Genomic DNA, 144,179 nt, shown 5'->3' with positions numbered 1-144,179 from the left:
GGTATGGACTTCCCCAGTTAACTTTACTGGGGTTGTGGTGCGTATTCTAGTTTGAACGGACGGTGTAGGCAAAGAGGCAGATACAATATGAGGTACAGTCTTAATGACTTTAATTTGCTGTTTATTAGCGTTAGAAGTGACAGGCGTTACAGGTCTAGTCACCATAGTTGTGGTTTGTTTAATAGTTGGTGTTGTTGGAATTCGTTGTACAATTACTTTAGATTGGTTCGACGGTGAAGAAGTTTGAACAAAATTAGTCTGACTTAAAGTCATAGTGTTGGATGATTGGCTATTATTTCCAGCAGGCTGTTGAAGAATTATAATTGTTTTAGCTCCTGAACCTTGAGGTGTAGTCTGGGCTACAAGAACAGTTTGAGCTTGGCCTTGTACTAAAGCAGATTGAGGTTGTGCCAAAACATATTGCGGCCCACCAGCACTACCTTGGTGAACCATTGTTACAATACCTCTTTGATTATTTGATGGCCATTGAGTATTTGAAGACGATACAATGATTTGGCCAGGGGTTTGGAAAATTTGCTGAGTTGTCTGTTGAGTATTAACTTGGATTTGCTGTTGAGGAGCAGGAGTTGTTTTTGGTGGTTCATCATCTAAACCATCAATATCTTCTAGAACATCAGCTGCTAAAGCAGCATAAAGATTGGCAGCAGTTGAAGAAGCTTTCATATTACTTTCATCAACCTCCATGTTTTCTTCATCATTGCTACTGCTGTTACCATTAAGATGTGGTTTTTTAGGTGCTTGATCGCAAGGAATGTCCTTATCGGCTGACCGTTTTCCTCCAACAATCACTTTAACTAATTGTTGTCCAGGTTTTTCTTCTCCTGCTTCCTGCTTAATTTTAATACAAGCAGGTGTTAATTTTTCTTTTGCTTCTGAGCATGCACCATTTAATTCCAATCCATTGTCCCCAACTTGTATTGATCCAAATAAAAATGGTGCATCTTTTTTCTCAATTTCTTTATCTAATAGCCCTGATAACATTACACTCTTCGATGCTATGTCGTTAACTTCTGTAACCTCTGGAGTTCCATTTAGAAGAGATTCCTTTTTTGGCTCCAGTAAAATCATTTCGCTTTGATCTATCAAAAGAAAAAAAAAATGCATGGAATATGAGTTATAACACAATAAAAAATTAAAAGTAGTATTATACCTTTATCATTAAGTTTATTCAAGCTATTGGCCAATATTTTATTACTGGAAGCAATTGTTGTAATTACAGATTGTTGTTCTGATTTAGACACAGTTACATTTGTATCATTTTTGCATACATCCTATAATAATTAAGTTATTATTATTTATAATTAATTAGGCCAGTTAATAGCTTATCACTTACATCTGGAGTTGTAGTTCTGATACCATTGATTCTGGCAGTTTGCTTAGGTACTATCGATGATGCTGAAGCAAATGTAGTAGTCGAACTATTTTGTTGTTGTAATATTTTCTGTTGTTGCTGACGCTGTGCCACCTATTTGCAAAATTAAATAATACTCAATTATAGTAATAAAATACTATTAAAATGATTAAATTAAAAAAGCCAATTGATTACATTTAATACTTGATTCATAATGGAAATGAGGTTTTTATTTAAAAAATATAATAGGAATTTTAAAAAGGGACAAATATTTTGAAATAGACGATAAGAAAAATATAATTTATTAAATAGTAAAATGAAGAATTATACTTAATACCTGTTGATTACTTTTAATCAGAAATGTCAAACAAATTTATATATAATATTGTGGTAGATAGCCAATTGTAAAATATTGTATTATTTATGAATTTAAAGATTTGTTAGTAATTTTAAAAGAATAACATACAAAAACTACTAAAACTAGAAAAGTTGTTTTATTTAAATATAAGAATTGTTATTGTTAGATACTAAATAATAACATCAAAGAAAATAAGCTTAATTATATCTGTTAGTTAATAAATATTAAATTTAATTAATTAATTAATTATACATTATTATTCATCTACTTTTATAAACACATTTAGCTGTAAAACAAAATATTAGTGGCATGTCATTAATATAACCATGCTAACAAACCTTACTTCCACCTTCAGTTCACAGAATGAAATTATTTGAATAAACATCTATATTCAACATTTATAGTAACTAAAAACAGTAAACCCAAGAAATCTTGAAGAAAAATTGAAATATTCCCATAATATTTTAGTTTTTTTTTTTTAATTTACAATAATTAATTAAATAATAATATTTTTATAATTTAATATGTTTTTATTTGTTAACTTTAAATAAAACTTACCTCAGTAATTACTGATGAATTGCAATTTTGAGAAGAAGCATATAACGTGCATGACTCATTATTACTAAGTTTAATGGTCGCAGAAGGCACATTCAACTTTGGATCGCATACCTTGCTAGCTAATAATGTTTTAATTAAAGATGTATTGCTATTAGATAATAATGTTCCTTCAGATTGAGATACAGTAGCAGACGCAACTGTAGTGATGACAGATGTTTCATTTGCAGTGCTTGTGGATGATACAGGATTCTGTATTGTCTGGAAATATAATAATAAAATAATATAAATTTAAATAACCAAAATTTAATTTTTTTTTGTGTTTTTTATGTTTAATGTTAAAATTAAATAATATTGATTTTAAATTATTTAAAATATTATGAACCAAAAATAATAACTTCTTCAATATTTGAACAAAAATATAATTTGCATATCTATAATACTAAATTTCTATTTTGATTATTGATAAATATTAAATATATTTAACACATATTTTTTTAAATTTATTTTTAATTAATAATTATAAATAAAATAAAATGATTACCTTTCCTAAGATTTCACGTTTAATTAAAGGAGAATTCTGTTGGACATTAGTAGCTGGTGCACTGAGTTGTGCTTTAAGGATAGGTGAGGTAGGAATGGACGATGGTGTTACAGATGTAGATTGTGTCACAACCAATGGTGTGTTGATCGGGAATGACAATGGTTTTGATCGAACCTGAATTCCTTCGTAAGCAATAATTTGAGTAGGCGGTTCCATGGCTATTCCACCCTGACTTTGTGCAAGCTTTACACTTTTAGGTCCAACACCAGGTCCAAACACAGCTCTAAAATAAAAGTTTAAATAAATTGTTATATATATAAAATTTAAGTAATCTTAACTTACTTGACACAACGTGGAAAATGAAGTGGAGCAATAACTCCTCTTCTTCCAGCTCTAGCACAAGCAGTCATGTATAATTTATATAATTCAGCTTGATCAATTCCTCGTCCAGGTGTAGGACACACTTCAAGCACAGCACGAATCCAGTTTAATGCAAATTGTTCATTTTCTTGTTGTATCATATTGGCTGGTTGAGGAACGCTAGGAGAAGTTTGGTTTGTAGACACCACAGCTGAATTGGTTGTAACAGCCATAGTAACTAAATAACAATCAATAGTTTAAATGCTATGTTTAAAAATAAAATATAGTTATATTATATACCTGGAACCATAATTTTAGGGCTAGCAACTGATTGCACAGGAGGTGGTGGTGGTGGTCCAGTTGGTGTTACAGATGTAAAAGTATTTAAAGTTGTAGACATAACAGGTACTGCACTTGGAGCGTTAGGTAATATAACAGGGTTAGCCACCGCTGGTGTGGGTAGTGGGAGTACATTCTGAGATGTGAAAGTCGAAATGAGATGTTGGGATGCATTAGAAGGTGGAGGAACACTGGGGGCTGCCATCATATGTGTCTTTGGTGCTGATTCTGCAGCAAATGTTGTCGTTGAAGGGGTTGTAACAGTCTCAATAACTCTCATCAATATGCATGCTTTGGGACCATATGTCTGTGCCTATAATATGTACACACCAAAATAAATATATGTTCTAATAAATTTACGTTAAATTGTAAAAATTACCTCGACAGTAATTAAAGACACCAGAGTATCAATAACTCCATGTACATGAACAATTGCATTACAAGCACGTTCACCAAGTGAGCTCAATGAGTAAAGACATTCCAACGTTTGTATTAACAACATAATATCATGCAACGATAACATGTTACAAATTTTATCGTATACCTAAAAAACACGACATATTTAATAAATTTTTTGTTTTCATTAACTTTGCATTTTGTTTTTTACCTTTTGATTAATATTTTTTAATAAAAATTCTTCATTTGATTCTTTAGAGCCCATTCTATTTAAAGCCTCGACCGCACTTAGTATGATAGAACGATCATTAGATTCAGTAATATTTTTACAGACAATATTTAATGTAGCATGCTGTAATGAACCAACATCAAGAGGTACTACAGGTCCAATATTACCCAACATCTCAAAACCAATTTGATGCAAACAATTCCATCTTGTTGCACAACACAACAAAACAAATCTTAAAAATGTTAAGTCTTGACCCATAACTTTCATATTTTCTTCAAAAAATGTCAAATTTCTGAGTATTAATGCCACTTGGTATACCCGTTGACCATATGGGTCGTCTGTACCGAGGGGCCTTTTGAGGCCAAACAATTCATCGTCAGATGGATCAAAATTTAATTTCACTTTATTATTTCTAAAATCATCATCATCATCACTACAAGAACTTGACTCATCATCTTTACGTGGTATAGTTTTAGGGGTTCGAGCAGAAAAACGACTTTCGTCTGTCAAATACATAAGTTCTTGTTCATCAAGGACTTCCTTCCAAAATGATTTTATTGACCATTTTCGTACTTTCCGATAGTAATCATCCCAATATTTGCGTGAAGCAGCTATAAAAAATTTAAATTGTCATTAGTGTCTAAGAAATTTTTTTAACCGAATTTTTAAATACTGATCTTACAATGAGTAAATACACCAGCATGAGCCAATAGATGGTGAAGAATTTGAGGGCACTTTGATAACTTAATTGCATGCTTATTTTCATTAGATAACAGTATGCAGACATTAATTGCCAGGTCTTGCTCATTAGGTAAAGGTGATAGCAATGATAAAGATAATTTTTCATAATCACTTGCTTTGTAGAGATTGGTTGATAAACCATGAAATGCTCTTACAGGTTCTAAAAAGAATTTGTTTTTAACATTTGTCTTTATTAATTAGCTAATATTATGTACATACCATTAACAGCATGCTGATGGTGATTATAAACTAAAGGAACAGAATGCAATGCTCTAGCAGACCATTTTTTATGTCTACTATCTTCATCATCGTCACCAGCAATTGATCCAGTTTCTCCCAAAAAGTTAATTTTTTCGTAACGATCTAAATACCTATTAATAAAATTTTAAATTACAACAGTTTCAAATTTGCAAAAATTGTGCAAGCATAATATTTTCAATTTATTTTACAGAATCTTTAATAATAATATAATATGTATTTTTACTTTATTTCTATCTTACCTTAAGTATATTTGTTTCAATGCAACTTCAGCATTAATACAAGATGAAAGCAGATCAAAATTTTCCAAAAGATTTTTCCAGTCGTTTCTTTGGTTAACCTATAAAACATCAACAAATTATAAAAATATTTTAAATCAAATATTTCCAATTTAAATACTCAAAGGTTCCAGTAATAAAACTAATAAATTAATTGTTTAAATTTGAAAGAACAAAAAAGTGTGATCATATAATGTAATAAGCACTGAATTAATTCAGTATATTTTGAATTTGATTATTCTTAGAACCAGAGGTGTATTTGAGGAGGTGATGGTTCTATTCAATAAAAGGTACATATGAGAACAAATTAGTTTTACCACGCATGCTCTCATAAACATAGATAAAATATGCTGTAACAGAATACGTACAAGAATATAAGTATACAACACATTGAAGTGATGCCGATAAATGATAATGAAAATAAATATATAATAGTACAGTAAAGAAATACTGAAAAATATAACAATATTATCTAGACAAAAAACGTATTGTCGTCGTAGAGTAAACGTTTTATAGCGTAAATTAAATCGATAATCAGCACTCATGTATCTTTCTAATTGACGCGACTGCATCGTCTACATGCATACTAACATACACGATAATTTAATGATATAAGTTCATAACTAACAGTTTTTGGGATTTGTTTTCGGCGAGTTCTTCACACGAGTCGTAGTGGCATTGAAACCCCTGACGCACCGCGTCGTAACGTCAATCGACTGAAACCCGAAATCCTCGCCCGGGCGCGGTAAAATGTAAAAAAAAAAACCCGGGAAATCGGGAAAAAACGAAAAGGAGATAATGTGCGCGGGTGAGAGAGGCGCACACGCTGGTCAGAAGTGCCCCCCTCCATGTGACGGGTGCGTGTACCCAGATGTGTATAGAGTAATGTCGTCGGTGTGTTGTGCGATTCGCGGAGATGCTTAACGACGACGCCGACGATGACTACTACTACGATGACGGAACCACGTGGCGTCTGCCGGGGGTATCCCTCCAGCTGATCGGGTAACGGTGACGTCACACACACACACACACACACACTCACACTGTGGAGAGGCCAACACGACTCTACAACTACAACAGCCCCACCACCAAAGTAGTGTTTTTATCAATGGCCCCTTGTGCGTCAAGATCAAGTACATGTCCGTGAAATCGTCTTCGCGATGCACACCGAGGTGCGTTTTAGACAAGACCCCCCCCCCACCCCCACGGAGTGCCAAACAAATCGAGGCGACTTGGTGCTGTTGCACCACTAGCCCTGAAATCGCTACAATATTATATATAACAAAATAAAATATTATAACATACTATCTATATTCTATCATATGTATAACTATGTTAAGTATCGAATCGATACACGCACAACCTATAGCCGATAACTCCGACTCTCGTAGTCTCGTCGGATGACCCGATTTCTAATCGATCCGTAGCGTAATACTTTGTTTACAAAACATTCATCGAGATTTTTATCGACGTTGAACTAACTGTTATTATTATTTACCTTTTGACGTATTTTTGGTAACGAATGCTAAAACATTATGCAAGTACACTTATATAGTAGGCTAGTCAGCACACACGAATACACTATATTAAACATATCATAATAATATATAGGTAGTTGATGGGTTAATATTATAATAACTAATAAGTATTATAATACTAGTATCTAATAAACTTCGTTTTAGAATTGTATAATGTTTTAAATTGCATATTCAGCCATCCTGATATTAAATTTAAAATATATCAGTACAATATACTTTAAATAATTAAATAAGTACAAAGATATACATAAAAAAATATGATTTTTATTTTATTTATATAATTACAGATGTTGATATAAATCACCGATAAAATTTCAGAATTAAGTTATAAAATATTATACTTTGTTCTTTAGATTTATTTTATAACAAATTGTATTCAGATTAGTTTTTGATTATATTCAAAATTCAAATGATAACAATTATAAATAAATGTTAACACGAATCCAAGAATACATTAATATACAAATATTTTAGTTTAATTTTATAGGCAGTCGATATTTCAATAATTCATAAGAAAAACTAAAAAGAACTAAAATAAAAACATAATTTGAATAGCTACTTGTATTATGTATTATAAATAAAATAAATATTAAAAAATACCTAATTTGTTCTATTAATGTTCTGATTAATATTTTTGCAATAATAATTTAAATATAATACAATTACAACAAAATTATTCAATATTCAAATTACGTACATCGAAACAATATTAAATCTTGTGCAATAGGTTAAATATAATATATTTATATAATGATGTAATGTAATGATAGAAGAAATCAAGTATATGATAACACTCAAAAGGTCCTAATCTACCCAATTAAATTATTTATTTTTTTTAAGCTTTATTATGAAAGAGCTCTGCTGAAAAGGAAAAGGTACGATTTATGCAGAAAAAGGGTGTCACTCTTTTATTATATTACTAAAATAATTAATTGCTCAGTAAAGATTAAAACAAATTATTCACTATCCTCTTTTGGCCTAGCCAAACACGTGAATGGTATAAGAACTTAAAATTGCGCTATACTGCAGAAAAATCTTGAAAAAACATATCATTATATCGTATACTCAGTATACTATATACATATTTAATTCATCAAAAAACTGTAATACCTAAATTTATTATAAATAATAAAGAAACAGTAAAATCGGTCCATAAAGCATAGGTCAGCAATATTTAAAAAAAATAACTTATGCAATTGACGAAATTTAAGAAATTACACCAGCATGTGTGGTTCCGTCTTACAGACATATTACAACATGGCAAATTTACATTCAGTAGAACAGATTTTGAGTTGTTAGTATTAAATATTAATATTAAAGTGGATTGATCTATTATAGTTTATAACTAACAAATTGCGCCCCGTATCCACCCTTGCTTTAAACGCTTAAAAATGTAAGTAACATAAAAAAACAACGAGATATCCATTAATATTCTTACCTTAAAATTCGATTATAGGTCAATTTATTTTAAAATTAATATTACCAACAACACAAAATCAGTTCTACTGAACGCTAATTTGCCATATTATACGTTTGTAAGACGGAAACAACACATGCGAGTAGCGAAAAAATTTGTTATTTCATTTTATTTAGTTTTAATTTAAAATATATCGATAAATAATTACAAACAATAGTAATTTGTTTATAAATGATATTTATGTTCATACTTATCTTCATCAATAACATCAAACATCAAATATTACTCAATATGTCACATTCATACACAGAAACTATAATAATTAATAATTATACTAGTTCGATAGAAGTATGAATTTTATTTTTAATTGTATAAATTGGCATTAATTTCTTTATACAGTTCATTCAATATATATAGTATCGAACAGTTATTGTCGTTATTGGATCGTAGTAACTGCGTCGGAGAAAAATATTTACGAGGATACTTTAAACAGATTCTCTTAACATTGGTATACATGTAACGTGGAAAGTGGCATTTAAATAACTTCTATAAAGAATAAATAATAATAACTACAAGCTACATAAAAGCTAAGTAAACAATATTTCAACAATGGGGAAAAGATTATTTTGATTTACAATAACTAACACTCTCAAATATTAATTGTTAACTTATATAATCTATATTTATACAAATAACTAATAGTAGGTAAAGTTAAAAAATCTCATTTCAATAACATTCAAATAGATTATTCCTTTCATAAAAAAAAATTATGCAGTAAATACGGACAATCCATTTAAAACCACACCAAAAGTTACTAATGCATACATATGTATTATCCACAACATTAGTGAACTTATTCATATTATATTTCCATTAAAATGCTATATTTAAATCATATTGTTATATATATATATATATCCAATCAATAATTATTCGTAAAAATATGACTTAACAAGTAAAATGTATGGATTAAATTTCAATAGCAGTCGTAAATCGCAATCGAACGACAGTCATTTTGCTACTTTATTTTTAACCGAAATATAATATTACATATACCTACTGATAATTAAAAAATTTAAATGTTTTATGAATCACACCGTGTTATTCCAGCATTCGCATAGGTACAACACAAACGATTACAACAATTATTGTATTATCATTAATCAAGTAATATCTATTGACTTATTTTACTTATTTACTTGTAGCTAATGTAGCTTATTTATAACTACTGGTACATAATGTATGATAAAAATGTATGAATAAATTTAAATTCTAAAAAAGTTAAAATATTATATTTTGTTTATTTATCTACAAAATATATTAATAAATAATAATCATTATAAACAACACGTTTAACATATAAACATTTTAATTTTAAGAGGACTCTTAAGTATTTAATGTAAACGCGATATTTACAACTAAATAATTACAGGTGTATTTTTATTAAATACAAATACAAATACAGTAATGTTTATTTACGAATACATTATATTAGACTGCCATAATAACTATGTCGACCAAAAACAATGAAGTAATAATTAATAAATAACAATAAACTCAAATAAAACTGAACAAGACTATAGAAATTAAATAATCAATCTAAAAAACAAATAAAGAATTGCCTTATAAATATTTTTAATAGTACTAAATAATAAATGTTATTATTTTTATATTCATAATATTTTAATAATGGTAACAGTATACACGACAAAGTGTTTTGTTATAGAGTAGAGATACTGTAAAATATTCGATATAATTTTGACAGACTATTATAATTGCTCAAAAATAAATGAAATATATAGATAACCTCTATATGTAACGATTTTATTAAATTTATACACAATAATTGTTGGCATTCATATTAAAACATAACATAAGGTTTCCTTCCAATTTTCGATGATATGTTCTTTGTTTTGTACAACAACACAATGTCATTTTAAGATGAACATTTACTTAGAAACATACTAAGTAACCAGCAGCAGAGCGACAGAGTTATTGATTTCACTTTACAGAAATCCCAAGCGGTCTACAAACACTCGTCAACAACTACGCGGGCGCAAGCACTCGTTTTATTACGAAATGCAAAAGCTGCTTATTGAAGTTTCTAAAGTAATTTCTTATCCGCACCAATTCCAATGCACCGTTTGACGTTAGATTAAAAATAAAACTCGGCCGTCAACAAATTATAAAATGGTATACACGTGGGGCCCTTACAGATTTTATAAAAACGGATTTATGTAGTTTTTGGGTCTGGGTAGCGAAGAGAAAAAATATATAAGTAACAACACGGTCTGCACAAACACGAGTTCGAATAGCACTGGAAAGCCAGATGTTAGTGTTTGGATATATTGTAGTTGTGCCAAAGCTAGAATATATATGTGTATGGATAAAATGTTATGCTTGAATACGAAGTATGTATATATTATAATACCATACCATAATACTATTCACTATATATATAGTGCGGTATAGACAAGGAACGCTAATAATCATAATATATTCTACGAATACAATAATAATAATAATTGAACGCTTCAACCGAGCTGCAGTATGGATCACACTGGGGCGCTTGTTCAGGCATACATATATTATTGAAACGTTAAAGTCGGTAACGGTCGTAACGCATATTATAATACAATGCTTTGACCATTATTTTCTGTAGAATTTCTTTGAGGAATACAAGGTACACAACATTTTAAAATTCGTGTCAACTTAGTCATAGCTTAATAGGCTTATAACTTATAAGTAGGCAATTTATATAATATAATATACAAGGTGTATATCAGAAATATATAACAACTTTACATTTAAGTGCGTCAGATCATAACGAATAACGATGCACAAAATGTTCAAATACTCGTACGTAATAGTAAGGTTTATTCACGAGAATAATTTTTGTTATCAAAATCGTTCGTAAATGTGGGATGAGAACGATGAGACGAAGATTTAAAATGGGAGAGACAGCGACAGTTCGTTCTCGGTGTTGGACTAATTTAAAATTTGTTTCAACGATCGCAAAAATAGTAGATAGACGAGAGGGACACGATTGTAATAAAAATATCACGTCAATATAAGCGAAAATCGTTCCAGGGAGCTGTTGGTGTCGGGAGTTCGGGACGGCAGACGACGCGCCGCGATGGATGGCAATCGCGGGGAGGCGGGAGCGGGACCGAGGGGCGCAGTGTTGACGCGGTTTGCGGATAAAAATATACATAAACAAACGGAGGGGGGAGGGAGAATAAAAAATATCTTAATGATTTTATATTTAAAAAAATAAACGTCTTATTAACCGCCGATACAACCCCCCGCTACACCGATTTGTCTAATATCAATTTCACGAACACAACGCGCGCGTTGGGCGCGCAAAGAATGTGCGATATTCGACGAGTCGTTATTGTGGGCAGGGGGGTTTCGTCAGTGGTCTGTGTGTGTGCTGTGAAAATCGTATATTGTGTGTGCGTGTGGGTTTGTGCGAACGATGGCCGACCGGAAGCGGTTCGACGACCGGCGGAGACACGGGCGGCGGCATATAATATTTTAGTTGGATATTATTATTATTAAATAGGTGCGGAGAACACCGTCGCCGTCGACGCAACCGAACAGAGCGCAGCGGCGGCGGCGGCGACGGCGTCGGTCGTTGATGACTGGTGCGTGTGTGTGTGTGTGTGCGGGCCATGTATGCGCGAGGTGGGGTTAAACAGACGCAGCGGTCGAAAGCAGGATTTCTGTGAACGGCGGCAACGGCGGCGGCGGTGGCGATTGGTGGGGAGAACGGCTGCGGCGCACAATCGTTGACAGCCACGCGACGTTGCCGTATCGTGCGCGCCCCCGGATCCGTTCAATAGCGCCACGATGCCACGAAACGAGCGAGCGCGGGCACCGGGCCCCATTCCCTCCACCCGTCGTCGTCACAACACAACAAACGCAATAACATTATACTACACTATACATACATAATATTATATATAATAGTATGATATACACGTCGTGTGGTACGACGAACGGGCCGCGCGCGCACACACGCCGTTTGTATACAATGCCGAGCCCCGTCGTGTACCCATAGGCCATACATAATACACGACATTACAACGTGTACGATTTATAATATAATATAATATTATTGTTCATATATATAATATTGTTATACGTCGTCTGTGGGCATTACACTATAAAAATTTGTCGTACACATTTAATATTTTATATGTTTTTTTCGACAAGCCTAAACGGTAGAGACGGCGGTACCCATTCGAAAACACCGGTTGTGTGGTGTGACCGGCCGCGGGGATTTCGTAGATCGTCCCGTAAGGTATGCGCCGTATGTGGTGTGTATCTCGGGCGCGCTCGCGGCACGGGAAATGTGAGCGACGGAAACCGCGCCGTGGGCGGCTGGGCGGCATTCGGGAACCGGAAGTGGGGCCCCTGGCACGGCGGCGGCGCCGCCGATGTAAACAATCCGCGGCCCGTGCACTAGGTCAGGACCGCGCCACGGTGGTCACGTGCGCCGCCGACACTAGTGTGGATGGATCGCGGTGGACGGTCGGAGGGGGGAGCGCAGGCCGCGGCACCCGTGTGGCAGTAAGTCACCGGCGACAGTGATAGCGACGAGTATGCACCACGGTGGGTACATGGTAGGGCGGCGGCGGCGGCTGCGGCGCGTGATAAGCGCTCCGGCGTGTCTGCTTTTAGATCCCCGAGATCGACCGCGCCGACCGATCGTGTTCGCGTGCACACAACACGAGACACGAGTACTAGGACGTGCACATAACAAACACCTCGCGTAAATCGACTGCTCCACCGCCCGGGCGGTTATCGGGTTTTCACAAGAGACGCTAAACATCATGCCAGCCCGACCGAGTCACACCACACAACACGCCCAACAGCGTTCTGATATTTATCTTAAACCCCTTACGAAAACAACAGTATTATCGTACCTATATCATAATCGATACCTACCCAGTAGCGCGGAAAAGTGTTCATTTTAAGGAGATCAAACTGTTGTTTCTCTGAGGAAGACGTCAGTATCAATCATTATCAAAACCGTCCCCAGAGTTATGATTTTTAGTTATTAAATCTGACTAAATTGTACTCCATCACAATTAACCGAATACAGACGTTGTAGAAAATCAAGAAAACACATGTTTAACATAATTATATATGTTTTTGGGCTGCTCACAGATATTTTGATTTTTTGGACTCTATTATCTGATTTTAGGTTAACGCTCAATAACACTACTTGCAACGTTACTTTACCCATTATTACTTAACAGTTAATATAGTAATACTTCATAATAAACAAAAATATATTATATATTTTTGGTTGAACTTAAGATTTTAGGTATCTAACCTCCTAACCTAAGATACATAAGTTGCAAAATAATGGTGAAAACCCAAAAACATATAAATGATTTATACAATTTTCTTTAAATAGAAAATATCAAGTAGTTTTTTGTTTTAAGAACCGACAATTAAAATTCAGCTAAGACAATGGTCCTAAAAGAAGACTACCTTTTATTGAATTTGTGTGGTCAATTTTAAACATTGTTATGACTTACGTATTTACCTGTCTAGGTGGAATTTTGTTCAATTATAACTAACAATCGAATTTTTAACATTATTCATATAAACAAAATTAAATAAAACTCACCTTAACCCATCCTCCTTGTGCAGTGACCAGAACATATAGGAGATATAAATCAATATCTTTTCCATCTATTTTTGGCGAGACACGGCTTGGTGTTCTGAAACACAAAATAAATATTTTTTTTATGAACTTGTAATTTATAAAATAATTACAAAAGATAGTGTTAGAATTGCTGTTTATTAACAGAGTATGCTGAAAAGAAAATCGATCATAATATTATATTATTACTTATTTAACAAAACCTTTTGATAAAGGATAGATAACAAAACGTGTTCTACATTCAGCAATCAATCATAGGAATCTAATACGATACCGACAAAATACATTGATATTTCCAATTTTCACTAGTCCTTGAATAGTATAATTAAGAGAACAATTTAAAAACTGCTGATGAATGTGAACATCATAATGTACAAGTCATAATATAAATACATATATTAATAACAAAAGATAATATTATTATGGTATAATACAATCTTTTCAGCGCAATTCTAAGAATGGAAAGTATAGCATTTACGTATCATTTCAACGGTTTAAACTGTAATTTTGGGAATAAAACATGACCAAGATAACACAATATTATACATTTTCAATCGTAAATAAATAGATATGACGTTCACTTTAAGTTTTGTTTAACAATAATTTAATACAAAGATTATTTAAATTATGATCATCCGTAATAGGAACTTAGAATTTTCATATGGTTTCTAATTATAAGCATTAACCGTTCGTCTTCCTACTCTTGTTCTATAGTTAAAATTACGATTTATGAATTTTAATTATAAAAAAAAATGTTCTTAATATAGTTTGTCGTACATTTTTTTCAATAAAACTTCTAGAAGCTGTAGGTTAAATTGATTTTTTTTCAAACAATTAGTAACGGTTCTTACTGTGATTCTGATTTGAGATTATATCGACTCCGGTATAGATTTTGTACTTATTGTAACTACATTTTAATAAAAACAAAGAGGAAAAAAACAACTCAAATAGTATTGTAGTTTTTAATTACTCTATAAATAATTAGGGTTTGTCCGCTGACATAGGTGTGAAATTTATCAATAAATATATATACCTAACAAAGAGGGAAAGTAATAGATTTCTAAGAGCAATATTATGAAGATATAACGATAAAGTCAGCTCTGTAGAAAGTTTTTACATTTTTCACAACCGTGAAACGCTTTGAATTGAGTACAAGATGTAAGGCTCTGTTGGTTAGTAGACAAAAAAGTGCGTCCAATTCTCGTTTATCGTTGTATACGAAAAAACAATCAATATTATAGCTAACCAATAAAATCAAACACATAATCGATATCATTGTTAATCGTTACTCATTTCATATAATTGTAATCATAATTTTAAATAAGCAGTACCTATAAATATACAACATACGATAACTAATTGTTGTCTACCAAACGGTTAGTTATTCTGAAGAATTATGAAAAGCGTTTTGATCTGCGAGAGAACATTAAAATACAATCATAACGACGTTGAAACCGAAACGGCTAGTTCTCTATAAATGTTTAATAAGTAATAAAACTAATCAGTAATAACCGACGACTTATGAGTATTATTTGTAAAATTCGAAACGAAAACAGATTGGTGTCACCGCCAATCAATGATGATTATCAAACCGTTCTCGCGGTATGAAATTTTTTACATTTAATTAATTAACTATTTATGAGCCCTAAAAGACTTGCGTCTTCCAACAGTCATTAAAAAATAAATAAATAATTTTAAGAATATTATCCTCGAGGACCTAGGACTATTATTAATAACCAAATAGCACCCACCATAAAAAAATCCTGGATCCGCCACTGTTCTCGACAGCAGGTTAACAGTAATTCGAGTAGTAAATAACATTGATATTAATATGTTTAACTACCGTTGATGGATAATAAAAAGCAGAGCACCCTCCCCACCCACTCACATAAACACAATATTTTCCAAATACACTCCGAAGTCTGAGTATGTATTATAGTAAACATCGGGACAACGTCACAAACTTCAAACGCAGACATTTCGGGCGACAGTTAAGCATCGACGGTCGTGCATTAGAAAACAAGTAACGCGCTTTGGAGCATTTTGGCGCGCGCGACGATGCATTCGGCAAAGAATCGTCGTACGCGTCCGCTTGAGCATTTTGGAGGGAAACGTGGACGAGATCGCGGCGGCGGCGGCCCGTGCGAGGGAGGGAAGCGGTGTGCCGGAGTCGACAAAAACCCGCGGATGACACGAAGCGGGCCCCAGCGACCGTCCGGTAAAGCGGATGGGCGCGGGGCCCACATACGACGACCATCGTCTCGAACGGCCACTGCAGTGATGGTGGTGTTGCACTTACCCTCTGGTGTCGTGGAAGTGTTGCAGGTCCCTGAGGAAGCTGGCCTTCTCCCTCGCGTAGTTGGCCGGATCTTTGTTCAGGACGCTGGCCATGCCTGCTGGATCTGCTGGGAGCGTGTGCGGAGTTACGTCGGCGGCGGGCCACGCGTGTCGCGCACGGAGCGCAGTGCTAGGACCCGGGAAGCGCGCGCGCTGGCTGCTTGTCAGCGCTGGTCGTCCGCGAACATATTTTCACGTCGTCGTCGTCGGCGGCCCGTGCATCGTTATCACCGGCGGCGGCCGTTATCTAAGCCGCGGCGGATCTGTGACGGACGCGCTCACCCCGCGCTGCTACTCGCACGTACTCAGCGACGGCGGCGGCGTCGTCGTCGTCGTCGTCGTCGTCGACAGCAGGAGCGACGGTGGCGGCAATAGCACCACAGTCCAGTCAGCGGCGCGCGTCCCGTATCGTGTCGCCTGGCGGCCGGACCACCAGCACACTACGCGGACGTCGTCGAAGCGCGAAAAAAACGGCCACAGGATTTGGTACGATTTTACGGGCACACGCGATAGACACTGCGGCGCGGACACACAAAATTGGCGACAACCGATCGGCAGAAGTGTGCGCGTTGGGAAGAGTGGAGAGAAAAAAAAAAATAAAACTAAACGAAATAAAAACAAAATAAATAACGTGCAACGTCGGCGGCGGCGGCGTGTTTCGCCTGTGCGTTTCGGTACGCGGTTGTCGTTCGGGGCCGGCCCGGCGCAGGCGAGCGCGGTGGCGACGGGGCAGCGACAAGAAGGAAAAGGAGAGAAAACAAAAAAAAAACAAACCGATCGGCCAGCGGAAAACCGGGGAAAAAGTCGAATATTTATTCACTAGGCGATCCGGCGGGAGCAGACCGTTCGTCATAGCACACAGTGTGTTCACGTCGGTCGGGTCGCTCCCCACCACCCCACCAACGAAACATCGTCCAAACATTAAAACCTCAGTCGCGCGCGCACGCACCTTGTGCGCGCGCCACAGCGCAGAGCCGTTTACAGTGGTACCAACGATTTATAGCCGCCGACGCCGTGAACCGTCGTACGACATAATAATATTATTAATTATTATTACGTATGTGTAATGTGTACATACTAGTTGTATACTACATTGAAGATTAAACATACTCGTACAAAAATCGAAAAATTAGTATCGTGGAATACATTTTTTTTATTAATTTTGATAGTGACTACAGCTTTAATCGACTTCCAAATTCCAATCGCCGTTAAATTATTACCTAATTGTATAGATTAGAATTCCCTCGTTTTTCGGCTTTATCCGGCGAAACGCGTCAACCGAAAATGCATTTTCGAATAATTAACGACATATTGCGCGTGGTGTTGTGTGTGTGTGTGTGTGTGTGTGTGTGCGTGCGTGCGTGTGTAAGCACGCGTTTGTGCGTGTCGATACCTGCCGAAATTCCAATTTCCAAACGTTTATTCAGTTTATTCGTTTATTGATGGTGCGACGCGTGTTACACACAACTCACTTATGAATTATGACATACAACACATTCATTGATTCCAGTAGATAATTTCTAAACTTCCAAATTCGCTTGTCAATTAAAACTTAAATTTATACATTCCACTTCGACAATCCCACTCATCAAAATTTTCACCAATCACTTTCCATAAACATTGTCATATAACCCTTCCAAAATATCGAAATTGGTAACCGAAGTCGACTAGGCCGATAATTAAATTACATTTTTACTATCTATAAAATTATTTATTAGTTAGCCGCAATGTCTGCAATCAGCTGGAAAATTTAAACATAGATATTATGTACCAAAATAAAAGTTAAATAACTGGCGAACTTAACACATTTTCATTAGACACTTTCTAATTAAAAGGAAAATAATAGTTTCTACACTAAGAGCCCATAGAACCGAACACCGAGTCTTAATTTAATATTGGTTTGACGTCCTCAGTTTTGCAAAATGGAAAAGACCATTTTTTTCTATGAAACCTTCGATAACTTTTATCAAAATATATTGTTTAATGTAAATTACAAGTCATTTTCCTTATTTAGAAAAAAACTGCGTGTTACTTGACGTTTTTCTCCAGTGCACAAAAAATATTGAATAACATAAAATATTTTTAAATGTATGATAAAAAAATTATTCACGAAATTGTTATGATAACACAATTCTATTAATCATCGGTTGTTTGGGCTATCCTCGCGGAAAAAATATGATTATGAAATTAAAAATTGTATTCAAATTTTGTGGTTTTGTTTTTTTTTTTGTGGTAACGAATTTATATAACTCATCGGCTGCTTGGGATTAAATCATAACTTTATAACATTAATTTCACCTTTGTTATTGTTTGAAAACTAACGATCAGAAAAAAATATTGTGTGTGTCCACTATCTGACTCAAAAATATATAGGTACTTGTACCGTTGTACATATGTAACTTAAACGTCCTAAACTATGTTCAGAAACAAACATTTCCTTGTTTAATTAAATACATAATTATTTAATACCATAAGGGTGTGCATGTGGTATGTATAGAATACGCCAAGCGCATAGTACATCACCACCTGTAGGCTGGAGGCAAACACTATTTAAGAAGTGAATAATATGAACTATACCCCAAAATAACACATTTTAGAGAAAAAAATAACAACATTTCAGGTTCACTAACGTGTGTTACTTTTTTAATACTACGTTTTTAAATTTGATTATTTTGAATGATATGAAAACCAGGTACAGCGAAAAACAAAGTTATTTATTAACTATTGATAGGCACAAATTTCGATTCCAAAAATAGTTAAAAAATAATGTTGAACGATGGTTTACTGGTTTAATTGTGAGAAAAACGTAAATCTTGTATTCAATTAAACTCTGATAATGATAATATAATCAAAAATATTATTGAACAAAACATGCATGATGCATCATGACGAAAAACAAAATATTAAGCCGTTAAAATCGCGAAAACATTAATAATAAATTAAAACGGAAATATGTTAACGATATTTTGAGAAACCAAATATGATTTACAATTAATCAGAAAAAAATATGAAATTATACATGATAGTCTATTTTGCCCAAATTAACAATCATTTTGGAAGAATTACATATACTTTATTAGACGGTTCCAATTTAAGGCGATTCCTTAATTATTAATATTTCCTTAATTATTAATAAGTAATAACAAACCATAATTATTATGATTTTCTATTGGTAAATAATAAGGATTCGAATATTTTATTATTTTTTACAAAAAGTAACAGCATTTTTTAAACAATTTTGTTGAGACTTTCAAAAGTTTCCCAAAACTTTTTACTTAAATTTTTACAGTTCACAGCTTACAAAATAATAAATATATACCTTTTTTATTTTTTCTACTTCCTGATAAAGTGATAAAGAATCAAACACCTACGAAAAGATATTTTTGCACATTTTGTCTAGATGTGATAGAATCAATATCATATTTTCTCCGAAAGAAAGTATTTACAGATTTTGAAAAGGCAATACATTTAGATATTTTATAAGTTTGACCTTCTATAATTCTGAAAAGATGTTGATTTCATTTAGGTCAAAGCTATAGTAAAGGAAAATACAATAAAATAACCTATCTGTTCTGAATATAAAATTAATGGCAATACTAGAAAATACTTGAAATACTTGAAATATTTTTTTGGATTACCGTTTTCCCATCCTGACAAAGTGATCAACTGTTCCACACACGATTTATTATCTATTAAGCCGTTGGACGTTAGATGAAAAAATAGATGTATGATGTATTCATTCATCATTGATTATATATTAGTAACATGTAGGATGTAGACTACCTAAATCTAATTTCCTATACTTTCATTATCATTATGGGCAGACTGGGCAGAGTACACGGCTACTATTTTGTAAACTACTAATAGTTGTGAAGCTTTTCATTCTAAGCTCAACGCGATGTTCTTTAATGCCCATCCAAACATTTATTGATTATCTGAAGAGGTTACAAACTGATATTTATACAAAAAACGAAGCACTCATTTATTAAACCATATAATCACCCAAATTAATTAAGATACATTTTTAAGTCAAGCAATGTCAGATTTTCAATTAAAATAAATTAGCAGATTCGAATTCATAAGACAGTTATTTTTTTTTTAAATTTTTCCAATACAATTATATTTATACTTATTACAATTACCGAATTCATGCAATAATACAATAATGAAATAAAAATCAAAAACAATATTTCTAACTTACCTCATACCTGCAGCACTGCAGCAGTAGTTATTATTACTACATAAGTCTGTACAAAAGTTGGGAAGAAAAATATTGTTTAGTTTTTTAATAATTTATGGTATACAACCCGTAAATATTTATGTCTGACTTAAAAAAATAACCGAGACTCAATTCGTAGGTACATATTATATGCAGCCATCTGCGCACACTTATGATTAATAACTAAAATACCTTTAGTCAATAGTTTAAATTTGTTTTTTGTTATTAAATTATATGCTATTAATAATTTGTACAAAACATTAAAAACAATCATATTTGAAAAACCAATTAAAAAATATTATATCGACTGACTCAGCTGTTTTATGTTATTTAACTAACAAGCCGTGAAATAATAATAATTATCGAAATTACCACCAAATGGCAAATATCAACTTATTACTAATGTTCAATAGCTATTTGTATTTTAGAAATACATTTAAATAAATTTAATAAAATTTAGTTCTACTTCATATTTTTACATTACATCTAGAATATGAATTATAAGGTATACCTAAACCTTTATTAGGCTTTATAGCATGTTAAATCTAACCTTCTAAATGTTTGAACCGGTTTCGCTAAACCGTCGAAATCAAGCCTCACGACTAAGTTGCTCGTGGTGTGTGTGAGTGTTATAGGCGTTATAGCTTTCGGTGACAGTCAACTGTCAGGATAAGAAGAACTATAAAACATTGTCATACTGTGGTTTACTGCTTTATTCGATTGTCTAAACATTAGTAACCAAAGTTTTTACACTTGATTTGAATTTATAGGCACAACAATTGTGTTAACTTATTTAATTTAAATATATCATTATTATTATTATTATTATAAATACGCAACTGTACAAGATGGGTATACAGTGAGAACTATTCGGTATCTTTATGGTATATAATATAACTATATCCAGTCAAAATAAACTAACTGTAGGTCGAATAATCGAAATAATGAATAGTACAAATTAAAAGGCATAATATTTATCAAAGAAAAATGAATTGAGATGAAAACATAAAAGAGACGAAGAGTAGTCAGTATAAAATAAATTAAAAATGATGTAGATCATAGTATATTTCAAGAAAGTTACAAACTCGTACAACCGATCAAAATTCGTATCTTATCTTATCTTATTTTAAAAATGCAGTTCAACTGTAGAGTGTTGATCTTGATAGTGTTTGTTAGTGACGCTTAGTGATGTCTTAATTTACATTGTTATAAATGTATTATGTGACATAAAAATTTTCAATAAAAACGTATCACATATAAAACAATTTGGCCGTGAACCAATTGTCCATTTACCTCATGACCTGCATAGTCACATAATAAGTCATAAGAATGTAGCAGCCTGTGAAATGAAGTTTCAATTTGATTTCTCTGCTATAAATGGTTATTTATAATCTATACTACGAATATAGGGTATTAAACATCTATAACTGAAAAAAATTCGGGTCCAACATTTTTTTTAAATATAGATACTATTATTTTATAGCCAGTAAACCATATTCGCCACTGAAATGTTTGTATTTAAAAATTGTTGGGAGGGGGCCCATACTCCCGGACCCTCCCCCCAGATATGGCCTTATATGTATACATAAACGTTTCTTTGTCTTCTATACATTCAAAAACTATACGAATCTAGACTGTTTTCATTACAGGTTCTTATTATTTTTTTAGCTAAAAGCTCTTACCTAATTATTTGTATATTTTCAAACTTACAAAAGTGTTTTAATATAACTGAATATTGATAGTTATTATATTTTTTAACTAATGATAAATTTTAGTTTTCGACATTTGTACAAAAAAAGGTAGGTAAGTGCCAAGTGGGTACTGAGTACCGCTCTGCTATATATTAGGTGTTCAGTGGGTCACTATTATAGCTTATAGACGTGATCAAGCCACTTATTTTACATTTTGTATTATATAGTTGGTTGATATAATTTTTCTTGAAATATTGCATTTATTATATTTATATTACTTAATCATTATTAATTAGAATATATTTATACCATAATATTATATCAACTTATATGATACAATATATAATAACATCTTTCTGTAAATACCTTAACACAATAAAAATAGATGTATATTGTAGGTACCTATAAATAAATAATATTTTAAAATAAATCAAAAATGTTATTGGGTCTAGTAAAATTCATAAAAGCTAATTATATTAGATTCATAATTTTATATTCTTATCGTATTATCTTTATTTTGTTTAATAATCTGAACCTTATATACTACCTACTTTATAATTATCTATACTATATTCTGTTTATATATTTTAATTGTTGCGAGTTGTACTCTTTTCTTGTCGTATTATTTAACTGTTTATTCATATAGTTAATATTAGTATAGCTAATAAAAAAAGTACAAATAAAAATAAAATACATGAAAGTTTAAGTTTCAACGAATAACGTTTTTAAACTATAATAGAATAATAAAATTAACATATAATTATTTATCATTTAAGTATATCATTTCGTCTAAATTTGAACTTAAATTTTCTAAAAATAATAATTGTCATTATATTTTTTTTAGATTTAGATTTTATGGTTCCAATACAAACTACTTATGAGGAATCTTATATTAAATTTTAAATTTTAAACAAAAAAGTTTTTATGAACGTGTATACAAAAGTTTTTGCAATTTTGACGAATTTCGTCAAAATTCTTATCTAAAATGTAGAAATGCGCCAATGTATTTTTAATATTTTTATACAGATATTAAAATAACTTTTTTGGAATCTTGTATTAAATTTTTAAGAATTTTGACCCAGCGAATAATTTTCGATCTGCATATATAGAAAAAAAAAACCGAAAAAGTTCCCAACGCATACAAATAACTTAAAAAGAATTAAACAAACTTGAGAATTTTGTCATATGTAGGTATAATGAAAAATATAAAATACAAATTTAGTGAAAATCACAAGTAGGTATCTATTGATATATTATTTTTTTTAATTACAATAAAATTAAAATATCAAAAATTTTATAAGGAAAATAATTATTTTACTAGTGAATATCGAATGTTGTAATTAAAGAACCACATATTAAATTTTGTATGAATTTTATCAAAATTCTAACTTTAAACACCACTTAAAAAAAATATTGTGACTATCAGTGGCACAACTAGAAAAAAATTTCGGGGAGGTTACATTATTACAATATGTAAGATAAGTACATAAAATAAGTACATAGGTTATTAAACTAGGCCTTGGAGAAATTTCGAGAAGGGTTACAACCTCTTAACCTCCCCTTGGTTGCACCATTGGTGACTATAGATTGTTGATACTTTTTCATTAAGAAATAAATAACGTATAAGCTGTGGCTATAGCTTTGTATTAAATTGTCAAGTATTCCTACCAACCAAATAATTTTTAATCAACATTTGTAAAAATAAAACTAAAAAACATTGAAAAATTTTTAATTGGTTAAAAAAGTATAAATAGCTTAAAAATATTTTGAAAATTTTATCGTAAATGTAAAATGTTAATTTAACCATTTTGTAAAAATTTCAGTTATCTATGGTTATTCATTTTCGAGTTACTAACATCAAAAAAAACAAAATCAAAATTGGATTTGCGTGAAAATTCTCGTTTTTCTTTAATTTGTTATTAGTTTATTCCAATAATAAAAATATGTACTGGGAATATTTAAGTTTGATCTTTTTAAAGTAGAAATTAGATTCAATTGTATATCCAAAACCACTCCCGCTTTTAAAAATCTAATCATTTTATCGTTATCTTAACCGCAAAAAAACCACATAAATATAAAATTATTATTTATTGTAAGTAATAATAAATAAATAAATAAAATCAATACATTCATCACTCTGCTCTGAATCTAAAATAATATTATATTTCTTAAAATAAATTAGTAAAAGTTCGTGCGAGAAATAAAATATTGTGAAATTATTATATAATATAATAATAATATCTATATAGTATATAGGTATATAAACTCACTACACACATACTAACTATACACATACAAACAATTATTATATTTTAGTTATTACTATGCATATAAGTTGAATTAAGATCACAAAAAACATATTATAATAAATGTAATTTCAATATTATTGATACAGCTATTGTTATATCGTTAATCAATACGTTTTTGATAACTTTGTGGATGAATATTATGTAGTCCTTGAAAATTTTTGTTTTTAATTGCCTATGAATCATTTAAACGGCAACCAACTTTGAACAGCTCCAAATAAATTGTTTCCAGATCCCGAGTCCGAATCCGAATCCATATTATCTACATTTTAAATTTAGAAAAATATTTAAAAAATTAAAATGCATATTATATATACAAATTTGTCTCAAATTATCCAATTTTTAAAAATTTGATTTTTGGAATTTTGAATGTAATTAAAGATCATATTTTCAAATTCTTAAGAATTGGTGTAACTTCTACTTTGTAAATGATAACCTTTCTTTTATACTGTAAATTATTATTATATAATTTGATCGTATCTAAATCAAAATTTGAACGGACCATTTTTTAGTTATTTAATTTAGTGTTCTAAAAATAATAAGTTTGACGATATGAGAGCTATGGAGATTTAAATTTTAAATGTTTTAATAATTTATATTAATCTATCAATATTAATACATTTTAAACACGTGTAATAGATTCTAGATCCAATATAACATATATTTAATACTTTTAAAAATTATTAGCTTTAGAATAAACATTTTTTAAGCTAAAAAACTACTCGTTCGATTTTTTAATTAATATTTTTAAAAAAATAACCAACTAAATAATTTACAGTAAAAGGTTGGAGAGTTCACATTTAAAAAACAAAAGTTTGTATTGTCATAGGACTCTAATTAAGGAAGACATAAAATTTAAAAATTTTTAACTTAAGCTCAATTATATCTAAAAATTCCAAAAATAAAAATTTGAATAAATTCATTATAAGAAAAATGCGGGTGAAAATGCTTGATAAATCATTATATTTATATATGAAATATGTATTACCTATGAATATTTCAATCACAATTTATGGGAAAATAAATGTATTGTTCAGTGGAAATATAGAAATATAAAATACATAGGTAATGTTAAAAGGATAGTATATTCAGTTACCGCACCCATTTCTTAAAACATATGTTATTATCTATATATATATACCTGATCATAATCCATGTAAAATATTGAAATTTTATCTTTTATCCATAAACGTAATTCGAATTTTTACTTATACAGTTATTAATTTTAATACCTTTAAAAGTAGTGTAAAAAGTGTTAGCCAGAACACTGAAACTATATATTATCTTCATTTTTTATTCTTAACTATTAAGACTTATGCAATTTTTTTTTATTTATTATCTCATAGTTACAATTTTATTTAGGCAGGTAATCATAATATAATAATAATATATACATAACACTTTTATTTTTTATTTTATTAACACTGCCATAAATGCAATTATTGGTCAGCTATTACTCATGTCCTTATATATATAACTATATAGTTGATACCTATTAATTATATTTTAATCGTCAACCGTCAACACAGTTAAAACTATGGTATATATAAATAAATTTTATAATTATATAAGTATATATAACATACCTATATACACCTATTTTAGATTGAAGCAATTTAAAACCGACTGACCTGAGTTATATAGTTATTATACAAGATTTCCCGTGTTACCCGTTGCAACACTTCCGAGATAATGGAGATATCACAATTTATTGTGTATATCTACAGGAATTAGATATCGTTGTATTTTAAATTAATAATAATTAATTAATATAATTTATAATTTGATTCAAAAGATTATTATGTATAAATCTATAAGTAGCATTGTAACAGTCCAGATTCAGTTAGATCTGCGGTTTATAAAATTTATTACCGCAATTTTACAGATATTATTTTCAAAACTACCTTTTAGATTATCATCGTTAATTTTGTGTTCAATTCATTTGGATGCTAAACCACCGTCTAATTTAATTTTAGCATCCCTAAAATTGAATAATTTTAGTAAAATATTAAAAATGAAGAACCTTTTTTACCTATTATTATATTTAATCTCGTCTATCGCTACTTACTATATATTATTGTTAAATGTTATGATTATTAAAAGAGAACCTATACATTATATAAAAATCTATGATAGTTATTTAATATTAATATTAAATTATTAATGAAATCTCAAAATTCTCTTAAAAAGTTATAACTTATGTGATGAGTGAAGATGTTTCTCACTTATACCCGCATGAACCGCATGAGAAAGGTGAACTGCATACAGTTGTGTACTTGTATCAGTCGCATTCCAAATTGTACGTTCAGAATAATTCGTTTTACTCTATTATTTTTATATTGAAGCGGATTGACCTATTATCAAATTAAGTCTCTCTCTTATATTATTAAAATTGAAGCGGGTGTTCCTCGAGGAATATTAATACGCCCCCATCATGCTCTTTAACTAATTTAAGTATTTAACCTATATACGTTTTTGTTCAGTCTACCATTCCTATAACTACCTACTATAGGAATACTTTGCTGACGATTAAACCCCCTAGCTATACAGCATACACCCTGATCACGAAGACCCTGAACGACCACAAAATATAGTTAATGCAGTTGAATCTTCTTTTTCCGCGGTACAATGAATTAAAGTAATAAAGTTACAACGAAAACTACGAACTGCAAATTACTCTCTATATAATAATTTATAATGTCTATAATATTCAGATAATGCCCTTCGCCCTCCATACTAAATAACTACCAATGACCATCTGACTACTACTCCAAAAAGATACTCGTTATTTAGAAGTGACGCATGTCTTGCACAGACACACGGATGCTTTTATTATAAATACTAAAATGAAGCAACTAAATGACATAGAATCAGACGGCTTTGTTACCTCCTAACATTCAAATCATTCAATATCTTAACACGTCAACCTAAATAATAAACTACTTATTTATTTATTTTTTTATTTTTAAACTAGTGTGCCTTTTTTTAATTTAGACAAGCAATAATATATAATTATTATTAATGGTGTTATTAATTAATTAATATTATGTAGGTACCTGTACACTATACAGTATACACGTTTGCAGGGATCGTCAGAATCAGAAACACATAATATTTACAAGCTCCAAACATTTAAATCCTAAACCCTTTGGTAAATTATAAAAGTTTTCTTATTTTAGGTACCAAATGATATCTTACACAAATACCCCAATATTCCAATGTAATAGTAATATACATATTGTTATTATATATTGTATACCATGAATAACAAATCCTAATTATGTGCTAGATGAGCATGCAAGTGTGATATTATATGATCCTTGATACTTTTTACGAATTACGAGTGGTATACCATAATGCACAGTACATGATACACATTATATAATAGCACACATGAACGTTATTACATTACCTATAGGTGCATATGCCATATTGTATACAATATGTACTATGTATGTTGTATATTCAGAAATATAATTGTTTAATGACTTATAAATTGTTCTATGGTAACTTAATTTTTGGCAATAACGTACGATATCAATTAATTAAAATCAAATTTAAAATGACCTATATAACCTTAGTATATTAAATACCTACCTACTAATAAGTAAAACTTAAAAATTGTCAATGAACCTAATAATAACTAATTGATGTAATGGCGTTATCAACTGTGACGTTAATTAAACATTTTTAATATGGTTTTAATTGCACTTTTAACCTTTATACATAACATATTTATATAAAACAATGCGTAAGTTTTATAAATAAATATTTCAATAGATATAATATATTATTTACTTTATTCTTGTTTGAAATATATTCTGGTGTGTTGATACCAATGTGGCAATCTTTATTTTTGTATATACTACGACAGTTTGTGTACTACGAAATTGCAAATGTGCACTACAAAAAAATATGTATGTACACCACCTTTATAGTACTACGACTATTGACTATCTAGTATCTGCAACCATACCTTGAACGTAAGAAATACGTTAATTTTTGTAAAATGTGCTCTACGGAAAATCAGAAAAAATAGCCACTGGTTGATACTATATTTATATTATTTATTAAATTTATACTATAATATTATACTATATTATTTGTGTATTATATGTATTATTTTTTGAATAATATCAATTATAGCCAAATGTATTATAATTGTAAGTACTTATAATAATTTTTTGTTGAATATAGGACAATTTTCCCCGACTATTTAGGTACCATTCTTGTTTACTTAAACTAGTTTATAATAGAATTCAATATTTTGTTTTCGTATCCTGAGATAGCCAAATAGTTAAGTGCTTATCTATGTAAATATTTAAAAAGTTGAATTATTATTTTCAATTGAATATATTTATACACCGTTATGTAACTAAGAAAGTTATAAACTTTAATCGGAGGGGGATAGGAGCTAATGGCTAAAACGCGATGAACATTGTCCATAGATAATCTGAATATATAGTTATATAAGTTATGAGTATACAGACAAATCAGACAATAAGATAATTTATTTAAATTCATTATTTTATTTATTTACGAAAATCAGTTAAAATATTTAGGTATATAGTTGGCAGTTGCATGTATATATATTTTTACTATTATATTCATTATGGTCTTAACTAAAATGATATATGCTCTTAGTGGCCTTAGTCCTCACAATTTTTAATAAATAATACATTTTTAACATTATAATATTATATATTCAATATTGTGAGGTTACAGGTGCTACAGCTTACTGTCTGTATTAATCATTGTGCGGTAGGTAGATAATATAGGTATAGCTAGGTTAGTCTCTACTTTATATATGTAAACCATAGCCCATAAATATACTTTAAATTTCTTAAGTTAACTCAAATATGTTGGTTGTAATATATAAGTAAACTGTAAAATAATAATATGATAGACTTACAATATAGATATTAGATTTAGATGTATACACCATACAATAACCAATAATTTTTTAATCCTCATCTGGTAATAGTATATAGTAATATAGTGTAATTTCTAACTTGTACACAGCAGTACAACAGCACTAATGATTAAAAGTTTACTCAAACGTAAAAAAAAACGAGAGGAGCAATATTATCTCTATATATTTACCTTCACTATATGATCACTTATTTTGATTATTATTAGGATAATATATAAAATTAAAATCTTCAAATTATTACTGTTAACATTTTGTTTTTGGATATTTAAGCTTTTTTTTAGTTCGTAAAAAAAAAGAATAATACTAGAGATGATATTATGTTCCATATCATAAATATATATTAAACTCCTATAACCGAATATCCACTAATATATAATGAATTATGAATACAATATTCATTATTTAAATCAATGAAGTCTGCCTACAGTTCTATACTTACACATTAGTCAAGTTTGTCTACAGAAGTTATCGATAAGTGTATACTAAAAAACTAGCAAAAGTTTTTTTGGCATATAAATATAATATATTCATAATAATAAGTTGCCTATATATATATATATTTAGATTATACTCATATATAACAATATAACATTGTTTTTACTAAAATAGTTTATTTATTTGTTTTTAAATAATTCAATTTTTAACTCAATAATTAAATCAAAATACACTTAACAGTGAAAAATACTTCACCGTTTATTTCTAACACAGACAATGCTTGTAAAATGAACTATAATTTTAGTCGTTAGATGAAGAAGATTGCTGTCTCTTACTTTTGCAATTGTACATCTTTTGAATCTTTTGAATATCCTTTCTGCTTAAACCTTCTCTCTGACCCATTGTCACTCCTTGTGTCTAAATTTTATTAAGAAAACTCAATCAATAATTTATTCTTAATAATTCATATTATTATTATAAAATTTGTAAATTAGTTTATTTTAGAAAGTTGAAGTTGTTCAATACAAATTTAGACTCGAAAATCTGTATTCTATATGGCTGTATAACCATTTATTATATGCATAAAAATGATGTAGAAAATATACCTTCGGATCAATGGTGGCTTGACCATTTTTCGAAAAAGCATTGGCTGAATAGTGCATTACGCTACGATAGTCATAACCTATACCTTGGCTGTCAATCATCGAACTTTGGGCTTTTTCAAAATTATTCTCCCTCCCTAAAAATACACGAGAATTAAAAAAAATTGGTTTAATTGTCATAATTTCAAACTCGAATTATTTTGCATTCTCACCCGATTGGATATTGTTATAGTTGACGGTAACGTATTTATCCCGATCAGGTCTGTTCTGTTCGTGCATGAATCCAGCGGCGTGAAGCATTTCGTGCATTACTGTACCTTTTTTAGATAAACAACCCGGAGTTTGTAAATTTATCTATTCAAATATGATATCAATAAATTAAATTAGTAAAATATAGTTAAATAAATAAAATTATTATTATGTGCAGTAGTGCAACAAAATTAAAAATTATTAATACTTCTTGTCTTCCTCCGATTTTTCCCACTGATGACCAACATCCCGTGTTTCCATTAGTGAAGTAAATGTAATCAGTGTCATAAGAAGTTCTTGGAGTGAATTTCAGGCATGTAAGTTTTTTATATTCATCAATTGAACTCAATATCATCTGTCTATCACTAGACCCTAAATTAAATCGTATAATACACATTTATATTTTAATGCAATAAAATGTTTATATCATTGTAATGTAATAAATGTATACACTATAGTATACTACATATTATATTAAACAAATCAAGCATTACAGTATGTGGTGCTTTATGTTGACGTATCTAGATCGTAAATAAAATGTTTTCCGGAGTTTTTGATTTTCACTAGATGATAAAGAAGGTTGTGAGTTTGAAATCAGATTTTCAAAAAGTAATAACTTTATATTTATTTATTTATTTATTATTGAAATACAAACTGGTTTAACCCAATTCAAATATTTTAAAACCAAAATCAGACAAACAAAAATTGAAATAAATAACATTAAAAACAGTCTGTAAAAAGTTGTATATAAAGCTCGGGTATATAGTTTTTCAGTTAACAGTAAAGTAGCTAATACAATACAAGACATCTCGTTACGTCAAAAATTGCATCAAATGTTTTTTTAATATATTTTGATCATGAATATATCGAGTATATATATATTGAGTATAATCGGTCAGAAATTTAACGATGTATTGCACTAATATTTTTCTCAGACAATTCTATAATTGTTGACATATTTGTAAAATAAAGAAATTTAAAGAGAAATCAATATTGGCAACATCTTGTTATACTTGTGTCTGACCATGAAGTAATTTAAATTTATAAGTATTGTGTATAAATACTGTTGCAGTGGATTTGTAATCTGTTATAATATTATTTTAAAATATACCTATTTATTTAAACTAGTTTAGAAAAAAACCACTCAAAATTCTTAATAGTTAATTATATAACAATTAATAACTACGTGAAACGTTAATTTTGAAGAATAAAATTATGTCCATAGACAACTGTAGGTGCTTACTATAATAATGCCTATTACATAGGTATATCATAATATAAACAATTATGGGCATGATTATAAAAAGTAATTTGCTAATTTAATTTTAATTCAATATAAGTAGTCTTATTGTATTGATTTTACTAAAAACTACATAATATCATAAATGTATTAATATATAGATTTTAGTTAGTATTTATCTAATTTATATTAATTTTACCGAAAGACGGACTGATTTCGTAGGGGATGATGCCTTTGGGCCATCTAGACGATACAGCTTTCAATCCATTCCTAGAATTTCCAATTGGATGTAAGATGTCACCCTCGGCATACTCGCCCATTTCTTCAGGGTTTAATTGACTGGTCTCTTTCCACGTCGACACTGCTTCACCTGACTTAACGTCCGGAGTTCCAAAAATCGCTGCGCCTAAATGCATTAAACCATTGAACAAGTCCGATTCACTGCCATTGTCCACCTCGTTCTCTTCTTCTTCAGCTCGCAAATTAACGGGCTGCGCCAGCGCCAATGGCAAAAAAACCGCTACGAACCACAAAAACACTTTCATATCTTTTTTTTTCAAATAGACGAAAAAAATAATGTTTATCTTGTTTCGCAACGACTTTAACACTGCGATGGTCGATGCGTAGGGTTAGTGTTTTTATTTAATGTAGAACAGAGTTAATTAGCTTAGATAATATTCACTGGGTCGATTAAGAAAACAAGTCACTGTGTCCAATGTTCTGTATGTTTTTTTTTTAGTATACTTAAAATTCGTATGGAAATTGAAGTGATAACGTGACAAGACGACAAGATATTTTTCGACGAAGCGTACGCCACTTAGCAAATCGTTTAGACCGTTTAGAGGTTTATAATATATAGATCCCTTTATTAAGATAAAAGTTTGTTTAATTAGGACGTTTTCGTGTTCGGTGTTTATTCGGTGTTACAAATTTACAATACAAGTGCATAATTATATACATATAATAAAACAGAAACGGAAATAATTCTAAGAATATAGTGTTATAGTGTTTTAAAAAATGTATCTACCTCATATCTTTTTACACGAACTACGTGACACGATACAACGACACGAATCATAAAATTTGTAGGTACCTATACCAATAGCTTTTTAATTAATTCAAGTGGCCAATGCCTTTTAAGCTTTAACTTTTAAGTGTTAACTTATTACCTATAGTGAGATTAGAATTAAAAATAAACGTACTCAAACACAATTACTGAACAACAAATTAATTAGTTTTTTGTAACGACTAACGGCATAACTGCTACCATAAAAAAAAAATAGTAAACTATAATAGAACCATTGATTATAAATACTAGTATTTACTATTACTTAATACTAGTATTTATAATCAAAATTAATGATAGAACTTTTCCAATACAATATAAAAGTTTACATAAATAAATACATCTTATTCTTAGGTATATACATTTATTGTTTCTAATGTTTATATAGTACTGGTATATTTTTAATTCGTATTTTACTATTTTATATATAATATTAATGTACATAAAAACACGAATTATTAGTTGTAACATTGATCAACTCATTAGACTCAATAATATATAGTCATTTAGACAAATAGTTCATGGTTGCCAGTTGGTACACTATGCCCTATGGGTATTAGGTATTCATGAATATGCATATTTTTATTTGAAAAAAATCCAACAAATTAATTGTTAAATATTTATAGACGATTATAATAACATGAGTTTATAGAAAATAACTATGTATGTCCTATATATTTATTTTATCAAATATAAACATTATGTAAACAAATTTTACTCAATAAGAGTTTCATGAAACTGGAATACATATATCGGGGCCTCGGGGGTCAAAATGATTTGGGTAAAGAGCCATTAAGTATTGAGTTCCAAATCTAATCTAATTCTGACATTTATTTGACCCTTTATTAAAACAAAAAATTATATAATGTAATAAAATTATATATTACCTTAACTATTTCAAACTGTAAATCAAAAATATATAAAATTATTATAAATAGGATACCTTATAGTTTTGGACAGTGGTGGATTTAAGGGGGGGCGAAGGGCCCCCCCATTGGCATAAATTAAATACACATATTTGTATGTATTTGTTAATTACTGAAAAATTTAAGATTTGAGTTTTGGACTATGCGCCCCCCCCTCTAAAAATTAAATCCTGGATCCGCCACTGGTTTTGGAGGAGCTATTACCTATCACCACGAGTTTTGCTATTAGTTATTATGCAGTACGATTACGTCGGATATATTTTATAAGCATAACAATGATGAATTAATTTTATAATACAATTTTTATTTTTAATTGCATATTTGTCTGTTATTATCAGTTATTTTGAGTGCAAAAATGCTTTAACATCCATTAAGATGACATATATGTTATTATAATAGCTGATACTTTGGGAGTCTCAATTCATGAATAAAAATTTCTCAGTGGTAAAAACCAAAAAAAACCAATTTTGAAAAAAACGAAAATTTTTACGCAAAACTAATTTTTGATAAATTAAATTTTGTTATTTAGTTGAAATTCAAAAACGAATAATTAAAAATATTTAAAATTTTCTACAAATGGTTAGGTATATACTATATATACTATAATTATAATACACACTCCCAGTCCTATACTCAATTACGGGGTACACTCGGCGTATCCAGAGCAAATGTTTAATACAGTGGTTAGGTATACCTAGTGTACCTACATATCCGCATTTGTATTAATAGTATTTCAAATTTCAATACATTTTTTCATTTTGCATTTCTTATATAATTATAATTATAATATATAGCCTACAGTCTACATTTATTTTACCGATATTATATTCTAAGTAAAATGTAATGAGATATTTTTAATTACTCGGAACTATAAAAAAAAAAATAATAGTTCCAATAATAATTAGTACTTTACTACTTATGTTATGTACTTATGTATATATGATTTAGGTTTAGGCATAAGATGAATATATAGTATAATTAATGTACGAAAATATAAATATATATTAAATAGTTAACTTATCGTACATTGTCGGATTGTAGACAATAATATACCTTTAAAGGCTTTAACTATTGATTATAGATACAATTAGTATTTATAATCAATGCTAAAATACATATCTCTTAAATCTTAATAACTGGTAAACAAAGAATGTTAGTGCACTTTTATTTTATTTCTCTCTTTTAACATAGCTAGAAATTGTTCATTTGCGTTCAGAAGAACCAACTGCTTTAGTATTTAAGTGAATTATGCTGATCTATTATCAGCTTATAATTAGGGACATTGTTTGTTTTTTTTTAATTTTTAAAGTCTAGTAGGAATTATGAGTTAGTATGTAAGATGATACAATTTAAAAATGGTCAATGTAACATGTTTTAAAATTGAGATATACTATGTATATTTTAATGTCATTAAAAATACTGTTAATATTTTTGACTCGTTTTATAATAGGTTTTTACAAACCTTGTACATTTTTAATATCTAAAATTATTTATCCAGAACATAAGTTAAAATGGTGACAGTAATTTTCCACACGGACTAATCATTGAACGGCATTAATGCAGATCGCCAACACTGGGTCAATAAGTGATGATGGTCCGATGAGTCTGGATTGAGAAAAGCCCATACTATAATTCATTAGGTAATCGGTTTAAGGGACGGCGCGAACGCAGTCCCAGCTAACAAAAATTCTGCGCCCGAGGTATCCACATTAGGGATACTCGCAGGGGTCAACCGATTCCATGTGCAATGAACCGGCCTCGCCCTGGAGGAACCGCCTACTTGATCACGGTTGACCTCCACGCCAGGTAAGTATGCTCGACTACTGATACTACAGCCTTTATATACTGTACGTCGGCATCCCCAGAACGGTACACACTCGTAGGATTCCGGAAACTGTATCGGTCATCCGACAATGATGTTAACTCGCAATTAGTTCAGCGTATTCAGAACAGTTTTGGAAAATTATGGAAATGTCTTTGTAGCGTTTTAGATAACTGCTACGTGCAATGACGGTTCGGTAAGTGTCAGCCGAAAACGTCGGTCGATAGGTGGCGCTTCCTATGAGTGAAATACTGCAGACGAATTTTTGTTGTTTGTTTCTTCAGCACCTTATATACCACAGTGGCTCGATTAAGTTAATCTCGATGTATTGAGAGTACCGTTGATCGAGAATATACCTAGGTACCTACCTAATTAAGAGAGTCTAGTTGAAAGTTTTCTTAAATGCAAGCACGAATTAAATGTATCTTAATTAGTGTGTTATTTAAGTCAGTTGTCTTATATTAGTGCTTGGTAAAAGTACTAATGATTTGACGGGCAGATACGTGTTTGCTGTACTTTTTTGGATGTAAAATTGTTTACTAAAAACGTTATTTATAACAATTGAGTTTCCGTGTATAGTTATCAGATATCATGTAGGTAATATATTTTATAAAATGTAATATATTTTGTAATTATATTTCTATGGTTACCTGATCCACTATTGTCTATTTTTATAAAGATTGGTCTCTATCACGGAATAATTTTTAAATTATTATTATTTATTATTGTACATAATACATGGGTATTATATTGTTCAATGAAAAATATACTTATACTCTTTTAATGCTGACCTCCACTCCACTGGGGCTGACATCGGATTTACAGCCAAATAATATAGTATTTTAGATTCACAAATTAATTGCTATATTGCATTAAAAACTACATTTTTAGATAAAAGTATGTAATTTTTTTCTTGGACTAAAACATAGTATTTAAATTAAGTACCAATAATCGATATCATAATTAAAAAAATATATAAGCTTAAGATTCTACTATTATCAATTATAGGAGAGTAATGAAATTGCACTTGTACTTGTAAAATGAATAATAATAATAAAAACCATATGTAATGTAGGTAGTAGGTACTTTAACAAAATAATTTATTCTGTATTACGTAAAATACATTATTATTCAGTTTTATTGAAATACAAGATTTAATATATTTTATATATTGTGATGGTAAAAATGATTTATTCATGATTTCTAATTAAAAATAATAATATTAAAAGTAAGTTCAAACTTCGAAGGTAATATCAAACCTATTATAATTACTGTGGATAGCTGAGGATAAGCTTAGGGAGTTGTTTAATTTTGACCTCATACGTATAAGCATATTCTGTGATGATAAGAGGATGTCAGCGCAATATTTGTTTTCTATCTCAGACGCACGCGTAACATAAATAAAACGCTTTAATCTAAAATCGTTTTTTTTTTTTATAATTTTTGAGTAATCTTAAGTGAGTAAACTCACCTATTACAAAAATTATAGAGAATAATATTTTTGAGGGAATGACATTTCAATTTTAGATTTTATTGTTATTTAATTTTGTAATTGACTTTCAAAATAAAAAAAAAATATATGTAAATTTAAATGACGTTTAAATTGTTTTGAGACAATACTTAGACAAATTAATTTTTATGCTCTCACTAATATTATTCTCTATAGTATTTGTAATGGGTGATATTTTACTCTAAGGTTACTCAAAATCATAAAAAAAAATGATTTTCGATAAATGCGGTTTGTCTGTGGCGCATGGGTCAGAGAGAGAAAACTAATAGTCTGCTGACATCAATATATTATTATTATGGATAATTTTCTTATCAGTAGTTGAAAACAAAAAGTTCTTATCACTATATCTTTGAGTTTGAACTCTCCGTCTTTCAATGTCAAATCTTTTACGAAATCAATATTCGGTTAACACTAAGCGCAAATTTTAATTTCTTTTATTCGTAGTGTGTATAGTGTATATAGTTGAATCATTTTATTGTCAAATTACTGTTAAATCACTGACGTTAAATATTAACCGGAATGGCTACTTCGTTGTTTCGTACCGCCCTTAAAGGAGGATTACATAAAAATTATCTTAGAAAAACTTTACGTTCTTCATTCAATTTAGAAAAGATATTATGTATTCATACATCATCGTTTTTAAATGGTAACAATACTTTCATTCAACTTTTAATTATATGTTTATTCAACATAAAATAATATAAAATATTTGTAAAACTATCAATTATCAAGTATCAATTATTATATTTACTTAGTAAAAGGTCAAGAAATTAACATGCCATCTCTGTCCCCGACTATGACTGAAGGCAACATAGTCAAATGGTTAAAGAAAGAAGGAGACAAAATATCGGCAGGTGATGTACTTTGTGAAATACAAACTGATAAAGCTGTCATGTCTTTTGAAACTGAAGAAGAGGGAGTATTAGCTAAAATACTAGTAAGTTATTATTAAAGTATCATTAATATAATATTTATATGTAATTTAATTATTTTATTATAGATTCCCGAAGATACCAAAGAAATTAAAGTGGGTTCTTTAATAGCACTCATGGTAGCTGAAGGCGAAGATTGGAAAAGTGTTGAAATACCTGATGTCAAAGGTGCTGCACCTGTTGCTTCAAATGCTCAGGAAGAACCTGAAGAATCAGAACAATCTACTGGAGGAAATAGTACTGTCATATATAATATATACATTTAAAGTAAACATTTACTTAGTATACTTTATTTTATTTGTTTTTATTTTTTAGCTCCGGGAATTGAATTAAACATGCCATCACTATCACCAACTATGTCTGAAGGTACAATTATTAAATGGCACAAGCAACCAGGAGATAAAGTTTCAGCAGGAGATGTCTTATGTGACATTCAAACAGACAAAGCAGTTATGTCATTTGAAACTGAAGAAGAAGGAACATTAGCCAAAATTTTGGTATATTAAAAAATGATTTATGTCATTGAAACCATATTGTTAGTTATGAATCATGTTTTCAGTTGGGTGACGATAGTAAAGATGTGAAAGTCGGTGATCTAATTGCATTAATGGTTGCTGAAGGAGAGGACTGGAATGATGTTAAAGTTCCTGGAAAGAAAAAAACTAAATCATCAGTAGCAAAAGAAGAAGACGTTCAAAAACCTAAGGTTGAATCTCAGACATCATCGGAACCTACCACTAGATATTCATAGTAAATATTGAATACTGTTACTATTTTAATATGAACTTGGTTTTAAGTTTTATTTTTAATTTTAAATTGTAGCGATGGTTATAGTCCAGCTGTGAGGTCACTTCTAGAATTATATGCTATTGATGGTTCTACAATTAAAGGGACTGGAAAACAAGGAAAACTCTTAAAAGGAGATGTTTTAAAGCATGTGACTGAAAAACAACTGTCTATCAAGCCTCCTAGAACAGGTTAATAGATTAATTTGACTAAAATTTATCATAGGCATCAAATATTAAATTTGTTATTAGTACCTTTGCCGGGAGAAACATCCTCACTAAAATCTGTCACACCAACAATCGTATCAAGACCTACCAAAGGACCTAGTTATGTTGACATTCCATTAACTGGCATGAGATTAACAATTGCTAAACGATTAACTGAATCCAAAGTATACATATTGTTTTACATTGTGTATCAAATTGTATAACTGAATGTTTGATATTTTTAGACAATGATTCCTCATGCCTATGCTACAGCAGAGAGCAATATTGATTCACTTTTAGGACTTCGCAAGCAATTAAAATTATCTGGCATTAATGTTTCTGTAAATGATTTTATTATCAAAGCAGTTGCTATTGCTCTTAAACAGTGTCCTCTAGTCAATTGTCACTATGTTAAAGATAAAGTAATTGATTACAATTATAATTTATCAAAAAATGTTTTATTTACAATGGTATATTTCATTATTATTTCCAGGTAGTTTTACAACAAACATCTGATATTTCTGTAGCAGTTGCTACTGAAGCGGGTCTGATCACTCCTATTGTGACTAATGCTGATGGTAAAGCATTAGATGAGATTTCAGCCGAAATTAAAGAATTGGCAGGACGTGCACGTATTGGTAAACTGCAGCTTCACGAATTCCAAGGAGGCAGTTTTACGTATGTTAATGATTAAAAGATAATTGATCCACCATATTAATAATTATTTAATTTCCTTTTTTTATAATAGAATATCCAACCTTGGAATGTTTGATATATCTGAATTTAGCGCTATTATAAATCCTCCACAGTGTGGTATATTAGCTGTTGGAAGTGGACGACCTATCATTGGTAATTAATTTTTTAATTATACATACATAATGGTATATTAATCATAAAATTATGTTGCAGGACTAAATGGTAAACCACAAACAATTATGACAGCCACATTATCATATGACTCGCGTGCTATAAGTGAATCTGCTGCATCAGATTTCTTAGAAACCCTACAAGGTTTATTACAAATGCCAGCATCGCTACTTTTGACATCACCAGCTGCTAAAAAACGTGCTTCAAATTAAATGTATCAACATTTTCCAATTCAATGTTTTTGTTAAGTTTTTTTTTTTTTTTGCTCAGGCTTTAATATTTGTTATATTATAATAAGATCAATATAATATGAATGAAACAAAATATAGCTTTAATTTTTTGTAGTATAAAAATCATTTGCGTTAATATTCATTTGTCTTATGATACACATTCAAGAATAATATGCTAGTATATAATTATAATTAAACATAAATGGTTGGACTTAGATATATTAAGCTGGGGCAGGAGGTGGTGGTGGTGGAATACTTGGTTTCCAATTCATTGGCATCATATTATTAGGCTGCATTGGCGGAGGTGGTGGCATTGGCGGTCCACCTGGACCCATTGACATTGGAGGTGGCGGCGGGGGCATCATGTGGCCTTGCATATGTGATGGTAAACCAGGATGTGATGGTGGTAATGGTGGTGGCATTTGCCCTTGTTGTGTTGGTGGTGGAGGAGGTGGTGGTACAAACCCACCATGGAATCCTGGTGGTGCAAAATTGTTGAAACTTGGTGGTGGTGGCGGTGGTGGTTGGTATGAAGGAGGCTGAGGGGGTGCCTGTTGATTTTGCCAAGGCATAATTCGAGGTGGAGGAGCCATTTGATGTTGAGCCATCATTGACATGGGAACTTGCATAGGAGGTTGCATAATAGGTGGCGGTGGAACTGGCATTTGATGCATCATTGGCATTTGAGTTGGAGGTGCATCAGCAAATAGTTGATGAGGACGATCAGCTTGACTAAGTGGATTTTGGGCTGCTAATAGTCTTTCAGCAGCTGATCCATGCCGTTCCCCTTTAACATCTTTTTTGAATGCATATGAAATAGATACTGCTCTGTTACATAAATGTTGACCATTCATAGCTTCTATTGCAGCGTCAGATGCTTCAAAACTAGCATAATTTATGAATGCAAATCCTTTTGAATTGCCTGTATCAGGATCTCTCATTATCTAAATTAAAAACAATTAAAATATCAATTAATAATTTAATGCCATACCTCATATTCATAAATTTATATTATAAAATCTATCTATTTAATGTAAGTCCTTTTTTTGAAATGATTGAAAATATCGAAGCATTCCAAAGAATTATGTTTTTGGTTTTTCATAACATGCATAGCAATTTTTATCTACTTTTTAAATGTATGTACATATTTTATACAGTTTGTGAATAACTTTTTATATGGTGTTCTTTATTTATTATGTACTTATAAAAAATTATTTTTCATTGATATATTATTTAATTTTTAGTATTCAAAATGTCTGTAGAACAATAAAAATCTATCAAATAAATAGTATGAGTTAGAATTATTAATATGTAATAAATACATTAATATTTTAAGGCAATAATATATATATATATGTGTGTGTGTGTGTGTGTGTGTTGCTATGTTTCTGCAATGGATTTACTCGACATCAATTGTGTAAACAAAATAAAAAAAAATTACTAAATATACACAGTAAAAAAATATTTATATAAGTTATATGATTTATGAGTAGGGCAATGTTAAAATTTTAAGCAATAATATCTTTAAAATGTTATAATGTGTAATTTCAAATTTGTGTGACTTATATAGTCACGTAAGCATTCAATAAATAATACAAATTCTGTATAGTGTACATGCTAATAATTAATACAAACTACAAGATAAATATAATTTTTAATAAACTAATAATATTGTTATTTATCAGAAAGTAAAATAAACACTAACTGATATTATTAATATATAAGTATATGACCTATTTAACATATAGAAAGAAGTAAAAATCTATGAATTCTTGTATAAGAAGTTAATTAAAAGGTAAATTTGTACAAAATTGACTAGTTGAAAATAAAAATCAGTTAATAAATGACATGAAAAATATTTAATAAATTAATAGATTAATAATTTATTAACTATAATGTTAATAATTCTTACCTTTGGTGTTTGAAGAATTACACCAAAAGCAGAGAAAGTGTCATACAACAATTTTTCATCGACTTCTGAATCCAAATTACCAATAAATACATTGGCACCAACATCAAGGTTCTTTTGATGAGCAGAAGCCTGGTATTAAAAAAAAATAAATAAATATAAATAATTAAAAATGTTGAATTTATGACACATAAGTATATATTTATAATTTTATTTTACCTTATTAACGCGTATCGGTTTCCCATACAATTTTATCATGTTCATTATTTTAATAGCATAATCTGCATCATCTTCAGCAAGAAATTCAACAAAACCATAACCTTGATGTGACTGTGTTACTCGATCTTTTGGCATATGAACATTGACTAAAACAAATTATTAATTAATTTCAAAAATTATTGAGCAGATATTTATTCATCTTAACTCACCCACTGGACCTGCTTGAACAAACAACTCCCACATGAGAGTATCGGAAACTTTTTCATCAAGACCACCAACATAAATTGTAGCATCTGTATAATATAATAGTTATGGTTTATAATGAGACATTTTTAGAGCATTTTGTTACATGTATATATAAACACGATGATAGATAGGTATATAAATATTTCTAAATAATATAATCTGCGTTCGGATATCAATCATATTTTAATGCATATTTCGTGATTCGAATGAAAAATAATTAGTAAAATATATATCTGTCTTTTGATGCAGATCAAATAATAGTACAATAAAATATGTCACGTATTTAAGATGCGGTCATTTTCGGAAACACCATTTAATGTTAATACGACTATTTCTACAAATAGTTCATATTCTTGTTACACCAAGAAAACAGACGTTCAATTTACCTTGATTTCTCTCTGCTATCGGTCCCGCGGCCATCGTATAACTTCAAAATTGCATGCAACGACCGGCAAAATTATAAAAACTCAAACGTTATCGAACATACAAAACTGAAAACAGATAAAACGAGCATTTATACTTCATAGGTAATGTTGCTATACGCAGTGTCACAGTCTGCTACAGTGTTGTAATGTTTGTTGATAATATAGTATGATAACAGTAAGAGTCTCCGTGAAAGAGAAATGGTGGTATCGGAACAGCGTGGCCAACTTAGATCCCCAAAACAATAATCTGTATTCTGTGTAATCACGAAAAATCCTAAAACCCAAGTCCCAAAGTGGATACTGGATATCCACCTTGCTAAAACCCTTAGATTATAATATGCTAAGTACTAATTAGTAACTATATTATGATGTATGATCTAAGCTAAACCTACATAATAGATAAATACTATATAGATGTAAATACGTAATTCAAATTCATAGTTTAAAAACACGGTCTTAGAAGATCGTCTTAGAGTGCCAAGACTGTGGTTTAAAATATAAAAAATACCTAATAGATGGGTAATGAGAAATAAATTAATAGATTTAATGTTTTACTCGTAGGTAGCAAAATAGCATTAATATATATTTATACTACCATTCATCTATTTTGTGCTGAAAGCTTAAAACCACTGTTACAGTGTTTCGTTTAACTGTAAATAAATGCTTATATAATTCAGTGGCTGTACGTCTGAAACAACCCAATCCGTTTAAAAAAAATTATTATTATAATTAACATTTCAGATGTAGAACTTGACGTTTAATAGTTATGTAAAAAATGCATATTTAACACGCCTACTCGAAAATTTTTGATACCAATTGATACGTTAAAAATCAACTTATTGTTCCGTCCGCTTCAGCTCTTTGAAAAATTGTCATCCAAATTAAAAAAAAAATTGCCATTGGGTAGATATGAATGACGAACATATCGATATAGTTTATGTAATATAATAATATCAATAGTAGCTCGTAAGTTGTAGCCTTGTAGGTATATCACTAGTGTTTTTCTAAAAAACAGTTTGGTGAATCTGGTTGCTGAAAATGTCATGGAATGATATGTTTTCGGGGATTGCGGAGACGTGACAAAAAATAGTATGTGTGGCTCGTCCAGGAAGGACATTTTAGTATTTACTCAAATCACAGTTAAATATTGTGGCTGAAAATCTGAAATACATCTTCACTCAATCACTAAATAGCTCACTTCTCGTACTTGCAACACAATATATACATATATTATTATTATTATACCATGCCATACCAACTGGTTTTTTTGAAACTTTTAACTATATTTTTTTTTATTCTGTATATATATACTTTCAACTTTGTCGATAAAATATAATTAAATTTAATAAATATAATACACTTAACTGCATGTTTCAATGTCTGTGTATATATTATAATTTATAAGTAACGTATCACGTATGTCCGTATGTGTAATGTACCTATATAATTATTATCATTTAAAAAATAAGTGATAGAGAAACGTGATTTTTCAAGAAAATGATTTTAAAATTTAAAATTATATTTACTATTTTAAATTGTTTTAATGATAAAATTTATAAATGCTTGAAATGTATTTAAGTGTTGCATATTCTGCATACAAATTCAAAATACAAATTTAATCTGTAATCTGTATCATTTCTAAAGTTAACTAAAAAATTTTGTTTTTAAATTATTTCTTTAGTTCGTGTAGGTACATAATAAATTATATAACTACCAGTAACAATATTCAGAGAAACAATTATTTAAAATTTTTAGAAAGCCAGAAAATAATTAATAGATAGCAATTGATTAAATAATTCATTTTTTCACATTATAAAAGAGGACGCTATAATATGTTATTATATTATTCATTTATAGTTGGTTGTATTTGTTCACAGAATATCACAATATGTAACTCAATCGCAAATGGTAGTTATTTTAATTATTTCTTTCAGATTATTTTGGATGGTCTTACAGTTTTAGAGAAATATACCTAGTTTATGGTTATGTAATTTATGTATTCAAAAAAATTTGTATATATTAGTTTCCTCAAAAATTACACCAATAACACATTAAAAAATATATTGTTTAAAAAGATAAAAATAAAAATTGGCAAATGCGTATTAATAGATATAAAAATATAAAGTTGAACCTAGTCGAGAAAAATAAAAATATAACATTGCAATAGGAACAACAAAATAAAAATATTTATTAACAATTATAATAACGTAAAAAATATATAATAGGTATTCAAAGTAAGTTAATTAATATATTATATTTCAATATTTGTTATGAATAATAATTTTGATTACTCTGAAATATAATATATTGAATTTAGACCTACCTAATATAAAAATGAAAATGTAAAGTATAAGACAATATTTCAAAAATAATACAAAAGCTTTAAATGCTTCATTGAAAAATTATATTACTATTTTAGTTGTTACATTATATCAATATATTTCTTTTATTTTCATTTCCACATGCCATTCTTTTACATGTTTGGACTGAAGATTATTTATGATTTTTCTAAAAATAAAAATCCATATTATTCCGTAAATTGTACATATGATAGTTTCTATGTAAAAACCGTCGATAAAAACTTCACAGGTTCCATCAGACAAACTGCACATTTCCTGTAGATGGACGGATAATTAAACATAAAAGCATTTACCTGATGTATTTATTTTACTGTCTTACCTTCTGATTATTTGATGACGAACAAAATTTTCTAAAACCGTTAGAACATCGCTTAAAAGTCAGTAATTCAATAAGCCACAAAGCTCCAGTTTTACTCCACGCATTTCCTAAATTAGATATAGTAGTCAACAGAGTCATATTTGTACCTCCGATTTTTGGATCACTTATAGTTGCATAAAATGCCATTGCCGTCAATGTCATAATATTTACACTTAACTGAAATAAAAATAAATGTATTTATGAGTTTACAAAAACAGTAGAACAGGTGAACATTTGTAACAATTTCAGTAAAACAAGACATATATACAGGGTGATTCTTTTATCATAAACCACTAATTATTTCAAAAAGTATTCATGTTTTTGAAAACATTTTTTTACATAGTTTCAAGTTGTTAAAAATCAACGTTTTTATTAAAAATTATATTTTTGTAAGTTTTTACTTTTTTGAATGACAACATAATTCATATTCCAAAGCAAAATAATTTTCTGAGTATTTTGATACATAAAAATCGAAGTTAGCGCAAGTAGTTTATGAGTTATACGTATTTAAAGTAATGATGTGCGGTAAAAAATAAGGATAAAAATATTTAAAAATATAATTTTTTTAAAAAAACGTTGATTTTTGAACAACTTGAAACAATGTAAAAAAATATTTTTCAAAACATAAATACTTTTTGAAATAATGAGTGGTTCATGATAAAAGAATCACACTGTAGATACAGATTTAACGATTTAGGGTGGGGATATAAAGCAACTAAAATATAAATTGGTATAAAAACAATAAGAAAATCAAAATACTAAAAATATGATAAGAAACCATATATAGCTATAAAGGTAAGTATTAATAATGAAGCTATAAGATACATTTTTAAATAATTTAATTGCTGCGTATTCAACTATAAACAATTTATATTTTAAATTATACTATCAGAAATGGATTAAAATTAAAAACTATCAAACAATAATAGACAGCCATAAACTAAAAATTGTATATTCAATTACCTGTTGTAGACTATACATCAACACTAACAATACTTTGTACGTGATTAGTAATGATCCTGTCTGAACCAAAAAATAAGGTGTTAAATTAGCGATAGTTGCTAAAATTACACCTAATAGTAATCTAAAAAATAATATAAAGTGTTAAACATACAAATTATGCATCATTTATGCATTAAACATTATACAGTTATAGTAATATTTTTACCGGTATGGTATAGTATTGAAATAATTTTTTAATGGTTTTTCTTTCGATGTAAATTTGGCAATGAAAAACGGTAAGTATATATTTAAAGGTATAATCAACAAATCTATTGAAGCAATTTCGTCTTTAGTAATTCCTGAATCTATGAGTTTCAATTTGAATGCGGAATCGACTGAACAAAAACTCATCTAAATTAATTTGAATGTTGTACATATAAGTAAATTGTTTAATATTTCAATAAAAAAAAACACTTACTTTAATAGTAAATAATATAACTGTGAACATTTTGATACTAGGTAATTTCATTATACTAAAAAGTAACATATACGTTTTGGTAATACTAAGATCAATTGCATCAAGTTCTGTTAAATAATCTTTTTCATACTTAAATATGGCTACCAACGTGGTAATGGCTATATATATAATTCCCCAAAAATAAAAATATCCTAAAAAAATATTATTATTAAAACAATTTTAATTATTATTTTATATAGCTATATAAAAAAATGATTTAATACTTAGAAACATAATATATGTGTATTAGTTATAAATAGGGTAGGGGTGTATTGAAATTTGGAGTGTATATGGCAGGGGCGGCAAACCTTATTTGAGTCAAATGCCAAATTTTTCCAATCAAAGTTTTGAAAAATTTTCACGTACTCAAAGGAAATCATATTTTCTAAAGATGAAAATAAAGTTACGGATTTATTATATTATTTTATTAAGTAGGGTATATATTTGTTTGTAATTATAATTTTTTAAATTTCTCATAACCAACATTTTATAAATACAATAATTTTTAATTATTTTAATTATTTTGTGTGCCATTAAAATTTGTCCAAGGTACCTTTGGCATGCGTGCCGTAGGTTCACCACTCATGGTATATATAGAATACCTCACAATATTTATAAAAAAAAATTACGTAAGCGTGAAAAAAATTTAAATTTCAGAAGTATACAGTGAATAACGGGCAATAGCCAACGAGTATATTATTTTATTATCTGTAATAAATTCTAAGGTTATCCGTGATTTTCCACACCTCCACTTTAGCTCAATAACTATATATTGTTATTATAAATGTAGCTATACTATATAAAGCTGTTGTGTAATTAGATCGCCAATTAATAATATTTACAGAATAAAAATAAATTTATATCATCCATATATTATATGGATAATTTGTTTTGTACATTATTTTTGTTAATGATGTGTGGTTTGCGAATTAAGTAGGTACTATAAAAGCATAATAAAGTATATTTGTTTGACTAATTTTCTGGCGCAGTAAGAAAAGTTTTTTTGAATATACATTTTAGGAAAATATATAACATATACATAGGTACTCAAAACATTATTTACTAATAAATCCTTGATAATAAATAGGAAGGTACCTTGTAAAGTAATAACACCATCTGGTAGAGGCAAAGTACGCCACCATTTGTTCCAAAATGATTCCGATATCAATAAAACTGACAAATTATAACCCAAAAATATTCCTAAAGTTTGTCCGGCACTATTACACATTGAAGCATAACTAATATTTTGTCTACAACATAATGAATTAATAATATTTAATACTCATTTATTAATAAACATTTTAACAAATTTTAATTTTTTCAACAATGATAAACATTAACACTAACTTTTTTAACATGGTTAATGCCCAACCATCTACAATAATATCTTGAGTTGCAGCAAGGAAATTTAAAATAAAAAATACTAATGTTAAAGCATTAATATTTAGTTTACTACTATTATCTAGCCATTCGTTTATATAATAACCCGTAATGAAGAAAAATATACCTATAAAATAATCAAAACACAAGATTAATGTTAAGGTATCTTTTTAATTGTACTTATTTTTGATTTTTTTAATTATGTGTTATTTCAAAAATTTATTTATACCTAAGAAATATTGAACTGGAATTAACCATGATTTTCGTCGGCCCAATTTCCGTATAAATAAAGAATCAACTAACGGTGCCCACAAAAGCTTCAAACTGAATGGCCAAACTGCCAAACTAAATTTAGCCTGTACATAAAATATAGCATAGAATATGTTAATATTATTTTATCTTTCAAGTTGTAATATTATTTTATTAATAAATCAATTATTATTTTACTTACTTGTTCTTTAAATGATGATCGATGCATGTTTTGTATAATAATTGGTATTGCTAAGGATAAACCTAATGGTACACCTTGTAAGGTATATAACACTAATAATACAAAGATATTGCGCTTATCTCCTTTCGAATTTGCCTTAACGGGGGGGTCATGTTTTTCGATTAAAGATTCAATATGAGTAATCTCAATCATCTTCAATTATGTTTCACAACTATCAGTTGCTATATTTATCTGAAACAACAGTAAAGAAATTATAAACTAATGAATTATTATTAAAACTATGAAATTTTAATTTCTATCAATAAATACTTATATTTTGTTTATATATATTAGTATATTACACATATTGTAATACATAATATATAAATGTTTGATTTATTAAAGATTTATCAATAACACGAAACTTTATTGTAGGTTAAACCATACATTAGATTTTAGTTTAATTTAGTTTAGTAAGTTTAGTTATAACGTCCTCAGACATATTTCTAGGGAGGAGGGGCAAAAATATTTTAAAAATAAATGAAGATTTTTTATATATTTTATTTATAGTCCATTATTATGTTTCGTCATTATTACAATTACCTAGGTATTATTATTATACATTTTATTTATAGAACATTATTATGTTTCGTCATTATTACATTAAATTATTACAATTAGGTATAGATAATGTTTTGGAAAACAAATTTAAAATTCTAGGGGGGGCAAGTGTCCCGTCTCGCCCCCGACCTGGAAACGCCCATGTACTTGTAAGTTGTAATTTTAAAATAGAGGCAAGCTGAAATTTCTTAAATCGTCCACAACAGTATAGAGTTTACTTTAGAAAAAAATGTTGTTAAAATATATATAAATAATAAATATGCAATAAAAAAAGTGATAAAATATTTATAGAAATTACCAATAATTTTCAAACTATTATTTAGTGAAATTGAAGCATCTTCTAATTTTAAAATAAATTGAGTGAAAAGACCGAAACTTCTTTTTATGTAGTTAAATCACTTTTGTTAGTCAACTCTCAAATAATATAGAATTTTTTAATAAATTATAAATGTATTTCGCCAAGTCATCAAAAACAAAATCACTGATTATTTTGAATTTAAATTATCTACACGTGATATAACGGAGCATCTGATTACTTTCATTTAACATACCTCAAAAGACAAAACACGCATTTTTCGTGTTTTTAGTTAAAATATATAACAATATTATATACCTACTAAAAAATTGGCAAAATAAAAAATACATAATTAATATTAATACAACGTTTTGTATTAATTAATAACAACATTTACCATTTACCTGTAAGCTGTATTATTATAAAAATCATATTTTCTTTTATATATGTATACCATTGTGTATATACCATGTTAAAAAGGGATAACTCAAATGTTTAATATAGGTCCATATAATATTAATTTTAAAAGATATACAATTAACCTGAACTAACCTTAACATAGTTAGGTATACAGTTAAAGTTTTAGTTTTTTAATAAAAAAATTGATTTTAAAACTGAAAACAAATATTTAGATAGTATATATAGATTCAAATTTTAATAAAAAATTTTACACTATTTAGAAAAAAGGAAAGGCAGTTCGACATATTTTCAAGTCCTCAAGCAAAAAATATATTTTATGATTGTAATAATTACATGATGTATACTTAAAAATATATATAAATAGTATTAGATAATTACGAAATTTTTTTAAGACACTTTAAAACTATAACATACAAAACTACGAGCACAACACTGTCAATACTAATTAAACACTCCCAAGCCTCAAATTATATGTTAGCCAAAATTGTGTTAGCAAATTTCCTTATAGATAACTCAATAATCTTATCAAAACATTCATAACAATGTCATACACGATACACGTATTATTATAATTATTATATGTCACATAGTTGTCAAGGTATGTCGTATGTAGTATCGTTGATCACATGCGTATAATCAGAGGGCATTACAGAAAACGCTTCTCAAATGAAAACAATGTAAAAATGAAAGATTAAAAAAAATTAAACATGAACTATAAAATAATAATATTTTTTCTCAATTTAATAATAAAAAAAATATATTAAGATGATAATGTTTTTAAAAATATTGTTTTAGCTTTAAAAATGTTTAAGTTTATTTAATTCTACAAAGTGATTATTCAATATCGACTATAAAAGTTTAATATATATATAATATATAGTACACGGTATACATAGGCGGAGAATTGATTGAATTTTAGGGGGGCTTAAATATTTTTTGCAAAAAAAGCCGTGGGGGCTTTGCCCCACACCCCTCACTAATATCAATATATCAATATATATAGGGGACGCCGTTTATAAGACTCACGGATATAACGTTCAGTCGCTTATTAGACTCGACATCGTCTAAAACGATCCGGACGTATCCAAATACATTATAAAAAATTCGGTTATAAGAATCACCACTTTGTTTATAAGACTTAAATTTCGTAAAATATGTTTATTTTTGGTTAAAATTTAGAAATAAATTGGTTTTTAAAAATTACATAATTTTGGGTTATTTATGGTTTCAATTCATGCTTTATAATGTGTGTATTTACAACAAATTTTATCGCATGCGATAATGCTGTGCATTTCACATTTTTTGCAATTATTGTTATTGTAATATGAGTACGAGAAATATATTTTCGAAATATTAATACTCAAAACAAACCAAAATTACAATTTGTTTTTCATAAATAATAAATATATCATACATATCTTTTATAATTTTTTATTAATATGTAATAATTTTTATAATATGTGTATCTATGTATTATAATTTTAATTTTTTTATCAGAATTTTTAAATTTATTCAATAATAGATATGTAATATGCAATATTATATGTATTAAAGTAAATTAAAATTAAAGCAAAATAGGTATATAGTAAAATAAAATGTATAAATATGTAGTTAAATTTTTTTTCCCCACTTCGCCTATAAGATTCATTCGGTTATAAGACTCCTTCGTGCTGGTCCCAAAGTGAGTCTTATAAATGGCGTCCACTGTATTACCTTCAATACGCGTTAACTATACTAAATAACCAACTAATAATTACCAACTAAAAAGAAAACCTACTAAATACGCATTACTAACTATATATATGTACTTTAAAATCATTAATTTATAATACAAAAATTTTTTTATTATTTTAGTATAATAAACCTATTTTGATTAGCAAATATATTAAAAATGTTCTCAATACTGATATTGATATCTTTTTCAATGTATAATATTGAAGAGTTATACAATTTTTAATCCGTCGCGACTATAGTAGGTATAATATGTTGTAATAATATTATTATATTGATTAAATTTCGGGAAAAAAAATATTTTGTAAGGTTCCTAGATTTTGGCAGTTGTAAAATAAGTCCGACGTTCGGCCGGCCACATGACTTTGAAAAATGTTCAATAATTTGGGGGGGGGAGGCTTTCGATCTTTTTTCTTCAATCTCTGCTAATGAGTTGGTATATCTATAACCTACGTATATATATTACTAATTTTTAACGTAACAATTTATATTGAACTGATTCTATTATAACTTCTAACCATTTCATTCATATTTTCCAAATATTTTGTCCTACCATTTATAGTTCTTATATTATATTTACCTTTAACTATTTATGTAGTAAATACTTATAGATTTATCAATTTATGTCTTATTGTCTTACCGTGTATATAAATACATATATAACTATATAAGTATACATATATCTACATATACGAATTATACGATATACGTATGCTATTCTAGAATTATTGAGTCTATTCCGCAGATCTGCATTGCCATAATTTTCTTTACTATTATTTTACAAACCGCAATGATTAATTGTCGATCTCCTCTATATATCCATTTTATGTATTTTTACGCATAAGATCAATTAAAGTTAAATGACCAACTTGGTAACTGGTTAATTTATCTATGTATTTCATTATCATAAAAGTATAAGATCCGTGTTAAATATCTCGCCCACTAATAACGTTCAGCCTAAATTTATACCTATATAGGTAAATATACAATGAAATAACTTACCTAAAAAGTACATACATTAATTATTATGAGTTGATTTTACATCTTTCCACAAACGTCCAAATTCTGAAATATAATAATTGGATTTTATCAACTTAGAATTATAACGAACGATTTGTTTTGTATCATATCATTATATTTCTAGTATCTACTATTTATCAATATAACTATCAAAATCACAAACAATTTTCTATCAATTACGGCTTTATCTGTTTTATAAAGACTATTTGATTTATAATTATGTACGGCTGACATAACACTTTCTAAAAAATCTATATTTTTTTTTAAATATCTAATTTTATCGAATTTTGAATTTCAAATGCTTTTTAAAAAAAAAGTGTCTATATCTATGTATTTCAAAAAATTTTAAATTTCTGTAAAAGAAATTTATAACTTTATAAGTAGCCTTCAAAAAATTGTATTACATTTTCAATTGTTATAAAATTTAAAACATAATGAAATTTAATATAACATAATTTTACATTTTAGTACAGAGTAATTTGTAAATGTTCGAGATTTTCACAAATTTTGTTGCTATTTAAACTTTTTATATAAAATCACTATCACAAACCACATGTCTATATTAAAATTAATTAAACGGCAAACACCACAATTTTCATTAGACTAGAGTACTAGACTACTGCGAAATTACTGAAAAAAAGTTTACTTTTCGTCACCTGAGAAACAGCCATGGGCATTGGGCATATAGGTAGGAAATATTTTCGGAGGGGGTTTTTGTCTAAATCTATATTAATATTATATAATTATGAATAATTTATTTGTATGTATTAAATAATAATACAATTGTTTTATTTAATTTCGGGGGGTGTTTGAACACCCAATCCCTCCCCCTTATCTACGCCACTGCTACTTAATCAGTTTTTGAAAATAAAAATTTTCCGTCGTAAACTTCAAAAATTAATAACCGTAGATACTTAAAATATTCATAAATTATTTATATATTAGTATTTACTAAACGTATATACATAAAAACTACCAACCTATATTATTTTGACTTTTTTGTACTATTTTAAGTTTTTTTTAGTTTATTTTGATATTATGTATAATACAATTATTAAAATTGTTGTTTAAAAGTTTAAAACTCCCATGTCTTCGTCTTACAAATGTAAAACAGCAAAAACTGTTTTGCGCGGGAAAAACCGAGAAGGCTACAATCATAACTAAGAAACGAAATTTCATTACATAAAAAGGAGGATTTTGGCAGTGAAATATCGTTTTTATTTTTTTCATATCGGAATTACAAAGAAAGTTATTCAGGTTAAAAATTAATGAATTTTGAAGCAATAAGACTATTCGTATAATTGATATAAAAAAAAACCAAATTTCACAGATAATGTACTCAACTATATTGTACATAAATTTAGTCTTAAATATCACTACAGCCTGAGTATTTCTATCCCACGCAAAAACAGTTTTTGCTATGTTCTACCATACAAATACATAGTGAGTTCAGAGTTGTGAGTATGTAAAATATTTAAATATTTATATTTAAAAATCCTCATAATAGGTACTCTTAAAAATTAAAATATCGTAAAAAGCCGAAAAGAGAACATAGATAATATTCTCACTTTTAAGTTTGATAATAGGTCATTTCACTATAATACTTAAGCTAATCACACACAATTAATCTTACTGAACGAAAACTTGCAATATCGTTCGTAAGACGAAGACAACACATGCGGGTGTGACATCTTCTTAAGAAGATTAAAAATTTAATGCAAGATCCCTGCTTATAAGCTCTTTTTTAGAAACTTAAAAATCTCAAAAACACGCATGCATAGTTGTTTTTATTAACTTAAGCGTAAAACCACATACAATGAAGTTCTAATTTTGAATAATAGTTATTTAATATTTTTATACATTCTCGGTCTTCGTGAATTTAGTAAAAATCGAAGGAAAACGAATGGATATATTCTATGTGGTATCTAGTATCCTGAATTATCCTGTTAATGTATTTTTAATCTTATACCCTATACGTAATACTCGGTTTTTTATACTATAAATTGTAAAACAAACTCACTTAATTTGAAAAATTAATGAAGATTCGTTTTTGGATAACATGATGATGGTATGTTAACAATGAACAATGTCTACTTATATACATTTGAGAACGATATTTATAATCAATTTGACGGTAATAAACGAATATCAAATACTGTAGCGTAAATATAAAGGTACTAAGCAGAAAAGAAGAGAATCCATTTTTTCGTGGTAACAAAATGAAAAACGTGATGACTGATTATATAACATGCCGGTTTATCAATCGCTTAGATAATCAAATATGATAACACACCACAACAAACCGTGGATTGATAAGTTTTAAAGTTCACCACTAGAATGCGTTGAATACCCGATAGAGGATAACAATTATTTAGCTTTCTACACAAAATTGTAGTAAAAAGTAAAGCATAATAAAATATCACAGTAAAACATTAGAAAGGTATCCACCGTGATTCAGATAAAAGCAGCAGAAAGTAGTCAATTTCTTCCAAGGGATATTGTTATATTCTGTGGTGATAACAGGGACGGCTTTTAATAAGAATTAAGAATACTAAAAGCGACTGCGACTGCCCTGAAAATGGGAAAAAAAATGTTTTAAGTTTAACAGGTTTATTCGTACTTCAAACAAAAGATTGATCATTCAAGTAAAAATATGTATGTTTCTATCATAAATTGTAAAAGTTAATGAAAAATTTAACTAAAGAAGTACCTAAAAATATTACATTAGTCCTAGTAAATGTAGTTGATGGGACCGGTGGGTGGGTTGTTTAGAAACTTACTCCTTGAGTTATGAAGACTTAAGCCGCCACTGGGTGATAATAACCTACCGCGCGTGAAAAACAATTTATATTCCCGCTTAAAGTTTCACAATACAAAGGGTTTGATTTCGAAGAACTATACCACGTTTATGTGCATATGTGCAGCAGTTAATCCGAGAGTTGAGTGCATATAAAAACGCACTTTTAATGCGCATTAACTGCTGCATATAAACGTGGTAATAAAGGAGCTATGCGCTTTGTTGACATTGTTAACTTTGTGAGCCCTTTTTAATTAAAAATGTAATTATGTTATACAATTTTTTCTCTCTGTTCTATAATAATCGTTCATTAAATACACAATATAGTGCATTTGTTCCAAATATATCTTAAAAATAAAACTTGTATTTTTTTGGTGTAGAGTGAGATAGTATAAATAGCTAGGAACCTATCTACCTTGTTAATTTAGATAGTACACAATTTATTATATGGTAATATATTTAATACTAATAGGCGTTAACTGTGGAAGGGGTAACAAGGGGTCTATTGCCCTCCCCTTAGAATAAACTAGGATTAAGTAATATAATATTAATCAATAATATATTGATATGTATAACTATATATTTACCCCCTAATAAATTTCCAAGTTACGTTCATGAATATACTATACTTATACTAGTATATTACGTAGTTATACAAATAACGAATAATTACAATACAGTTATAGATAATCCTAATTCCTAATCAAACATATTCGAGAGTTAGGAAGTAGTAATGGAAGTACTCAAGTACCTACTGATAGTAATAATGAATAACTAAATCTGACGAAGTAAAAATGCAGAATCATATAAATATCGTTAAAAATTGAAAGCTACTAATATGTTAATTAAATAATTATTTTTTTTATAAAATATCAGAATTTATTAAATGCAATAATTCAAAGAAAAAATATCCCATTTACACTTATCTTTAGCGCTTCAATGGAACATAAGTTAGTCATTTTCAGTTTACTAAGTATGTATAGTAATATATATATTTATTATTTTTTCTAAATACAGATAATGCTGCAATAATTATACATAATTATGAATGTAGCATATAGTGTGTCACTATGTTCAGTCGATTATTTTCTAGTATAAACAATAGCAGTACGTCAGTACCTAATGAGCAATATTGAAAAATTATTTAATAATTGATAAGGTATCTGTATCACTGTATATAGGTAGATTTAAATATGTTAACAATTAAAATATTAATAGACGTGGTAGTGATAGGGTTTACATAATCGGTATTTAAGTAGGTGTAAAAAACCCGAAGTTAAAAAAGACTTACTCGAAAAAAAATTGTAAAACCATAAGCAAATAGTTTTCAAATTGTAATCTCGTTATGTTTTAAGTTTTAAGATTTTAATAAGCAGCTTCTTAATTATTTCTTATTATTTTTAGCATTGATTATAGATTCTATAATCAATGTTATTAGTAATAGTGTGACCATTTAGTGGCTAAACTTTTAAATAAATTCGTGTGCTTAGCCATAGCATAACCAGTTCAATTTCAAACAAGACATTTTATAAAATGCATTAAGATATAAATATAATATATTATATTATATTTATACATACCCAATAAATAAATAACAGTAATAACACTATAAAAATAAATATAATTTTGTTTTTTAATAAATTTATATATATTTTAAATTTAACTATATGATTAAGATTTTCAATACTGGTACCTATAGTTTTCACAGTAAGTTATACGCGTAGGTATATTGTATATATACTTGTAAGTTGTAATATACCAAAACTAAATATCTTGTAATATTAAATTACCTTTATAAATGTTATACCTACTCAAATTATTAATTTATTTAATGTACACAAAACGTTTTTAAGTATTAGATATATCAATATAAATGCTTATTAGCTAATTTAAAAAAATTTCAATTAAATATAAATATAAATTTATAGTTGTTCTAAATTTAAGAAAAACTGTACTTACTGTCTATATATGTTATAGATAAATAATTTATTGTAATTTTATAGTATTAACTGTGTTTTTTTTAATGAAATTCAGCGCCACTTAAATGAATAATTTAATATCCAATGATTATTTCAAACAATTTTAATATTAAATTATAAATAATAGGAAATTTACGTTTTCAATGGACATTTCACTTTAATACGATACGGAACGAATGACGACTGTAGATATGACAAATAAACTCTGAACGATGCACTAATTAAAAAACTGATAGGCACATTAAATATTTATTATATATTTCTAGTAAAAATTATTATCTCTGCTATATCCTTGTATATTATAATCTATTATATATAAGTTATTATAGCTGAGATTATGTTGCTCCGTTATAAGACCCGAATGATCAGATAATTGCCCAGTTAAAATAGAAATAATAACACGTATTAGTTTACTTACGAAAATAATTTGGTCTATGTATAAATAATTATTATAACAAATAAATAATAATTATATAATAATTATTATTTGTAATAACCGACAATCAGAAAGTATAGAGAAGATTTTAATTTAAATTATCCTCATTTTCATTTTGTATAATCACTATAGGTAGTTGTTTTATTTAATACGATTCTTAAATTATATTATATAACATAAGTACGGTACTTATTATAGTACCTAATAAATAAATTGGAATATCGTATATATAAATAAAACATTTTATTGGTGAGCCCATACTTACTATGCATGTAAGGTCTTCCATGAAAACGTAAACATTTAGAAGTAATGTTTGCAGAACTATATAGTTGATTAAAAAATATAAATAGGCTCTGCCGCCCTGGTTTTCTTTTTAACACAATGATGAATGAACTGCTATTTAGTAATAAATTATGGACCAATGGGCTGGTTAACAACGTGAAGTTGTCGTTAATATATTTTACAATGATGATTACAGATAATACAGTTTAGGTACTTAGGTAGGTACGTTATACCAGTGACGTATCAATGGGAGGGAGGCAGTGGACCATGCCCCCCATCAGATGTATCAACTTAATACAAAAATGAACTGTTATTGTTAATTGTTAATTATACTTTTTTAGTATTTTGGGTTTGTCCCCGCCCCCATTTCAAAATCCTGGCTTGTGGCTACGCTAGGTTAGATTGATGTATACGAGTATACGTCATACAATTGGACACTACCTTAAGGACATTAATTTTATGATATGAGATTTTTTTTTGTCTTTGGACTTTTGATGGCATTTATAATCATATACATAGTCAATACTCAATTGTAACATATCGTAACTATTATAAGTATATGTAGGTATTATAGTAATATATTCATAATGATAATAAAAGTATATATTTGTTCAAAGACTAAATTAATATTATTACGAGTATATTAATAAATAATAATACACATTATATTAACTACAAATACAGATGTTTTCACTTTTTTTTGCGCTCTAAATCTAAGATGCTTTGGCATCGTGGGCCAAAATTATCAACGTAATAATATTTCCATAGCTAGTTAGATATTATTAGGGATTAGGGATAGAGGTATTTAAATTAAAAAGATATATAAGAATTATTTTATTACCATTTTATATGTAATTAAGTTACTTTAATTTAAAGGCTCAAAATAAAATAAGTTCAAAATTACTTGTCTTTTTAAAATTGCTTAGTAAATAGTAATTTACATCTAATTATTCAAACTTGATTATTTCAATCAGTATTAACGCTTGTAAATATTCGTTACTTAAGTTGGTTCTATACTTAGATTTGATGTATTTTATTTTTGTAAAAATCTCACCACATAGTTAGGCTAGATGTTGAATTAATTTGAAAAAATGAAGATTTCTTCGGCAATAGTTGGTAAAATGTATATAGTCCGATTTTCTAGAAACAATGTTTGTGCTGGTATAACTGGTGTCTGGTATAAGTATTAAAACATCATGACCATTTTCGAAAATTCGAATACATTATTCTTTTACACTTTCGAAACCTTTGAAGTTAAGTTAGTATAAAAATGGTCTTGTATTATAGGTAATTCTCTGGGAGAAAATCTGTAGGGCGGTGACCGAGGATTCTTAATCAGTGGTTAATATAGGAGATTTTATTATAGATAGCATTATTATTATTAGGTACCTAATGTTTGTTGTTCTGTGGTTTGGGTGTATTTAATTTCATTTCATTAAAAAGTAAAATGGATTAAAAGAAATTCTCATGGTTCATACTTATTATTATAATGATTTATTAAATTACATAATGACTTTTTTTAATTTCACATTTAAATATTAAATAATAATCAAGATCAAAAATGTTTTTTTCTGTCATAACTAAATAGTTATTTTAATATAATATTATTATTATTAATCTGTAATACGTAGCTTTCGTAGCTGCAGAGTGCTGAACATAGACGTTTTAAAATATATTTTATTGTTTTTCAAATAAATAATAACTATTTGTCGACTCGTATATTATCAACTGCTTAAACTCCTGAAACAACACCACCTTTACCGTAAAACAAAGTAAATAGATTCATAGTATAAATAGGTAATATTTTAAAATTAATCTGTATATTTTGATAATTTTATTAATTATTATCTAAAGATGTAAAGTAGGTACAATTCAAAATATAGGTACCTATGTAAGTTTTAAGTTTCCATACGAACCCATGAATTGTTTTTAAATTACAACAAAATAATGAGCTATGTTATTCATTCTTTAAGGAACCACTCTCTACACCATTTGTTAATTGTTTTCTCTGTCTATTTCCACCACATAATATAGAAACAAAGATACCTATTCCGTATTCCTACGATTACGACTCTCCAGTTCAGTTTAAGGCGAAGGCACCAATTATATATTTTATAAAGAAGAATATAATATAATAGGTGCCTTTGCCCTAAACTGAACTAGAGAGCCGCAATCGTGGGAATACGAAATATCTTTGTTCCTATACTATGTGGCGGAGATAGACAGAGAAAACAAATGTTGGTGTAGACGTGTAGTATTGTAGCGGCCCCTTAAGACTTTTAATATGTAATTTTATCTAAATTTGGATTTCAAAATTCAAATATTTATAAAAATAATTAGGTATGCTCAATGTTGTACTAAGAAAAAAATTTCTGGAGCGGGCGGGGGGACCCATACAAATGTTAGTAAATGGTATATAAAATAATGATGAAATAATTTTTAAGTTTATGTAATACGAGTACATTTGGAGAGGGTGGGGGTTGATTACTCCTCCTAGGTACGGCCTTAGGTATGCTGATATATTTTTAAGATTTTTTAGTATGAACTACTCTTGAGGAATAATGCACAATTATTAAATCTTATACTGCAGGGGTGTCCAACTCACGGTCCGCGGTACATTTTTATGCAGCCCTCACTTCAAATTAAAAGATTAAACATTTTTTTTTTATTATTATAAATAAATACATTTTTCCGTCTAATTATAATTAAATATTAATACTTGTAAAATATTTCTGCTTATTATTCACTATAGAAAAATTATAAAAAAATGTATTGTTTAATACCTATAGAATATAATTTAATCATTTTATTTGAATGTATTATTATTAAAAAGTATGTGGCCTACAACAACATTTATACCTATATGATGTGGTCCAGTCTTTACAAAAGTTTGGACACCCCTGACTTATAGCTATAAAAAATGAAGATTTTATAAATGTTTTTCTACAAAATATTTTCATATACAATTTCTAACTAAAAAATAATTTGCAAATTTTCTTGATTTTGATGAAATTCGTCAAAAATTCTAAAATAAAATCCTTATAAAAAAATATTGTGACTGTATTATTTCTGATATTACTTAGCTGGCATATGAAAAGAGGTTGAGGAACCTTCTTTCACTTGTATTTGTTTTTTACTCTGCTATTTTTATGATTGTACAAAACAAATATGCAAATGCTACAAGTCTTCTGCCCTAATGATAACTTTACATATAAATGTACGTATAAATATTTCAGATCAATGATCTGTTAATACAGGTATTCCTACAAAAAGTAATTATAATATTATTTTTTTAGCACAGTGCTTCTCAAACTTTTTTGTTTTGGGCCCCCTAAATTTAATGTAAAACTGTCAAGGCCCCTTAAATCAAAATCATTAACTATTTTTTCTTATTATATACTAAAATGCACAAAACGCACAATATCGAGCAAAAAAATACGACTGAACTGCTATGGATTTACTTAATAACTATATAACCAAAAATATTTTAAATAAAATAAATATTTCGTGGCCTATAGTTTGAGGAGCACTGCTTTAGCAATTATTACACCATTAAGATTTATGAAACCAATCAATAAATAAAATATTTATTCTGGTTTTCTTTTATAACAAATGAATAATAAGTAATAATCAACAATTTATTTTTATTTATAATTTTGAATATTTTTTAGCATCAACGTGCCAATGTTTCAGGTCTTTAGATTGCAGGTTACGTATTTTTTTTGAAAAATATTGATACCACATTATTCCAAAAATTGTGCATAAAATAGTTTCCAAATAAAATCCATCAATTGTAATTTCACACTTTCCATCTGATGTTTGACAAGCCTAAAACATAAACATATATATAATACATTAAATATTTTTAACATTCAAAAATAATTAAATAAGAAAAATAACTTATTTATGATATATTAAATATATATATTGTTATAATAAAAACACAAAAAAAAAATTGTTACATAAATTAATTTAATATAATTTACAATTTTTTGTTTTTATTAAATGTTTTATATCAAATATATTTGTATAACAAAAATTACGACATTATTAAAAATGAAAAAAAATATAGTATGCGAAAAAATTTAAATTTTTACTAACATTAATTTCTGTTTCAGTAGAACATATGTTATTTTCATTGTTTGAACACTGTTTGTATGTCAAAAAATCAGTCATCCATAATGCAGCAGTATTAGCCCAAGCGCCTCCTAAATTTGTTAATGTGTTTAACAAAGTCATATTAGTGCCACCAAATAATGGATCACTTATACGGGCAAAAAATGCCATTACAGCCACAAACATTGAGTACATAGTCAACTATGTGCAAAAAAAAATAATAAATTATTAATAAAAAACTATAAAAACTATCAATTTATACTTCATACCTGATGTAGTAAAAATGAACTCAATACTATTATATAATAGAACATTGAAACTTTGCCATCTTGATAAATAAAATATGGTGTAAAGTAAACAATAATTGCAATGACAATACCAATTAATAATCTAAATCAGATAATTTTCAACAAAATTATTAAAATAAAATAAATATATATATATATACATATATATGTTTATTTTATACAGTTTTACCTGTATGGTATAGATTTTAAATATACATTCATCGGTTTAGGTCCAGCTGTGTACTTAGTTATCAATACTGGTATAATGATTTGGAGTGGTATTGATAATAGTCCAATCAAAGCAATATCATCTTTAGGAATACCTTTATCAATGATTTTTAAACTAGAAACAACATCGATTGCACTAAATCCTATCTAAAACATGGTTAATAAAATAATTAATTAATATTTTATAAAACATACAAAACTATGCATTATATAAATATAAATGAGCATGGAAATGGAAAACACCACAAGATTTTTTAAATTTATTTCTTTAATAACTTTTTTATTATTATTATTATTATTTGTTACCAAAATAGGAATGAGTTAACATTTATAAAATCTTTTAGCATACAAAAATTATACAATGTCATTTTTGGATTTAAGTTCTAGGTATCATACATGAGTTTAAAAACAAATTTTTGTCAAACCAAATACTGAATATTTAGTTACCTAAGAAATATGAAAATACATAAAGTTAAAGTTCTAAGCCTTGCCAAACTGTTAAATTAAATGCTTTACTTAATATCATGCTCTATAATTATTAACCATCTTTTGAGTATCTAACCGGCAATATATATAAAAAAAAAACCTTGCTTTTAATTTTTACTACAGTGGGATTTAATTTGAAATTTATGTAAAATAACTTATTAAAAGATTGCAAAAATTTAGTGGAACATAAACTTTGATCAAACATTTATTTTTGATATTTTAATTTTTATGCAGAATAGACATGAGAACAATTAATTGAGTATATGGAAAACAAATTATTTTAATATGATATTATGTTAAAATATTGAAATTAATCTACAGATAAAAATATTATTAAATTAGACATTAAAATTTTAGGTAATAATTAAGCATGTACATTTACGTAAATATTATAAAATCATACTGTAGATTAAATTATTATTTTTTTATGCAGAAATTAATAATATATTATACAATATTTATTTTCCGGCTTTTTAATTTACCTTAGCAGTAAGTAATACTATTGATAGGCTTTTAACGCTTGGTAATTTCATGATATCTCCAAGAAGTTTATATGTTTGATATAAATTTAAATCAAGGCTATCATGTTGAGATGATTGGTCTTTTTCATGTTTAAATATAGCTACCAATGTTGTAGCAATCATAAATGTATAACCCCAAAAATATAAAAAACCTAAAAAAAGTAAATTAATAAATTGGTAAAAAAAATGAAGATATTTTGTATCTTTATATATAATAATAATAAATAAACATTATAAAAATAGTAGATGAAATCCACTTCACTTGTTTTTAGAATAACTCTTTATTATTAATGAATATTAAAAAAACTCTTTAAATATATTTTTTTTTATAATTAATTAAAAATTGAGATCATTTAATGCATAGAAATTTCTGTTAAAAAAAAAGATAATAAGAACTCTTAACACTTATTACGTTAAATCAAAAACAAAAAATAGATTTCATCTTATTATAAATTAACATTGTCAATTTGAATTAAACTTAGTAATATATTTTATAATCACCTTGTAATGTGATTAAACCCTCTGTACTCTCAGTAAATCGTAGCCATTTATTACAAAAAGTAGGTGATTCTAATGTTATAAACACAACATAGCCAAGAAAAGCACCTATTGTTTGTCCTACACTATTACATGTTGAAGCATATCCTACATTTTCTCTGTAATTATTGATTAAAATTATTTATTAAAAAAAATAAAAATATGCAAACATTTAAGTACTAACTTTCTTAACATTGTTAATGCCCAACCATCAACAGCAATATCTTGTGTAGCTGCTAGGAAGTTCAAACAAAAAAACATTAATGTCAAAAAAGTAGTGTTTGGATTTTCTGTAAACACCAGCCAATCATTGATGTTCATTGCCAAAAATAACAGAAAAAAACCTGAAACATTAAGTCAATCAAGTATATAAAACGTACATTGAGAAATTAAAACCATACATGTCTAACAATAATATATTATTGTTAAAAAAAAATAAAAATAGTATACACTAAGTAGGTAATAATTACTATATAGCTTAACCAAGTATTGTTTTATCACAAGATAGTACAGATAGATAGATCTAATTGATAGATTATATTTATTATCTAAATATTACTATATAAGTTTTTAATTTAATATAGATATAGATTTTTCTAGTTTCATAATAGGAACTGTTAAAATTCAAACTATTTTATGCTATATATATATTATAATTATATACATTATATAGATATCAAGTCTACTAAAAAAACTGAGTAATGAGTTATATTTAAAAATATTATTAATATTTTTACTGACCAATCAAATATTGTACAGGAACAAGCCAGGTTTTTCTTCTACCAAACTTTGGCCAAAATATAGAATCAACTATAGGTGCCCATAATAGTTTTAAACTAAATGGCCATGTAGAAAAGCTAAATTGGGCCTAAAATTGCAGTACAATTAATTAATAATATGAATAAAATATTAAATTATAAATTATTCAACCTGTTCTTTGTAAGTTATATGTTTCTTCTGCATTATTATTGGTATAGCTGCTGAAAGTCCAAGTGGTACACCTTGTAATGTGTACAGAAATAACAAAATTGCTATGTTCAGCCTATCACCAATCGTGGAAGGTACGGCTTTAGGTACATGTAAACCATGTTTCTTTCGCTTTGGACTAAAATTTTCTAGTTTATCTTCAAAAACCATAGCTTTTCTTGGTTTGACTTTACTCATTGTATATGTTTAATGTTATTGATGAACAATATTTGAAAACTATAACAGAAATTTAAAATAAAACCACTACATTACAGTACTAAGTACTACAGAAGATTTTTGAATACTAATCAAATCACTAATAAATTACTAATAGATTGCTGATTACATATATAAACACCTAATGATACTTTTATACATGTAATACTGACTTAAGTAGGTGGTTTAGCTGTATAGGTACAGAAATGATGTCATCTAAATAATATCTATTACATATAACATTAATCTAAATTTTATTTTGCACATTCTTTTTATTTTACATTTACATAATTACAGTAATTTATTATTAGCATTTAGTACTCGTCAGTGGTGGTCAACTATTTATTTACTTAATTAATAAATATTGAATTTTCAACTATTGTTAAAACTAAAAAGTAATAACAAAAAAAAAAAAATAATCCACGTATATGAAAATGTATATACCGGTTCGTTAACGCATGCGCATAATATTTATAAACATTGCGATTGACAATATCAACATTGATAACAACAAAATCTTTTATCATTTCTATTGAAGTACGAACTGTACGAAGATAAATATTAATAATAATTATTAAACCATTGCCATTTAGCAATGTGATAAACAATCTCATATTATTTATATTTTCTAACATTTTTTTAATTTATACGATGTTCTGTTTTATGTGCAGCTTACATATTAAATGTAGTTTGTTTTTACTTGCAGTATTTCATAAAAATCGTCCTGTTTTCTGTCGTTACTATTAATATTAAAATGATTCAATTTCGAAATTTTTTTGTGTTACATTTATTTACATGTTTTTCTGAATAATTATATTTTTTTAACGAAATACATAAAATGTCTTGTTATGTACAATATTGTCGCGAATGTAGCATTGCCATTTCTAATGCTGAAACAGATACTGATGGGGTTACATATTATCTCATTAAAGTGAATGTTGGTGATGTTACATGGACTGTACAAAAAAGATACAAAGAATTTTTGGAATTGCACAAAAAATTAGTAAACGAACATACTGTGACCAAAGACATACTACCTGGAAAAAAAATAATTGGGAACAAGGAACCAAATTTTATTGAAAAACGTCGGGTTGGATTGGAAATATATTTACAAACCGTCTTGTCATTTTTGCAAAAGTCAATGCCTGATGAACTATTAGAGTTTTTGGAATTCGACAAGTATGATGTAATTTTAATTGTTAAGAAACTAGCTTTAGATTTTTTTCAAAACGGTGATGATTACCTTTTAAATGATAATGGTTTCAATTTTAATGTTTTACTGTTATATGCAATTAGTGAAAGATTAAAATTACCTTGTCCGGATAGTGAAAATAATGAATATAATTTCAGTCATGTGTTGGATTTTTGTTCAAAGTTTAAATACTTAGCAATTAAAGGAGGAAATCATTATATTGGTACAAGTAACATAATTTACAATAAATTAAGTTTTGAGCTATCATCTTTTAAGAATGTGAATAAATTTGAATGTTATAATATTGCCTATAATATGATATACAATTTAATGACATTACGGGATACAGTACGTATAATTACTGTTTACAATTCAAAGCTCAAAACTCCTGAAGATATTTTACTATGTGATAACGTTCATAAAGAATGGTCTTCTGACATGGATTCTACTATGATTTGGAATAAAGTAAAAGTAGTTGATTTCAGTTGGAATGAAATACTAACATTAAAAAGTCTCACAATTTTAACGCCAAATGTTAAAACAATAAATTTAAATGGAAATTTATTAAATACCATTGAAGATATGTCACCTCTTACTTATCTCAGTCACTTATCACTATCAAGTAATAATATTACTGAAGTATTTGATCTTCATACAAAACTAGGAAATGTAATATGTTTAAATCTGTCTTCAAATAAAATATCTAATTTGGAAGCATTTTCAAAATTATTTTCACTAGAAATGTTGGATTTAGGTTCAAATTTAGTTAATGATATAGATCAGTTAAAACATTTGAGTGGGTTACAGAATATGAATTATTTAGTTTTGTCTGGAAATCCTGTGTCAACTGTGGTTGATTATAGAATTAAGGTACTAGGGATACTAAAAAAGAGAACTTCAGATTTTTGTTTAGATAATGAGAGACCCACTCAAAAAGAGCTAGACACTGTGGCAATAATGCATGCATTAAAAGTTGCCAAAGAAGGCAAAACATTATTTGATAGATGATTTAGATTACACTAAAACATTATTATTATTGTTCTTTGTTTCATTAAACTATATATATATATAATTATTTTTATTTGTTATATTCATTATCATTATTATTATCAATAATAATCACAAATTAATATTTCGTTTTTGTCTTGTGATAATAATATACCTACCTATTTATTTTGTTAAACATTTTTAATATTTGTATGTTTTATAATTTTTGTTAAAACTGTATACTGGCATAAATATGAAATGTTTCAATTGTAAAATTTTGTATTAAGTAAAAACAATTTAACTAATATACATTATTTTATTACATTATTTTGTCTGTTTTTTTTCTTTTTCCACTCATAAGTTTGAAAAAAATAATAAAGAAAATTGCTCACTTTAACCGTTTACTATGTAGTACGACCACAGAATACGTGCTTAATATAATATAAATCTAATGTATGATGTATCTAATATATATTATAATATGCTCTATTATTATAATAATTTTTTAAAACCAATAACATTTTATTGATAATTATTTAGTAATGTTTCAAATCTTAGAATAATTTTCATATTTCATTCCTATTCTTAGTTACCTAACTGTTTGATATTTAATCAGTTTGTCATAATGTGTAATTTGTAGCATAGGTCCAAGTGACCAAGTCTATTTTAATCTTATTACCTATTATAGTTATATAAATTATATCACAAAACATAAATCAATTATGTTATTTTACCTTGTATTACCATTATTTATACATTATACTATTATAGCAAAATTTCGTAGAAAAATACTTCCTTATAAAAATGCTAAATCTAACGAAAAAAAATTTTCTGCGTAGGTATTTTAAAACATATTTTGTATCTACATCCATTAAATAATAATTTATTTTTACCTTTATTTAATTATTTATAGTAATTCAAAACAAACTATATTAATAATAAAAAGTAAAAATTACAAATATACGTATACGTAATGCAAACCAAAAATAAACAATATATTTTTGACGAACTTTATTATAATTTTTTTTTACAAATAATAGAAGTATGTATCGTACACAGTATGTCCCCTAAGTCCGGTATCACCCTTAGTATCTCAGTGAAAAATTAATTTATTTAAATACGGTCATTTTACAGTAATAACTAATAAGTATGGAAATTAAGATTAAATCGCATAAAATTCAATTTTTTTTCAAAAATTGTCAAAAAATGTTTTAAATTTTTTTTAAATTTTCAAGATTGCTATTTTGTAGCGATCATATGTTTTAAAATAGTTCAAAACGAATACATATTAAAATTGAATAAAAATCAACAAGTTAGAGCCAATAATGTTTTTGAATTTCTAAATATAAAAGCTATGTTACTTAGCAAAACACGAATTGCGTAATTTAATCAATTTCGAATGGAACGCTGATTTTTGTTATGAAAATCTGTAAATATCTTAATTTTGGTAAAATTTAAAATTTTTAATAATAGGTATTTTGTATGTCAATTCATAATAATTAAAAAAAAATAATTGTTTCATATTTCAATAATAAAATATCTGTTTCAGTTTGACAATACTTTTGCATACTTAATTTAAATTATAATTTGAATAGAAATAACAATAGCTGTCTTATTGTTTACTGAATAGTGAATCTAAAAACTGTTTTTAAGTATAATTTTCGTGAGGTGAACCTTAAATTATGAGATGGGAATAGAAACTTTGATTATAGGCATGTATAATTGAGGCGTTGACATGGAAAAGGTACTAAGTCATAAAAACCAAATTTTACAGGAGAAGGAAAAAACTGATTTTAGCATATTGTACTATATGTACAATATGTATATGATTTACAACCAGTGCCATCTTGTGTTCAACGTAATTATTAATATTTAATGAAATTTGAGTTAGTTCTTTTTCCAGGCCATTGGCATATGTATTTAGTACCTTTTCAACGAAAAAACGAAAAATTGATTTTTTTTGACTTAGTACCTTTTCCATGTCAACGCCTCAATTGTATAAGTATTACCAAGCTGGAATATTTTAATTGTATAGATTGTTTACCTCAAATAAAAATAAAATATTAATATTAAATATTATTATTTATTATTTTATTAATATAATTATCTATTAGGACTTTAGGAGTAAAATATGATTATGAATATTTATGATCATGAACCAATACTAATTATTAATCTTAATTCTTAGTTCGTGTCGTTCGTGGTTCATGTTTATTGTTTATGATATGATCCAAACGTTTTAGTGATAACATGACTATTATCAGATATCTAAGCAGTGCCACCACCGAACGAATACTTACTATTTTAATATTATTTATATTATCGTCCATAGGTTGGTAACAAAATTAACGTTGTCAAGTTTCGACATTTGTTGTTATTGTTTTTTAGAATTTTGATTAACGGCTTTATAGCTCATGTCTTTTAAGTTTTAACTAGAATACTGTCATACAGACTACAGACAACAGACCATTTGTGACCACACTCCCATACCATTTGCTTACGCCTTTACGGTTTGGTAAAACTATACTGTACGTTTTACTTTTATATTCACAGTTAACTATTTAGTTAAGACTCAAGACAAGAGTGGACTTTACTTAAAAATATCCATTGAGTAGAAGTAAGTGAGTAATTTTAATCCTTTTATTGAACTAGATTTCGGAGAAAACTATGGTTTTTATATAATTAATTATGTAGTTTTATTTGATTGGTAGTCTTTACCTATCTGGCTTTCAATTATGACAATTTAGCTTTTTTTATGTATCTGCGTAGACACTAATATAATGAAGATATAGCAGCGTGCATTCTTATTAGTGCTATTGTTTAGATAATCTCTTGGCTTGCTATTCAATTTGTATGTATAATGATAAATTCCCATGATTGGTGTACTTCCCAAATATTTGTGTATACAAGTATATAGTGTATATTTGCTGTACTGTTTTATTATTAGTAGCGTATTGATATGCAATACCATTACAGTATTTATATTTCATTTAAATCAATATATACATAGGTTCACTTACATTTATTTTTTATCATTACCTAATCTCACTGTATAATTTTGTTACTCCTCACTACTGTAATTTTATAATGTATTGCATGAACAATCAATAAACATTTATTGAATCGATAGTGAGCTAATGGTCAGTTAATGTATACATTGATTTCTTTTACATGCTTATGTAGGGTGCCAATAGTTCTTTTCCATCAATTATTGTTGGTATATGTCTAACATGAACATTTTAAAAGGAAAAACTTAATAATATGTTTTACGTAAAATGACAACACTAATAATATAGTAAAACACAGTGTGTTTTTATTAGTAAAAATTAATCTTTTTTTATAAGTTATATCTTATAATTTAGATGAGCACAGTAAAATCACTAACATTTGTCGGATATCCGTTTGTCATTCTATACAGCTTAACTAAAATTGAAATACTCATAATTTATCTACTAGACTGCTTGTTCAATATTTGATTTTCATGTATTTATTTAACTCTTAAACTATTATGATTTGGTATAAAAAATTAAAATTGTATGGTTTCTTTTAAAAATATGTGTTTTTAAGTTTTATGATTAATAAACTTAAAATTGTATTAAAAAAATTCAAAATGTTTAAACTTTATGAAATAACGAATGTTATTTTACGAGTATAAGATTATCAACTGGTATTGGATCTATTTATTGGATATACAGCAAAGTTACTAAACAATTTTATTTTTTTTTATATTACAGATTGATTTATTTTATAGTAAAAAATCACTAAAATTATGATTCGGACGACAAAAGATACATCAATGGCTCGCAAGAAAAAAACAGTTCGTCTTAGCAAATTTTCCATTGGAGATGCAGAAAATTTTGAGCCCCCACAACAATCATCTACTCCATCTAAACTTTATAAAAATAAATCAAAAAGGATTTTAAAAGATAATAATAGCTTAAATATTAGTGTAATAAATAAAGAGGATAAAAATAAAACAATAAATAAAGAATTTGATTGTCAGCAGTTAAAACCTATACTTCCTGTTATAGAAGAAAATATAAATTATGGTCGAGTTCCAGAATTATTTCACAGTGATCCAGAAGATGAACCTACTGTGACTGAAAATTTAACTGTCACTACTACAAATGATTCTGATGATAAATGGACCACTTTTTCTGACGTTTCTGAAGATAGAAGCTGTACTAATGTTACAGATTTATTAGCTGAAATTGAAGCTGATATAGATGTCAGATTTAAAAAACCACCAAGACGATCATATCCCGGAAAAAAAAGAAACAATAAAAGTTTATATGAAGATAAAGAAGAAGAGGAAGAAGCAGATATAATTATAACAAAAAAATATAGAAAACATAAACAAAAGAAAAAAGATCCTCAAGAAGAAGCATTTGTTCAATCAATGAACGAACATTTTACAGATATCGAATCATTTAGTTTAGCGGTAGAATAGTTTTAAATTATACGTGCATATTTTCAATTTTTAAGAAGGAAAAATTTAAAAAATGAAATAAAATGATTGTAATTGAAAAAGAAACAAAATTGTTTTCATAGAAAAAACAAAGAATTGTGTTTATAGCATAATGAAAGTATGAACTGAATTTATAGATTTTCCAAAATTTGAGGAAATTTGTTATTGTACATTATTATTATATATATTATAAAAAGTTTAATGTTGTATAAGTGTTTTTCTAAATCTTTGTACTAAAGCCAATTGTATAATTATCGTATAATGTATCAAGTTATTTATTTAAGATTAACTTTAATCAATTTGAAGCAAATAATTAATGTTAATTATAATGATGTATACTATTATTAAGTCACTGTTCAATACATTTATTTATTATAATAATTATGTTATCTTTATTATATTTGTTGGTTTAGTTTAAAATCTGCAAACAAATTCCATTTGAAAAAAATCTTACTAAATCTACTGTACTATACTAATGTTGTGAGAAATAATTAATATTTTACAAATACTTCAAATCATACCTATTTAATTATGGCTATTATATTTATTGATAACCATTTATGGTTAATTTAAAGACTATATAATATTTTTCATTCATTATTGATCTAGTTTAAAATTCTAAACTTTTTATATAGTAATATAATACATACTTACATTACCTACATTTTCATATTTCTGCCTAATTCATACTTGTTTAATAATTCCATTATAAAAACAGAGTCTTGTAGTAGAAAATGTTGGTTCACTTAAAATGTTTGCTCAACAATAAAATTTGAAACAGTTTTATCAATCTATATAAACTAAAAGAATAATAATATTGAATAGGCTGACTAAAATGATGTAACTTTTGCTTATTTATTTGTAATAAAGCATATCCTTAATTTATACATGGATACACTATCTAATCCATATACATGGAATTATGGTCCGGTTATGTTTTAAATTTTTAATACAGAATATAATTTTAATGATGTATGATAAAAATTGTCAAAATGAATAAATACATTTTTTTTAAAGTGTTAGTTAACAACTTTAGAAGCAGTAAAAAGTCTTCAACTTTGATTTTAGTTTCTGGTAGCAATTTGGATATAGTTGGTACTTACTCTTTTGCAAGACCAAGCATTAAAAAAAAAATTATAATTTTTTTTTACTAAGTGTTTTAATTTTAAAATTAAGAACCTTGGTAATTTATATTTATTACCAAATATTTAACATAATATACATAGTTTTAAAAATATTTTTGCTTTTTTTTAGTTATATTTAAGCAGTTTCTTTATCAGTTAAAATTTCACTCATATTTTTAGTGATGTTGAATAAAAAATCCAATATTCAAATACATTTTTCAAGATGGACAAAATGTCCAAATGTCTTTAGGTAGGTACAATTGGTACTTATCGATTATCGCGACTACACAATCAAAACTGTAGGTATTAAAATTGATATAACTTGATAAAATAATTATAATTAATAATTAATCTATGAAAATCACGGACTAAGATATAATACTTAGTATCTATATATCTTAGTCCGTGATGAAAATTAATGATAATTAATCTATCTAAATGTCTTTCCCTATGAAAATTGTTTTCAAATTTTTGTAGGTATTTGACAATTTTAATTGTTTAGGCATAAGGAATGATATCAATTACAATTATGTATGAGAAAATTATATATAATTTAAAGTATTTATAATATAAAATTTACATTTTGTTAATTGAATAATTTGTATTTTTAAATTCAAAATTTCAAAAATATTTTCTGACACTTCGTGTCCAATAAACAAAAATTAAAAAATGAGCCCTAAAATGTTGTCCAAGATTCAGTTTCTTTTCCATTTATATCAATACAAATTTATTTTCTTAATCAAAACAAAAAATATCACCTATAAAAGTCATCTAGGGCAGTAAGGCCTACCCACATAAGTAAGTTGTTGATACACTTGTTTCAAATTAAAATTCTTTTATTGCCTAAAGCCCTAAAGGTTAAAAATCATGCAAAGTTGCATATAAATAAAAATCATTTTTAGACTATCATATTGAATCATATTTTATAAATTATATAAATTATTGATATTCATTAAACATTAAACCATTTACCACTAAAACCTTCTATTTTTTTAAAGCTTAATTTTCATTATGGTTGCCTACGTTACTCCTTAAAAACCGGATGGTGGGAAACATGTGTTCAATGTGACAATGTTCCTGGCGTTCCCGCTTTAATAATGAACTGGTGAGAGGCGACAGCTGATGCCTGATTAATGGGTGCAAATTGGAGGTTATATGAATGATGTTGTAAACGTAATCGAGTAGCAAAATGTATGCTGATAAACATTATAAAACGGAAGAAAACGACTTTTGAATAATAAAAGTTTGTTTACACTGTTATATAGACGTACATTATTTAATATTTTTATGGAAATCCATTAATCTCGGATCTCATCTTCCTTCCGTAAAATTTTATCGGTATTAGTTTTGAAACCCATAGCAATGTTAAGACTGAGTTTTTTCGATTTATTTTACATTTTTACAATTATATGATGATCGAACAAGTTTGACCGATGAATATAATATTACTGAATGACTATTGACTACCTGAATTAGGTAATTACTTTTGTGTATATTATCATATTTTGTTGTTCGACATGTGTCTATCGGTGTGGCTTTATTGGTTTTGATGTTCGATTTTAGTGTATTATATTCTCGTGAATTAGACAACTAATTCCACCATCATGTCTGAGAAAAAAGCCAAAAACAATGCCGATTGGAAGAAACGTGTAAAAGCCGAGTATTTCAGATTACTGCAAGCCAAAAAAACAAAGAAAGACGATGACAATGTATTGGCATGCATAAATAATCAAAAGAAGCTCTATGGTATGTTTAAATACCATATTTTTATTTTATTGTTTCATACTTTCATGTCTTATTTTTGTTATGCAGATAAAAAAGCGGAAGAACTCAAACGATTGTTGTCTAGAAAAGCGGTTTGGGAATGTCGACCATACATAGAAACAGTATCAAGATCTAAAAGGTCAGAAGTATCTAAAGTGGATGGTATTGGCGAAGAAACTATGAGCGTTCCAATTAAGATAATTAATGCTGTAGCACCTATACCTACTATGTACATCTGGGCACCGATTCAGCAGAACTTTATGGTAATCACTAATCATTAATAGACAATAATTATACCTAGAATTACTTTCAATCTTCGGGTTGTTATAGTATTTTATTAAACAACATAATTGTTGAGCTTTAATAATTAGTGCTAGAAGCTAATAATAATAAAAGTATGACATAGTTTTTAAATTATTTTGTTCTAATTTAATGTCTTGTAGGTGGATGATGAAACTGTACTACATAATATCCCATACATGGGGGACGAGGTACTTGATCAAGATGGTTCTTTTATTGAAGAACTATTAAAAAATTATGATAATAAAGTTCATGATGATGATGCTGCAAACTTTCTAGATGATCAGGTGTTTGTTGACTTAGTCCATGCACTCATACCATTTCAGGTAAAATAAAAAAAATTATTTTTTGATTAAGGTTAATGCTAATGAACTTGTTTAGCAAGAAGAAGATAAAGAACAACAAAGTTTATTGACACCAAAAATGGTGATAAAAAACAGTAAAGACGATAGGCCGTTTCCAAGTATGGCTATATTTGAAGCCATGTCAGCTGCATTCCCTGATAAAGGTTCTCCTGAAGAATTCAAAGAAAAGTGAATATTTTATTTAATAATTGATTATTTTGTGTATTATTTTATTGTATTTTTAAACGACAGTCCAATTATAATTTTCAATGTGTATAGCAGATATTAATTATATACAATAGAAATAATGATTACATAAACTTTACATAATTAATATGATATAAAATATATAACTGCAATAGAGGTAAAGACTAAATAACAAAACTTAAACAGCCAATTCAAGATAAACAAATAGATTAATATGATAAGAAAAAATAAATATAATAGTAAAATCAGAAGGTATACATTTAAGGGGCCAACATTCAGGCGCGGATCCAGGAAATTTTAACAGGGGGCGCTCAAAAAAAAAATAATAATAATAATCATACCTTTTTATTGTTCTATTTTATATTACATTTATTAGTGCCACATTTATTTCAATCATCAGTATTCAATATTTATTAAATATAAACTTAAAAAAAAACATTAATTTGTTTTTTCTTATATATATTGTAACTGTAATTTTCTCGGGTGTTTTTTACTAAATTCTTCAATAACTTCCTTTGGAGTAACTTTAATATCCCTATGAATATTAAGGAGCATAAGTCCATTTAATCTATCTTCTCCTATTGTTGATCTTAGATAAGTTTTTGTTTGTCGAAGTGAAGAAAATGTTCTTTCTGCAGTGCAAGTGGTAACTGGTATAACGCAAATAATTTTTGGCATTTCCTTTATATTCGGATAAAATGCAGATGCATGGTTTAATGATTCTATAGCAGTTTTCGATTTATCTATATATTATAGAAAGATTCAGTCGATTCAGAGTCATTTCTAGAATCCTACATCGTAAAATAATTATTATATATTTAAATCCGGGTATAATAAAAAACCGTGTTTTACTAACTATTATATTCGACAGGCAGTCACAAGCCAACTAACTGAACTAACTGAGCCGCATAAACAAAATAATAATATGGCAATATTATTGACAGCGAATGCCCAATAATAATAATAATAGCGATCTTGATCTAATAATAATAATTATCTGTGCTTTCCGCCGTCGCGCGTCGTCATTACAATGTACGAGTATTATACGAGATACGATGATAGAAACTAACAAAAGTTGTTGATATCGTCGTATGAGACATTAAGACGACAGCGACGGAAAACACCGATAATATAATTCTTATTTTTAAAAATAACACAAAATTATATTATGTAATTTGAAATTTATAAATTTATTATGTTGGTGGCTTAAACGAACGACAGGGGGTGCCCGAGCACCCATAGCCCCCCCCCCCCCTGAATTTGCGCCTGCCAACATTTGTTTTTTCTGTCTATCTCCCACATAATATAGAAACAAAGTTATTCTGTATTTCCACAATTATGATTTTCTGGTTCAGTTTAGGGCAAAGGTATCTAATATATTTGATAAAGAAGAATTTACCTTGTGCATTGACCGGATAAATTAAAAAAAAAATCTATTTATTCAATGCACAGGAAATATTCGTCTTTATAAAATATATAATAGTTGCTTTAGCCTTAAACTGAATCAGAGAGTTTTACTCGTAGAAATACAGAATATCTTTGTTCCTATATTATGTGAGAGATAAACAGAGAAAACAAATGTTGGTATGACAGCCCCTTAGTATTTAAAGAATCGTTTGTTATTAATTTTATTTTTAACAAATAATAAAATATTGATTGGCAAAGAAGATGTTTGTATATTAATTTTTTTTAGGTATATTGAATTAACATCTTGTGTTGACCCTAATGCGCAGCCTTCTCAATGCACTCCAAACATTGATGGACCTAAAGCTGAATCTGTGCCCAAAGAGCAAACTATACATTCATTTTTAAATTTGTTTTGTAGAAGATGTTATAAATATGATTGTTTTTTGCACAGTATGTATACATTACTTATAAGTAACTATTAGTTTTAATCATTAAATTTTTATTTGTTTATGTTATAGAACTTAAAGAACATGATTCAGGTACTAATTTACCAATTGGCTTAAAAGGACCTTTATTAAAACCATTTTCCTCTCACTGTAGTCAAGATTGTTATATGTTACTTGTAAGACATTTGTTATATTTAATATATTAAATAGGATTATTGACATACATTTTTTTACCAGGATGGAATGAAAGAAAAATTAGCTGCTATTGCAGAAATCAAAGCTGAAAAGCAAAAACAAGCTGATAGAGATGAAGAAACAAATAGATCTGGGTCTACTACAATTTCAAGTAATACGAAAGAGTTGTCACCACAGAATGAAAATAACGAGAAACCTGTTGGTTCTGTTAAGTTGTCAAAAAAAGATAGCTCTGATTGGGGTAATGATGCTAGTTCTGAAGATAGCAGAGATAGCAGTAAAGGTAATGTTTTAGTATACTAATGAATAATTAATTTACAATTAAACATTTTATAATAATTACAATTAATCAATCTTTCAACAGACGGTGAATTAGACATGGAAGATCCATTATCAACAAAAACATCTTTCTCTTTACTTCCACGAATGAGTACAGAAGATAAACAAGTGTGGACTGGATCAGACCAATCGATTTTTCGTGCACTTCGTCGTACATTCCTGAATAATTATTGTGTCATTGCTCAGATGATGTTAACAAAAAGTTGTCAGCAGGTTTATGAGTTTGCACAAAATGAAAATGATGAAGTTACTGTTGAAGAAGCTATTAGTGAATTAACTCCGCCTAGAAAAAAAAAGAAAAAGTTACGTTTATGGCAAACACATTGCCGAAAAGTACAACTAAAGAGAGACTCTGCATCAAATCATTTATACAATTATACGCCATGTTCTCACCCACCAAATCAAGGATGTGATGCAACTTGTCCATGTGTAATGGCACAGAATTTCTGTGAAAAATTCTGCAAATGTAGTTCAGATTGTGAGTGTTGTAAAATTTCTTATAATAGATTGTGTATTTATTATAAGTATTTCTTGTATTTTAGGTCAAAATCGTTTTCCGGGTTGTCGGTGTCGTGCTCAATGCAACACAAAACAATGTCCTTGTTATTTAGCTGTTCGTGAATGTGATCCAGATTTATGTTTAACTTGTGGTGCCGATCAGTTTAATTTAGAAAATATAACATGTAAAAATGTCAGTGTGCAAAGAGGCCTCCGTAAGTTTACTAAAAAATATAATACATTAGAAGTGTATTATTTATAATAAGCAATTATGTTATATTTTAGGTAAACACTTATTAATGGCGCCTTCAGATGTTGCCGGTTGGGGTATATTTTTGAAGGATTCTGCACAAAAGAATGAATTTATATCTGAGTATTGTGGAGAAATTATTACTCAAGATGAAGCTGATCGACGTGGAAAAGTTTACGATAAATACATGTGTAGCTTTTTATTTAATTTAAACCATGGTATGTATTAAAAATGTACTCAATGATAATATTTTGTGTTAATAACTTAAGTATTGTTATGGCTTGTATCATAGATTTTGTTGTTGATGCTACACGGAAAGGAAATAAAATAAGATTTGCCAATCATTCAATTAATCCAAATTGCTATGCTAAAGTTATGATGGTAAATGGTGATCATAGAATTGGTATATTTGCTAAACGTCCTATACAACCTGGCGAAGAATTGTTTTTTGACTACAGGTTACTAATTTATTTTCACAAACTATTAAACATTTTTACATTTTTACATTAATTTTGTTGTTTTTATTTTTAATCTGTTTTAGATATGGACCTACTGAGCAACTTAAATTTGTTGGAATTGAAAGAGAAATGGAATTTTTACCTTAAGTTTTATAAAAAAGATAAATTTTCATTGATTTTATCAATCACCAATCTCATGGCATGTATGTTATAAAATACACAAACTATTTACAGTATTTAGCGCTAAATAAGGAATAATTAATAAATTATTAAAAGTATGCATATTATAATTTAATTATGTTGTACTTAGTTAATTTAGACAAATAATTAATAATCTATTTATGCTAAATTAAAATAATTCATAATTTTAAATAGCTTAAATAGCTTGTTATATTTTGTATAACAATTTTATTTAATAAAAACTTTATTTATGTATGTATTAGTTAATTATACAACCAAATTAAACTGCACCAATAAGTATTTTATCTATTTTTTTAAAAAAAAATTTCACTGTAGTTAATTCAAGTTTTCTTGCTGTTAAATATTTGTAGATAAAACTGTAATAGTATAATGTAAGTTTAAGTTGTGTAACTATTATAGTATAGTAACATAAAAAAAAAAAATATTTTCATTGACAGTTTTAAATTGATGATTGTACAAACCAGAATTTAAATACGTAATATTACTTATTTAATACCAATAAGTTAACTAATTTTATTACAGTAAGTTGGTTTTGACCTTTTTTAGGTGTACTCAATTTAGTAAATTATATATGTTGTAGTATTTTAAACAATGTCTTGTTATGATGTGATATTTTTTTTATCACAATTAGCATTGTATGAGAATGCCATGACTATATTTTACGTTTTTAATTCTTCAAAAAGTTTTAAACAAATTTTGCTTAAAATAACCTAAAAAGTTATAGTCATCATTTCCAATTATGAAATAAAATATTAAAATATAACTCTATGATGCTGATTCTGATGTTGAACCAAACATAAGATGTATAATCTATGATGCAAGTTTATTCACTTATATTTTTGTTAGTTAAAAAATATTAGTTCCATTATCTGTATACTATAATATGTTTTAAATTTCGAATATAGTAAGTAAACAGTGGCATATTTATTGGTTGCGGGTGAGGTAGACACTTTTATAATTATATCATAAAAATATTTAATAATAATAATATAATTAATATTTTTATTTTTATTGTATCTTAATAAAAATTATAATTGCTTGATAAATCCTTAATATGTTGCTGAATGAAACTATTAACAATCTAGTCCCTTTAACAATTATTTATGTTGAAAATTAAAACTTGACACATAATATGTTTAATATTTTGTTCATTAAATATATATAAAATTTAATTAAGTAGAAGCAGTAGTATTAGTTAATGTTATTGTTATAAATGTATGTTCATTGATTATTTTGTTGTAATGTATAGAAACACCTTATCTATTAATTGTATTAAGTTGAGTTTTTTTTTAACATTTTAATTGTCTGGAATTCTTCATATTTTTTACATTTAATAAGATTCTTCTGTTTTAACATTTTAGCGTGAATACAAATTGTAATAGAAATGTTATTTAAAAAGTATTAAACAAATATAAGTTAAAACTTTATTATTATTAAAATTAAGTCACATTTTTGTGCATTTTAAAGACACAGGGTATAATATTATTTCACTGCCTGTCCAATTACCTTAAATTTATTTTATATTTTATAGTTGGTTAATATGACTTATCAACATTTTACATTTATGATTCCACATATTTTTAACACTAATATATTTATTAGAGGGGTTTATATTTTAATATATAAAGATACTTTTTAGAAATTTAAAACTAAAATTAATTTAGTGTGATCGATTATGGGACCTAATAATTATTATGCCTAATATTCAGCTGTAAATTATACTGTACATGTAGACCGACCTATGATAATAATTTTATCATAAATTAATGATGGCTAAGTTATAGTTTTAACAACATTAGAAATATCATAATATTGTATTTAAATTATTAAAAAAAAAAATGTATTCATAAGATTAATTTTTGTAACAAATTTATTTAATTTTATTTACTTTTATTATTTTTAACAAGAATAAAATATTGGTAATACTTTAATTTTGAATTTTTGCTATGATGTCAGAGATTCTACAGTGAGATTATTTTTTATAAAAAAGACTAAATTTTATTTTTAAGTATTTATTTTCTATTTTTATTTTATTTGTTCTTTTAATACATCCAAAATACTAAAATGAGTTCAGTGATTTACTTTTAGTATTTCTCTATGTATTAATACTTTTAAAGTATTTCTAGTATTTGAATATATGGCTGTGTCATGACTAGGTTTTGAGGTAATTATTAAGGTAGCAGATATTATGATACTCAAATTAAGATACTAAAGCTAGATATTGCTAAGTAGCTTAGTTTAATAATGCTTAAAAATTGGATGGTATCCATTTAGTAAGACATGAAACTCATTAGTTTACCATTTGGTAATTATAGCACTATATGTTTAATTTATGTTTTTAAGATACTCATCATATTTTACTTAGATGGTACCCAACCTAGGTTAAGAATTAGTTGGGTGGCCCCCACACAAACTTGCCAATTTGCCATCACTTCATCCACCACTTCAAATTAAAATAAAATTAGTAATTACCATTATTATTCATTAGTGTATTGTCTAATTGTTCTTTATAGTGTTTTTACTAATATTACATTACTATTTTTAAATAGTATGGTTTGTAAAACATGCAAATTAGTTTGTACCTATTAAGTAAGTATTGCTACTTGTTTATCAACAATTTAACATAAAACATTGGTATTATAAAATGTTTAATTATCAAAAATTCCATAATTAATATCAACCGTGACAATTTAAATATTGGTGCAACAAACTAATTAAAATAAGTGATAAAGAAAAATACTTTTAGAGGAAATAATAATGGGTAATAATTACAGGAACTGAGCTTCCCATCACCTGGCTCACCCTTTATATTAAATGGTATGGACGTTGGACGTATAATGGTAATTATATGGTTCATAGTGTTCATACAATATACTACCTACATCAATTAGTCTTTAGGTCTTTAAATATAAAAATCATCAATTAAAATCTGTAACCTGTTGCTATCGGTATTGAAGATATTAATATTTAATAATGTACCTAATTACAATTTCATTACTTGTGTTTAATGCTATAAGCCTATAATAAATAATTATAAAACTAAATGATTGCTCACGTAAGTATGTACTTAGACTATAACCGCATCGAGAAACAAATTGTATCAGATTCATAAATCATAATATTAAACTTGGTTTATAATATTTTGTAGATACATATTCAAAAATACAAACTTGATTCATAAATCAAACATACTAACATAGTATAATAAAAGTAATCTCCTATATAATAGTGTTACAAAGCAAGATTGTTAATTGTTTTTATTTTCCTAAATAATAACATTTGATAGGTACATACATTTTAATCAATTTTTATATTTATTTAGAAGATATTCACTATATCTAATATACATAGTAATAAAATAAAATAATATAGTAATAAATTATCATAAATTGTGATATGTTATAAAAAAAAAAACTGATAAATTCCTAGAAGCTTAAAGTATACTATAGCGATTGTTTGTTTAGTATAATATAAAATATTCAATGTATGTATGAAAATGACTGGCTGAAAAGGCAATTGAGTTCCTATTGCCATTGCGTAAAATAATAATTCATTTTGGGTGTCTTATTACAAAAATAAAATATATATTATTACATTATTGTTAGTTTTATTTAAATATTTTAAAAGTAGTTCTGTGAAAAAGTTTAAAAATTATTATGAGGGGTACAATCTAGCAAAATATTAAACTTAGGGGTATGGAACGATAAAAAGGTTGAGAACTGCTGATATACTCAGGGGTATACTACATATACGCCGTATACTCTCAAGATTTTTTTTCAATATTATGGGTAACTGCGTATACCCATAAATCCATAATACATGCGTATTTGATGATATAGTATCAGATATACTCTCAAAAAAATTCATGGGAACACCACTGGATATACTTGATTATTGATTATAATACCAATCCATAAAATAGGGGAGGTAAATATGTAAATAATAATGATATTTCTAAGTGCAATTATTATAAGTGGCAAACAATATGCAGGGACATCGTCGCAGAAAAAAGTGTTGGTGGTTGTTTTTGAAAATCAGTTATTGAAAAGTAGAACTTTTTTTTAATAAATATACAAAAAAAAATTATGAAAATTTGGTATACTTAAAATACTTTTTTAAAATACAAATATTGATATAACAAAATTAATATTGAAATTGAATACCTAAGTAATTAACCATGCAAAAACCCAAGTACTTCAGGGGGTGTTTGAACACCCAAAACACCCCCCTGTGTACGTCCCTGACAATATGTAATTTGTTAATTAGGTAAAATAGTATAAAATGATAAAAAAAATTGACATTTACAAATTATATATTAGGTAGATTGGTAAGTATATAAAGATCGTAGGTGTAACTAGTCATTTAAGTTAGGTAGGCTAGATTCCTAAAAATGTTTTGTAGCAAATTTTTTTTTAATTAGATTATTATTTATTGTTTCTATTAATAGAGATTAACCAGATATTTCACTTATTGGTGTTTGCTTGAATGATTATTCGTTTATATGTAATTATATTTTTTTATATTGTAGGCAAAAAAAAAGTTAAGACTATATGTTTATAAGCACATACATTTATCTAAAAATTCTGGAGAGGCTAAAGCTCACCCAAGCCCCCCCCATTAGTTACGCATATGATAAAGATACGTACCTAGGTATTATAATTTGTAACATAAAAAATTAAAATAATAAAAAATAGTAAAAATGATAGATAACATTTATAAAAATAATATGAATAGGTACGATATAAGAATAATTACAATAATTATAATTATACTTACCTAGAAGCGTCTAAAATTACACACTCTACAGGTAAAATAATAAAATATTCTCTTTGTACCAAGCTATATATTATTATTAATACAATTTTTATTATTTTTATTTACTATGATTATCATTTATTACCTATTCTATTTTACAGTTTGGTATTGGTATTATAATCATTATATATAATAATATGTGAGGGCAACTGGTACATTAGTTTGAGGGAAATTGGTAGATTCACCGTCTTTGACTGCAGCTGGTATACATTTTTAAAATGCCAAAAACAGCCGTTGAGGGCAACTGATCAACACCCGTAATCGACTGTATACAGTTGTATTCCGTTATAATTATACTGCGAGGTAAGGTTTATTTTGTTGTCAAATCACAAAATATACCGTGTACGTTACACAACGCAGATATATCTGTTATTATTATGGAAAAAAAATGTCAAATCGGCAAATAATAGTTATATTTAGCAACTCATCGTGATTTATTGTCCGCCACGGAGGAAGCGGACACCGTACACGCATCGGCGGCGCCGCGAGAGGGGTGCAAGGGGGTGCACTTGCATTCCCCCTGGCTTTACAAAAAATTAAATTAAATTAAAAAAATTGAATGGTATTGAAACTATTTTATTTTGCATAATTATCTACATTATATTATATTATATTACGTATTTAACTATTATTATTAGGTACGTATATAAGCATTATTTAGAAATTAGCGTATACCTATTTGCACGATGTACCCCCCCCTGATAAAATTCCAGGCGGCGCCTATGCGTACAGGTGATATGCCTCGTGTACAGCACGCTAAACAGGTACGCGCGACGAGTACGATCCGTAGCAGTGTAGGTACGACAATAACAGCTGCAGACCGACGACGACGACGAAATGGACTTTGTGGACCGAGCGCGACGGTCGGCCGGCGCCGGACGACCAGAACGGGTAGTAAAAGTCTTCGGGCAGCCTGAACTCGTACGTGGGCGGTTCGGCGAACGTCCGGACGGGCGGTCGGGTCAGGTCCACGAACACCACGGTTACCCTGACCGGCACTTCGGCGACCACCGATCGATCGCCGTTGCCGCTGACGGTGACGGCCGACGAAGTGTAATTGGCCAGCACGCCCAGCACGGTGGCCTGCGGGCCGTCGAACGGGCCCACGTGCGAGTACAACACCCGTATGTGCACGCCGTCCGTGACGGACGGGCACGAGTGTTCGGTGAGCGGCGATTGTTGTGCGGGCGGTTTGACGACGACGAACGGAATCCACCTGGACACGTCCGGGTCGCCGAGACTGGCCACCAGGGCGCCTTCGTAATTTCCGAGCACCGCCATCGTCTGTAACACGACGGATATCGCGGTGAGTAAAAAATAATGATAATATTATATTAATATGTGTATATGTGACGAGAAGATATCGGCGGACTATTATATTGTATTGTTTGTTTTTCTCTCTCTCACCCTGCAGCACGAGCGACTGCAAATATTCAATCAGCAAAAAACAATTGCGGTTGTTTTACGCTAAAAAAAGATACGTATAGGGGGTGAATTGACCTATCGTCAAATCTCAAGTTAAGAGTGCATTATAAATGTTATCACGTTGGTCCCTTACGATATTTCAATTTTTGTGGGAGGCTTGAGTACCTATATACCTATATACCTATATTGGTTATATTATTATTGTTATTGTGACAATGTGACGTATCTACCTATGTAAATATCATAAAAAATTTGACGCGAGAATACAATCAATTTTCTTAACTTTGATTGTTATAAAAAATATAATGGCTAATTCGCTCTAATATTAAAATTAACAATAATATTTTGTGTAGGTTAAACACAAATTTGTCATGTGCGTGGGCCAGAAAGAAAACAAATAATGCGATTCTCATAAGGTGTGCTCTATTCCAGTGGTCTTCAACCTTTTTAGACTCGCGACCCACTTTTTTAGGCCTACATTTTTCGCAACCCACGTAAGCTTTGTAAAAAAGTTAAAATTAGTTAACGCTCTGCAGTAGTATTATTAAAACTGAATACAATACAACATTTTTTAAACTGTATTTTCATTTATTAATTTTCTAAGTTTAATAATTGAAAAAATATTTTTTTACCTTATATAATTTTATAAATTTAATTTTTTTTTTTAAAACAAGACTTATCGCGACCCAATTTTAAAGCTTACTTTTGGGTCGCGACCTACCGGTTGAAGACCACTGCCCCACTCTGCGGTTTAAAATATGATGCGCAATGTTGCGTATATTATATTTTAAAGCTTATACTCTACACATTACAAATATGAGTAATAATAAGATGATATACTCCCATGATATAATTTTAAAGTCTTACTTTGAATATTTTGAAATTATATTTTAAATGATTCATTATGATAATAATTGACCTACGTTTGTAAACTTTGGTTCCGTTTAATACAATTATATAATCGTGAATCCGTGCACACATGTGGTGTTAAATACGTGATTGAAGTTTAGCTATTAGAAATCAATATTTGTATTTATAAATTATAATTTGCGTACGTGAATAATAAAAAAAACTATACTCAATTTTCGACTTATGGATATAAATATCTGACTTCTTTTTATTCTACTATTATCATTTATCAAAGATGTAGCTATAAAAATATCAGAGGCAATCAATAATTAAGATATGTGTAGTATATATATATGATATGTATATATAACATTCGAGTCTATTCCTTCACCAATTTAAAATTTCGTTAAAATTAAATATATTTGAAAGCTATAAGCATTGAGGGGCAATTGCCCTTCCTGGCTACACCACTGATTATTATATATGTATAGCACTATAGCCGTATAGGTATATCGTAAATACTGTATAGTGTATTTATATTTTATATTATACAGCGAAACTTATCGAACTTTCTTGAACATCAAATCACACATGTTGACATATTTTATATACCAGACTAGCTTGCTGTTTATAATGATGATAATATAATAATTTATTTAAGTAGGTATATAAAAGATAAAAATAATGTCATACTTCGTTTTGAATATCGTTACAAATGTCTACGAATGATACGCCTCCACCAGGGGTAGTATGATCTTCAGGTTTCTTGGATAATTGCATACTTCGGTGTTTGACTTGAACGTGACACCGGACATCGACGCTCTCCAGAAAGTTGACGAACTGTCGAGGTCCGGTAGTATGAATATCGCACACACCGTACCCGTTTGGTTCCGGTAAGTTCATCATCTTTGGGATTCGAAGTTTAACTACATCTTTGCTGGCCATGGTTACCAGCACTGGGTTCCCAGTCACGTAACCGGGCTTGCCACTCCGCTCATACGAGTCCACTGCTGACTGGACCGTAGCCCAAATGAAACGAACACCGAACTTCTGGTCAAGGTAGATGGGACGACCGGCGTCCGGCACGTCTCGGTGATAGAAGTGTACGTCTACACGACGGACGCCTCTAGATCCGTTGTGCACCACCAAGTAATTGACCGTATCGACTACCCGACGACAAACACCGTCCGAGTAAACCGGATCGTAGCGCGGACGATACAGAGAGTCTTCTCTACTGTTACCGACTCCAACTTTGCCAACTTGACAATCGTACGATGATCCGTTCACCGAGACGCAGTGGTGATAGGTCGTCGCTTGGATGTTAACCAAACCGATTTTCTGTAAATATCAAAAGCCTCATAGTTCGATCTTTAATTAATTGATAATTGATCAAAAAATAACACAAATATTATACAATTGCAACGGACTGCGACATAATAATGTATACATTTTTATTACACATATCGAGATTAGGTAGTTTTTAAAGTAGCTTATAAACTGGGAAGTACTTTTCATGAAACGGTATTCATTTCCTTGGAATTAACCATAAAATAATGAAAAATATAATAAATAAACCAAAAAGATATAAATATAGAATCATCACCTCGGTCTTCTGGACGCTATTGTAAATGGGTTGCACCACTTTGAACAGCCCTCTTTCGTCATAGTAGAATTTGAAGCTCAACGCTGAATGATTGTTACAAACTTCCGTTAGATTGGATACGAATGTCTTGCAGTTTGTTTCTTTTGTTTTCAAATATTCAACAGGTTGTTCGACGCTACACAGTGAATCGATAGCGCTGTTTTTCAATCCTAATAAAAGTAAAACAGTTTTGACGTTATAAGTTAATGTGGAGGTGGCGATTACGTTGGATACTCTGGGAACTGTACTGACCGAATGGTTTTATTTCGGGATAATTTACATCAGGCACAATGTTAAACATCCATCGCAAAGACTTGTAAGTGAGGTCGTAGTTATTGAATACGGAGGAATTCACTTGAAGTGTAGAAGTGTGAGGATAATGATGTCTGCTGATAATCTTTTCATCATGCCAAGTGAACACGTCCCGTTTTCGAAGAGAAGTTACGACTTGCGTTTCAGATTCGATGGTCTGTAAAACACGTTGCCAAAACGTACAGCTTTAATACTTTATATACAATGTAAACACTTATATAGTTATATTATATACATATACCGGATAACATATACTTTGGTGATCTCGGGAATTTATATTGGAGATGGGGGGGGGGAATCTGGAATATACAAATTATTTTAATAGATACTTACTATAGTACTATACCTATTGCTACGTGCTTCTATATAATATATCTACACTATCTATATTCGTACGTGGCCGTGGGGTTAATGTAGAAAATTATAACATTTATAACGAATCAAAAATTATTTATTAATTACCACTATAAACATCAGTTATTTATGATATAATTAAAAAAAAAGTAATTTAACTATACGTCAAAACCTAGCTACCTGATAATTAGCATTAAAAAAAAACTTGAGGGTAAGGATTATCCTCTATATCAGTACTTCTGAAACTAAGGGGCGTGGCTATATGACTGGTGGGCCGTAAAATTGTAATTTTAGTATATAATTAAGAAAAAATAATTAATGATTTTGATTTAGGGGTCCTTGACAGTTTTACAATAAATTTAGTAGGCCCTATGATAAAAAAGTTTGAGAAGCACTGCACTATATCCTGCCCGCAAATACTCTTGTATATATAATTTATATATACTTTATATACTTACGTCTCGTTCGGGATAAAAATAATCCGATGGTACGTTTTCAATCACTACGTAAAATAACGAAGAATCAAAAAATATCGACTCTTGCTTTATTAAAGTAGATTTGGGTTCATCAGGACACAATGTGAACGTCTTTAAATCGTGACTGGTGCAATCTTTGTCACAACAACAATTTATGTCGCAGCTGGCATACTATGAAAAGAAGGTGTAATAAAACTTTCATATACTGATATACTCATAATAAATTCCATAAGGAAATTATCTAAGTAGGAAAAAATATATTGGATAACAACAACGGATAGAATTGCTAATTTAGTTTTTCAAGTGTGTGTTAATAAAAAAACGAACATTTACTTACAATTAGGTCACAGTGGCAATATTTATTGGAAACGAAATGTACAACTTCGGCGCCGTATTCGGACAAGTATTTCCGCGGCGAGACACTAGTAAGTTCTGTGGAGACAGTGGTGGTGGTGGTGGTAGTGATGGTGGCAGGTATGGTGGTGGTGGTGGTTGTGGTACTGGTAGAATTGGTGGCATTTGTTACTAGAAAATTTGTATCAGTTGCCTTTGCATTCGCTTTTCCAACGGGAGGTTTAACAATGACAGCGATGTTTGAAGTGTTAGAAGTAGCGTTTTTGGAACCGTTCGTCTTGTCACCGCTAAGTGGTACGACGGTTCTGTCATCAACCAAGGTTACGTCCTTGAGTGTGGATCCTTTGGAATCGTTTCCAGGGACGTCGTAACGAACTATCTTCGATTCACCATCTCCGACAGTGGTCGTTTTGAGCACATTTTTTGTCGTCGCCATCACCGTAGCCGTCACCGTCGTTGGTTGCACCGAGCATGTTTCGTTGGCGGCACAGTCTTTGATGACGGGTATGACGTACTCGGCATAACCGAAGCCGATTGTCAGCAATGCCACAGCCGTGACAAAAGCCATGCGCCAACTTCTGGTCATCGTTTACAGTTCCACTCCGTACCGTCGAAAATTCCGGGCAATCACGTTCAACCGGAAACGCACCGTTCCCAATGACTCGGTGTGTAACCGATACCGGTCCGTGCCACAGTATACGAAATCCGGCGATTTCAGCTGGGCGCCGCCACCGAGAAAGAACCGTCGGAACTCGTCCCTAAGATTACCTGCAAAACCATGCTCTGAGTTATTATTATTAATATTATTATCTACAGACTTACAGTCAACATTGACCTTAATAGACGTGTACAAAAATTTATTTTGTGATGTTTATCGGGATAATCATAAACAAGATTTTAAACTACAAAAATTATGATAACTGATAATATATGCATAGTCCGTTTTAATTCGGGTATAAATTAGATTCGGAAATATACATATAATCAAAGTTCTTTTTTTGAATTAAAAATATATTTACATTAGGTACTAAATTGCTTACAATTTTGAATTTTTGTTTTTATATATACACGCACACACATATATACAATTATATATAATATATAATTTATATATATATAGCCATATAGGGTATTCATTTATTATTTCAAGGTCTTAACTTTTAACCATTGATTATAAATACTGTTTATAATCAATGCTTTTAACTAAAATATTTTATAAAATTTAATTAATATTTGAAACTTATAATATGTTTTTGACTTTCTGTGCATGTTATAACTTTCAAATATAATCATATACTGACCGATCGGCCGCCAAGTGTGGCAATCTACAGTGTGTTTTCCCGGTGTAGTAGGCACGTAACAAAATCCGTATCCGTAAATCTCGCTACGTCCGTAACTGTCGTAATGGTAGATTTGCACGTGAAATTTAGGCCAGCCTAGAACGGAAAACAACGTCGATGTCTATACATAATATATAATATTGTTTTTAACTCATTACAATACAAGTATAATGTGTAATGTGTATACACTATATACTGTATAAGTATAATATATTATGAATTTATGAAAAATAAGAAATACTCAAATATACATACAATATTAATATATTATTAAAATAAGATTGAAACATGTAAAAATATAACATACCCTGTATTCCTTTGGACGCGAAGTGAATGTCAATCGGGTGACACCACCAGGTGCGATTATCGTAAGCCGGCGAATCTACTTGGGTTTGTCCTTCTTTGTGACCGGATATTATTTTCCAGTTAGTACCTGAAAAGTGAGTGTGTGATGCTATAGAAAACCACATTAATGCATTATATTGTTAGTTGACATAAGATAAACTATAATATCATAAGATATGCATTAGTTATACAACTTATACACACTTCTCTTTTCAAACATTTTGAAAATTGTATACTTAAGCAAATATTTAAAATATTGAATTAATTATATAATCAAATGTATTACTAATTAGAAGTAGTTTAAATCAATAATCGCTGCAACTAAAAACTGACTTGAAACTTCAGTTACATATAGTATATTATGTACTATTATATAGTATATTTAATAATTGATATTATATTATTACGAGTACATAATATATATGTGCACGAGGAGACACGTAATATATTATTTATTATAATATTAATTACACGTATGTAATATATTTTAGTTATCTGAGTTATCATCACTCATCACTTCATCAGTAATGAATACATACAATTATTATTGGGGAGAGATTAAATTTCGGTCAAACCAAAATATATAATACTCTATGCTATAAGTATCTAATCTAAATTCTAATTTAAAAATAATATCTTCTCTCGAGTCTCGTGCGATATTTATGTGAATAAAGATACAAAAATATTGTTCGCCTAATAATGCTTGTTTATAGTATTATATAATATACATACAAATATACAATATACAATATACAATATACATATTATATGCGTGCATAATAAATGCATGCAAATGCGCGTACATTATTTTGAGAAAAGGTTAGATAATAATAAAACAGTGTAAATATGTCATTTTAAGGACTTAACCTCACCGGCATGAATGCTCCATTTGCAAAATAAACTCTTGGAAGGAAACCGCTCGGCGCTACACAGTTGTCCGATGATGAAAAGCTCAGCCATAACGGTGCGTACCTACGCGACCTGAGATTCGATGTTAACTCCACTGGTGAGGTCATCACGATGTGAGCATGATTTTTCTTGCACAGCTGTTAACCAAAGATCGGAATTGAATAGAAATTGCAGGTATATTGAAATGTATTAAGAAAATCTTGAAATATAATCTATAATAAATATGATCAACTAAAATATAAATTTGTTATACGTCTACTGTTAAACCCACTACCATACCGTATTCCCGCGATTCTATCATTTAAATATAAGTATACATAAACATACGAGTAAAAATCGCTTGTCACGCTGAACAATTTTGTTTTAATGTATAATATACATCGTATTGTTGTTGTTGTTTATGGTTGCCAAGCGACTGATTTAACGGCAACCCCTATCTAGAGTCTATACAATGTATATCATCATAAATTCATAATAAACGCGCGAACTGAAATACTGTATTAACGTAACTACAGAGATGAAATGTAATACCTAGGGGATGCTATAATAATTATGTAAACGTGTAATAGAAAGAGATATTTTTTCATGTATCGTAGAAAAATTTGTTAAATTAGGTAGATATTATATTATTGTCATCACTTAATCTTCATTACTAATACGTAATCTGCCATCAAATGTATAATTATTATTAGCCACCCAAAACCCAAAAGGCCTGCAAAACAGAAAATGTATACATATATAATATATATTATAAAATTATTATGTCCATGTCAATAATTATCAATGATTTTCTATATGAAATGGAAGTAACTTTTTGCAAGTAATTAAATGTATAAAGAAATAATACATTTTTTATATACAACTTTTTTTTAAAATACATTTTTATTAATTATTTGTTAGAATTTTTTTGTTTTTTTTTTTAAATTATGTTAGTAACGTTTTTTTCATAAATTAATATTTAATACAATTTACTCTGATAATTTGTATGAACTATTTTTTGTAACTATATATTTTTTTGGCATTCACTTATATGACATATTTGATACATGTATCTCAAAGTACCTTTATAGGAAGGTTAGGTTATTAATTTTATCTCCAATTATTATAGGCGTAATTTCAGTTTTTAACTTGGAGGAGCTTTACATATTTAAATGGAACAAACTTTGCCCCCCCCCCACACCACCTGTTAAACTATAGCAGCGTTTCCCAAACTGTGGTCCGTAGACATAGGCGTGCGCAGACTCTAAAAGCGGGTAGTGCCCATATTTATCATCGGCCTTCTGATGTCTGAATATCTGATCAACCATTTTATAACCCTCTTTTCTTACATAGTTTAATATAATTTTAAGCATATTATTTTAAATACTTTATACTAAACAGGTACTAGTAAATTGAAATAAAGTATAATTATATAACAAATATAACAATTATGAATTACAAAGCGATAGCTAGATATCATAAATGTATTTATGTACTTAGGTCTTAGAGAAACATTCGTCATCTATTACCAGTATTACCCATATTATTGAATGCATATATATTACTGCATTTAAATCTATTTTCAATACCATTTCTTGTTCTGTGGAAAGCAGTTATAATGACTACAAACGTTCATGACCCATTGTACTGCATAATAATTTGTTTTTTAAATTTGTTTTTTACTATGGTTAATTTTGAAAAAACGCGTTCACACGTACAGCTAGTTATAGGTATGATTGTAAACATTTTAAGGTTTTAAAAACACAAGTATATATTGTAGAATTTCCAGTATTTTTCAACTAATGAATCCATTCATACAGATTCACTTATTCACTAGTAGCACCATTTAGTTGCATAATATTTTGATAATTTTTTAAGTTCCAGTTCAGTAAATAAATCTTCCTTTGAATCCTTGGAAAATGTCATTTTTGTAGTATTTTGAATTATATTCATATTTACACATGCGTACCATTGTCATAGCATTAACCAAAACAAAATATCCTGCTTAAATCTTAAATTAATCATAATGAATTATTCAATTTTTTTTTAAATTCGCTTTAAAAAAATTGAATGAATTTAATTATTTAGGTAGATTGAGGCATAGGCCGCTTTGGCCCATCAAAAATCACAGGGTGTGCCTGGTTAGGTTAACTCCTTGGGGTCCACACGTATGCCAGAGGGGGTCCGCGAACGTTTAGTTTAGAAAATAAAGCAATCAATTTAGTATAATTATTTATTATTGTTTTTAAATTTAATTTTTATTAAGGAGTTCGCGTCGTTCGCGATAATTGTTATTATCTCTTAAGGGGCCCGGCAGAGAAAAAGTTTGGGAAACGCTGAACTATACTAATATCAGTAATATCATATTTTTCTCACTTATATTCGACTGTTTTGTTAACACATCTAAATATCTAATGATGATTCTTTTAATTAGTTTGCCTTTTGATTTTATTTTTTTATAATGATGTCAATTTTAAAAGATTTAAAAAAAATGTTTCTTATTAATAAAATTAAATTACATATATCACATATTTTGTCATTTTAATCGTTTTATAATTCATTTTTACAAAAATTATAAAATAAAAATATATTATAAAAATAAAGTTCGACATTAAAATTAACTAATAAGCTACAACCATATGTACTAATAAAAATGTATCCATCGTTAATAAAAATGGTAATATACTAATTTTAATGTTTATAAATGTTGGCTAATGAGTAATGACAGCTGTTGAAAATTTGAAATCTTTATTTTTAATACCTAATTTAAGTTTTAATTTCAAGCCAAATTATATTTGGCGCTTATTGTTATCACAATGGTCCACAATAATAATAATAAACAGTAAAGAGATAAAAAATGTGTGCATGCGCAATAGTGCCCAGTCCGCTTATAGTTTTGATAGGGCAATATATATATATAGATAGTACCTTGGTTATGACCACAGAATAATATATGGTTATGATGGCTTCAAAAATTCAAAAATTTTTATTTTTTAGTATTTATAGACAGTTGTATAATATTATACATTGTTTATGATCTAAGGTATATAACACAGTTAAACAACTATTATTAAGCCATTCCAGCTATTGTCTACACTACAATTTCAGACATTTTAAATATAATATAATTAGTCAATACACAAAATATGGTAATTTCGGAGGATTTACCTTGATTTTTTATGAAGCTACTGCACTGTACACGACATTGATAAGCTGCTACTGCCTAGCCGGAAAGATAACAGGGAAATCAAAAAATTTCGTATCATTATTCATATCATTCCTATACATGAATATTGTGTAATAAAATATGATGATCATCGTGACAAAGTAATAAAGACATAAAATACCTAGTGACTAGCCAAGTAGATATTCGCGGTGTTTTGTATTCGTTGGAAATTGATTGTGTTGCAGCAGCTCATCTTTAATACGTAAATTATTGTTGCTCGATAGAAGGCTTTCAAAGGACGGCCCGTTATTAACTGATCGACAGTAGTAAATCAATGTCGGAACTGGATTGGTGGATTAAAATTTAGAACAAGTTATATTGTCATCATTGTACGGTGTTTGCTGTTGAACAGATAAATGGAGTCACCTGGTAAGTAACTATAGTTAATGGGTGCTGGTATTGTAACATTTGAATCATGTCAAATTTATTCATTGGTATCTGATTTTAGAAGAAATAAATGGTCATAATGAGGCCAATAATGAAATAAAAGTAGCAGAATGTGCTGTGAAGGAAGAGACTTCTGAATGTAGTACGAAGGAGACAACAACCGAAATTGCCGGGGAAGAGCAAATGACAGAATCTGTTGTAAAAGAGGAAGCCTGTAATTTGATTCTTGACTCCCCATCTGTTGAGTTCACTATAATACATAACAAAGACAAATATATAGTTTCCATGCCATTATTGTCCACAATTGCGCAACTTAAAAACAAACTGGTTGACATGATAGGTGTTCCAAGCAAGATGCAAAAAATCATGATCAAGGGTTTGGCCAAAGATGACCAAACTCTTGAGTCTTTAAATGTCAGTTCCTCCTCCAAAATTATGGTAGTCGGTGCCAAGTTACAAGATATTGTAGCTGTATCTGTAGCAAATGTTGAGGAGGTTTGTGAGATACGTTTTTTAAATTATTTCAGATTTATGAAACTTGTCTTTTTTAGGAATCGAGTTCATCTAAATCGAGTTCATCAACTAAAGAACCATTATGTAAGAAAAAATTGCATCTAAAAGTGTTGGAACGAGGTATACCTGATGATGCTTTAGTTGGGATTTTAAATATTAAGGTTTGTTATTTTCTATTCTGAAAAATAAAATTTAAATAACATATTAAAATGTAGTAATTGATAAATTATTATGTGAAACCATATTGATGATCCCACTTTTCACATGAAATTATGAGTATTATAAATTATATTATTTTGTATTATAGGATCCGTTACCACCACATCCTTTAAGTGGAATGCTTAATAAGCATGGAGGAAAAGTAAGACTGACATTTAAATTGGAAGTGGATCAACTTTGGATAGGCACTAAAGAACGAACTCAAAAGGTAGCCATGAATACAATTAGGCATGTGGTTAGTGAACCAATTGAAGGACATGAAGAGTATCATATAGTGGTAAGTCATTGCTTATTTTGTATAGTGAGTAGATAAAAATAATTAATAAATCATATTATCTGTTTAAAATATCAACTATCATATTAATATTTAGTAATTAAGTATAAGAATATATTTTATGTAAATAAATGAAAGAATGCCTTTTTTTTTTACTCTAGGGTTTCCAGTTGGGAACAACAGAAGCATCTCGTTATTGGGTATATTGGGTACCAGCACAGTATGTAGACTCCATAAAAGAAGCTATATTTGGTGGTTGATCATGTTGTTATGATTCTAGTCGATTTTTTCTATACAACGCTTATTATTATATACATTCATTTAAAACAAATTATAAGTATGAATGTTTAATTTAATTTTAACAGCTCAAAATTTTTCTTTCTATTATTATTCTTGAAAAACTTTCTTACCAGATTGTATTTATAAAAATCATTATTTTGTTTTCCAATATTGTAAATTATAAATACACATTTCCTGAACGAATGATGAATATTTCGATAATGTATAAAGTAAAAATCAAGTTCCTTGAAATAACAAATTGTGTATTTAATTTTACATAGTTTAAAACCAGTTAAGAGTATCATTTTCATAATTGAGCGTTAATTTTACTCAAATTAAGTATGATGTACTTTGTACAAGTAATAAAAAAATGTTCTGATAAATGTTTTTAATCATGTACTCAGATATACAGTATTTATCATGTAAGGTATTGATGTATAATATATTTGGAGTGATACTTAAGTTGTTGAAATATACTCAAATCAGAAAGATTAACATAATATAATATGTTTACATTATTTGTAAGTATTTTGTAGTAATAATTAATTTTTTTCATGAATTAGATATATTCAATTGTTTAATAAATAATTATAAAATGATTAAAACATAGAAACCATAGATATAACGAAAACTCAAATTTTGTGATCCTAGACCAGTGGTTCTTAACCGGTGTTCCGTAGCCATTTTTAAAATCAGTAAGAAAAATATTAAAAAATTATAAAATGTATATAATGACTTGTATTTTATGGCTGTGTTCCGCAAAAACTTTATAAAATGTTAAGTGTCCCATCATTTGAAAAAGGTTAAGAACCACTGCAATAGATATACATAATATCAGATATATGTACTCAAATTTAACCCTTGAAATATTTTTGTTTCTTCATTAGCATAGGTGGTGGCTTGGGAAATTTTTATGGGGAGTAAAATTTATTTTAAGTCAGTACAACACTATATTACTACAGATTAGATTTTCTAGGCTTTTTGCTATAAAATTTACTTTTTTACTTAATCTGTGTGACTATTACTGATATAACATAACAACTAATCTAAAATTTTAATCATAATATTTAAAATTCAATAACGTAACTTGATGGAATACTTCTTATAATCTTATGTATAACTTGCCTACTACTCACCTCCCATGTTTATATTTTAGATGATTTATCAAGCGTGAAGAATGCTTGCTTCCATTTTTTTTGTTAAGTAGGTACTTAAAGGGTTTATTCAAATTTTGAATAATGGTTTTACTATAATATAAAATGGATGTAATATTTAATCTAGTACTCTAGTAGGTACCTACTGATTATATGAATCTTACATGATAATAATATGTTATTAAGAGGACGTCTCACCCGCATGTGTTGTCACCGTCTTACACACGTACGACATAGTAAATTTTTGTTCACCAGTTTCAATAGTGTGCTTTTAGTTTTAATATTAGAGTGAATTGACCTATTATCAAACTTTTAGGTAAGAACATTATTTGTGTTCTCTCTTTGGCTTTTTACGATATTTTAATTTTTAAGTGAATTATGAGCATTTTCAAATATTTAATAATTTCATACTCATAAGTCATAACTCACCTAAAAATTAAAATATCGTAAAAATCCAATGAGAGCACACAGATAATGTTCTCACCTAAAAGTTTGATAATAGGTTAATTCACTCTAATATTAAAACTAAAAGCACTCTATTGAAGCTGGTGAACAAAAATTTACTATGTCGTACATGTGTAAGACAGAGACAACACATGCGGGTGATACATCCTCTTAAGTAAATTTTAAAAGTATAGTACGAGTAGGTATAATATTTTTTAATAAATAAATTAATGATACTTTTTTCTATAAAAACTCATAGAAATCCTAATATTTCCCTAATTAATTATGAAATACCAAATAAATAATAAATAAATATTAAATTAATTGTATTTGTTATACATTTTTGATGTATTATAATATCTAGTTATGTTAGGATTACATGTAGATTTTTATGCATTTATACATTAGGTACATTATGTACGAGTAGATATAGTTAATATTAAAATGAACTGCATATCTGCTTCACAACACAAAATTGATAATATAAAACATGACTAGTGTGTTTGTTTATTAAAAATATTATTTATTTATGTTAAAAAATGATTAGATTTATGTAAGTAAATAATTTTACAAATGAAATTGACAACACTGAAATCACAAATGGTAATATAAAAATAGTGATAGGTTAATAACATAATAAAACAAAATATTGTAATAAAACCCAAAAAAAAAAAAAAAATTAAACAATATTATTTTTAAAACTAAAAGTCACACGTTGAGTATTAATAGTATTACTAATTCACAGAGTGGATCTTTACAAAATGATTGGAGAGAGCATAAAATAAATATTTACAAAAGAAACATTTTATTTCTACAACTGAAAGAATATTGAAGAAACATTGAACCATAGATTTACAACATATTCAAAGTTTATGCATGGATCACTTTTATTGGTTCAAGATCAAGGAACTAAAGACATCATAATATAAATCAATTTGTGTATAAGGAAAAATATGATAAAAAAGAATTATTATAAGTGTCAAATATTCTAGTTCATAATATTAATTTAAAGGTAGTTGCAACACCACCATTTGTGCAATTGTATTTACTGTTTAGTGTTATTCATCTGCAGTAATCAGTAATCACACAAATAATGGTTATGCTTATGCAGCAATATTGAGACATTTCAACTGCAATGTGTAATTACAACAGAACAGTTTTTGATACATATTATTGAATCAAAACTAAAATATTATTTCAATAAGATATTACATCAAAAACATAGACGATGAACAGTCGTTACATGATAAATTGACATAAAAATTTGGCATTTATGATAATTTTCAATAGGTAATAAAATAAATACTCAACTGATTTCCGGAGGCACTCATGCAATTAAATTACAATTAAAAATATTTAGGCAATATTAAATACATGTACATTTGAAAATAATTAAGTTGAGCTTCAATTGTTCTTGATATAAATAAATATACATAAATAATAATAATAGAAAAATATGAAAATATTGAGACCTTTAATTGAAAAATATTGTTATTACAAAGAATCACAGCCTAAAAATAAAACAAAATGAATAAACATCAAATTATTGTAATTATATAAATAAAAAATGTTGAGTATTCTGATTATAGTAAAAAATAAATAGCACACAACTCGTATCTTTGAAAACGTGTTATACAAAAAGTGTTACAAGTTATTAAACGTCAGAAAACCAAAACATTAAGGTAAAAATATTTCTTATAAATATATTATAAAAATAAATAATAATGTTTTGTTTTAGTAACTTGTTACATTTCATTGCATAGTATAAGTAAAAAAAAATATATTGTATTTCTAAAATGTAATAAATAAAAATTCACAATAGAAAAATATAAGATTGCACACAATACATTTTTTTTAATCCACACATACACACACACACAAAAATCAATGACAATATAGTTCGAGTGGGTGATTTCGGATCATATTAAAACAGACCAACAGACTGTTTAATTTTTGTACGCTTCCATTTCGGCAGTTGTAGGAATTCGGTTTTGTTCATGTCTAATAAGCCCTGCGAAAAAATAATAATAATATAAATACCTGGTATAATAATAAATGTATACCATAGGCAGTGAATAGTTTCTCGGAATACCCTCCCCAAAAGTGTTTAGTTAACTGTTAATAAATAATGAGAAAATTGTAAATAGATATTTACATTTTAAAGAATTATTGAACAATATTAATAATTATAATAAATAGTAAAATCAAAAAAAAAATGTTATATGCACTTATGTATTTTATAATTTGTTTTTGCTGTTAAATAGCAAATAATACAACTATACAAGGATGAACTAATTAAAAAAAAAATATTAACTTTTATTGATAAGAGATATTATATTGGGGAATAACCCCCCACTGTCCAGCTCTGAGCATTTTAAAAATCTCCATTTATGACTACACGAACAATATCGGGACGATATTCAAATTACTTCAAACACTACATCATAATAAGAACTATAATTTGAGAACATCAACGGTGTTTTCTTGTACAATTAGTACAAAAAATAACAATTAACAATATTTTTGTTATGTTTCAGGACATTGAGATTAAATACATTTTTTAACAATTAATCCAATTTACAATACACCACTCCACTCCACATATGTTGTGTTATTTATCGAGAGAATGTTCAAGATGTATAATTGGCTTAAAATATTATAGTTTCTGAAATGTAATACCATGCAGATTGTAGTTCATCGATTTTTCCATAATAGCGTTTTTAGAAGACCGATCTTAATGATGGTTAGGTTAGTGCACGACACAATTTTTTACTCAAAATTTATGTTCAAAGTTAAATTATTCTATACAGACTTATCAAATCGATTTGATGGAAAAATTATTTAAAAATATATTGAAAATATTTAAAACAGCCTCGTGACGCCAATAGACTATAGACAACGCACGATCGCGACTGCCTAATTAATAACCTATAGTTAATATCGGTGTTCAGGACACGTTTAACAAAAATTACTTTGACAATGATGAAAAGTATCAAATCCCTAAGTATAATATTTTTAGAATTACAACAAAATAATTAAAACCGTTACTTTTGGTTTAAAATATATCGAATTTTGTCAACATTTGAACTTCAAATGTTTATAAAATAAAATTGTGTATACTATGTATTTTTAATAGCTATAAGAATAACATATGATCAAGGCCGTATCTGAGGGGGGGGGGGGGGTCCAAGTGGTCCCGGACCCCCCTCCCCCCGCGAAATTTTTAAAAGTAGAAATATTTTAGTGGTGAACATAGTTTATTGACTAAAAATTTTCAGCATTTATATTTAAAAAAAATGTTGGACCCCCCCACCCTCACACGAAATTTTTTTTCAGATACAGCCTTGCTTATAAGTTTTAAGACTAAAATGACGGGATAGGGATGATTATGATGGTGTAGATATACTTAGTAATTATTATTATTATTATGTAGGTTAATATATTCAGTGTACTTTGAATGAGGCAGGTGACAAGTAGAGCTCCAGTCTGGTGGGATCGACGCCGTCGGGTAAAGGTCGCTGGAGTAGCTGAGCGGCTGGATAGGATTCTTGTGTGATACGCGCCAACTCTATTTCGACAAGCTGCGTCTCGCCAGCCTTATGATTCAGCTGAAAACATAATACAAACGTTTTTATCTTCACCTAAATGCTTATAATTCAATGCAAAAATATTGTATTTTCTTGGTGACAAATACACGGTTAAATTATATAGCATTAATTTATTATATAACGTTTCGGAGTTTAAATACGAAACCGTCGTAGAAAGTAAATGTACTAAATTTTTGTAGGTTTCAAAAAATGTATTACAAACATTTTTTGATAACATTATAGTATGTACATTGTGAAATATTTTTCCATGTAGTCACTACTCACTATCCCTATCGATGCGCATATAATGAAACAACTATAATACAGGGATCAATTTTTTTATGCCTTGGTCAACGAATTCTGCCCCTCCTATTCGCATCAATTTCTCAAAAGTTGAACATTTTTATTACCTATGGTTAGGCATACTGTCCTTTTCACCTAGTTTAATAATGCAATTTATAATTTAAATATTTATTCAGATATTAATATATAGTATATGTATTTTATATACTATGAGTTATATAGTTATAACAATTGTTATGCAATTCATACATAAAGTAAATTAAGAAAGATACGACAGTCAAAAATTAAAAAAATTGTGAGTAACCGTTTAAAATTGAGAAAAAGATGAAAAATAGTTGTATTGATTTTAAATATTTATTATATTATCTTCTTCACTTGCTTGTATTTATGTAGTTTGGGTTATTTATTATAATTGGCAAATTCTTTATTTTTGATATGAATAAGTAAATATAAAATAACTAATTAATACAATGATGGTAAAATAGTGACAATACATTTTAAAGAACTGCCGCATAATAAAAAATATAGTATGTGTATAATTTTTGATTAAAAAAAGATCTGCACAATATATTAATTAAGTTTTAAATTTTTCTTGTTATAAACATTTGCATATTTTTCTTTTGCTCCCCTTAGACTACAATATACGCATTATTATATTCTTATACGGTAATATTTTTATTTGTCGTCCGTCAGATTCACCATGGTTGTAATTATTAATAAAATTAAAAAAAGTTATATCATAGATAGTACTCATTCTTCTAGGAAGTTGAATCCGAGATTCACTACGGTTTTTGATTCACGGCTTTTGACACAGACCTCGAATCAGTCGAATCAAATAGTATTTATTTAGCATACGCTTTGAATCACGACACTAAGTTTTAAAAGTATTGTTCTTTTAGGTGCATACTAGACAAGTTAGACAGTTACCTATTTAATAATAATCGTGGCACTTTAGGTGAGGATAAATTCGTACCTTCATGTTGATTTCGGCGATATCGTCGCGGTCGTGCCATTCCGGAAAACAGTCCGTAAACCGGAGTGGCTCAAGTCCAGCCCACACCAGGAACGCTTTCGGGTCTTCGTCATCGCTGTCGCCGTATCGTCGTTTCCAGTAATCTAACGCTGTCTGCATAGCTGCCCGCCTTTCGGCTTGGAGTCGGGTTGATGATGATCCGCGATGATTTAGTGCTGTTGCAGTTAAAGTAGCGGGCTCCGCGTCATCATCGTCTTCCTCTGTTGTTGTCACCACTTCTGTCTCAGGCCACCATCCTTGCCAAAGCCACAATTCCTCACCAGTGTCCAGCATGAAAGTCGCTAAACGTGAAAACAAAATAGCGGGATATAAGTCATTATTAAGTTCCCATTAGGATTATTTACATCAAAATTTTTTTTTAACAATTAAAACCAATTATATATATATAATATATACAATATTTGGAAATAGCTAATAATTAGTAACTACCTATGCAGCTCCATGTACCTATTAAAAATAAAAAAAAATAAAAAATGTAAATTGCATACATTTTCTGCGTATATTAGTTTGACTTACTCGGAATGGGATAATATAAACATTAATCTTTAGAAATTTTAAATATATTTACTTAAGTTTGTTTGTATTTTCGTTTTACAATAAAATAAAGTTAGTACCTACTCTATATTTTCAGACACTGAATTTGTTTGGTACCTAGTCTAGAGAACGCATATAAATATTATTATATTACCTAAAAATAGTAAAATCAAGAGGCAGTTTATACATATAATACATTGAAAAAACTTAATAAGAACTATATTTGCGGAAATTCAGTAAAACAGCGGTTTTCAAACTGTGGTACGCGAAAAACTACATGGTGGTACGTGGAGGGCCGTTTTTGGATAATAAATCCATTTAATTATTTAAATCACATCTTATTTTAAAAAACTAACAAATAAAAAATAATTATACTGTATTTACTTATACAGTATTTTACTGCCTTAGTATTTAAAATAAATGTATTTAACTGTACGATTTGGAATTTGGATCGTTCTAATTTTAGTTATTAGTTGACTGATTAATAATATACCTAAGTGGTACGTAAAAAAGTTTGAGAACCGCTACAGTAGAGAATAATGCACAATTTGACACATAATTCACATCGTACGCGTGCACATTTTTAAAAGAGTAGAAGAAAAACTAATTTACTAGACAATATATTATCTTCCCTAATCCAAGCATCACATCGGTACACATCACCCCACATAAAAAAATTACAATATTTCGAATATGGAAAGATGAAAAGGAAATGCACGTCAAATATTCTTATCGTGCACAGTATGAATAACTGTGTAGTTTATATCTCATTAAACAAAAAAAAACATTTTGAAAAACATCTAATAGGCAATAGCAAAATATATTAGGATTTCTCTCTCTCTCTCTCTATATATATATATATATATTATATATTATATAGTATATAATAACTTAACCTAAATTTTCTCCCATTCATTTTGAACCGCAAATAAAGGAGACTCTCTGGAATTGGAACATCTACTTAACTTTTTATTTTGACATACTTTAGGTAATATCTAAGAGTAGATAATTTTCCTTGTACTTTACAAAGCTTCCCAAACCTAATCTACGTATTTTATCGAATGACATCAAATATTGTGCAGACAGTATTTTGATTAATATTTGAAAGGTTAAAGTCATACAAAAGAAGATGACAAATCACTTACCTGGTTGGCTGACATTGTATAAGTGATCTTGCAAGTATGGATACGGCGACGGCACGTATGCACTAGCCACCAACGATGCTTTAAACTGCCCGAGAACTGACGAGAAATGAAACAGTTTCATGTCACCTGCACCATTTCCGACCGGCCGAGACAACTGCTGATTAGAGAGTCTACGAGAGTTCTTGCAGCCCAGAGCTATATAAATGAACACGCAATCACAATAAAATATATTATTAAAATATTATACACACATTAACATAGTTGTCTGTTTTTGTTAGTATAGTAATTTATTCAAATTTTCAAGTTTTTTACACCTTTATAAGGTCTGTCGTTTTTCATTTAACGTACCTCTAAAGAATTCTGCTGACTCGTTCGTTTCATTAATAGTCTTCGGTTTCTGCAGGACGACTCCATCGCCAAGTCCTAATTCAATTCCGTCCAATTCCGACAGACGACTGGCCACTTTTAACGATAACTGTAATAATACACATATTATTGTAAGTTATATTAAGTAAAAAGTTTAACGGAATGGTTTTACGGCTTTCCAAAAATTTATATTCCAATTTCGTGTAATTAGTTTTAATATTAGCAAATTGACGTATTACTAAACTTAAAGAACAGCAAATATAAGTATAAGTTTTTCACAATATTTTAATTTTGGGTTATGTACATTTTTAAATTGTATTATTTTACATATTTATATAATCTGCTATTGATGCACCTTTCTTTATATACTATTATTTTGTTTTTACCTTATCTCAAATAAGTGCTTACAATTATATTTTCTTACTTTATACTCAATGTTAAAAGTTATTTCTATAATAATAATAAAAATGAATACTTGATTTGCATCTTTAAAAGTTTAAAGTGATATTTGTTCAACTTTAAATAAGTTTATAATAATAAATTAATGTAAATTACTATTTATAAGATATTTATTTTGATATTTAAATTAGAACCCGACAAGTATTCAAAAACATTTTATTTATATAAACTTAATAGCTCATGACAAATTTTGAAGCTTACATCTAACTAACATTGAACAATTTATTTCTACACAAAAAAAAATATATGATTTATTTTTAAAAAATCATTTTATAATTAACATGAACCAGAACTCCAGAACTCGTTTATAATAGAATATACTATTAAAAAAAAAATACTAGGTACTCGAGAGTTGAGATTTATAGTTGGGACTATAAATCAGTAAATACTTCTATAGTTCTATATTTATATGTGGAGCGATAAAAAATAAAAATTGTGTACAATAAGTATTAAGTATGACTTGTTCGTTACTAATTAAAATCTAAAGAGTGTTCTAGTTAACAACAAATTTGAAAAATTGATGGACCATCAATTAGCATATTATGTTAAATCTATCTAGTAAAAGAACAAGCATTACCTCTCTGATTGCATCTGAAGATCCATTTCCGTGCCAAATGAAGACCATACCGTTTTCAGAATTGAGAAGAATGAATGACGTTTGGCTACGTAATTGCGTCGTGGAACACACTACCTCGGTTAAATGAGCTTCGTTCTCATTAGCTCCGTGGACCATGAATAGACGCCAAGTGTCTGAAATTGATTTACTTTAATTATAATCGTCTTATATATAATGATATCGTGATGTAGTATACATATTGCATTCTATTAAAAGAAACTTGGTGCAATTTTAAATCGAGTTTTTTTTATGTGTATTATTGTTAGAAATACGATTATTATTGTTAACCACACATTGAATTAATTACTTGGAGTCAAATTTCTCTTGCCACGGTAAACAATCGCGGTTCCTTTAAATAGATTCCAAAACGCCGGCGGCTCGTGACCTTGATCGATTCTCAATTGCGGCCCTTGTTCTGTGTCCAGTTGTACGGTCAACAGGGCGGCTGCACCCTGATCATTTTGTGTAGCGTCACGACCATGCCAATACCAGTATGCGCAGCGATTTCTGCCAGAAGTAACCATACGACGGGATGGCAACCCGCTAAGTTCTCTACCTAGATAATTGAAGTTAAAACACAGGTAAATATATTAATATCTTAATAACGTATACTAAATATATAATCTTAAAGAGCAAAAATTTAAATTAAAGTCATATTTATGCAATGTCCAAGCTTCTAACATTTCGTGTAAATAATATTTTTCTCATAAATTAACAATATTTCCATTTTCTCAAGTGAAACATAATACAATTAAAAGTATTTATCAACTTATTGTAGACTAAAATGTATAATAAAATATTTTGTGAAAATGATTTTTTTTAATATTGAATACATTATTAAGTATCAAAATATATACAATAGTTATAAATGTTATCTATTAATATAATATGCAATTATTTTAAAATTGTATTTAAAACACATCACAAATTGACAGTGTTATTATATAGCAGTGAAATATCAAACCATGTTAAAGCATAATATTCTATTCGAAATGATTGTGATTATTATTTTATTGTGAGATTTTTTTTTATATAAGTAAATAATATATATATTATTAGTGAAGTATAAAATTTGCAAAAAGTTAGCCGCCGGTATAAGGTATTTTAGATAGATAATAACATAATATTAATAATAGCAGCGAGCAAGCTTTGAACATGTACCTTGGATAGAAACGTTGTACATCCATCGGATAATGTATGAGTCGCCGCTATGAAAATGACCAGTAGATTTTAGTTCCAATTCGGTGCTGTCGAATTCTCGGACATGCCATACAGTCACCCCGATGGTGTTTATGACAAACTCACGTAATGTCTTTAATGAGGATAACAAAAATTTGGTTCAATACTATATTGTGCACATGATATTGTAGATTATATAATATTTTACAAACTTACGTCTTTGTCGTAGTACGATGATCCACGACCGAGATGACTACCTTCCAGGACTAAATCAGGCTCATGGACTGACATTTTCAGCATCTCGTCTGCATCAATCGCGTTGATTTCGGTCGACCAATTGATCTACGGATAAATGTTTTAATTTAATAACAAACTATAATAAAATATATAATGATCAGACTAACGCATGTAGTGTCATGTTCTCCTGTTTCTTTGTCATCGCTCTTTTTTGACGACCTAATGACCCTGCTATAATCCGGCCAATCTGAAAATTTCTCTCGGAACAAAACCGTCTCCATATGTTGTGTTATCTTGGCGAATAGCGTCCATTCAGGTCTCTTTGCTCCTGATTTGACGTACACGGTGTCTTTATCTACGTAAAATAAACTTACGTGAAAACTTTAAACAAACAGATAATCGAAAAATATTATCACGATACTCACTTCTGTCACCCAAACACGTAGCCACGTCGATTGGGCTGACATCGAATTGCGAATAGTCGTAGCCGTCGTCGTATAGCTGTCGAGCCAACTGAATAGCCGGCCTGCGTTTGGTGATGTTCACGTTTTTGCCGTACCATACGTATATTTCACTACCAAAGTCGAAAACCAATGTCTAAAAAAAAAGTAAACAAGAACGGTTGTAATGGGAGTCATGCGGTAATATATCAATAATGATTATAATAATAAAAAATTTCACACTTTTGAGGGATCTAGTATTTCTATTTTGGCAACAGTTTCTGATATTTCAGGTAACATTACGAGTTCATCATTAGTAACCTCGTACACCACGTTTGTGGAAACGATGGCTGCTTCATATAGCTCATCTTCGTCTGGGTGTCCTGCTCCTTGGCCTGATCACATACGTAATTATAATTAATGTTAAAAACTATATTTCGCGAATATAATTTTACCTTTGATGGAAGTGGTTTCACCGGATGTAACGCCCAGTAGAGTCCAAAACTTCTTTTCGTGTTGACTGTTAGGCAGCGAAGAATCACAATTGATCGTATACAACTGGTTGGCATATTTGCATCCCAGATCTTTCTTGTCAAAAATGCTTTGAGCCACTTTAGCGGCATGCGATCGTTCAATAACGTTTGAATATTCTCCGATCCATACAAAAATCTAATCAAAATAAAATCAATATGATAAGTTTAGTTTATATAATGGAACTGCTACAGTTTAATTGAATATTTAAATATTAACCAAAATCATACACTTTTATATACTCGATTTGAAAAAATATGATCCCTCAACCTTTTTAATGCGTTCAATAATACCAATTATTATAACATATAAATATGAAGAAAATCATACTTGTGAAGGCGTTACTAAAACATAGCAATCGCCTTGATTGACAGAATCAGCAGATGGAGATACAAGACGAGTTTGAACCCGCCGTCGGCCTTTTACGTGTAACAGCATTAAATCTTTGTACGGTGGCAATAGAGTAGGAGTTGAATCCCCAGACTTTCGAAGATTCACGGATGCAAAATCTTCTTTACTGGCCAATGCTGCAAGAGCTTCTCGAGCCAACGGAGTGTTGATAGTTGCTAAATACCAACCATAACAATGATGACTTTCAAGAATAAATACATAATACAATATTGGTTAAAGGTCCTTACATGTTTCCAAACTACGTTGTAATAATAAATTAGATTTATTTTCTGTATACTTTTGTTGGGCCAGATCACGATTTGTTGCTAATGCTTTCAGTGGATTTTTCGACCCCTCGTGTTTTCTTTGTTGAAATTTAACCTTTTTTCGTTGCACGAGTCTGAAATCGAGAAATACAATACAAAATATTCAATTATTCATAATAAAAATATCTATATACTTACAAATCAGATCGTGTCGATTTTAGATGATCAAAATCTACATTATCTATTTGACCGTCATTAGATGTCTGAATCGAACTACCGAAAAATTTATCGAAATCATCATCGATCATAATTGGCACGTTCACGATTTTTTCTTTTCCCATGTTATTTAATCCATTTTCTAAAGGTATTTTTTCTGACTTGTTATTGAGGTAAGATTTTGTCTTACTATCAGACATCGAAAGACTTCGACGGACGTTTATTTGTTTGGTAGACTCATCACCTATTTTTTTTTTCATTACACCTATAAAATAAACACCACAATAATTGAAGTTGATAAATATTTTAAAGTTTAGTTAAGTTACTAGAAGATGATTTTTCTAATGAGGAACGCTGAGTGACTGACAGAAGAACTGGCGTAAGAGGTGGTAAAGATTTATTTTGCATTTTTCCAGCTACTGTAAAATTAGTAGTGTCTTTTTGTTCAATTCGTTTTTTCCAGTCCTTAGAAGAGGTTTCTAGCCGATTAAGTCGATCAACTAGAATGTTATCTATGCATTCAACTGGCTCTTCAGTAGACTTAACTTTTCTAGTAAGTTGCTTACGAAGTAAATCTTGGGCTACCTAAAATACTAAAATTAATTTTTTTTCTAATAAAAATTAGTTACTTAACCTTACATTTATTGAATTATTTGACACTTCGTGATCCTCTGGTTTTATTTTTAATAATCTTTTTTGCCAATCCATCTGACCACTTTTCTTCAAAGCTACCAATCTATCCTTTATAGATCCTCCATTAACAACTGAAGTGCCGTCAGTATTATCACTAGACGGTTCAATTAGTTTTTTAGGCTTAGGTAACTCTTCATTTTCTTTAGTCATGGTTCCAAATTTTTCTTGTCTAAAATTTAAAAATGTATTTGAAAAAGCTACAATTTTAATTATTATTTGTGTTTCTTTTACCTAAGCAATTCTAATTTCGAATTATTGTTGAATGATCGATTTATAGCTACATTTCGAGAAATACGATTTTTAGTACGCTCACTATCAGTGGATTCTTTTACAGTTTTAACAGATTGAACTTTAATTTCTGGATTTTTTTTCGTCTTATCTTTAGATTGAATTTTAACATCGGTGGATTTTTTTAGAGTGTTTTTTGACGGGGCTTTATTTTTTAGGATAGTTTTCGTTTCGTCTTTTGGCTGAATCATAATATCTGAGGTTTTGTCGTCTTTTGATTGTTCTTTAAGACATTCTACTTGAATTTTTGTTGATTCTGCCATTTTGTTCCTTGAATATACTTTTTCCTCTACTTTATCAATGTCAATAGTACAAGTGTTACCTAAATTTAATAACCATACATAATATATATATTATCATTTTAATCATTCAACGAAATATGTCAGTGTATGCATAGAAAATTAATTATTACAGATGAGGAAGTGTACAAAAAAAAAAAAAATAAAAAAAATAAAACAACTAAACGTTACCATTAAATATACGAAGCCGATCCATTATAAAGCTTCCTAATTTCCTTCTTGGCAATCTTCCTTTTACATTTTAAGCAGAATACAAAAATAATCACCAAAAACGCATGCAAAAGCAAAATAATTAATTTTTGTTAAATATTTTTTTCTACAAATACAATTTAATAGTATACATAAATACAATAACTGTCAATAATAATTAATACGTGAGACTAATGAAAAACAACTAGGCTGCAAATCTAAATTATAATAATGTGTTATAAAGTAGGTATTAATTATTCAAAGTGAAATTAGATTTGATAGATTCGAAAAGAGAAACGATAAAGATTTTCTACAAATCAAGCTAAATGTAAATAAATTAAAATTGAAAATAAAATACTACGTTATATAATAAAATAAATAAATTAGTTTTAATACAGCATGTTAATTTGAAATACTAAAAGAAGAAGTAAATTAAATATTTTACATATTATTATATTTGTTTATTATTTTAGAAACAGTGCTAATAGTCTAGTATACTACTGAAGCTAATTGTAATCATTGTTATATTTACATAATACTTGCTACAAGTACGTGACATACCATTATCATCGTCGTTTTTGCATTTAGCACTGTTCAGATTTTTAGCTTCTTGTAATTCGTGGTTAGTCACTGGCTGAGTCGAGTAACGATTGGCAGCATTTAGCTTCTTTTCTTGGCACTGTTTATATTTCGAGGATCTACTTTTGGCTATTTATACATAATATACATAATACATATTTTCAGTAAAACTATTAAATATAATATCAGAAATTAACGTACGCCTATATTATAGTATTTTGTAATGTAACCAATTATATAGCCGTGTAACTAGCCGGAATGGGCGGAATGTATGCATGGTAATAAATCGAGTCAAATCGAGAGCAAATTGACAACAGTGTTTTTTAATATTTTAATTACCTAGGGGTTAATAGGTTATCTGATGATTGTTCGTTAAATGTTTACAAATAGAATAGTTAGAAATAAAAACGTTATACAAAATCTCCGCAGACGCGAAAGTACAATAGCGGTTTAGAATAAAAAGTTCAAACGTCTATATTAAAAATCCGTTAATTTAATAGAATTATAAAAAAAATAATATGATAATTATTCTCTAGACAGATTAGTTTTGTTATCTAAAATGGTACACAATTTATTATCGTTATCTTTACTACCTATTTTTGTTATTTTAATTCACATTTTTTTAAAGCTCTATAGGTACGTCGTATCATAAAAAAATTGTTTGAAAAGATAAGGCTACGAGATACGTAATTAGTAATAATTATATAAATACCTGTGCAGATATTACTGTTGACATCCGATGATATGACACAGGTATCTGTAGCGGTCTTATCGAAAATACTATGGAATTCGCGAGTTTTCGCCGAAACGCTGTTGGCGCGCTTCAAGGTCACACCGACAACATTCTCGTTATCAACCCAGCTACGACTGCTGTAGGCGGGTGTCGAAACGTTTCTTATGATCTGAGTGTCGTTTTCCGAGTGCGTAGTAGCAGCAGTAGTTCTAGAACGATAAATATGATAAAATCGCACGACAGCATAACACACGCGTCATCATAATATTATCATATATACGCCGCGATTGTCACCTTGAAAAACATACTTTTTAACGGCATTGATTTCGCTAGGAGTCACAGGCTGCGTGCGAAACCTCGTACGGTCCCGGATGCCACGCGTGTGCTGCAGTCTACAGTCACGGATGCTGCCGGGATCATCTCTAACGACTCCGGACTCTAGGTCAGATATCCTCTGGGCGACCGACGGTCGTTTGGACGACGAACCGCACTTGGTCACACCGTCAGTCTTTGGTGTAGACTTCAGGATTGGTTTCTTATCGTCCACCTCCACCGCCGCCGAAAAAATCTTCTTCAAAATTGGCTTGGGACAGTCTCTGTTTGGTTCATCCACCACCGCCATCTGACAGCGATCCCGATGCGGGCGGACGTCGCGTTCGCCACGCCTTTTTAGTATGCCATGTGACGGCGGTTCTGGCGACGGTTCGCTCGTTTTCCGTTTTAAAATCGAATGGAGTTCGCTAAAGTTATTGCTAAGCAACGTCTCATCGTCGCAAGACTGACAGCGGTTTTTCAATATGGGTTTCTGCGTCGATTCATCGTCAAAACTAGCGGACTGTTTTTTTAGTATGCCCTGCCTGCAGAACGATGACTTGAGGTTGAACGTTTTCAAGGAACATTGTTGTACCCGAGGGTCGGCGTCGACGTCCGCCTTTATTGCAGGCGTCGGACCGTCTTCGTCGGTAGGCATTATTTCAAGAGATTTCCGTTTCAAAATAGATTTCGAACTATTAGGCTGATGACGAATGTAGTGGGGTTGATGGTTGTGGTCCATACTGCTACAGTGATGATTATTAAAATTATTGATATACGAAATTCGATTATGCAAGCTCAATGGAATAATATTGTGTTCGAACGAATAAAAATTATTATTACTTACATACGAGTTTGATAAATAATTAGGGCATTTTGAGCTGAAAAAAAAAATAGTAAAAATATACTATAAATTTTCTATGTATGTATTATGTTTGTTAGATCGCGTAATAACAACTAGTCGAGCTGGACCGAAGTGCGTGAATTAATGAATAACATCTTTCCTAACAGTCATAATGCAACCTTACATGGTTTGAGAGTAACAGATCCCCTCCAGTATTTAATAGACCTTCACAATCGAATGATTTACCGTCATTTTAGCATTAATGAAAGGTACCTATAGCGTTTTCCAGCTTTGGTCTATTACACGCTCAATGATTTTAGTGAAATCTGACGATATAGACTAGCTTCGTGGAAAACAAAGAAAATATCGTAAACACTAGCACGGTTCCACATTATATATTGTCACAACAATTGGTTGACTAAAACATTTTTAGTATTATCATTATTACTTATTACGGTAAAAGAATTTTAAGATACACATTTTTGTCGAATTTTATGACATCATCAGCATCTATATAACATACGGTTAATCAAATGATCCGTGTTAATATGATATACTATATAGTATATTATACTGTATAATTTTTAAAAAAAAACATATTATTTTAATCTTTTTACTAAAGTTATGCTTTGAAAATACTTTATTAATATAATCTTTGAAATATTGTTCGAAACATCAACTTAAAAGTTGTTTGTTATTCTATATATTCAGATAAATAACTAGACTATAGGTTTGAAAAATTATTACATAATTTTTACCATTTTTTACAAAACCATAAAGACGATATAATTGTTAAAATAACTTAAAAACAATGTTTTTTGTCATAGATAATAGTTTTACAATTCGACATTTAACGATTAAGACATAATTAGATTTAATCCGTGTAAGAAATCAAATACATTATACTTTTCAGAATTAACGACTCACTGATTGATGTCAACATAGTTTGTATTGTTTTTAAATTTAAAATACAAAACAATATTTGATAACCATAGTTCGTAACTGATGACTCACAAGTCCAAAACATGTATGTTGTATAATATCATATCCTTATTAGAACTTAATTATAATATAATATGTATTTTGTTATGTAATCAATAAACTTAATTATTTTAATTTTAGGTATTAATTGAAACATTTTTTTAGTATAAAACGAACAAAATAACACGAGCAAAGCTTTTTAAATAATTAAAAGATTTTATTTTAATTTTGAATCGTTATTTTTTTCTTTTAAGGAACTAGTTTGAATTTCAAGTGAAAATTCTCAGGGTTTACGGGGTAAAATAAAATAAAAGGAATGCTATTATTTATGTTGGTGTTTCTGTTACCATAATTAGTACTTTTTATACAGCATACAATTTAAAAAAAGTGGTAATGTAATTAATACTGATAGTAATAATAATGAACAATATCTATCTATATATATAAATAAACGATAAATTTAATGATTTCAGTATATAAAAATGATAAACTTAATGATTTCAGAGTTCCCATGTTACCGCATGATGTTCTCATTACAAGGTATTTAACACTTATCGAGTAATTCTTTACTTTTAAAAATATATTTTTTTTATAGGCCAAGTTATTAGATACCTACTTAAATTTTTATAACCTCATACTACGTCACAGATTTTCAACCTTTCATCTGAACTGACAATATTTAAATAGAAAAATTATTGTAATCCTTCATCTCAAACCACATAATAATATTATCTGATTAATATATTATGTTTTAAATTAATTTAAATCAATGTTTAATTTAATTTAACTAATTAATTACTATTTATTAAATCATTAAAATTAGATTTAAATTCTTCACATTGTATTTATTTGAATTTTATTGCTGAATTACTTAACGAATTACCCGTTAAGATCATTTTAGAATAATTTATTATTATTACACTATAAATAATAAATATGAATATACTAATAGCTATTATTAAGCGGATTAAGTTTTAAAAAATATGGGAAGATTTAAAATACTAATACACAATATTATTAAATTGTTGATAAAAAAAAAAAAAAAAATATAAAGTATTATAGTAATGCAGAATAGGCGAAATAAAGTAAATAAGATATAATAAAATAAATAAATTATAACTGTAAAAATGAATTTAAGCCCATTAGGAACATTGTGTGTGTAATGAATTTAAATTAACTTACATCATAATACGTTGGAGTTTTTCTGATTTTAAATGTTAAGTTACATTCCAATCGTCCTGAAAAACAATCATGTACTAATTTAAAATTAATAATATAATATATTGGTACGTATAAATATTAAATATTAGTAACAAAATACAAGTAGTCATTTTATAATTTAGGAAAAGTTTTTCTTATATATATAGGCATGTGCTTGACAATACATAAAATGTGTTATTAGTGTTTGGACTAATATAAAATAGGTAGGTATAAAAAAATATGTACGCTGCGTTATTAAACAGTAAACACAATATTTAGTCTTTTAACTACATATTTCTATGCCTTAAGGCCCAAGGGGAAACAAATCTTAAAAATTAGTTAATGCATATCTACTATACACGCATAGACAGTGTACATAAAGCAGGTATAGGTAGGTATTACAGAAAGAAAAAGCAAGTTGCATATATCTTCAGGGCGAAAATGTATATATATATATGTATACGGCGAAGAATTCGAGAATTCAATTTAGAGAAAGTTGTCACTAATCAATTGTCAAAGTGAGCAAAATAAGAAAGTTAACCACCTCGTTCGAGGATTTAATGTTTTATGTATTCAACTTGCGAAAAAATACGAGATTAATGACTTAATTTTTAAAATTTAATTGTTAACTATGTTATAAGAACAAAATATAATTTAACTAGGTGAAATAAGAAATAACTGCGATAATAATATGACCGATATCATAGAAATTTATTTGCTTTGATACAAATATAGATATAATATATTGTAAAAAAAAAAGTTATATAAATTGTAAGTATTATAAGTGTTATAACGTTTTAAACAAAATTATTAGGTATTATTATTTTGACAAAATGACACACCTTTGTAGTTTGTCTTCATTGTGAACTGTTCGTGTTACTTTATTTGGTGGGTCAAGATTAAATTTAATTATCATATACCATAGAATACATCTATACATAAACCGTACCTGAGTATGTTAATTCTCAGTCATTATATTTTTGAAACTCAATATGTTTTTTTTTAATTTTTTTTTTATTATTATTCGACTGAATACATATATTATTACAATAAAGGTAGTATTATAGATATAATTTTTTACGACAACAGTCTGCACAGACTAAATTGTACAGGCGGAGAGTGAGCAAGACATAAATACCGTGAGAGGGAGAAGGTTAAGGAAAATAATCAACTGTGTAATAATAATAATATTTAATATGCGTTGTGCAGTTTTTATTTTCTCCGAGCGTGTACATTGCGTTATTATATTACGAAATTGACTAAACGTACCGTACGTACACAAAAATATTTGGTTTACTTCTAACACCTATATATAGGTATAATAAATAAATAGTAATAATAATAATAATAATAATAATAATAATGGTAGTAAATAAATAAATAAAAAAAAGCGACAAAAAGCTTAAATATTAATTCAACAACAATTTAGGTACAAGAGCGAATTATAACTTCATGAAAGGCGTCTACACAGATGTAAAGCTATGAGAAAGATCAACGCTATAAAAGTGCCGTACGCGTTTACACTAAATAATTGATAAATATATACTGTGATGTATAAGCACACCTCCAGATAACCGGGCATACAGTTTGGATACTCCGTTGAAGGTACACTAGCGGTAGATAGGGATGATGACGATGATGATAAATCGTTTCGAGATTGTTCATAATTAGAAGTATCGGTTCGATTTTTGGATGTACTCGCAGAAGAAGTAACGGCTGGCACTGGTGTAGGTCCGTCGCTGTGGATGTATGTGTATTCGGTCTTCGGATCGGCGGCGATAATGGAGAGTACATTGGCCGGTTGTTTGGCTGTAGCACAGAAACTAGTATTTTTGTCTCGCGCTTGTTTATTGCCTACCACCACAAAATCATCGTTTGATCGGTTATCAGTCGATCGAAGATACCTATGGGCGTACTCTCGTTTGATGAGCTCTCTGAAATTCGTTTGATTTTTATTGTTAATACTTTTGGTCATCAAATCTAAATTTGTGAATTGCACTGACGCGCTAGGTGTTTTTTTGGCCATATATTTTCGATGCTCAGAATCATAATTTTCAGTGTGATAACTTTTAGAGCACATTTGAGCTACGGGCAATGTTCCGTTTACGTTCCGTTTGTTTAAAGCGTTCGATAATGGACTAATCATTTTTAATTTTAGCAGCGGTGCATCGTTTGTAATACAAGTGTCATTCGTTAAACATAATTTATGAGGCTCATGCTGTAATAAGTTCGTGCATAAAAGAGACTTACTTAATTGATTGGCTTCGCTAAAAGTGAATCCTGTCAGCATAATTGGTTTATGATGATTTATTTTGACTACCATCAAGTTTTGTTGGTTATCAGCTGTGATAGAATCGACCAAATCGTCATATGAAAGTTTAACTTGGTTTTTTTCATTATAATTGTAATCGGATGATCTCTTTTTTATTATCCAATGTGTATCGTTTTTTATTCTATTATTATCTAGTTTTGGAATCAAGTCGTCAATTCTGAATCTATTCCTACGAATGAACGAAAAGTCAATACATGTTTTAAATTTATGGTCTTTTCTAAGAGAACGAAATGCCAAATCGTCTTCAACGGTGTCTGGTATTTTTCTAGGGTGGAACGAAGGTTTATACCGGCCTTCAGGTACTGCGTGTAAATAATCAGTAGCAGCGGCGCTCACGATAGGACCTAGAGGTATTCCAAACGGCGGTTGCGGATCAGAAATTTTTAGGAAGTTGAGATGTTGTCGTTGGCTCCTGAAAACAACGTCATCGAGTGTTATGTCAGGCTCTCCGGACGACGGTTTAGGTATTTTATCGAGATTATAAACTGTCGGTAGAACTAAGAGAAAACTTCCCGACACAAAACTTTGCCGTTTTGATTCTTTTTTATTCAACCTTCTATAAGCCATATCATCAGATATAATATCGGGAACGCCTGACCGTCGGGTTTTAGGCAAAACTCTTTTAACAGTTATACAATCCAGTTCATCAAAACTCTGGTATCGCATGTTTTGGTGTACTGTAGGAAGGTCGCGCCGTTCAGCTCTGTCCAGTAGATCCTCATCACTTAGTCCTAAACTGTTATACATGTCTTCCAGTTCTTGAAGAGATTCTTCAACGGTTTGCATTTTTGGTACTGAATTTTTAGATTCTGTCGACAAAGTCTCAACATCACAGATTTGAATGGGTCGTCTACTTCTCGCTGGTTCTTTAGTATAATACTCATTTTTATATTCCTTCTCATCGACGCAAGTCTTCACATTATCAGGAATATTATCATTAGAACCCTGTGAAAAATACGACGAATCTGATTCTCGTGACATGAGTCTATTATTTCTAAAATAATAAACTGTTGTAATATTAGGATCTCTGGGCGGAGGAGGAGGTGGAATTTTCTTACCAACTAGTTTGTTTGGATTTACGGAAAATTTAGGATGTTTTTTACTGTAATTAGTTTTATATTGGTAATATCCGATATCAGATGAACACCTTAACGGTACATTTTTTAAAACTGAAGACGTCTGATCGTTATTTTCTTTAATATAATGTGACGGTTGATAACTATTTCCGCAACTTCTATATACGCCGATATCACTATAACAAGCACTTGAACTAGAGCTATACACAGAGTGTTGTGATGTTTTCCATTCGTTTTTAGTAGATTGACTGTTCAAATCTTCATACGTGGACATGTGATTTGTGTACTGTAATGAATTACACCTTCTTATTAGTCTGGGACTACAAGTGTATTGCTCGATAAGACAGTCAGTAGAACGTTCTAAGTGGTCGTTGCGTGCCACTTTTTGATTTATTTTTCCATCATATGGGCAAAAGTCCACACTCTCTTGACTTTTTTTCAATTTCTTTTTTTTTGATAAAATTCCAATTAATGACCATCGTCTTTGTTTTTTATGACTATTAGTCTCGATTTTTTCATTTGGCACCGGCATAATTTATAACAATCTGAAAAATATAATATAGTTTGTTATTTCATCAATTGTAATATAGTTTAGTTAGATTTAAATATAATTTGTGAGAATTAAATTAACTTAAATTACGAAAGTGACGTAATTAACAAACAATACGAACACATATTACAAAGACCTATTTTTTTATCTCTCCCTTGTTTTTAATTTACACATACAGACATACGTAACCAGTTACTGTAACTTCACAATTTCTATTGAACGGTAAAATTAAACTATTTTGACCTTGAAAATCAAAACTAGCCGGAAATTCAAGGAAAAATAAAATGTCCAAAATAGTACATTTACTATTATTATTATTATGATAAGAAGAAAAATATAGGTTGAACAACTAAAAAACAAGACTACCTATTTATTTATTATTTAATTGTTCTAACTTCATTATGATTGAATTACGCTTTGTTTATAATTTTCCTCGAAATGCATTAAAAATATTATTATTTTAATTTTTAATTACCTATAAGACTATTAAAATTCAATTTTATCTTTATTTTTGTTATTATATAATACAAGTATACAAAGAGATGGTTGACATTTCATTAGCTTAAATTTTTTTACGTTTTTTTCCCTTGTTTCATCCGATGAAAAAAACCGGTATTTTTAATATTTATTTAAATAATTAAGTAAAATACAGAATTGATAAAAATAAAACGACAACTTATTACAATCAATAAATGAATAAAATATTATAATTTTAACTATATACTTGCGGAATATAAAATATGACGTAAATTATAATTTAAATAATTTATATGCAAACTATTATTACTATTAATAATGAACAATGAATTGTAAGTATTAATTATTATTTAATATGAAATTAAGCATATGTTTATTAATCTACTAAACCATTTACTTTATCTAAACCGCTTTTTCTTAATCACAACATATATTTTATCGATGTAATTTACTTACAATTAATATTTCAGCAAAAACAAAAAAACAATTATTTTAATTATGGTTTGATCATTGGCAAATGCAATTTATAGATAATACTTCGTAAGTACGCAAAATCAATTATATTTATATAAATATTAAAATTAATAGTGAACACAATTTTTGCATTTCAATAATTTGTATTAAGATTGTCTATTATGCTTTAAATCTATGAAAACCAACTTTTACTTAATGTAGTATAAAATATAAATTTTCAAATTACATATATATATATAGGTACCTAATAGCTACACGAACCGTACTATAATTTCAAAATACTGTAATTCTATACAAATTGTACCGTCATATTGAAGTAAATATTTATTAATTTGTCATTTGAAACGAACGAAACCACACTAATTTCAATAATATCATGTTTATATGATAATATAATTAAATATGATTGAAATTCAGTTATGAACCAACGTCAATTTGGCAATGGTGAAGTGTGTTCAGTTAAAATAAAATGTTAACCCGTTTAAGTGCCCCTAATCAACGTTATTGCAATAATTTTTCATTAAGGTCATTTACGATGTATACTGAAACCTATTATGAGTAAATTTACTTAATAGAATCAGAATTACTGTATTATAAAAATTATTAAAATATTAAATAATATAATTAATTTGGTACACATAATTAAAAATCGAGAGTACCTAATAATCAAAATTAATTAAAAAAGCATTACATATAAAAATAATAAAAATATTTATAATATCGAGGTCATAAAAACTAATAATGTTAAAAATAAATTTTTTTCTTACCCTTATTACTTTATCTACTTTTTAAATTATTTAATTTTATAGGTATTTAAAACTTTTATAAAATATTCTATATATACAACTAAAAAATGAATTATTTTACATAGGTACTAATTATTTTTACACGAATAATATTATACCTCACGTCATAAAAACCAACTTAGATAAAATGTATTCACTTTAAGCCCCACTCATACTCAAATGGTAGAAAATTTATTATATTTCATATCATATTTTTTTAGGATAGTTATATAACCAGCTGAATAAACTATTGGCGTATGCTACTACCTTTACGGCTCCACTACTATGGTAAAATTATTGACCTATTAGATTTACAATATAAAAAATACGAATATTGCATTACAAATTGATAATCTCGCACAAATAACAAAACGAATTATGATTTTATGACCTCAATTATTAAATCCTAAAGGCCGATACAATAACGAATATTAGATATCTGTCGGCATTATATTTTGGCTACTTGTATCGAAATGAAATATATAATATTAGTAAAACGAGTCAATAAATATGTTAAATCTTACCAAAACTCTTGTAATTGACTAGAAGAACACTCTCACCAATATGTATATTAATTTAACTTTCTCTGGGGAAACAAATTTTAATAGGCTTTACTACACACGTAAAATATAGGTAGTAAAATACCGCCAATGAGGTCGACCGCTAAAACAACACTGCGGCATTCATGGTTCTGTCTTGTCCATACCAATATCGTTACAAACCCCTTCTACTATCACATCACCTATATGGCAGTAATATTTGACATTGAGCTCATATGCACACGTATTAGGATAGAAACAAATACACGACTGAGAATGACAGAAATTATGTACCTACTATGGTTAGAACGTTAACATTATATTATTTATATTTGTATAAGAATACGTAATACAATGTAGTATATACTTTAAAAAGATTTAAAAAAAAAAAAAAAAAACAATTCATTGTTTTTAAAATAACATCGGAATTAGTAATTTTGAAAATTCGATAATACTAATAAAATCATTTTTTAAAACCAAATTAATGTTTTTAATAATTATACAGTAAGAAAATATACTATTTGTTCACAGGTCTCAGCAGACAGCATTCGCAATACTTGAAGACGACAAAAAATGATGAAATGAATCCCAAATAAATTATTTTTGGATATTATAGTCACAGATATTTAATACGATTAAATTTCAAAAATTAGATACTTTATAATATCCTAAATAAAAAACTGGACTATAAAAAACTTATTTGCCGAAAGTCTGATTTTTAATTGGACATATATTAAACAACTTTTGAATTCTATACAATACAAAAGAATTTAAAATTTATTTAAAAAAGTCTGATGAACAATAGCTTGCTTTAATAAAGATTAATACGAAAAAAAAATTAAAATCTATATAACTATATTTTAATATATTTATAATTTATAGTATTTATACATTTGATTTGAAAATTATATTTTAAAAACAAAAACAAAATTTAACTGGAATAAAAAGAAAATTAGAAATAAATATAGTATTTATTTGTTGAAATCAAATTTCCTAATTCATAACTATATTTAAAATATTAATGAAATATGGAGATACATTTATTAAATGCATTAAAAAATAAATAAATTAGTATTTAATTAAATTACTTACCTTATACATTTATATGTATAGTGTAGTTGTTAATCTTCGACTCCAAATCAAACTATTAATTAAATATTTTTAAAATATAATATCATAATTTAATTAAACAACAGCATAAACTATCAAAAATGTACTTGCATAATAGTCATATTGTATTGAATACTATAATAATATAAAAATGAAGAATAAATGTAATATTTCTTATAAACAAATAGGAAATATTAAAACAAATCACAGTATATTTCTTATATTAGATTATATAATATATTATGTATTATTTATAACACATATAAGTAATAGGAAAAGGAAAATTGGTTATTAAGGTTTTATAAAACATGTAAAAATAAAAATATAACCTATATCCAACTAATTCTAGTATTATTCTTTTTTTTTACTCATATATATAGTATTTTGTCTTAAATTTTGCAAAATCATGGACATTTTTTTCTATTCAAACTAAACAAATTCATTTGTTATGAAATCACACAGATATTATTATACATACACAATATCATCAGAACTTATATCAATTCATGTGTATAATAATCAAAGATCTTCTTTTTTATTCAATTTGTTTTAAGCATATTTAATTATTTAAATTAAGTCCTTAACTTTTTAGTTTTTACTTATAAGTTTAGCTAAATTAATAAGTAATATTTTATCAAATTAATAGTATTTATTTTATAGCTTTAGTTAACATTTTGCAAGTCACTAAAAGTTCAAATAAATTATGTATATTTATAACTTTGGATAAAAATACAAATCTAATAAATATATTTGCTACATAAAATGTGATAATTACTGTAACATGTAGATTTTTTTTTTCATTCAGTTTGTGGTTTTTTAAGAAAATTCTATTCATTAATTAGAAAATATCCATTATATTATTTTTCTGGTTTTTATATGTTAAAATATGCTGAAATCATTTATTCATAACAGTAACCTATAAACATATTATAATTTTTTGATGGATTGCTACAGGTAAATTATGTATATCAGATTTTTATGCATTTATCATATTTTTTAATAACATCTAAATTAATGTGGAGTAAGATAGAATTTTGTTTCATCACTCAAAGAATTCAAATTCATCAATTTAATTTTGCATATTTTGTTCGATTTTTACTTATTTGATCATATTTCTATATTCATCATGCTTTTAGTGCATATTTAAGGATTTTCGTATTATACTAACGGAATCGGCATGACTAATATTAATAGATCAAAATGTCCCGCAACTGTAGGTTTATGTAATATTTGCACCAACCAGGAATAGTCAGTTTTCACTCGTATCGGTACTTGGTTTCTAATATATACCTAGTACCTACCCATGCATATTATTTTCAGATTAACAAAAAATTCAACAGCAATTTGCAAACATCTTTTTTAATTTTCAACTTTAATAATAATAAATTTTATTATTTTTTTAAAATTATTAATTATTTATTATTTTAAATTTTTAATAAATAAAAAATGTTATTGATGCATATTTTTTAAATAAATTATAAGCATATTTTTACACGTTATAGTGAATAATTGCATGCATATTTTTAAATTTTTTAGAGCATAAACATCCGTTCCCTAGGATGTTAACATAAAATACATGATAATGTGCTATAAGCTTATAAAATAATTAAAATATAACTTTATGTTTAATTTGAACCTTTATAACTCATAATTTATGACTTGTAAATAGACTCACCATCGATACATTTTTATTTTAATAAAATAAAAACAGTAGGTATGGATTTTAATGATTAGATTAATAATTTAAAAATTTTAATTTTTAGTAATTTTATTGGTTATTAAAATATGTAACAACTAAAAAAATAACATAATTTAAAAGGATATAAAAAAATAATCATTACAATAACATCCGCTTTAGACAATCACACTTAATAGTCAAGATGCTTATTGTCACAATTTTTTTACTGCATAATATCATTTCTGAAGTTTATTTTTTAACTAGTCCATTGGAGTTTTTAAATGGGTTTTACCGTATAAGAAATTTTACTAAAATTTAATTTATTGAAAAAAAGTTATTATATTTATCAAATTTATAAACAAATTAATAAAATAATAATAATACTATTAATTTATTTTGTGATTTGCTAAATTATGAATATTAGAAGACAATTTTTATATGAACTGTTAGAGACATTTCCATATTTTGAAGTAAGTTTATCAAAATATTAAAACTAAATATCATAGTAACTAAATAAAAGTTATAAAAAAAAAAATAATAAAATATATATATTATATTTTTTAAAGTAAATAAAATATTTAGGTTTAGTATAGATTTTAGTTAAGATAATAGATATTCTTGTGCTGAAAACTTCAATATTTAATATTTTAGTTATACGTGTATAAGTTCTAATAAGTAAAATAAAATACTACAAATAATTATCTTTTATTAAATAATGAAGTTAGTTTTTCATGTTTGACTAATTATTAATAACAAAAATTTATTAATTTATAGATTTAGGTACATATATTTTTATTTGTCATTAATTATAACAAACATATAAAATAAATATTATTATTTTATAAGTATATTGCATATCTTCAATTAATTAATTATATAATTATATTTATAAATATAAAAATTAAATTATTATTTAGTATTTACTATTAACTCCTAATTAATTAACACCTATTGGTTAAAAAAGTTATGTGAAAGTTTTTCAAGTTAAGATATTTTGAATTATTTAGTTTATGTGAGCTATCTTACTAAAAAAAAAATTTAGTTGAGTTAAAATTTCTGAATATTTAATTTTGTATTTATAATATTTATATGAATAAATTTTATATTTTTATGACATTTCACTTTGAATTATATTTTTATAAATGAATATTAATAATGATAAAAAATATTATGATTTATATATTTAATTTAATAAAAAACTAATTTATTTGTTATATTATTTAATAATTGAACTTTTAATTTCTAGGTTGTAAGAGGGGACATCAGATATATGATGTAGCCGATGCAGGAGAGGGTGAAAGGCAGGGGGAACTTTCTAAATCCACTTAAATCTATTAATTATAATACTATAAAATATATGCATACAAATTTTGAAATATCCGCATCACCAATCAACAAAATCATTAATCCATTTTAATTTAATTATACTAATGTTATTTTTAAACTTGAAAAATATGAATTGGTAGTAGATATTTTAAAGTAATTTTTAGTTAATTAACACATTTAATAATAAAAGTTGTACATATAATTTCTGTTAAATTATTTTATCACTTCACATTTATAGTGTTATAACAATTATTGCTCGAAACAAATTTAGCCGTACTAACTGCACCTATTTCCTGTCAACAACTAGGTGTATTACTAGGTATATTAGGTGTTTATAAATTGAACTATTGAATATTTAAATGACCAATTTAGTGTTTACACAATTGTTTAGAATTTGTATTACTTATTAAATACTGCAAAAATATTTATTTTAATTTAAATAGTATTAAAACTTTAGGTATAATCAAAATGTTGGTAATATTAGGAATACAATTATTTATAAATCATTATTAACATTTGATTACAATTAAATAATACTTACCCACTCAGACTACCCAATTCAATATTTAAATATCAAAGGGTTATACTGTATACAATGTTAATGAAAAGGAATATAATATGTAGGGTACCTACCTATTTATTATTATAGCTGCCTTGAGAATATTATGAAAAAAGGATAAAGAATGTTTTACTTTATTAATAATTTGTTAAAAAAAAATTAAGTACCTATTATTATTTTTTATTGGTTATAAAATATAAACATCATAATTTTCTTACTTTGGCATCCAGATCAGATAGGTATTGCACTGAACCATTACATAATAGTATTTAACAAATTTCTATGATTATTGATATGTCAGCACTAGAGGAACAATTAACCCATGAATAAAAATAATAAAAATAAATAATACAGTTACTTAAAATGATGTAAGGAAATAAACAGTTTTTGAAAAATTAAGATTAAACAATAATGAAAAAAAAAAGGAAAAAGATTCGTAATAAAATTAAACTAAAACCCAGTAAAACGTCTAAAACTACATACTAGGTCTACGACCTTTAATCTGTGTAACTGCTGTGATAAAAAAATAATAAAATATATTAAAAAAAAAAAAAACAATAATATTGTTTGGACATCAACAACTGCCATTATCAGTTCTTAATCACTCTTTGCGGGTCTAGGTAAAACAGTGTTGCCGGTTTCCATTCGTGATGTTGGCGTACCGAAAGCCCGAATGTTGATGCCTTTGACTCCGGACGGTGCGATCAAGCCGATCAAGGGTTTCGCGCACCGGTCCGGATGCCTTGCCTATGTTAGGATAGTAGATGGTACTCGCCGCCCACTGGGTTACAATGGTACATTAATTATTAATATTTTATGTCAAAAATAATACTAAAGGAATAATATAAGATAAAAATCAGCCTACAGGGGTCAACAATATTGCTACGGCGTCATGAAGACTGTTGAGTGCGTGTCCCGATGGGATCCGTACGGTAAACGTTTCGCACCGGCGCGAATACGTCGACTAGGGTCTACGAGATTTCCAGTGTTTTGGTAATGGCGTTCGACAATAACAACAATAATAATGTTTGTGATCTGTATAGATATAGGTACTATATCTATAGATCTTTAATCTTTATAGTTTATGATATATTGTCATATTGATATAGTATAGTATATTATATTATTATACATGATAATATGTGTATCGCAAATCTCGTAGTATTTCGTTGAGAACTTGTAACTTGTAAGTTCTATGTTAAATACGAAATCATAGCAAGCATCTATGGTAACAATCTTTGCCTTGCTGACATCAAAAACTTGGCTGTCATCAGGGTCATCACTGTGATTCAAGATTCTATTCGTCGATGGAAAAAATTAAAACCGTTGAAACCACAATAGATCCAGTCGAATTTCCATTTGTTATGGCCATCCACCGTTGAATCACACGTTCGTGTGCTACTAAGTTAGTAGTTACCAAACGACCGACACTACTAGCAGGTATTTTGATCGACCAATGAGTCTGTCGGTATCACCTTTGGACGGATTGAAAGAATATAAAATAGAGTTGATGTACGGCGCTTAAAGTGCAAATTTATATCTTAATACCTATATCTACGAAAAATTGTGAGTTTTCAAATGTGTTTGATATTTGTTATTCTGATATGTAGTGAAATATGGATTTTTTTAACAAAAATATTATATAGGATTGGCTTACTTAATTTGATTCTATATGCAAAAATAAAACCTAAATTAAATATAAAATAAATTATTCTTTATAAAAGCTATTAAAATAATTATTTATTCTAAATTTTCCCAATTATCTAATCTATTTATTTAAAAAGATGTTACAATAAAGTTTGCTTATCTTTATTTTTATCACCAATTGCTGAACAGTCATAAATAATTGAGAAATATTTAAAGCTTTAAAAATAAATAAAGCAAGATGTTTTATTTAGTATTAAATATGTTTTTCGTTGTAATTTCTCATAAAATGTTCAAAACATAGCAATATAGTTATTGTCATCATTAAAATATTTTGGAATGAAAATTTAGTTATTATAATTTTATTGATATGTTTAAATTTAATTATACCTACAATATATTAATTTCAATAAAATATTATTTATAATTTCAGATAAGATGTGTTCAAATAAAAATACACCTAGAATCATGGTTTTCAGACCAACATGGAGTGAATTTCAAAATTTTAGTAGCTACATTGAGTTCATGGAATCACAAGGAGCACATAAGGCTGGTGTTGCAAAAGTATGCTATTATAAAAAAATTACATTTTTTTATAACAATTTTAAATTTATTGTTACAACTAGACCTTTTTTTTTCTAAATATATAATATAAATCTTGTAGGTTATCCCACCACCTGAATGGATACCAAGAAAAAGGAGTTATGATGAAGATGATATTATGAATTTGAAAATTCCAGCTCCCATCTGTCAAGTAATATATTTAAGTACTTAATTTAAAAAAAACAATGTATAATAATTATTATATTGATTTAGGTTGTACAAGGTAAACAAGGTCTTTATCAACAACTTAATATACAAAAAAAACCTATGACTGTAGCAGATTATAAAATAATGGCAGAGTCTGATGAATATAAGACGCCTAACCATTTTGATTACGGAGATCTTGAAAGAAAATATTGGAAAAACATTATTTACAAATCCCCATTATATGGTGCAGATGTATCTGGATCAATTACTGATAAAGATGTTAATGTATGTGTTAAATTTATACATTTATAGTTAATTTTATCTCAAATGTATATTTAATTAAAATAATTAATTTTTTTAATTAAATTAAGGTTTGGAATATTAACAAGCTGGGTACAATATTGGATTATGTAAATGAAGATTATGGTATTAGTATTGAAGGTGTCAATACAGCTTACCTATATTTTGGTATGTGGAAAACCTCATTTGCATGGCATACTGAAGACATGGATTTATACAGTATAAACTATATACATGAAGGATATCCAAAGACATGGTAAGATTATTCTTCAATTTTATTATTATACCTTTTAAATTTTATAATATTTTCAAATTTAATTTGCTAGCATTTTATGTTATTGAAGGTATGCAATACCCCCAGAACATGGTCGCCGCCTAGAAAGATTGGCTTCTGGATTTTTTCAATCTGATGCTTCAGCATGCCCTGCATTTCTTAGACATAAAATGACTGTTATATCCCCTCATATGTTAAAACAATATTCCATACCGTTTAATAAAGTAAATACTAAAAAACTTCTAATTCTAAACAAAATTATCATCACTTATAATTGTTTTATGATCAATATTATTATTTGTTATAGATAACACAAGAGCAAGGTGAATTTATGATAACTTTCCCTTTTGGCTATCATGCTGGTTTTAACCACGGCTTTAATATGGCAGAATCGACAAATTTTGCATCACCCCGTTGGGTGGAGTATGGGAAAAGAGCTTCACAGTGTCATTGTCGACCAGATTCAGTTAAGATCAGTATGGATACATTTGTTAAACGTTTACAACCTGAAAAATATGAGGTATGGCTTCAAGGCAATGATATTGGTACTCATCCGGAAGATCCTTCTCGTACCTTAGCAGCACCCTTGCCTAGAGCATGTGACTTATTATGTAATAAGAAGTAAGTTAACTTCTGATCTTATCCAAAAACTAAGTTTTTAATTTTGGTTTTTAATGCTATAGCAATACAGGTATTCCAAAACTTTATATTGAAGCTGGTAGAAAACGTCATCCTGTCACACATAAACTTTCAGATTCTGAATTGTCTAATGATACAACACATGGAAATAAAGCTATGGATCTTTCTATGTCAACGAGTGTACAAGAGTTTGATGTAAAGGAATATGTTGATGATCTCAATGATGAACAGAGAGAAGTAATGGAAGATATATGGCTAAAAGCTGATGAAATGGGTTGGTAACTTTTACGTTAATCTTGTTGCTTCACTAGTTATCTATAATTAAATGATTATTTTTAGATGTCACTGAAGTATCGTATAATAAAGGAAGATCTAGACTTTTGAATAAAAAGCATTCAGTCTTGGAAGATGTAGAATTTACAAGTGACAGTGATTATTGTGATAGTTCAGAAAAAAGAAGGGCCAAGAAAAGAAAGTCTAAAAAACGAGAAACCAAAAAGAATCCAAAATCAAAAAAAAATAAAACTTCTAAATCGACCAAGAATAAAAATGTTGCTTCTAATGAAACAATTAACCATACAGATTCAACAAACATTAGCTTCAAAGGAAATGATAATAGTATTACAGAATTATTAGATGTAACGCCTATAAATACTGAAAGTCTGAATTCTATGAATATTAATAGAATTACTGAAGAGTCTCGGGTGAATAAATATCTCAAAAAAAATATTAAAGATCCAACAGTTTTCAACAATACCTTGAATGATTGTTTATCATCTAAAAAAGGTGACAGTGTTAATAACAACGGGCATTCAAATGTAGTTATAATAAAACCGTTATTACCAATTAAATCAGAAATGCCACAAAATTCATCTCTTATCAATATAACTACTCATATTAAATCGAAAAATCAACCTTATATGCCAACAGTATTTTTATCTCCAACTATAGAAATAATAGATATGAAATCTACACGAAAATTTTATCAACCGACTCTTGAACCTATACAGATTAAGGATGAAGAAGAATATATAATTGATGGTATGTTTCAGTTTTTTTTTTTATTATTAAAATAAAAAATATACAATTTAATAGACAATTATATAATTTACTTAACTAAACACAAATATATACAGTGAAACCTCCAATAGCGAACAGTTTTTGGGATTTTCACTGCTTTTAATAGGAAAACCTCCAAATGACACATTATTTTAATAGGGAGTTTTTAAAATAATGGTAAGTCTCTAATCTTTATTTGAAAATAATACGTATCACATCTGATGTATTCTTGTATTACTATTAAGATTTCACTTGAGACAGTGTAATTATAAATAGAAAAAGCTCACCGATTTCTTCAAACAAAAATAATTTAAAAATATATGTACATAATTTTGATTTTGATTGTAAAAATAAACTTTAAATAAAAATAGTTAATAATAATTTGTAAAAATATAAAAATGTAATAATTTACAATAACTAATAAGTAATAACGTTATACATACATACATACATACATAGTACATTATTATACAAATAAATTTCAAAAATGTATCCCCTCGGAATAATGGGAAACTTGTTGTGACCAAGAGTGTCTGCTATTCAGAAGTTTCAATGTAATTAATCAAACAATACAATAGATAAAACAAGATTGTTAAATAACAAAATCAGCTTCCAAAATAAATTTGATTATTTTGTTGATGACAATTACCGAATTGGTGTTGAGAATGGAGAAAAGATTGAAAGTTATATTTAAGACCTTAAGGGAATTGAGAAAAATTAGGCGTTTAGGGTCTAGGGGCAGACAATGAAAGAGTAAATGTTGAAGATCACTTTCAGTAAGATGTAGAGTACAAAGAGGAGAGTCGTTTAGGCATAGTTTATAGACGTGATCTGGTAATAGTGAATGACCCGTGCAGAGTTGGTTGAAGCGGACAATTGTCGATCTTGGTAAACTGAAGTTTTTTATTAGGGATATTCTATATAAGAAGTAACCTTGGTAGCAATCAGTTTTTATCAGCTGACAGTTAAGTACTAGTACAACACCCTCACTGAGTCAACCATCTGTTTGCTTGTTTTGTTTTAAATAAACAAACCGAACACTGAGGTTACTTATTATGTTGAATAGAGTATAAGTGTCTAAATAATAAACATTTGATATTTAAATGGAAATTTGTATTTACAGGTATACCAAATAACATAGGTGATATGGTAAACAATTGTTGCTCATTTGAGGTTGAGCAACTGTATAATGTTTTTAGAAGTATGAATGAACCACATTGTTCATTATGTATGATGTTTAATCGTAAAAAGGTAATAAAAAATTAATTTCTGAAGTATATTGCTTATTTTTATAAAACTATTTATAGATTTAGCATTAATTATGATAAAATAATTAAATTTATTAATTTTATTGTATCGATAAAAATTTTAAAAATATAAATTGTTTTAAATAAATTAAATTTAAAAATCATAATATATTTTTTCTGTTTGAATAGTTAACTTTCAACTTGGATTGGCGAACCAAAGCAAAATCTTTTATGCATCCAAAATTACCCAACTTACAAAGCCCTAGCAAAGCGTTATTTAAACATGCACTATGTGGCAGTGAAAAAGTTTTTAAGGCAGATCTCATAAGATGTGAAAAATGTTATTTGACTGTTCATAAAGTGTGTTATGGCATTAATGTAGACACAAGTAAACATTGGTTGTGTGATCGGTGTATGAAAAATGCTATGCTTGCTGTAAGTTTATTACAAATTAATAAGTCGATTACTTGATTACAAAATTGTTTATACTTGTCTTGTAAATATGAGCAATCAAATGTTTTATTAGAAATATAATTGTAAAAACTATGAATATCTTAAAAATCCAATATTTTTTTATCAAAAACATAAATCGAATGAAAATGGAAATTGCTATCTTCATGTATATGGACAATTTTAAAATAATCAATCAATTTGTCTACTTAGAAAATTTTAACTATTTAAAATTAATGCTTGACTACTTGTTTTCAAAAAAAAAATAGTATTCATATTTCATACATCTAATTAATTATTTCAATTTTGTAATTGAAAATTTTCAATTTAGAATCTTACATCAATTTCTTTGCCAAAAATCATTAAAATAATAAAATCACTTGTAAAATTGCATTATTGTTAACTATATAAATTTTGAAATTAATGTATAGGGTTGTGTATACTGTCCATTAAAAGGTGGAGCTCTGAAAGAATTTAAAACCAAAGTATGGTCACATGCAGAATGTCATCTTTTTGTGCATGGCAGTAGTCCATTAACTATCAATACTTTTTCAACAGACTTTTCAACAAATCAAAAAGTATAATTTGAATTCATTGTTAAATTGTATTTTATTGTTTATCTACTTGATGCTGTATTTAAAATATATTGAATATTTTACAGTGTGTAATATGCAATTTAACATCTGGCAATTGTTTTCGTTGTTCTGAAGGCAGTTGCGATGCTTGGTTTCATATTTCTTGCGGAATATTTGCTGGATTTGATTTTCGAACTGAAAGAAACAGCGAGCATATTTTGATTAATTGCAATAATCACTTAAATGTTCCAAATACAGTAAGTTATACTTAATTTTTATGTAATTTATTTTATTAATGGATGTTACTATTTTTAGCAAAAGATAATTCAAATAAACCAAAAAATATGGGCAAGACACTGGCAACATAATAGGATCTCTGAATGTAAAATTGTTAAAATTGACACAATTCCTTTATGCGTAGTAAAATTCAGTGATGGCACAATATCAGACAGTATTACATTAAAAGAAATAAAGGTACTCATGTTTGTTAAACTTTCTATTTTTATTTAAATTTTCAGGTAACGCCTCTTATATTGAATCACAAATTTACATTAAAACACTTAAATAAACATTAAATGATTTATTTTGCCATCAAAACACAACATTTGAATTTGCATACATTTAGGTTGAATTTTTAAATCGTTTCACCTAGAAATTTAAACCAAAATTGATTGAATAACAATTTTTTATTATTATTTTTTTAGCTTTTATATTAAAATTTGTATGCTTTTAAATTATTAATTTTTATTATATTTTTTTAATTATTCAAAAATTGGAATTATTAGTTGATACTAGTGTACTTATATCTTCAATGGTTGTATTGACAAATATATTATTTCGTTGAGAATATAATTGATTTCTACTGTATTGTAAAGGTTGTAATAAAGAGTAATAGTACTTATATACATTGTCTCCATCTTACTAATGAAAAACATACCAAAATGTATGTCCAGCAGTTTCAATTTTTTTGTTAGTTTAAATATGTGAATTATCAAACTTAAAGTTAAAAAAATTATCTGTGTTCCCTCATTAGTTTTTTACAATACTTAAATTTTCAAATGAATTTTGAGCATTTTTAAGTATTAATATTTTATGTACTCACAACACTCTTAAGAATAAAAATTTAACGATATAACACAGAGAATTTTCTTACCTAAGTTTGATTATAGGTCATTTCATTTTAATATTTAAACTAAATACACAGAATTGGAATTGCTGAATGTATATTTTGGTATGGTATGCATTAGTGAAATGGAGACAGTACATGCAGTTATGATGTCCTCTTAAATAAAAAATATTATAATGCTTCTATAATATAATATACTTAATTAATTAATCTGGTGTTGAAGATCTTTATTCTCTTACATATATTTTTTTTCTTTTTTTTTTTAATGTGCTCCTTTTATTTGTAAACTTTAAGTAAATAATAAATTTCTCGTAACAAAATTTGTATCCTCTAATAGTCATATATAATTTTATTTATTTATTGTGATTATTTTTTTAGAACAATGCAAATGATCTTCCAGCCATTAATAAAGAAATACATTTAGAATCTGGTGACAAAGGTTTATTCCTGGGGTTGAATTATAAACCCACATATTCGGTAAGTGTAATTCATTATATTGCATATATTTTTTAATAATTTTAAATTAATGTAATTTTATGTATCAGGTTATATATAATGATGGCACATCTGGTTGCATACATCCTAATGACATATACAGTAACGATGAACATCTTATGAGCCGTTTAAAACTGCAAGCCAAACGTGGGTTAGCTAAATATCAAAAAGAAACGAAAATAATTGATGTTTTATAAATATGTTTTATATCATAGTTGATTAACTATTTAATTTTAAGAATTTTATAAAAAAAATATTATAAATTATTTTCATTGATGAAATCATGTTATAGCTAATATTAATTTTACTTTTATTGTAAAAAATTAACATGTTTATTATAGAACTTAAATTATTAATTAGTCATTTTCATTTATAAGCAATACAATTTTATTATTAATACTTTTAACATATATATTAATTGTCTGGTTTTGTTCAATATGTTTTTTCTTTTTAATTATGTTATGATAGTAATGTTCCTGCAGTTTTTTCGTCCTATAAAATTTATTCATTTTATTTTAAATGGTATTATGGTAACATTTGTCTTTTTAATATTGTAATAACTAATAATATTAACTTTTATTCAAAATTATGACAAGATGTATTTTTTCATCAACTTAATAGTTCTAAGAAAAATTAATAGTTCAGTATGACTATAATGTACAGCCTTATAATTATTTTATCAAAGTTTGTGTTCGTATTGCATTAATTTAAAATACTGCTCTTAACTGTCCATGTGTTATGTTGCACAATAATGTTTCTGTATATTTTAAGGTAAAATAATTTATTTTTATTTGATAATATAATGAGTTTCCATGTGATCTCACTATCTCAGGTGGTAAATTATATGTTTAAAATTTGTTAGCTATGTTAATATATTTATATGAACCAGTATACTCATGTTACTCAAGAACTATACTTGACTTGAGTGAAGTTAGAAAATCAATATAATTATTAATTATTCTATTAGTAGACATAAGATAAAATTATGTATTATTGATTTTTATTTGTAAATTTGTTTAACTTATTGTTTGCTATGTTAATAAGTATCTACTTGTATAGTTGTGTGTGTCTTGTGTAATATGAATTTTTTTTTGTGTTCAATTATTGTAAAATAACATAAAGAAAACGCTTAAATAAATGAAAAAGAAGTAAAACCAATTTTTTCTTTTTTTAATATCTAGTCTATAATAATAATAATATTATTATTATTATATTATTTTATTATTTTAAATTATTTAAAGATTTTTTTTTTTATCAGTAAACATGTTATGCTCATGATATTATGGAGTAAAAATGTAAATTTATTCAATTCAAAATATTCTCATTTAAAAAAAAAATATACTAAATTCAGTAAATTCTCATGCTATAGTTTTTTCTTGAATACATTCATTTGGAAGTAAAGGACTATAGGATCATTTTTTAATAGTAATAACTCTTCTTAAAAAATGTAATTTATGTTTTTTGCATAATAAAGTCATTATAAAATTGTATTTTTGTCTATAAAATAATTATCTTACTTATCTAGGTATTTGGCAAACAGGCATGTACATAAAAAAATGTTTTTGTTGAGGTACGCCTTAAAGTTGTACACTTTCATACTTATTTAAAAAGGATTTTTTATTTTTATTTTTTAATAAATATAATTTCAACACAACTTTTAAAAAAGGGAATGTTAGTATCATTTTTCTGTATAGTAGAAGTACAGTATAACTTAATAACTTAACATTGAATAGGTCATTGTAATAGATAAGTTAAATTTGAATTCAATTTTAAATCTTTACATATGAAAATCAATCCTTAGTGGAAATTGGAGACTATCACTACTGTTTAGTCTATTATATAAATATTTTGCTACTATAGTAATTACTTTTATATTTTACAATTAGTAATATACTAATACAGACATACAGTCAGAGCCGTATTACTGCCTAGGACGGCAAATTTTAACGATCGAAACGAAATAGCTTATTTTTTTAGGTGGTCAATTTATTTCAGCCTATGGGCGGCAAAAACCTTAATCCGGCCCTACGTATAACTATATGTAGATATACAACTAATGTAAATATTTTTTAAAATGTCGTGCATATTATAAAGTATGATAATGTACAGGAATAAAAGCCTAATGAAAAATAATTTTAGTTGTATAATAAAATATCTAAAATCGTATTCTTCGTTTAAATATAAAATTTCGTTCAAATTTTAATTTAAAATGTCTATATTGAAAAATATTAAATTTGTATATTTTTTAGGTTGTTTTGATCGAGTGAAGAATATTTTATTGTTATTTATTGAAAAAAATTTGAAATTTTATCATGATATAATTGGTAATGTTTGGCGAATATTCCAAGTATTTCCGGTTATCTGGTTATTTGTTTTTAAATTACAATAGAATAAGAAAATTGTAATGAGAAATCGTACTAGGTACTAGGTAATATATAGGTACCAGTTTACACAAGACTATTATATTTTGTCAAAATGTAATTATCAAGAATCTTTTCGAGATCAACAACTATTTTTTAATATAAAAACTAGCAATGATAACCTATTATTGAGACGATTTTAAAAAATATTGTAGAATCAGTAAAAATAATTCGTCATATCACATTAGAAAATGTACTCATTATAACTCTTTATGGCTTACGAAAATGTTTTCTCAGTACCTATATACCGACTGTTATTGACTTATTGTATACCTATTTATAGACTAGTCACTGATGACTGATGTCTGATAAATTAACATAATTTACTTACGTAGTACATATTTTAAATAATTTAGTCTATATTTGTATGGCTGTTTAAGAAATTTTACAATTTTTTCAGTTTTCTCGCATTTATTATTATTGGTTCTACTTCTACAATACCATTACCTAACGAATGTTTGATTCAACGAAAATGTAACGAGGTTTTTTCAAATGGTCGATAAGGTATTCGACAAGGCATTCGATAAAAATTGATAAAAATTATTTATTATAATCATCACAAAATACACATCATTTGCCACAAACGTACCTATTATAGTACCTACAGTACCTAAAGATGCATGAAAAATTGAAAATCACTCAATATTGTAGAGATCGCCGGTTATTTGGGATTATCGAAAAAGGCTACGGGAGGTGGTGATATTATATGGGATCTTCCATATCGCCCACCGTGACAAGTGACGACAATGACATAAATCCTAATTAGTGAAATAAGTTACTATTTGTAATTTTTAATGACGTCAGCGGTCAGCTAGAGAACGAAATATTGTAGTAATATGTATATATATATATATGTATAATATAATCCACGGTACCGCCTACCGCATACCCATTTGGCGATACCCATCATCATATTATAACGCGGTATACTCGGTTTTTTTTTATTTTGCTTTCCAGTTGTAAACTCATACCCAGTGACGTCACTGTAAACTACTACTTATTAATTATTATGTTCAACGAGTAACGACTATAATGTATAAATTATTATACCGACCTGTAATGATAATATAATTACGTTTAATAACTCGTACGAGAAACTAAGGCGGTCCGCGACCGGTTTTCTTGCGGCTCAGACTGCAGGCTGCTGCGTGACGACAGCGGTTGGCCCAATAATTATTATTCGGAAATCCGTAAATCGCAACCGCCAACAACATAATATTACGTTGTACGCGTAGTCTGCACATCTGGTAAATACCACGACCGGACGACCGTGTTCGAGATGGTTTTGGCACGCGGTACGGGGAAAGTGCGCGTGACGTCAGAAGCCATCCATAAGGAACGTCGTATATTGTATTATTTTCATCTATTTCATCTGGTCTGTCATGAAATCTATATTTTTTAGTTATATTCTGTCTAAATAATATCTATGTTGAATATATATATATATATATATATACATAAATATTATATTTTATTAAACAATAATTATAAATTTATAAAACGCATGCTTCAAAATAAGATATACTTCAACGTCTTCAACTGCGTCGATATGTATATTGTATAATATTGAACATTGTATAATATTGAACACGGCTTTCCGCCTTCCGCCCGCCACGAAAGTCTTCGCGCACATTAACGTAGTAACGTCACTAACTGAAGAATGAAGATTGCTGCGGTGTTTAGTTGATTTGGGAAAGGAAAATAAATCAATTGTAATTATAGCATAATTTTTACTCATTTTATTATTTTAAGCGTTTCAATACACATTATTTATTTTCAAAATACTTATTTATAAGTTTACAGTTTACAAGATAGGCATTTTTATACATAGCCACATAGGAGATCGTCTTCCAGTTATATGAATTTAACATGCGATAAATAATTGTTTATTAATTGTATAGTTGTGACAATATTTTAGTTATTTGTTTAGTTTTTTGGGAGTTCTAAAAAGGTATCTTGAGAATGGCGCGGAATTGATGGTTTTATTGCTGATTTTGTAGTGGAGTGCGCCATCAGTTTTATTTAGTTTTTCGTGGACGTTTTTTAATTGGTTAATATTATCCAAGTCGACAGAAGGGGTAGTCCCGTGTCCTTGTGAAGTTGCTTGTCTCGTGTGGATCAAGAAGCTTTTAATGTTGTTTTTAAGAATTTATTTTTGATGATTTGAACTATTTGAAGTTTTTAAATTTTCGTTTGGAATGTGTCTGCCCAAACTGCTATAATGATGTATAGTGTGTAGGTACACGCACAAAAAACCAAAAGAAAAAAAATCAACAGTAAAAAAAACCAAAATGATATAATATAATCAACATTTGAATGAGTAGCTTTAATTTTAATCAATTTTAGCAATAACTTTAGTTACATCCACTTGCCATAGTTCAGCTAGATGCTTATGAGGCGTTGTCACCAAAGTTTCAGTTTTAAAAATTGAAGTTCTCAGATTCTCAGAATAGCATTTTATAGTGATAAAAATATTATATTACCTATATTATATTTTTACAAAGTGATCATAATGTATACATTTTTCTCAATAATCATTTTTTTTTTTGTCTATTTTTATCACCGAAATAAAACTAAAACAATGGACGGTGATCATCGCAATGTCGCTGGCTATTGCCGCATGCCCGTATAATATTTAATAGATAAAAATATTGTTATTAAAATACATATTGGAAAATAAATTTTAATATATTATGTTTAGGTATACAATCTACTTTTGAATAATTTTGTAACAATAGTTCTCTACGTCATATTGCATAGGATATATCTCACTATCTTATGCTTAAATTATTATTAAATCTTAAATAATCAAAAAAATTGGGAGGGCTAAGTCCCCTTGAGTCCCCTAGTTGCACTAATGGATGATACTAATTCTTGGATTACATTATCATTTTGGTTTTTTTTCCGGGATTCGTATAGTGATACTACTAGTAGCGAACATTTAATTTGTAAGATTGAGCGTAGGGGTAATTATAACAATATTAATATTCTCAATCAAGTGTATCCTTGATTTAGTTTTTTATTTATGTCTATTATTCAGCTTAGTTTTTCATCTAAGTGTAGTTCTAGATATTTTATTGAGTCTACTTTACTATTCCATTTGATATTTTGATTATTGTTAATTTGTATTAAGAGGACGTTATACCCACATGTCTTGTCTCTGTCTTACTTAGGTACATCATAGCAAATTTGCGTTCAGCCGATTACATTTTGTAATGTTAGCTTTAATATTACAGTAAATTTACCTATTATCAAATTTAAAACTAAGAATATTATCTAGAAAATTTCTTATGCTTTTATTGATATTATAATTTTAAAGTGAGTTGTGAACATTTTATAAATTTGTAATATTTTACATAGCTATAACCATTGATTTTAGAAGAGTTTATTCTAAAATCAATACTATAACTCACTTTAATATTATAATATCAATAAAGACATATGACATATTATGTATTTAAAGCCTTTGTAATTTGTATATCCCTATGCTAACGAGTAACGACGAATCCCGGAAGAAAAGAAAATTAAAAAATAAACCAATGAAAAAAATCAAAGGTAAAAACTATGAATTCAGATCTGCGTAACGCAGACGGTACCTGCATGTTTGAAATAAATAAATAAATGTAATGATTTATTACAAAGATAAAGTGAAATAATAAAGTAACTGATATATCAATATTTAAAAAATATACAAGATATATATAATATATAAATATAAAAAGACACAAAAATCGTAAAAACGAATATCAATTTAGTACGTGTTTCCGTGAATGCGTTTTAATAAGTTAAGTAATGAGTAAGATCATTAGTTACCTACCTAGTAACTACGAAAAATGTGGTGAAAACCGGTTACAACTTACTGTATTATGGATCGCGGTTGATAGATAATCACAGACATTGGGTTTTTTTATTTGGATTTTCCATTGTGATGATACGGCGAAATACTAATCGATTTCCCTAATATAATTATTTATTAGTAGTTAGGTATGACGTAGATATTTAATTTTCTAATTTTAAGTATAAAAAGTACTTTTTACTTATGTATGTAAGTTGTAATTACTGATAAATTACTGAAACACAACACATTTTTTATTCATAGGTTTTTTTAAAAATTTAAATAAAATTTAAAAGAAACTTAATTATTGTTTGGGATATTTTTCCGTGAAAAGCACGTAATATATTATAATGTATGTATATATTGTACATATCTCAAAAAATGTTACTCAAATGCATAGTTAGTAAAAATATATTTGGAATACATTTCAAAGGATTTTTTTTCTATTAATCATATAGGGTATAGGTTGAATTAACTCTAATCTATGTGTTAGGGAACCTTAACTGACTAACAAAAAGACATTTCATATAATATTTACACATAAAAAAATATTTCATGTAATATCTCCAATGACTCCAATCTAAAATATTTTAACCGTTTGATGACAAATTGTTATATTTGAATGTCTACTATCGTCAAAATTTAAATTTCGAACGCTCATAAAAATGTTTGTGACTTGTTGCTAAACTTTTTTTAAATTCTAGTAAAAATAGGTACTTATGATGAACCATATATTCAATTTTCATTATTTTTATCTTTTTAAATGAATAAACATTTTTATCATTTATAAATTGAAAAAAAAACGATTAGAAAATGTCAAAATTCTAGAAATAATATAAAAAGATAAAATATTTGGTAAAAGTATCATGTCCTATGATTATTTCTGAACATATAATATTTAAATTACAACAAGAAAATAAAACTGATTTTATATAATTAAAAATATATAATTTTGTGATAGATAATTATAATTGATCTTTACTTTATTAAGTCGTTAGAAGAGACAGAAGGGGTTTAATGATAGCTGTGAACTCGGAAATGAAAGAAGTAAATAAAGTTTCGATGTTTGAACAAAAATAGATAAGGTTAACAGTGTTTATTATTTTGTTAAAATTTTAAAGTATTATTTATGGGACTTAAAACTTTTATGTATATTATATTTGTAATATTTAATATTATAATTGTAATATATATTTTACTATTAATCTAATTTTATTGTTTTTTGATATTTACATAAATGTTATTATATTTTGAGTTATAGAAGCTGCGGTGGTCGAAATGGCACAAAATAAGTGGGGGGGGGGGGTGCCTAAATATTCAGATTTCTTCATTTTTCATCATAACATTTTTGACACTGTTTAATATTTATTTATTTTTATAAATCTAGCAAATATATATATATAATAATTAGAATATA

General features: G+C 28.0%; 15 protein-coding genes and 1 non-coding gene across 38 annotated transcripts in view; 6 read left to right on the top strand and 10 right to left on the bottom strand.

Moving 5' to 3' along the window:
* The window catches only part of LOC132922475 (AT-rich interactive domain-containing protein 2), a 21,193-nt gene extending 3,884 nt beyond the window's left edge, over positions 1–17,309 (bottom strand). For 2 of the 4 annotated variants that reach the window (XM_060986025.1, XM_060986026.1), the window contains exons 1-14: positions 16,365–17,309; positions 14,030–14,123; positions 5,395–5,492; positions 5,114–5,265; positions 4,836–5,054; positions 4,136–4,764; positions 3,908–4,072; positions 3,490–3,841; positions 3,172–3,427; positions 2,830–3,112; positions 2,289–2,546; positions 1,355–1,486; positions 1,172–1,292; positions 1–1,100 (exon numbers count right to left, since the gene is read on the bottom strand). The exon at positions 1–1,100 is cut by the window's left edge and continues 213 nt beyond it. In XM_060986025.1, the coding sequence (XP_060842008.1) occupies positions 1–1,100; positions 1,172–1,292; positions 1,355–1,486; positions 2,289–2,546; positions 2,830–3,112; positions 3,172–3,427; positions 3,490–3,841; positions 3,908–4,072; positions 4,136–4,764; positions 4,836–5,054; positions 5,114–5,265; positions 5,395–5,492; positions 14,030–14,123; positions 16,365–16,456 (3,951 nt within the window). In that variant the 5' untranslated portion in view covers positions 16,457–17,309. The remainder of the gene's footprint in view (positions 1,101–1,171; positions 1,293–1,354; positions 1,487–2,288; positions 2,547–2,829; positions 3,113–3,171; positions 3,428–3,489; positions 3,842–3,907; positions 4,073–4,135; positions 4,765–4,835; positions 5,055–5,113; positions 5,266–5,394; positions 5,493–14,029; positions 14,124–16,364) is intronic. The other 2 variants (XM_060986027.1, XM_060986028.1) reach the window with 1 other exon arrangement.
* A 7,271-nt stretch (positions 17,310–24,580) lies between these two features.
* Positions 24,581–32,706, bottom strand: LOC132922589 (zinc metalloproteinase nas-13-like). Its single transcript, XM_060986170.1, has 6 exons — positions 32,277–32,706; positions 31,046–31,209; positions 30,801–30,942; positions 30,592–30,725; positions 30,322–30,403; positions 24,581–24,880 (listed from the first exon to the last, which is right to left on the bottom strand). Exons 1-6 carry the CDS (start codon positions 32,620–32,622, stop codon positions 24,801–24,803), a joined length of 948 nt encoding a protein of 315 aa, XP_060842153.1. The 5' UTR covers positions 32,623–32,706; the 3' UTR covers positions 24,581–24,800.
* A 3,014-nt stretch (positions 32,707–35,720) lies between these two features.
* On the bottom strand, positions 35,721–35,883 carry LOC132923541 (U1 spliceosomal RNA). The gene has a single exon (XR_009661197.1). It is a non-coding gene; the product is annotated as a U1 spliceosomal RNA (small nuclear RNA).
* Positions 35,884–37,749: 1,866 nt separating this feature from the next.
* On the top strand, positions 37,750–40,548 carry LOC132920439 (uncharacterized). The gene is made up of 11 exons (XM_060982837.1): positions 37,750–38,047; positions 38,157–38,338; positions 38,402–38,570; positions 38,649–38,830; positions 38,893–39,083; positions 39,156–39,310; positions 39,371–39,510; positions 39,571–39,747; positions 39,819–40,003; positions 40,074–40,174; positions 40,235–40,548. Exons 1-11 carry the CDS (start codon positions 37,921–37,923, stop codon positions 40,402–40,404), a joined length of 1,779 nt encoding a protein of 592 aa, XP_060838820.1. The 5' UTR covers positions 37,750–37,920; the 3' UTR covers positions 40,405–40,548.
* Positions 40,503–43,343, bottom strand: LOC132920440 (splicing factor 3B subunit 4). Its single transcript, XM_060982838.1, has 5 exons — positions 43,183–43,343; positions 42,760–42,843; positions 42,551–42,696; positions 42,335–42,463; positions 40,503–41,366 (listed from the first exon to the last, which is right to left on the bottom strand). The coding sequence occupies exons 1-5, from the start codon at positions 43,214–43,216 to the stop codon at positions 40,644–40,646; spliced, it is 1,116 nt and encodes a 371-aa protein (XP_060838821.1). The 5' UTR covers positions 43,217–43,343; the 3' UTR covers positions 40,503–40,643.
* Positions 43,344–45,441: 2,098 nt separating this feature from the next.
* LOC132922743 (acetyl-coenzyme A transporter 1-like) lies at positions 45,442–58,240 on the bottom strand. 10 transcript variants are annotated; one of them, XM_060986417.1, is made up of 11 exons: positions 58,052–58,240; positions 53,278–53,340; positions 49,230–49,460; positions 49,008–49,134; positions 48,746–48,905; positions 48,494–48,648; positions 47,360–47,550; positions 47,108–47,292; positions 46,903–47,023; positions 45,901–46,116; positions 45,442–45,836 (listed from the first exon to the last, which is right to left on the bottom strand). In XM_060986417.1, exons 3-11 carry the CDS (start codon positions 49,419–49,421, stop codon positions 45,654–45,656), a joined length of 1,530 nt encoding a protein of 509 aa, XP_060842400.1. In that variant the 5' UTR covers positions 49,422–49,460; positions 53,278–53,340; positions 58,052–58,240; the 3' UTR covers positions 45,442–45,653. The 10 variants fall into 10 exon arrangements, with proteins under 10 accessions (XP_060842400.1, XP_060842401.1, XP_060842404.1 ...); XM_060986418.1 differs by lacking the exon at positions 58,052–58,240 and adding an exon at positions 55,316–55,521 and having other exon boundaries at positions 53,293–53,340; XM_060986414.1 differs by lacking the exon at positions 58,052–58,240 and adding an exon at positions 55,316–55,521 and having other exon boundaries at positions 45,443–45,836.
* Positions 58,241–62,360: 4,120 nt separating this feature from the next.
* LOC132922001 (acetyl-coenzyme A transporter 1-like) lies at positions 62,361–66,552 on the bottom strand. Of its 5 annotated transcripts, none has more exons than XM_060985291.1 (10): positions 66,289–66,552; positions 65,895–66,167; positions 65,706–65,832; positions 65,149–65,308; positions 64,929–65,083; positions 64,389–64,579; positions 63,383–63,567; positions 63,175–63,295; positions 62,891–63,106; positions 62,361–62,617 (listed from the first exon to the last, which is right to left on the bottom strand). In XM_060985291.1, the coding sequence occupies exons 2-10, from the start codon at positions 66,126–66,128 to the stop codon at positions 62,438–62,440; spliced, it is 1,569 nt and encodes a 522-aa protein (XP_060841274.1). In that variant the 5' UTR covers positions 66,129–66,167; positions 66,289–66,552; the 3' UTR covers positions 62,361–62,437. The 5 variants fall into 5 exon arrangements, with proteins under 5 accessions (XP_060841274.1, XP_060841273.1, XP_060841278.1 ...); XM_060985290.1 differs by having other exon boundaries at positions 66,320–66,552; XM_060985295.1 differs by having other exon boundaries at positions 66,442–66,538.
* Positions 66,553–66,755: 203 nt separating this feature from the next.
* Positions 66,756–68,652, top strand: LOC132922646 (nischarin). Its single transcript, XM_060986268.1, has one exon. The coding sequence runs from the start codon at positions 66,985–66,987 to the stop codon at positions 68,344–68,346; it is 1,362 nt and encodes a 453-aa protein (XP_060842251.1). The 5' UTR covers positions 66,756–66,984; the 3' UTR covers positions 68,347–68,652.
* A 2,066-nt stretch (positions 68,653–70,718) lies between these two features.
* On the top strand, positions 70,719–73,188 carry LOC132922561 (uncharacterized). Of its 2 annotated transcripts, none has more exons than XM_060986135.1 (2): positions 70,719–70,942; positions 72,060–73,188. In XM_060986135.1, the coding sequence occupies exon 2, from the start codon at positions 72,095–72,097 to the stop codon at positions 72,773–72,775; it is 681 nt and encodes a 226-aa protein (XP_060842118.1). In that variant the 5' UTR covers positions 70,719–70,942; positions 72,060–72,094; the 3' UTR covers positions 72,776–73,188. The 2 variants fall into 2 exon arrangements, with proteins under 2 accessions (XP_060842118.1, XP_060842119.1); XM_060986136.1 differs by having other exon boundaries at positions 70,719–70,946.
* A 1,956-nt stretch (positions 73,189–75,144) lies between these two features.
* On the top strand, positions 75,145–82,257 carry LOC132921366 (histone-lysine N-methyltransferase E(z)). Its single transcript, XM_060984355.1, has 13 exons — positions 75,145–75,393; positions 75,481–75,663; positions 75,730–75,944; positions 76,125–76,307; positions 76,363–76,514; positions 78,226–78,389; positions 78,458–78,561; positions 78,623–78,863; positions 78,945–79,397; positions 79,462–79,632; positions 79,703–79,885; positions 79,960–80,125; positions 80,209–82,257. Exons 2-13 carry the CDS (start codon positions 75,522–75,524, stop codon positions 80,270–80,272), a joined length of 2,238 nt encoding a protein of 745 aa, XP_060840338.1. The 5' UTR covers positions 75,145–75,393; positions 75,481–75,521; the 3' UTR covers positions 80,273–82,257.
* A 1,735-nt stretch (positions 82,258–83,992) lies between these two features.
* Positions 83,993–91,139, bottom strand: LOC132922053 (tectonic-3-like). Its single transcript, XM_060985359.1, has 6 exons — positions 90,537–91,139; positions 90,182–90,370; positions 89,310–89,526; positions 89,019–89,227; positions 88,109–88,753; positions 83,993–86,425 (listed from the first exon to the last, which is right to left on the bottom strand). The coding sequence occupies exons 1-6, from the start codon at positions 91,137–91,139 to the stop codon at positions 85,898–85,900; spliced, it is 2,391 nt and encodes a 796-aa protein (XP_060841342.1). The 3' UTR covers positions 83,993–85,897.
* Positions 91,140–91,142: 3 nt separating this feature from the next.
* On the bottom strand, positions 91,143–93,250 carry LOC132922054 (B9 domain-containing protein 2-like). The gene is made up of 4 exons (XM_060985360.1): positions 93,111–93,250; positions 92,201–92,326; positions 91,855–91,989; positions 91,143–91,321 (listed from the first exon to the last, which is right to left on the bottom strand). The coding sequence occupies exons 1-4, from the start codon at positions 93,196–93,198 to the stop codon at positions 91,143–91,145; spliced, it is 528 nt and encodes a 175-aa protein (XP_060841343.1). The 5' UTR covers positions 93,199–93,250.
* A 3,135-nt stretch (positions 93,251–96,385) lies between these two features.
* Positions 96,386–98,228, top strand: LOC132919882 (ubiquitin domain-containing protein UBFD1-like). Its single transcript, XM_060981789.1, has 5 exons — positions 96,386–96,721; positions 96,801–97,234; positions 97,291–97,413; positions 97,560–97,748; positions 97,907–98,228. Exons 1-5 carry the CDS (start codon positions 96,709–96,711, stop codon positions 98,003–98,005), a joined length of 858 nt encoding a protein of 285 aa, XP_060837772.1. The 5' UTR covers positions 96,386–96,708; the 3' UTR covers positions 98,006–98,228.
* Positions 98,229–99,924: 1,696 nt separating this feature from the next.
* LOC132919878 (supervillin) lies at positions 99,925–119,357 on the bottom strand. 2 transcript variants are annotated; one of them, XM_060981782.1, is made up of 25 exons: positions 119,293–119,357; positions 117,025–117,080; positions 114,014–114,898; positions 113,685–113,914; positions 112,955–113,101; positions 112,376–112,435; positions 111,849–112,227; positions 111,564–111,786; positions 111,251–111,509; positions 110,907–111,189; positions 110,691–110,842; positions 110,383–110,618; positions 109,977–110,190; positions 109,765–109,916; positions 109,507–109,678; positions 109,249–109,436; positions 109,061–109,186; positions 108,827–108,977; positions 107,973–108,221; positions 107,627–107,799; positions 106,573–106,699; positions 106,225–106,419; positions 104,486–104,826; positions 103,075–103,230; positions 99,925–101,633 (listed from the first exon to the last, which is right to left on the bottom strand). In XM_060981782.1, exons 2-25 carry the CDS (start codon positions 117,027–117,029, stop codon positions 101,547–101,549), a joined length of 5,190 nt encoding a protein of 1,729 aa, XP_060837765.1. In that variant the 5' UTR covers positions 117,030–117,080; positions 119,293–119,357; the 3' UTR covers positions 99,925–101,546. The 2 variants fall into 2 exon arrangements, with proteins under 2 accessions (XP_060837765.1, XP_060837763.1); XM_060981780.1 differs by lacking the exon at positions 119,293–119,357 and adding an exon at positions 118,607–118,690.
* LOC132919881 (uncharacterized) lies at positions 118,219–128,483 on the bottom strand. 3 transcript variants are annotated; one of them, XM_060981787.1, is made up of 3 exons: positions 128,167–128,483; positions 124,368–124,419; positions 118,219–120,995 (listed from the first exon to the last, which is right to left on the bottom strand). In XM_060981787.1, the coding sequence occupies exon 3, from the start codon at positions 120,980–120,982 to the stop codon at positions 118,493–118,495; it is 2,490 nt and encodes an 829-aa protein (XP_060837770.1). In that variant the 5' UTR covers positions 120,983–120,995; positions 124,368–124,419; positions 128,167–128,483; the 3' UTR covers positions 118,219–118,492. The 3 variants fall into 3 exon arrangements, with proteins under 3 accessions (XP_060837770.1, XP_060837771.1, XP_060837769.1); XM_060981788.1 differs by lacking the exon at positions 124,368–124,419; XM_060981786.1 differs by lacking the exons at positions 124,368–124,419; positions 128,167–128,483 and adding an exon at positions 123,261–123,534.
* Positions 128,484–128,671: 188 nt separating this feature from the next.
* LOC132919880 (lysine-specific demethylase 4C-like) lies at positions 128,672–137,665 on the top strand. 3 transcript variants are annotated; one of them, XM_060981784.1, is made up of 17 exons: positions 128,672–128,742; positions 128,809–129,514; positions 130,026–130,156; positions 130,257–130,346; positions 130,409–130,627; positions 130,714–130,898; positions 130,987–131,140; positions 131,224–131,537; positions 131,600–131,829; positions 131,895–132,596; positions 133,738–133,865; positions 134,051–134,296; positions 134,743–134,889; positions 134,973–135,143; positions 135,202–135,360; positions 136,391–136,489; positions 136,558–137,665. In XM_060981784.1, the coding sequence occupies exons 3-17, from the start codon at positions 130,031–130,033 to the stop codon at positions 136,702–136,704; spliced, it is 3,117 nt and encodes a 1,038-aa protein (XP_060837767.1). In that variant the 5' UTR covers positions 128,672–128,742; positions 128,809–129,514; positions 130,026–130,030; the 3' UTR covers positions 136,705–137,665. The 3 variants fall into 3 exon arrangements, with proteins under 3 accessions (XP_060837767.1, XP_060837768.1, XP_060837766.1); XM_060981785.1 differs by lacking the exon at positions 128,672–128,742 and having other exon boundaries at positions 128,764–129,388; XM_060981783.1 differs by lacking the exon at positions 128,672–128,742 and having other exon boundaries at positions 128,765–129,514.
* Positions 137,666–144,179: the final 6,514 nt, after the last annotated feature.

This window comes from Rhopalosiphum padi, chromosome 2 (genome assembly GCF_020882245.1).
Source record: "Rhopalosiphum padi isolate XX-2018 chromosome 2, ASM2088224v1, whole genome shotgun sequence".
Lineage (NCBI taxonomy): Eukaryota > Metazoa > Arthropoda > Insecta > Hemiptera > Aphididae > Rhopalosiphum > Rhopalosiphum padi.
The sequence above is the reverse complement of the archived record's forward strand: the minus strand, read 5'-3'. Positions and strand labels throughout refer to the sequence as shown.

Excerpts from the sequence above, each read along its gene's own strand:
- LOC132922589 (XM_060986170.1), bottom strand. The coding sequence starts at position 32,622 with ATGAAAGTGTTTTTGTGGTTCGTAGCGGTTTTTTTGCCATTGGCGCTG. Across the intron at positions 31,210-32,276 it reads CGAAATCAGTCCGTCTTTCG|GGTCTAGTGATAGACAGATG; the intron begins GTAAAATTAATA and ends GATTTAATTTAG. Across the intron at positions 30,404-30,591 it reads AAGCCACCATTGATCCGAAG|ACACAAGGAGTGACAATGGG; the intron begins GTATATTTTCTA and ends AATAAAATTTAG.
- LOC132920439 (XM_060982837.1), top strand. The coding sequence starts at position 37,921 with ATGGCTACTTCGTTGTTTCGTACCGCCCTTAAAGGAGGATTACATAAA. Across the intron at positions 38,831-38,892 it reads GAACATTAGCCAAAATTTTG|TTGGGTGACGATAGTAAAGA; the intron begins GTATATTAAAAA and ends TCATGTTTTCAG. Across the intron at positions 39,748-39,818 it reads GTCACTATGTTAAAGATAAA|GTAGTTTTACAACAAACATC; the intron begins GTAATTGATTAC and ends TATTATTTCCAG.
- LOC132920440 (XM_060982838.1), bottom strand. The coding sequence starts at position 43,216 with ATGGCCGCGGGACCGATAGCAGAGAGAAATCAAG. Across the intron at positions 42,464-42,550 it reads AACCGATACGCGTTAATAAG|GCTTCTGCTCATCAAAAGAA; the intron begins GTAAAATAAAAT and ends TTTTAATACCAG. Across the intron at positions 41,367-42,334 it reads TAATTCTTCAAACACCAAAG|ATAATGAGAGATCCTGATAC; the intron begins GTAAGAATTATT and ends TTTTTAATTTAG.
- LOC132922743 (XM_060986417.1), bottom strand. The coding sequence starts at position 49,421 with ATGATTGAGATTACTCATATTGAATCTTTAATCGAAAAACATGACCCC. Across the intron at positions 47,551-48,493 it reads TGGTGTTATTACTTTACAAG|GATATTTTTATTTTTGGGGA; the intron begins GTACCTTCCTAT and ends ATATTTTTTTAG. Across the intron at positions 45,837-45,900 it reads CGTCATCAAATAATCAGAAG|GAAATGTGCAGTTTGTCTGA; the intron begins GTAAGACAGTAA and ends GTCCATCTACAG.
- LOC132922001 (XM_060985291.1), bottom strand. The coding sequence starts at position 66,128 with ATGAGTAAAGTCAAACCAAGAAAAGCTATGGTTTTTGAAGATAAACTA. Across the intron at positions 65,084-65,148 it reads GCATTAACAATGTTAAGAAA|AGAAAATGTAGGATATGCTT; the intron begins GTTAGTACTTAA and ends CAATAATTACAG. Across the intron at positions 63,296-63,382 it reads TTAAAATCTATACCATACAG|ATTATTAATTGGTATTGTCA; the intron begins GTAAAACTGTAT and ends TATCTGATTTAG.
- LOC132922646 (XM_060986268.1), top strand. The coding sequence starts at position 66,985 with ATGTCTTGTTATGTACAATATTGTCGCGAATGTAGCATTGCCATTTCT.
- LOC132922561 (XM_060986135.1), top strand. The coding sequence starts at position 72,095 with ATGATTCGGACGACAAAAGATACATCAATGGCTCGCAAGAAAAAAACA.
- LOC132921366 (XM_060984355.1), top strand. The coding sequence starts at position 75,522 with ATGTCTGAGAAAAAAGCCAAAAACAATGCCGATTGGAAGAAACGTGTA. Across the intron at positions 78,864-78,944 it reads TAGCAGAGATAGCAGTAAAG|ACGGTGAATTAGACATGGAA; the intron begins GTAATGTTTTAG and ends ATCTTTCAACAG. Across the intron at positions 79,633-79,702 it reads CAGTGTGCAAAGAGGCCTCC|GTAAACACTTATTAATGGCG; the intron begins GTAAGTTTACTA and ends GTTATATTTTAG.
- LOC132922053 (XM_060985359.1), bottom strand. The coding sequence starts at position 91,139 with ATGACCAGAAGTTGGCGCATGGCTTTTGTCACGGCTGTGGCATTGCTG. Across the intron at positions 89,228-89,309 it reads TCCCGAAATAAAACCATTCG|GATTGAAAAACAGCGCTATC; the intron begins GTCAGTACAGTT and ends TACTTTTATTAG. Across the intron at positions 86,426-88,108 it reads GTAACGATATTCAAAACGAA|ACGATGGCGGTGCTCGGAAA; the intron begins GTATGACATTAT and ends GTCGTGTTACAG.
- LOC132922054 (XM_060985360.1), bottom strand. The coding sequence starts at position 93,198 with ATGGCTGAGCTTTTCATCATCGGACAACTGTGTAGCGCCGAGCGGTTT. Across the intron at positions 92,327-93,110 it reads CAAATGGAGCATTCATGCCG|GTACTAACTGGAAAATAATA; the intron begins GTGAGGTTAAGT and ends CTCACTTTTCAG. Across the intron at positions 91,990-92,200 it reads CGCGTCCAAAGGAATACAGG|GCTGGCCTAAATTTCACGTG; the intron begins GTATGTTATATT and ends TTTCCGTTCTAG.
- LOC132919882 (XM_060981789.1), top strand. Across the intron at positions 97,235-97,290 it reads CTGTAGCAAATGTTGAGGAG|GAATCGAGTTCATCTAAATC; the intron begins GTTTGTGAGATA and ends TGTCTTTTTTAG. Across the intron at positions 97,414-97,559 it reads TTGGGATTTTAAATATTAAG|GATCCGTTACCACCACATCC; the intron begins GTTTGTTATTTT and ends TTTGTATTATAG.
- LOC132919878 (XM_060981782.1), bottom strand. Across the intron at positions 112,228-112,375 it reads TCGGCTTCGTATATTTAATG|GTAACACTTGTACTATTGAC; the intron begins GTAACGTTTAGT and ends TATTAAATTTAG. Across the intron at positions 110,843-110,906 it reads AAATCGACACGATCTGATTT|ACTCGTGCAACGAAAAAAGG; the intron begins GTAAGTATATAG and ends TCTCGATTTCAG.
- LOC132919881 (XM_060981787.1), bottom strand. The coding sequence starts at position 120,982 with ATGCCGGTGCCAAATGAAAAAATCGAGACTAATAGTCATAAAAAACAA.
- LOC132919880 (XM_060981784.1), top strand. The coding sequence starts at position 130,031 with ATGTGTTCAAATAAAAATACACCTAGAATCATGGTTTTCAGACCAACA. Across the intron at positions 131,830-131,894 it reads GCTAAAAGCTGATGAAATGG|ATGTCACTGAAGTATCGTAT; the intron begins GTTGGTAACTTT and ends GATTATTTTTAG. Across the intron at positions 133,866-134,050 it reads TGATGTTTAATCGTAAAAAG|TTAACTTTCAACTTGGATTG; the intron begins GTAATAAAAAAT and ends CTGTTTGAATAG.